At 40.6% G+C, this 144,179-nt stretch overlaps 3 protein-coding genes across 7 annotated transcripts; 2 read left to right on the plus strand and 1 right to left on the minus strand.

Moving 5' to 3' along the window:
- The first annotated feature begins 383 nt into the window (after positions 1-383).
- On the plus strand, positions 384-57,285 carry NSMAF (neutral sphingomyelinase activation associated factor). 4 transcript variants are annotated; one of them, XM_053929390.2, is made up of 31 exons: positions 384-698; positions 17,102-17,191; positions 19,456-19,534; positions 19,625-19,692; positions 19,773-19,809; positions 23,945-23,995; positions 26,460-26,531; positions 26,841-26,888; positions 26,990-27,042; positions 32,980-33,109; positions 34,694-34,765; positions 36,513-36,621; positions 37,509-37,685; positions 38,767-38,846; positions 39,404-39,494; positions 39,584-39,647; positions 42,525-42,576; positions 42,688-42,808; positions 43,191-43,322; positions 44,599-44,653; positions 44,945-45,108; positions 46,960-47,068; positions 48,136-48,194; positions 50,955-51,022; positions 51,805-51,872; positions 52,312-52,435; positions 53,325-53,408; positions 54,356-54,506; positions 55,038-55,140; positions 55,283-55,392; positions 56,603-57,285. In XM_053929390.2, exons 1-31 carry the CDS (start codon positions 640-642, stop codon positions 56,695-56,697), a joined length of 2,775 nt encoding a protein of 924 aa, XP_053785365.1. In that variant the 5' UTR covers positions 384-639; the 3' UTR covers positions 56,698-57,285. The 4 variants fall into 4 exon arrangements, with proteins under 4 accessions (XP_053785365.1, XP_053785366.1, XP_045060880.1 ...); XM_053929391.2 differs by having other exon boundaries at positions 386-698; positions 44,599-44,641; XM_045204945.2 differs by lacking the exons at positions 384-698; positions 19,456-19,534.
- A 635-nt stretch (positions 57,286-57,920) lies between these two features.
- Positions 57,921-81,877, minus strand: SDCBP (syndecan binding protein). 2 transcript variants are annotated; one of them, XM_024572021.4, is made up of 9 exons: positions 81,745-81,877; positions 72,124-72,189; positions 68,420-68,498; positions 67,306-67,415; positions 65,152-65,310; positions 63,117-63,292; positions 61,626-61,797; positions 59,974-60,065; positions 57,921-59,114 (listed from the first exon to the last, which is right to left on the minus strand). In XM_024572021.4, the coding sequence occupies exons 2-9, from the start codon at positions 72,172-72,174 to the stop codon at positions 59,060-59,062; spliced, it is 894 nt and encodes a 297-aa protein (XP_024427789.1). In that variant the 5' UTR covers positions 72,175-72,189; positions 81,745-81,877; the 3' UTR covers positions 57,921-59,059. The 2 variants fall into 2 exon arrangements, with proteins under 2 accessions (XP_024427789.1, XP_024427788.1); XM_024572020.4 differs by having other exon boundaries at positions 65,152-65,313.
- Positions 81,878-113,192: 31,315 nt separating this feature from the next.
- On the plus strand, positions 113,193-122,783 carry CYP7A1 (cytochrome P450 family 7 subfamily A member 1). Its single transcript, XM_024572482.3, has 6 exons — positions 113,193-113,349; positions 114,886-115,126; positions 116,349-116,908; positions 118,573-118,703; positions 120,392-120,567; positions 121,143-122,783. The coding sequence occupies exons 1-6, from the start codon at positions 113,270-113,272 to the stop codon at positions 121,440-121,442; spliced, it is 1,488 nt and encodes a 495-aa protein (XP_024428250.2). The 5' UTR covers positions 113,193-113,269; the 3' UTR covers positions 121,443-122,783.
- The last annotated feature ends 21,396 nt before the right edge of the window (positions 122,784-144,179 follow it).

Raw genomic sequence — 144,179 nt, forward strand, 5'->3', positions numbered from 1 at the left:
GTGTGTGTGGGGGGCGTGATAACTAATTAGTATGGATTTTTTGAAGTAATAAAAATGTTCCAAAATTAGAGTGATAGTTGTACATACCTGTGAACATACTAAAAACCATTGAATGGTACACTTCACATGAGTAATTGCTTGGTGTGTGAGCTATATCTCAATAAAATTAGAAAAAGAGGAAAAAAAGTCACGCCACCAATTATTTCAACTACCAAGAGACTGAGGGTCCCAAAAGTTATTTCCAGCGACCAACAAAGTGGTATCGCTCCTGGGCAGGCATCCGTTTCCTCGTATGAAATGTCAAACCTGGAGCAGGGCATTGGTTGGTGAAGCGCGAGCGTCCCGGGTTTAAGGGCAGATCATAGGCTGACCTCCCGGCCCTGGGCACGCACCTGGGCCGCCTCCGGCCAGCCGGCGCCCCTCCTCCGGGCCTGAGTCACGGCGCGGAGTCCCCACGCGAAGATGCGGTGAGCGCGGCCCGGACGCCGCGGGCCCCGGGGCGCAGCGTCGGGCTCTCGGCCGCCGAGCGGCGCCGCACGGAAAGCTCGGCCGGCAGCCTCGCTCGCCTCCCGGCGCGGACGCCGCAGACCAGCTCCGGCTCGGCGGGCGGCGGCGGCGGGTCGGAGCCGCCCGCCCTCCATGGCGTTTATCCGGAAGAAGCGGCAGGAGCAGCGGCTGCAGCTCTACTCCAAGGAGAGGTGAGCGCCGGGCGCGGACGGCGCGGAGGGCCGGAGCGGCGGTCAGAGGCTGGGGTCGGCGTCGGGGCGCCGGCGGGACGCCCGGGGTGGCGCCGGCCCCGAGGCCGCCCCCGGGGCCCGGAGTCAGGGTCAGAGCGCGGCGGCCTGGCCGAGCCCGAGACTGCCGGTGCCGGAGCACGGGCCGGGCGGGAGCTGGGGCTGGGGCTGGGGCTGGGGCCGGATCCCCGGGCTGGCCGGGCCGGGCGGGCTACTGCGGTCCCGGCGCCGCGTCCCGGCTCACCCGGAAGAGGCCGCGCGGGTCCGGGGCGCACTCTCCTCGCGGGCGTCCAGCCCTGGAGCGCGGGGACGCCCCCCTGCGCGCGGGCCCTGGCGTTCTCCGGCAGCGAATTGCAGAGGGTGTGAAGCGCGGTCGGCGGACACCCCTCCATCTCACCACAGCCGCCCCCCACCCCGCGCCCTCCCACCCCCGGGAACCGACTCCGATCGCAGCACTTGGCCGGGCGCCGAGGGGCTCCAGCCAGGCCGCTGGCTCGTCGGCGACCCCACAGCCTGCACCAGGGTCGGCAGGGGGATGGGGCGTGGGGGGGGGTCGGGGGTCTCTAGACGCTGACGCTTCCCATCACCGAGCCTTCTTTCTGACAACTTCAACTTCTTTAGACGTAAAGCAGATGCTCTACTGGGCCTGGAGGAGGGCCACAAACAAGGCCTGATTCTGGGGAAGCCAGGGTCCAGTCCCCCAAATGTTTTCTACTAAGCAGTGAACCTTACTCTACGTGTCACTGAAGCCTTTGCATGCGAAAGCTTGGTGGGGCACTGCAGTCACCACCACCTGTATCCTGGGAGGAACTTGGGGTCCCAGGAGAAGCTAAAATAGGCCCAGGGCAGTGCCCTCGCAGAGTTTCTGATCCCCAGTCTCCAGGGGAAGTGTTTTAGAAGAAAGCTCACTTCTGCCCCAACTATACCTCGCAATGCATTTATGGAGACCGAAGCAACTTGCTGATCGATCTTCGGGCCTGTGGTCCCAGGTGGCAGAAGGAACTGGGGCTGAATTATTGTACACATATCGTTTTAGTTGTGGGAGCTAATTATGTCGGAGTGCTGCTAACCTGTCACGTTGTGTGATCGGTGGGCACCAACAAAACAGCTCATACAAGCAAGTACAAGTGTGGACTTAAAGGTTTGTGTGATCTTGCAGCGTCCACGCTTGTTTTATAGGTGTTGACTGGACCTGCTTTGTCCGAACATTCATATCTCTTTTTAATCTCTACGGTTGGCCTGGCCATCGTGTCCATAGTTTGACATTTTGTTTCACTAGTGTAGAGAAGGAGATAAGATAGTCCAAAAAAGCGTCTTGGATATGGCTCCCAAGAACGTTTTTAGCGGTGTGGTTAGGTCTTAGCCACATAAAATCTTGCTTTCTCAATAATAACTGGGCTGTAAAGCACTCACACTTGTAGAGGCTCTTCTGCCTCCATTCGTACTGCTTGCTCCACGTAGAAAGAGCTGGAGTAGAGTTTCTCTTTCTGTACCAACAACGTTAGACCATGATGGTATTCTGTGTTAAATAGATGAATATTCAAATTTTACATTGTCAGAACTTTGAAACACGAATTGCCATCCTGTTCTATGATCTCAGAGTCACTTATAACAATTCCATTGCCTCGCTGATGTACAGGAAAACCTGTTTTCTTTAGATCTGCCAGTTATTTTGATGGCAGTAATTTGTGTTGAATTTGGTTAGCGTGTACAGCTCTGCAATGTCACAGGAGTCTGCACGTACATTCCTGTGTATAGTCTGCTTTGCTGGTGTTCACTGATCAGACGACGTGACGGGCTAGCAGCACTCTCAATATACAAGCTAGCTCTCACAACCAAAACATTTATTCCTTCAGGCAGGAGGCAGCAGGTGTGCCTGAAAAAATTAGTGCCGCGTATTTTATATTTATTTGAAACCTACTTGCTGACTGCCCAAATTCTTTAATCCTCTCTGCCCCTTGGCTTTGCACCTTCGAGATGGGCAGGCTTGAACCAGAATGGATGGTGTCCATAGAATCAGTTTGGATGACAGGAATCTGTCTCACAATCAGATGTGGGCTGGAATCAAGCAGTCTCTCTATAGATCTAAGAATTCGTTCTGAAAGATACGAATATTTCAGCCAACTTTATTCAGTCCCAAGTTTACAATTTTTGCACAGATTTTTCCTGGCTAAATCCTTTGGTGTCAATTATCACTAATTAGCAAAATGATTGATATGGCTCATTGGCTTAGGCACGTATCCAAGGGAGCTGTTATTTTCCTTGGGACTGTTTTCAGGAAAAGGCCTCACCTCTTCAGGTTGGTGAGTTCATTGGTCCCTGTCATGCTGCTTTAGAGGTTTTAGATTTCTACTGCTACCAAATAATGACCCCAGAAGAGGAGAAACTTGAAGTTAGTGTCTATTTCCTTTACTGTTAAGTTGATGCTAGTGCATTTCAAGTAAGTGATATTTCTACAAAGTAGAAGCGGAGAGTCTGGGAGATTCTTGGATTGGTGGCTTACATCAAGGTGGTGGCAGAAGAAATGGAGAAAAGTGGATGGGTTTTACATGTTTTTAGGAGGTAGCATTGACAGACCTTGGTGTGATAGATTGGGTGTAGGAGGTAACAGAGGAAGAATATCAGCCAGAGTTGTCAGAGGAGCAACAAATAATCTTTTCAGATGAGTATATCCTGTGCAATATTTCATATAAGTATGCATGTATTTATATTGAAATGTTTTTGTAATTTATCTGAAAGTCAAATTTAACTAGGTGTCTTCCCTTTTCATTTGCTAAACATGGCAATCATTCTCTCAGGTTTCTGCTGTGAACAACTGTGATGCCATTTATTGGTGATGTTTATGAAGAATTGCTTTGGTAATTTTCAGCATTAGAAAATGAAGAGATACTTGGCCATTCAAATTAAGTACACTAGTATCCTGGTTAAGATTTAGATGGTAGGAACCATATTGATTTTACTTAAAAAAAAATGTCCCATGTAGGTATTAATGAGATAAAGGGGAAAATTTTAAAAAAGATAATTTACATATCTTCCTTTGGAATTTTTGGACATGGTAGATGTTTACAGTGGGTTAGAAGATAAGGATATTCTACAAACTGCTGCTATTCAAGATATTTCTATTTTAGCCCTGGCTGGTGTGGCTCAGTGGATTGAGCGCTGGCCTGCAAACCAAGGGGTTACTGGTTCGATTCCCAGTCAAGGCAGGTGTCTGGGTTGTGGGCCAGGTCCCCAGCAGGCAGTGCTTGAGAGGCAACCACACATTTATGTTTCTCTCTGTCTCTTCCACCCTCCCCCTCTGTCTAAAAATAAATAAATAAAATCTTTAAAAGAAAGATATCTATATTTTAAGATTTAAGAATTAGGAAATTGTTCAATGATTTTTATCTTCACATCTAGAAGTGGTGTGAGGGGACTAAAGCGCTTTTCTTCTTGGGTGATGTATAAATTTGGATAGTTGAGGCATGTTCCCACCGAGGGAGAGTCACAGTTGTCTCTCTGTAAAGTCATAGAACAGATTGCCTAGCTCTGGCTTGTGAACTGCCATTCCAGGACAGAACATTAGTGATCATGAATTCGGTATTGGGCACACATGTTACATGAATAGTTTTATAGGCGTTTCTATCTAGTACTTCAGCTTTTCTTCAAACATTCCATGTGTGTGATTCTCATGGTTATTCTGATATTAAATTTCTTGGCTGATATTAAATAGCTTCTACTTCATATGTTTGTTTTATCAGTTGATTCTGTATTCATTATACTAAAAATACTTGTCAGAATGCAAAGTGATTTGTTATATTCCTGTTTCATCTTTCCTTTCTAAAACTGAATGTCCTATTTTTTTAATATCTCCATGGGATATACCAAGTATTGAAAATGGAGGTAGATCGCAGAATCAATAGTTACTTAGTCAGGACTGCTGATGGGTTGAAAGAAATTACATTACATTTATTAATTGTGTTTAGATCTTCTATTTCCTTAATGAATTTTTTTCTGATTGACTTACTAATTACTGAGAGATGCTTCATGGTGCAAACTTTGCGTTGTATTTCTATCAGAGTTTGCTGTATGTATTTTCAGTGTATGTTGTCTGCGTAAGTTTAGAATTGATATCTTCTTAGTCAATTGAATTTTTCATCAACATATAATGACCTCTTCTAGTACTGATTTTCTTCTTTTTTGTCTGTTTTGTCTGATGTTAACATATCAGTTTTCTTTTGATTACTTGCATTATATAGAATTTTTTCATTCTTTTACTTTCAACTTTTGTGTGTCCATAGGTTTTAGGCATATTTCTCTGAAAGCTTATAGTTGGATTTTTAAATAATTCATTCTGATAATTCTTGTCTTGACAGATTAATCCATTTACGTTTATTATTATTACAGGTAAATATTTGGATTAATTTTTACTTTTTTATTTTGTTCTTTAATTTTGTCTTATTTTTCCTTCGTTTGAATTAAGACCCCCCCCTTGTTCCCTTTCCTTTTTCCTGAAGCGTATAGAAGATGTGTTTACACACACACATACACACACACACACATATTCTGCTTATGTTTTTCTAATGCTTACCCTTGAAATTTTAACGTTTATATTTAACTTAAGGTCTGAAGCCAATCATTCTCTTTACCCTCCTCCCTAATAACATATTGACCTTAGAATAGTTAACTCCTGTTGCCCTATCCTAAATTATAACTTGTTATCACCCAGAATTTTCAATCTACATTTAAACCTACAAATTCGACATTACCCTAGTCCCCCCTTATCCACGGGAGACACGTTGTAAGAGCTCCGGTGAACTGCTGACACTGCGGATACTACCGAATCCCGTGTATGCTGTGTTTCTTCACAGGCACACACACACTTCACAGCTCCTCTTTGGCGTATTCAAATTGCCAGCATCACTGATCTTGCACTTCGAGACTGTTATTAAGCAAAATAAGGGTTATTTGAACACAAGCACTGCAGCACCACAACAGTTGATGTGATAACTGTGACAGCTACGAAGGGACTAGTGGGTGAGAGAAGCTGGACCAAGGGATGATTCACATCCTGAGTGGGACCCAGTGGGAAGGCGCAAGATTTTATCATGCTACTCAGAACAGTGCCACCATTTAAAACGTACGAATTGTTTATTTCTGGAATTTTCCATTTAATATTTTTGGACTCCTGTTGACCCCTGATAACTGAAACCTCAGAAAGTGAAATTGCCAGCGAGGGGGCCGTCTACTGTATAATTGTCCAGTTAAAGCTTATGTAGTTCTACATGCATATTTAGTTCCGCATTCATTCTTGTGTATCATATCTTCCCTTTGGAATTACTTTCTCTTTCCTGAAGAATATCCTTTACAGGGGTGTCCAGCTTGCAGCCCAGGATGGCTGTGAATGCAGCCCAACACAAAATCATAAATTTACGTAAAACATTATGAGATATTTTTGTGACTACATGTCGCATGTCTTTAATGTGTGGCCCAAGACAACTCTTCTTCCAGTGTGGCTTAGAGACGCCAAAAGGTTGGACAGCCCTGCTAGAAGTTGCCCTGATGATGGTCTGATGATAGTGTATTAGGTTTGTTTTTGCCTGGCTGAACAGGCCCTCATGTTATCTTTGTTTTGAAAGTCAGTTTTGCTAGATGTATAATTCTCGCAGCATTTTGAAAATTGTGTAAACGCAGGCAAATATCCAGGGAATATGCTTGCTGGAGCGGCATTTGAAGGAGGAAAGTCAACAGAAGAGGTTAGGTAACAGGTGTGCCTTGCCCCCCTGTTGCAGCGTTGAGCTGCCTTGGTGGGGTCAGGCATCAGACTCCAGGAGGAACCTGTGTCCCACGGGGTGGCCTGGGCTAGGATGCAGTAGAGCTACACTGTGATGGAACCTTGTCTCATCGTATCCAGCTCAGCTTTCATGGCTGCGGGTTGGCCTTGCCCCTTTCTTGGCCTTTTGGGGCCATCCGAGCCTTGCGCTTACTCAGGTCTGTGTGATGTGGCAGAATGGGGCAGTGTTTGTTGTATCTGTGTTCATGGCTGGAGGACCACCAGCCCTTTCTGCTATGATTAAGACCCTGGGATCCTAGCCTTGTGGTGGACCAGAACTGTTTCCTTTAACACAAGACCTAGCAGGTTTTCCATGTAGTTTTGCAGAAGGCCACCTTCTATTCTGGGAGACCAGCCTGCAATAAACCCATATCATTTAAGTCTAATTGTTCCCTGTAATGCCTTCTCTCTGGCTGCTTTTAAGATCTCTCCGTAGGGCTTTGAAATAGAGATTTCTTTCTTTTCATCCACCTGATTCTGAAATAGTTCTGGAAGAATTTGGAGCCGAGCCTTTAGCTCTTGGAATACTGCTTTTCTCTATTCTTTTATGTCATGTAACCACTCTTTAATATTTATTTCTCTGTGCTGTGTTGTAGGTTATTTAAATCCACCCTACAATTTACTAGTTTTCTCTCTAGTTGCTTCATTTTCTGTCTGTTCCATTAGGTTAAATTTTTAACTTCAGTTATTACATTTTAAAATCTCTAGTTTTATTTTGGTCACTTATAAGTGCCTGGTATTTTCTTATAAAAGTATGTTTTTTTGTTACATTCTGATGTCCTTACATTCTTTACACTTATTTATTGGAATGATCAGATACAGAAAACAATCTGTAGCTTTTACAGTTTTGATTGTTTTGTTGCTTGTACTGACCCTCATTCAGTAATTTTACTTTCTCACTTGTTTTATGATTTTTGATTGTAGCCTCTTGTTCTTTGGAGTGTATCCTTGGGAATTCTTAGTGGCCAGGGTTTAAAGTGTATTTTTCCAGAAAGTGTCTGCATTTACTTCTGCCTAGGTGAGGGGGAGAAGTCACATGGGTTTTTCTTGAGTTTTATTGAGCTAAACAGGTAGTGTGAAATCCAGCCCCACGTGTGTGTCAAAGCAGGATTGTGGTTTCATATTCCCAAGGGAGAGTTATTTTGCCCCCAGCCCAGAGCCAAGGGCCTACCCTCACCCTCTGGGGAAGGTGGGGTGACTGGTTTTTCTTTCTATCCTTAAAGGCTGTTACCTTTAGGGATCCTAGCTTTTCTAAATACTTCCCCTTAACCCCTAACCACCCTCCCCATGACCATCCCCTCAAGGCACATGGTCCCAATCAATTCAGGCCCTAGACTACTCAGAGAGTTGGGCAAAGCCCCAGGGGAAAAGACTGCTCCAATGCCTGCTAACTTCTTTGTTTCTCTCTTCTAAGATTATCCCTTACTTTTTCATCACCTCAGCCAAGCATTTGAAAAGTTTACCCAGCAGTTTTAGAGGATCTGTACTGAGATTATTTTTCTGGACATCTAATCTTCCAAATGCCTGAAAAGAAATTCCTGCTAATTCTTGAAGTGTAGGTTAATTTAACAAGTCTATAAACCCACTGGTTTAAGAAGGGACTTTTGAGGTAATCTAGTCTATCTCTCCCTCCCTTCAACTTTATAGTTGGCGGTCTAAGTAAGTGAAATGATTTGCTTAAAAGTCTCAACAGCCAAGTTACAGCTGAACTAAGGCTAAAACAAATGTTTTCTGATCCAAGTCTAGCCACTCTTCGATGGTAACAGGATGCTTCTTTTTTAAATGCTCATCCACTGCTTGTTTTTATAGTATCTCTGAAATTCAGAATATGCAAGAATGAACAGAAGCCTGGTTTCTCCAGGTGTGGTCACTGGGCCTGCAGCCTCAGCGTGGCCTCCGGACTCATCTCCGGCTCCCCTGGAGATCTACCACGTCAGAATCTGCAACATCCTCGAATACTTACACACCCTCTAAAGTTTGAGAAGCAATGTTCTAGATAACAGTCATTAAGTGCTTATCTTGACTTCTTTTGTTTGCTGTTTTGGTTCCTTCAAACTCTACTTCCCTCTTCATTTTGATGGTAGAGAGAGAGAGCTCCTGAAAAGGTTCTCCCCAGTGCTTTTTCCTTGATAAGGGCACTGAAAGAGCATGGGCGACATTTTTGCCATTTGTTCTTCTAGAGAGTGAGACTTGAATATAGAAACATGCCTTTATGGATTGTTTCAGTGGAAGTGGTTTTCATGTCTGCACCATGCAAAATAACTGCATCTCATATAGTCAGAGAAGAATGTAATTTCCTAGGTTCTGGCCCAGTGATAGGGAGAGCTTTAAACGTATTCCTAAGCAGAGGGACCAAAAGGCCAGATGAGCCCTGGCCAGCGTGGGTCATTTGGTAAGGGCGTCCTTCCGCAAAGCGAAAGGTTGCCAGTTGCATTCTTGGTCAGGGCACATGCACGGGTTGCAGGTTTGGTCCCTGGTTGGGGCGCATGTGATTGGCAACGATCTGTGTTTCTCGTGTCAGTGTTTCTCTTCCTCTCTCCCTCCCTTGCCCTCTCTCTAAAATAAAATAAAGTAAGTATTAAAAGATAAAAAGGCCAGATGAACTAGTGAAGTTGATTACACCGGAGGACAGCAGGCATGTGATGAAATGCTAGCTCAGGGCAGGATGGGCTAGTAATGTACTTGAGAAAGCAGTTGGTTCACGGACTAGAAGTAACATTTAGTCACTCAGATGGTGCTATGCCAGTGTGTAGAACACGGATAATAAAATCAGTGGAATTTTGTTACAAAAGAGGGTAATGTATGTTTTAAGTGTTACTGAAGCTTGTTAGGATGGGTCTCAAGTTTGGAATCTAGTGCTAAAAAGCTACAGGCCTATTCAAAAGGAAAGACCTGCTAGGAGGCGAAGCAGTGGGGTCTGAATGTCAAGACGATATATGTCTGCTGGGGCATGCATGGACCAGAGGCGGAGGGGAAACACAGAACTTATTGGAAAGAGGAACAGAGAGAACATAATTGTGTTCATTTGTTACAGGCCACCTAAGCGGGTGGAAAAAGATGGTAGAGCTGTACCTGATGGAGATTGAAAATAGGAAGTGGCAGTGCAAAAAAAACGACAGGAGACCGTACTTGGTCAATGCCTGCTGAGCTATAATTACTGTTCTTTGACTTCCCTTGTTGAAGTTTATTTATCTGAAGGTAGAGAATTTCAGAACTTGACAGAATTCTAAATGTGAAAGAGAAATTAATCAACCAGGTAGCAATGACAGAAACCTTCAGAAAAGGCAGTCATATCCAACTGTTTGTTGTTGAAGTCCTGGAGGATAAAGGAAGATTTTGTCATCCATAGAACCTAGATTTTTCGGAAGACAGTTATTGAAAGTTTCAAGGGAAAAAAAGGTAAGTATTATTACTACGAGACAGTTCTGAAAAGGATATTGAACCAGGAGGTTCGTGTAACTATTAAAAATATAATTTTTATTTTTAGAAATCATCAAACATCCAATTCAATGGTGGTTGGTGAAGAGTTAGAAAAAAATCAGACAAGCAAAGACATATGGAATGGCTGTGTAAGTACTGTTCCTCTGGGCAGTACAAAAAGGAAAAGGACAGCAAGCGAGTGTAGATGAAGAGATGTTACAGACCTGCACAATTAACATCAAGGCACCTCCTGAGAAAAAGTAAAGTGAAACTTGAAGCCCAAAATGAGAGGTGGTTTTAAGAAATGCTGTAGACTAAAGCAATTTTTAAAGTCTCCTAAAGGCGTGTCTAAAACTTGGCTGCTGCCCAGGGCCCACAGCCGGGTGGTGTAAAGTCGATTGATGACAGAGAAAGTGGTGTTTGTTTTGCGTCCGTTAATGATACTGACCGTTACATTGAAAATGACACATAAAATTTCATGAGATGGGTGAAGATGCAGGGGGCACCCATGCACGTGTGTCCCCTGGCATGAACTCCCGGGAGGGTTTGAGTGTAGAACACCAGAACTATTTCAGTGGTCTAGGAACTTGGAAAGGTGCAGGAAGAGCACAAGTAGGTTTAATGCTGGTTCTAGATCATGCAGATTGCCTGTAGATCTCAGGAAGAGGAAGTTGTCGCCAGTCTCCAGCATGAATTTTCACTATGGAGTCTTGTCATGCTAACCTCCTCTCTCTCTCACAGAGTTCTGGCTGGTAGGTCAGGAAATGCACTAGATTCAGTTCATCTAAACTTTGGTAGAAAATAAGATTTGTTTTTGTGATGTCTTAATAGCAGATCTGAGACAGGAGAAATTACTGTTAGTGTAGTTAGGGGGAATGATACTCGTCTGAATGATTCTATTGAGAGGTTGTATGACTGGGGGAACATTTCCAATGATGGATCCTAGGGCTGTGTTCTTACCCTATCTGTTCAACATTTTTCCTAATGTTCTCCTTGTTTCAGAGGCCATTGTAGGAAGCTTACAAAAACTGCCCAGTTTAGGTAAACTGACTCTCTAGGTGGTCGGGGCACTACAGTCCAGCTTAACCCAAGGACAGTGTTGGGGTTTTGAGAGTAGAAATGGCAACTGCATGAACTCCCGCCCTTTCCTGCGCCTGTGTGCACAGCGCCAGGCAGAAGGGCACTTTCTCCCACTGAGCCCCTATTACAGTCCTCCTCAACCCCGGAGGCCTGTTTTACATCTCCAGTCTAGAGAAATGACTGACTAGCAAAGTCTTCTGGATCCCTAACAAACACTGTTCACTAACAGAGTGTTGAATAATTGCTGAGTGGCCATGAGTGCAAAGGTTACCTGGATTGGACTTACTTTATGTTGCTGGTTAAGTGTTGAACACTGTGCTTTAGAACTCAGGTGACATGAGGATGGGACAGTGTCTTTTAGGAAAGTTAAGCTGCTGAAGGAGTAAATTTATCTATAGAGAATGTCACCATGCCTCTGTAAACATGGAATAAACTAAGCAATACCCAGGGGCAGGGCCAGGAGCCTCCTTAAAGAAATAATTTATAGTCTGATATAATGCTAATGAATGAGATCATAAAATTATGAGAGGGATTAAAAAATGTTGAGGCATAGGTAGTAGAAATGGGGCAGAGCCGCATGGAGTGGGAGGGAGGGTGGGTTAGATGGCGCCTGGCCACTGATATGCCCAGGATTTCTCCACGGGTGGAGGCACCTGGGCTGGTGGAGGCACCTGGGCAGGGTGGGGAAGGGGTTCTCCCTGCCCTTCCTCCTCGCCCTGTCCCGGGATCCCTGAGCCTGGCTCCTTCCCTCCCTCCTTCTACTGGGGGTGAGGAGGGGAGGCAGACCTGGTTCCCAGATACAGTGTTGGACCCTGAAGAGGAGAGCCAGGTTGTGCAGGGTCGGCACCTCCGGGAGCCTTCTCCTTAGCTATGTGTTTTGCTCAAGAAACTTTTGGGAAACAGCACAAACAAGCTGTAGGACTAGATTTCTTTTTGAGAAGGAAAACATTGCCAGGAAACCTGAAGGTTACTCTTCAAGTTTGGGATATGGGAGTGCAGACAGCAGGAAGCAAGCTGTGAGATAAATGTTATCTGTGGAGCCCAGGGAACCCTCTTGGTCTGTGCTGTTACAAATTGTCAAAGCCCGGAGAATTTGGAAGACTGGTATGCCGTGGTGAAGAAAGTGACTGCGGAGTCAGAAACTCAGCCACTGATCAGCTTTCCTGGAGCAAGCAAATTGCTTGAGGAGAAAATTCCTAAAGATGTGTACAGTCTTTTCCATAACAGTTTTGATGACTGATATAGGTAACTGCTTGTTGGTTTGGCCAATTCCTGCTAAGAAAGCGATCATGAATTACAGTATGCAGTCACACAGAAAGTTATATATGTAAACTGAAGAGATTATAGGTGATCACTTTCCTGAGTATTATTTACTGCATAATCTGTCACCGGCCCAATTTCGTACGATCATGCAATGAAAGATGTCATGATTTGCGTTTCTAAGTTGGTGTTACATTAGTATGGTAGTATGCATTCATTTTCTTTCTGGGGGTAAAATTACTGGGTTGGCCAAAAAGTTGGTTCGGTTTCCCCCCTAAGATGGCTTTAGTAGCACTTAGTTGTCTTTAACTTCATTCCAAACAGTTCTGTTAGATTGTGTTGTGACAGCTGTCATATCAGCATTCATTTTTTTTAAAAAACATCAAAATTGGTGAATTTTTAATAGACATTTTAATATTGAAGATGGAAGAAAATAAGCAACATTTTCAGCATGTTATGCTTTGTTATTTCAAGAAAGGTAGAAACACAACTAAAACACAAAAAAAGGTTTGCGCAGTGTGCAGAGAAGCTGCTGTGACTGGTCGGATGTGTCAAAAGTGGTCTGTGCTGCAGATTCTCACTGGACGGTGCTCCACGGTCGGGTAGACCAGTCGAAGTTGATAGTGATCAACTCAAGACGTTGAGAACAATCAACGTTTATACCAAATGGGAGATCACCAGCATACTCAAAATATCCAAATCAATAAAGTTATTGGTGAAAATGAAAAATGTCTTTTATTTTACAGTAAAAACCATAGACGTTCTGGCCAACCCAAAATATTTTTAAAATTTAAAGCATGGAATCTTTTATGCGGAGAATGTAGTTTGAAAAATCATTGTTCAAAATGCATAAATCTTTATCATCATTTTTACATACAAAAAATTTAAAACAGGTATAACTGAACAGTAAAAAGAAAAATTAACCTCAGAAAATTTGCTTAATCCTTTCATTTTGAGTAATAGGATTTTGTTTTATCCCTTCACCATGTTTTACATTCCTTACAAAATATGTGTATTGATAAATTAATGAGGATATAATTCATTTACCAAAATAATGATTCTTGTTCTATAACAGTTCCTATAACTAAATTATTACTGTGGTAAGAAACACGTACAAAGATTGACCATTTTAACCATTTGGGGTGCAGGGCACCACAGTGTTGAGCATGCTCGCATTGTCGCTCGGCAGATCTCTAGAACTGCTTCACCTTGCAAAACTGGAGCTCCGTGCCTGCTGAGCAACAGCGCCCCTTTCCCCGCTCCCAGCAACCACCACTCTGTTTTCTCTCCGAGTTTGACTACCGTAGATACTTCGTATAAGTGGAATCATGTCGTATTTGTCATTTCATGACTGTCCTATTTCACCTGGCATGATGCGCTTACGGTTCATCTGTGTTGCAGCATAGGACAGGGTTTTCTTCTTTTTAAAGGCTGAACAATAGCCCATTTTATATATATATATACATATGTATATCACACTTTCTTTATTCATTCATCTGTGCACAGACGTTTAGGTTGCTTCCACATCCTGGCTATTGTGAGGAATGTTGCAGGGAACGTGGATATGCAAATATCTGTTTGAGATCCTGTTTTTATTTCTTTGGGGTACATACCCAGAATTGGGACTGATGAATCATATGGTAGGTCTAATTTTAATTTTTCGAGGAACCTCTATACTGTTTTACGAAGCAGCTGCACCATTTCACAATCCACCAACAGCGTGCAAGAGTTCCAACTTCCCCGCATCCTTGTCAACATTTGTTATTTTCTGTTTTTTACTTTAATAGTGTGTGAGATAATATCTCATTGTGGTTTTGATTTGCATTTTCCCGATGATTAATAATCCTGAGCATCTTTCCATACACGTTTTGGCCATTGGGATATCTTTGAAGAAATGTCTGCTTAAGTCTTTTGCCCATTTTTTAACTAGGTTAATTTTTGTGTTGTTAAGTTCTGTATATAACCTGGGTATTAAATCCTCATCAGATATATGCTTGGCAGATATTTTTTCTATTTTTGTAGGTTGCCTTCACATTCTGTGGATTGTTTTTGTTTGTTTTTATTTTTGTTTGCTGCACAGAAGATTTTTAGTTTAATTAGTCAGTTTGCTTTTCTTGCCTGTACTATTGGTTAATGTTCAAGAAATCATTGCCAAATTCAGTGTCAGGGTGCTTTCCCCCTGTTTTCTTCTAGGATTTTTATGGTTTTAGGTCTCTAGTCCATTTGAGTTAATTTTTGTATACGATGTAAAGTAATGGTTCAACTTCATTCTTTTGCGTGTGGATATCCAGTTTTCCCAACACCTTTTGTTGAAGCGACTATTCTTTCCCCATTGTGTAGCCTGGGAACCCTTGTTGAAGATCATTTGACCATATATGCGAGGGTTTGTTTCTGAACTATTCGGTTCCATTGGTTTGTATGTCTGTCTTTATGCCAGTACCAAGCTTGTTTTGAAACAATAGCTTTATAACATATTTTAAAATCAGGAACTGTGATGCTTCCAGCTTGATTTCTCTTTCTCAATTGTTTTGGCTATTTGATTCCATATGAATTTTAGGTTTTTTAATTCTGTAATAAATGCAATTGAGATTTTGATAAGAGATTGCATTGAATCTATAGATTGCTTTGGGTAGTCTGGATACTTTAACATAATATTAAGGTAGGATTATATTTTAATACTATGTGGAAGAGCTGGTTGTCTGTGAAAGCTACTCGAATTTCAAAGCAATAATATTATGCCATTGTCTTGTTGAAGAATGCGTATTTTATTTTACCCTGTCTCTAAGAGAAAGAGTAGGGAGTTCAAGAGGGAGGATGTAGGGTTGCATAGCTCCAGCCCAAGCAAAGGGTTTTGAGTTAGTAATATACAAACTAAAAATAGGGGTGAGGTAGTTTGTAAATATTACCTCTCTGAATTATACCTTTCTGGAAAATATCTGATATATGACAGGATTGTTCCTAGCAATCCTAACTCTTGTGCTTATATTGAAATTCAGAGTAAGTATTAATAGTGATTCTTATACGTTGAGCTCTAGCAGGTTAGCCTATGATTAATTGTTGTTCATGTATTTTAAAATGTAGGACAGGCCAATAAAAGTTGCTTGTTAGGATGGTAAACTGGTTTCCTGCTCTCATTATTTTTAACTTATGAGTTATTTTTCTTTTGGTTCAGATTTTTTTTAAATGAGCAATATCTTGTTTCATGGATGAAATTTCTTCTTTGTAAGGATATTCATTATAGTCTTTTAATTTTTTCTGCATTGTCTGTAGTCAAGTTGTTTCTGCTTGTTTTGGTCTCTTCTTTCATGTTAGAGCCAGGTGATCTTGAGTTGGCCATTCACACTTAAGTGTGAGGTGTGAAATTCTCTGTCACTGTGAGCAGGCCTTATGTGTTGGGCATCTCTATGGGATGATGTTGTAGAGACCCAGCTCTTTAAAAAATCCATAGGTCTTTTCTCTCCGGCTATTTAGTTTTTTTCCAAAAATAATCCAATAGACTGCTGCTGGGAGTGGTACATGTCTTCCTGCTTTTTGCTTAATCACCCTCTTTTTGCTCCGTATCCCTGCTCTCCCCTGTACTTGATGTCTAGTTTGGAGCCTCTTGCTCAGTTTTTATATAGAAAAACCATGTACCAGAGTAAAATGGGGATAACCATCTGGGGAGGAATCTAGGCCACTGACCTCATTGAGGCTTTCAGTCATCCACCTCTGCCCCATCCCTGCCTTCTTAGGACCTGCTGCCTGCAACTGTGGGCTTTCTGGCAGTGCTGTGACTTGTGTTGCTTCTCTCCTCATTGGCACTTTCCCTGGAGGCAGTGCTGCTCTGGTTTCAGATCACTCCTGACTCCTCCCATGTGCTTTACATCAGTTACCGAGTTATTGGTATCTCTCATCTGCTTTTATGGCCCTGCAACTTTCTTTGGTCTGTGGGTTTTACCATTTAAAAAATATTTTTGTTCCCTTTTTAGTGGTGTTCCCAGAGGAAGCCGAAATAAACTTATGTTTAATCTGCCATATTTAATCTAAATATCTTCCTCCCTCTGTCCCACACCAGAGCTTCAAGACCCATCTCAAGCCCTACACTTTTCATGAAAGCTTTTCCCCATGACTCTAGATGCTGTTGACATTTCCTGCTTCTTACCCTAAGCAAACAACACACGTGTTTGCAGTTCTTTGTCATATATCTGTTTCTGTGGCCGTACAACTGCATTTCTACTTTCTCTGACTACCTTATTATGTTTCCAAAAGTCTAAAGCACTTAAAACTGTATAAAGAACTATATTTCAATCCCATTGAGTTCAGCTTATTTATTTACTAAACACCCATTGTGTACAAAACATTACTTTGGTTATTACAGGGGAGATTGTGGGAGTAGCGAGATTACGTCAGCTAACCGTGGGACTTGACATTGGGGGGGTTGTGTGTGGTGGGAAAAGGGGCTGGGGAACATGGTCAAAACGCCACAGGTGGGAAAGCTCCAAACTTGTTCAGGCAAGAATAAGTTTTATTTCATGAGCTTTGGGGATTTTGTAAAGAAATAATAAATCTGCTGATAAACAGTTTTGTTCATTTATTTATTTTTGGCAAAGCCAGCTGGTCTGTCTGTTGTCTCCTCCTCACTGGAGAGAGAGGAGTGCCTGGCGTATAATATACACTTAATAAGCGTATATACTTAATAAGCATTCGTTGATTTGTTGTATGGGAAAGTACTTTGGGAATGGATGCTTTATATATTCTGCTTTCTTGTACATTAAAAAAATAAACATGAGGTATTCCGTCCCACCCCTCACTTTAGATTTTCCTTGCTCCTGCTTAACTTGGAGGAGTACTACTTCGAACAGCATACAGCTCATCACATTCAGCACAAGGGCAGTCAGAGTGAAAGGTAAGGAAGACTTGCGGGTCTCTCTGGGCTTTCTGTGGTCTGGTATTTTTAAAATTGAATGTATGGCCATATGGCTTTTCCCCTCCTTTCATATCGGTAAAGTAATGAGACGAGGGGGCTTTTTAAGTTGTTGTCCTACTTCAGATATTTTCCAAAGCTAAGAATCAGTATGTACTAATTCCTTCAAGGTTGTGAGTGTCTCAGATCAGCTGGCTGGGGCTCTGATTCATTCTGTCATGTTTTTCTTGCGTCCCTTTTATGCGTACACTTTTAGTTATTTGGATTATGGTGTTACACAGTAATGACCTTAAAACAGAGTGGTATAAAAATCAGCACTGTCCATTTGAACTGGAAGCAACATTTTCTCTGTATTTTAATTATTACTTATTACTATAAAAAAACCAGATTGTTTCTTTAGTCATACCTTTGGAAAGTTATGTACAAAAGTATACAATGAAATTTTTATTTAAAATGCCAGTTTGGAATTAACCAAGACGAACGTTGTTCCAGCAAAACTGTTTCTGCTAATGACTTCCTGTCGGGATGTCACTTAACAACTATGGGCCACAACTTGCAACATGCTTTCTTATTAAATGCTTGAATTTTCACTGTTCTTCAGGATTTGTCCTGAAAGGAGCAAAGCCATGTAGTATTTGTTTAAATACAAACCAAAGTAAAAATGACTTAGCTTTTTGTTTATTATCTTAGGACATTTCTTTCCTTAGCATTCTACCAAATTAAACAATTACTATTCCTCGAAAGTAGCACCTTGCTTTCTTACATCTGAAATTTTCCTCAAATTCATTTCTCTAATTTCATACCTTTTTTTTCTCTCAACATACCTGTGCCCTATATCATATTAATGGCTTACTTAAAATTAAATACGTTTGTTTATTATTAAAACACAAGCTATAAGCTAGCAAACTGAAACTTAGTTTTATAATTTTAAAGTTATCATTAGGGCAAAATGGTACAACCCCTTCACAACCCACAAGTGAATTTGGTAATATCTAGCACAATTGCATGTACATTAACCTATTGATCTAGCAAAGCCACCTTTAGGAAATAATCTCAAGTATGCACTGGAAAGTTTATAAATGGACATGTGTCCATGTCTATTTATGATAGTATATCTTGACTGGAAACAATCCGGTAGGGAGCTGATCGAACAAACCTTGCAAAGTGCGCACAGCGGAGTACCATGCAGTGGTAACAACGGAACGGGGAAGCACTGCCCTGCCGTGGAGTGACGAGCACGTGTTAGATGCAAAAAGCAAGGGGCAGAATACTGTGTATTGTATGCTATGTTTCACGTGAGAAAGAGGGGAATAATTTTTTGTTATATTTTTAGAATTGAAAAAAATGTAAATTATATATCTTAAAAAGCATGGAAAAAATGATGTAAAATCAAGGACATAAAAAATCCTTTGAGAATGAAGAAGTGCAAACTAAATCACGAACCTTTAGCGTGATGAATCTTCTCATTCATTCAACACGTGCATATTGAGCACCGAAGGTAGAAAGCTAGAGAAATACGTGCTGCCCCAAAAGGACGGGCGGCAGCTCTGGTGATGGCCGAAGGAGGGGCGGGACTCGGACTGCAAGACTGTGTTCCTCAGTGTGACATTTTAGATCCTGTAAGTTTCCAACCAGTAGGTTATTTAAACTATATAGAGATGGCAGATATAAACCCAGGAAGCGGCATTAAAACCTTCAATCTAACATTTGAAGTGATAGTCTTAAAAATTGCTTATTATTATGGAACAAATTTCTTTCTGAATCATACCCCCAAACACCACTAAAAGAGTTGTATGTACTAAATTCAAACTCAGTTTATTTTTCCACTATGATAAGTAAGAAAACACTCTCTTACGTAGTCAATTTTAGATATTTAGTTTGCCTTCTGAATAGTTTTTTAGATACAGGGAATTAAAAGGACTTGCTAGAGACAGGGCAGTGTTTCTGCACCATCGGCTCTTATCCCTAGTTTCCCTTTCGGTGTGGCCGTGAGCACCAACTGCGGTGACACCGACACAGTGCGAGGGGCAGTGCCACCAAACGGCCCATACTGCGGTGTATGCGGATGTTGTCAACCTCTAGGGGATGAGGAAAATCGTTTCGCTACATTTTCTAACCTTTCATACTCTTTAATTTTTTTGTTGATCTTTTGTTAGTTGATGCTTTCTAGTTAAAATGTAGTGTGATTTCTTCTGTGACTTTTGTTAGTGTTCATTAATAATAATCCTTTGTACTTTGATCTCCAGGAGAATCAGGGGCTCCTTAAAAATATGTTCAAAATCAGTTATTTTTGAACCAGATGCAATATCTCAGCCCATCATTAAGGTAACTGTACTGTAAAAATAGAGCCATTCCTGTTGTTTGTGTACATTTTACCTTTGCTTACTTTTGTGTTTCTCTCTGAATTCTATGCAGATTCCTTTGAGAGATTGTATGAAAATAGGAAAACATGGAGAAAATGGAGCCAATAGACACTTTGCAAAGTATGTCATCGTCACTAACTGTTTGATTTTACTTCTCCCCAACATGTGTACATGCTGAATAACTTTTATCTGCATTTTAGGGCAAAATCTGGGGGGATTTCACTCATTTTCAGTCAGGTAAGAGCCACATAGTAACTATTTTGTCCCAGCCTGAATGAACATTTCATGTGTGTGTGTGTGTGTGTGTGTGTGTAAGCATAATTAAATTGTAGGAATCTCAAACCAAGGCCATTGGAATAGATGTTTACATGCTTTTAAACAATTTTATTACCGAGAAATATATTTTTTAAAAGGATGTCATCCCTACTGAGATCCGCAATGTTTGTTAAGTGTGCGAGGCCTGCAGGCTGTGGTTCCATCTGCGGGAGTCCTGGCCGTGTTTGAGGGTCGAGATGGCAGGACCGCAGTTGCTCCTGTGGCCTCCTGGCCATTTAGTGGATGGGAGGCCAGCAGCACGCCACTTAAATGGGTCTCAGCGTGACTCGCGATGACACCCAAGGCAGCGACTCAGGATGTGTAGCTTTGTGTAATTGTGACGCTTCGGGTCATGACGTTCTAGTCATTCCTTACTTCCTTGGCATGAATTTATGCACCCAGTACTGTGCTTAATACTGGTGGTACAGAGATAAATGAAAACATGGTTTTTCTCCTGTCACGTACTTAATTTGTCTGTAGATTTTTAAAAAATTATAAAGAAAGGAGTAGAGATTATCTACCACTTTCTTTTGGCTCCAGACTTCACTTTCTTCATCTTTAAAATGAAAGGGTTAGAGGAGATCAGCGTTGTGTCAGCTGCCATCTAGAGCCCTAGTTCCTCGAAGCATTCAAAGAAAAATCTCTCTGTGATCAAGTAAGTGTAGGAAAAGCTGTGGGAAACACAGCTACGCAGATTTCTTTATTTCAGGACGTGACTCAAAGCTTTCACATACAGGAGTGCATCGGGAGTCTCAGGGAGGCAAATGGTCAGGGGCAGACTGTGCTCCCAGTGGGGTTCAGATCACTGAAGCCTTTGACCGTGGAGCACTTTTCAATGTACACTGAAGATTATGTAACGAGAGCTGGGCGATACCAGACGAGGTGATTTTCTAGGTCTGCATCCGTGATTCCATTAATTTTAAGGAAGAACACACTTCACAGGCTGTCTTTGACTTTAACTGTTTTAACTGCCATACATAAAACAGTTACAGCCATCTGTCACTTTGGGGAGGGAACACCATTATTAATAATTCTGGTCTGCCCCCGAGCTCTCCTTATTTCTATAGTAGCATTCTACATCATCGTCTGATTCTGGGAAGTCTGTATTTTGAAAGGAAGTACTTTTTCAGTTGGAAGTGTGGTTTCCATTAGAAAAATATACATTTTGGTAAAACTTTGATAACTTTGGCTTAGAAATAAAGCCCTAAAAATCCTTCCACCCTTTTAATAGTTTGTAGAAGAGGTCTTAAATCAAACAAATTCAAAATCAGCTTAACACCAAGGGGTGACTAGACACAAGCTACTCTTTTCAAGTTTTATTTTAAGCTTCCTGGGTGTTAAGTACACAACCAAGAAATACAGCTTATACTTTTTTTTATTATTTACTAGGTCACGGTGTTTCAGAAACACAGTAGCCCCGTCTTTTCTGTGGGGGATAATTCCAAGACCCCCAGTGGATGCCCGAAACCACAAATAGTCCTGAATCCTGTATATGCATGTTTTTCCTACACGTCACACGTTTTCACTTAAAGGAAGACTTCACAGCTTCTTTTTGGCCTGTCCTAATTGCCAGCGTCACTACTCTTGTGCTTTGAGGCCATTAGTAAGTGCAGTAAGGGTGACCTGAGCACGAGCACTGGGGCACTGGGACAGTCTTCTGATGACCGAGGCAGCTCCTGAGTGCCTAAGGGGTGGGTCGAGTGTTCAGTGTGGGCAGGCTGGACAAAGGGATTCTTCACATCTGGGCGGTTTGGAGAAGGAGGACGTAAGATTTCATACTGCTTCTCAGAACAGCACACAATTTAAACTTAGGAGTTGTTTGCTTTCCGTTGAATAGTTCCAGACCAAGGTTGACTGTGGGTAACTAAAACCATGGGAAGTGAAACCGTGGACAAGGGAGGACTACTGTGTTTTAGGTTCTTTAGGATTTAGAGTTTTGCTTCCAAGTTTTCTTTTACTGGTAGGTTAGAGAGGCGGGGTGTGGGTGTAAATAATAGTTTTAATTCATGTACTCAGTAAGTATTGTATTCAAGATTTTAGAGCTATAGGGAGGAACAAGATTATCCGAAGCTCCTCTCTCTATGGATTTTACTTTTCATGGGGGGAAACAGACAAGAAGCAAATATCTTCTCTAATGTCAGGTAGTGATAAATGTCATGAATAAAATGGAAACAGGGCAAACGGATAGACTATGACAAGGGAACGTGCTACTCTAGATAGAATGGCCCGGGGTGCCTCACTGAGAAGGTTCCACTTGAAGGCACACCACTCGGAAGGCGTGAGGGAGTGAGCCACGCGGTTATCACGAGAAACAGTGTGTCGGGGCGGAGAGTGGCAGGGGTGAGGCCCGGAGACAGTAAAGTCCGAGGCAGGTGAAGGCGCAGTGAGGGGAGTGTGCCTGGGCCGTGGCAGTGAGGAGAGGGCTAGGAAGGCAGGCTAAAGCAGCGGCAGAGGCCGTGTCGTGGACGGCCTCGGGGGGCCACAGTAGGGAGTTAGAGTAAAACCCAGAAGAGAAAAGCTGCTGGAGAGCTGACACAGGAGGGGCGAGGTCTGATCTGTGTGTATCTGTAAATCTCTCCGGAGGCCCAGTAGAGAGTATGCTGTAGGGGGCAAGTGTGGAAGCAAGGGCGTTCAGAAGCCAGGTGTTTTTGACCCGGGTGACAGCAGTAGAAGGGTGAGGGGGGGTCAGTGTCAGGATAGATTCTGAATAAAAACCTAACAGATGTGCTGGCGGACTAGTTCCAAGCGTAAAGGAAAATAGGAACGCCTCCAACTCCGTGTTACCCTTTACTGTGATAAAGAAGCAGGCTGTGTGTAGAATGCGGCCTCTCAGAGGAGGAGTCTGGCAGGCCTTTGGAAGCACTCTCCCAGGCTTAAGAGAGGCTTAGGCTAGAAAGATAAACTGGAAGTCAGCAGTTTCCAGACACTTTTTTAAGCCCTGGAACTGGATGAGGTTTCCCTGAGACTGAGTGTGGCCAGAGAGGCTGGAGTAGGCCCTGCGGAGAGCAGGGCGCTCTGTAACCTAAGAGGTTGGGAAGAGAGAAGGTTGGAAGGAAGACAGACGGAGCAGCTGATGAGGTCGGGGAGAACCAGGAGCAGGTGGCTGGGGAGCCAAGTGGAAAACTGCGTCAGGCGGAGCCATCAGCTCTGTCACGTGCTCTGAGAAACAGTCGGGGAAGTCCTGAGAAGGGACTCTTGGATGTGGTGACATGGAGATCTCGTGCATCTTCTGTGGCCTTCTCAGGAGTGGCCTTGGTAATGTGGTGCGGGTGAAAACCTGTTCTGGGCCCGAGAGAGAGTGAAGTTAGCTCTTTCAAAGAGTTTTGCCACAGAAAGGAACAGAGGAATGGCCAGAGGAGGGTGGAGACCATTGGGAGTTTTTTACAGTGGTTTGTATCAGATGGGAGAGAGTGCAGTGTGTAATCACGGGGGCAGAGTTTTGGTGGGGGAGGTCCCCATTCTGTCTCTCGTGGAGGGACTGGTTTCTGAGAGACTGGGAGGGCCCTCCATCATAACAGGAGAGAAGGTGTGAGAGACGTACAAGTGTGAGGAGATGGTTGGCCTGGCAGATGGTGGCGCTTGTTTGACACAGCGCTGACATGCGGTGTGAGGACAGGCGGCCCGGTGCGTGTAAGAACACTGTGTCCAGACCATCTCTGGGGAAGAGAAGTTCCTTTGTGCTAATGAATGTATTTCATGCCTTAGCGATTTGTTTTACTTTTCTAAGTGCCCATTTTTTAGAAAACCGGCACTTAGATTAGCTTCCTTCACCTGTCTACTTGGTTACTTGGTACAAATAATGACATTGATGAAACATCTTAGCTACTTCATTTACCTAGTAATGGTTGGTGCCGTGCTGCCTTGATGCCTCTCTTTTTAATTTAATATTTGTCATTTCAACATCAGAAACCTAAAGCTCTACTAATATTAATGTAAGTGCTTTTGGAAGTTGGAGATTATGTAACAATGATTTAAATTCAGTTTATAATATCTGAACTTACAGTAACGTATTACTATGAAAATTTTTATTTTACAATTACTGATTTGTCTTTCCCAGGTATATTTCATTAAAGAACACAACATTGTTGCACCATATAAAATAGAAAGAGTAAGTAAAGCTTTCCACTTATTCCCACACATTAATATAGTGCTTTACAGTAAGACTTTGGGGCTCTATTAACATCTTTAATCTTTAATCAAATGTAATAATAATGGGTATTTCAAAGCTTCTTACCTAGCAGTTATGTCAGAATTAACCAAGGGAATCAAACATTTTAGTCCACGAGATTTCAATTACCTGTTGACTTAAAAAATATATGTTTAATAGGCAAAAAAAAGCTTGACTTACTAGAATAAAAATAGAAATCAGAACATACATCACTAATAAGATCATTTACTGGATATTGTTGAGAATATGGGTTATAAAATACCCTTATTTGAGAACTCGATAATAAGTTACAAATTCTCTTAACTGGGTAGGAGTAGATGTGAATACAGAATCTGGTTTTCCAGGACTTATAAGCATAGACATTATGTTTAATCATTCTGTGTTTTACTTCATTCTTTATGCTTCAGCTTAATGGATTAGTAAAGGGATAATTCTACCAAAAGAGAATCTTTACAGGACCTAGAGACAGGGCTAGTGCCCTTATAATGACACCTCTGTGACTTCGGAAAAACCACCCTCTCTGGGGAAACACAGTCTCGTGGGCCGAATCTCAGTCCCAGTTCAGGTGTGTGCAGTTGCTCAGCCAGCAGCCTGTGGAATACACACACTACATGCCGTGGCCTTTGGGTTTCATGTACAAGAAACTGCTGCATGCACCAGTTAGCCAGACACTATAAATACTGAAATGTAATTGCTCTCAGATGCTGCTGTTGGCATTTGGGCAGGCAAGTTCTTTATTGTGTGGGGCTGTCCTTCCTATTGCAGCCTGTTCCCACCCTCTAAATGCCCTAATACACTGTTCCCCTATTGTGTGGAGCACCTCCACAGCCCCCCCAAGTTGAGAACTACCGCCTTTAGAGGGGTGCTCTCCCTCTAAAGGCTCTCCTGATAGTCTCCTGAAGGGCAAAGCTGCACTTGGTTCATTGAAAAATTATGTAAAAGGAAATAAGTGAGGTTGCCTGAAGCAAAGAAAAAGTCTCTTCTTTCAGTGTGAATTGGAACACCAAAGGATTCTCAATTTCAAAAGGGTCAGGGGGTAGGCAGACAGGGACATCAGTGATGATGATGATGAGAGATACCAGGTGAGGAAGCCACAGACCCTTGTTTTTTCTCATGGAGACACTTCAACAACCATACATGGACCAATTTCCTTTGTAAGAAATTTGAAAACCATTTAAGAGCCTGCTACACTCCAGGTTAGCAGAAAATCAGCCTCATTGAAGCTAGTGGGGAAATTCCTAGCCTCCCCCCTACCAGCACAGTGCCATATGAATTCCCAGCTCTGAACTTCTCCCTGGGGAGGGAAAGAAAACCCTGGACCATATGTGCAATATGCTGACTTTTGGGGGCATCTGCCTGAGGGACTGGCTCTGTCTCGCCTATCTCGGAGCATTGACGGGACCCCGCCTATAGCAGATGCCTGGGGACCACCAAAAGCAAGAAGGAGCAGGGCCTCATGCTTCTGCTCCAGAGGAGCTGTGGCACACCAGACAGCAGCTGAGGCAGCTAAGCAGACTCCCTAAGGGGAAAGAGAAGAGAAGAGCATGTGGCAAACAACATGAACCATCTCGGCATATATGCACCCAGCCTCAATATATGCACCTGAACAGAGGAAGCAAACACTAACAGAATTGGAGGGAGAAATTGGCAGCAACACAGTAATAGCAGGAGACTTCATACCCCACTTTCAATAATGGGTAGAACATCCAGACAGAAGATTAATTAGGAAACAAAGGACTTAACACTATAGACCAAATGAACCTAACAGACACAGAGAACATCCTTCCCAACAGTGGCAGAATACACCTTCTTCTTAAGTACGCATGGAATAGTCTTCAGGGTTGGTCACGTGTTAGGTCACATAACAAACCTTACTGACTCTAAGAAGACTGAAATCATACCAATTCCTGTGCAACCACAGTGAAATAAAACTAGAAATCCATAGCAGAAGGCAAATCCACAGGATGTGGAAATTCACACTCTTGAACAACCAGTGAGTCAGAGGAGAAATACAAAGGGAAATTTTAAAATATCACAAGACAAACACAACACACCAAAACTTGCAGGATGCAGCAAAAGCAGTACTAAGAGGGAAGTTTATAGTGATATGCACCTACGACAAAAAAGAATGATCTCAAATTTTAAAACCCAGCTCTTCACCTCAAGGAAGTAAAGAGAGAACAGCAAACTAAGCCCAGAGTCAGCAGAAGCACGAACATGATAAATACAGCAGGAAACCCCATGGGCCCTGCTCCCTGGAACTCGTGCCTGGGCGGCCTGTGGGAGGACACCCCGGGCGGATACACACGGCACTCAGCCAGGGAGTTGCTGATGCTCTTCCAGGAATGTGTGTTGACATTCTCCCTTTGTTCTTTTGTTTCCATTTCTTTCTCTTTCTCTTTAGGGCAAAATGGAATATGTCTTTGAATTGGATGTTTCAGGGAAAGTGGAAGATGTTGTGGAGACCTTGCTTCAGGTAAGCCAGTGCCTCGCTCGGGCAAATATGGGCAGAGAATTCAAAACAAACTTCAGCAGAAACTTCTTTTTTAAATTGTATCTTTATACATCTTACTGAAGCCCGAATCTCTTTTATAAATATAAATCCAATTTACTTGATTAAGTTGAATTTGAAAACTGTATATTAGGAAGAAGCCATACATATATCAGAAGCAGTCTTAACTGTTACTAAGTAACAGAATGATTGCTGCTTTTCATTGCTTCTAAGGAAGTATCTTCATATCATCGGAGAGAAAAAATAAATTCATGTATATTTATAATGTTGTAGCTTCACAGAGCATCCTGCCTTGACAAACTAGGGGACCAAACTGCTATGGTAAGAGTTTCCAAAGATCTGTATCTTTATTATAAATTAACTTACAAATTTTACTTACAAATACTTACATCCATCCTTTTTAAATGATTCTGTTTTAATAGATAACAGCTATTTTGCAATCACGTTTGGCTAGAACATCATTTGACAAAAACAGGTAAGTTTTTAATGATTTTGTTTACTGGTTGTGAAGGCAGCAGACTTCTTCTGTTTGCCTCACTCGGCGTGTCCAGGACTGAGGTTACCATCTGCCTCCCCCAGACACCTTCTCTTAGAGAACAGCCCCGCCTCCGAGCAGGAGCAGAGTCGGGGGCTTCCTCCACTCTTCTCCACCCTGGCGTCTGTCAGTCAGGCCTGTAGGCTGATGCTCTCTAAGATCTGTCCACACTGTCAGCTCCTATCTTTGCACATTGTTACTGCCTCCGTCCAGGCCACCATCACCTCCCGCTCAGAACACTGTGGCAGCTTTCAGCATGTCTGCCTAACTCTGGTCTTCCCTTCACTAGTCCTTTCTTCCCCCCTGTACCCATCGTATTTTTAAAATGTTCTTTCTAAAGAAGTTATTTAATTGTATCACTGTCTGTTTAAACTCTGCGACACTTCCCATTGCCTCCATTGTAAAATCTTAACGTTACTTGGCACGCAATCATTTATGGTCCTCTCCAAGTAGTCACTGGTTGCTCTGGAATTCTGTGCTCCAACTCTGCGTTACATGCAGTTCCGGAGTGTGCCACGTGGACTCACCTCTGAGCCTCAGTACTCGCCCTCTGCTGAGAGTGCTCAGCCTCCTTCCTCTTTTCACCTGGCTCACTCTTCCCTATTCTTCTGATTTCAGCTTAGCTGTCAGCTTTTCTGGGAGGTCTTCCCCGACCCTTCACATTATGGTAGCTCCCTTCCTGAGGTATCCTATAGGGACCAAGAGACCTCATTTTTTACTGGTCTAATATGTTTTTTTATTTTCTCAGCTTCTCTAAGTATACAGTATATTTTCCAAAAACAATTTTACTTTATTTTTTAATATTTTATTGTTTATGCTATTACAGTCTCATTTTTCACCCTTCACTCCCCTCCACCCAGCTCGCCCCCCACTTCCATAGTCAGCCCCCACACCGTGGTCTTGGTCCATGGGTCCTTCATGTATGTTCTTTGACGAATCCCTTTACCTTCTTTCAGTCAGTCCCCACCTCTCCCCTCCCCTCTTACAGCTGTCAGTCTATTCCGTGATCCCCTGCCTCTGGTTCTATTTTAGTCATTAGTTTATTGTATTCATTAGATCCCCCTTATAAAAATGAGGTCATATTGTATTTGTCTTTCATCAGCTGATTTATTTCACTTATTATAATAGTCTCCAGTTCCATCCATGCTGTTGAAAAAGGCAGGGATTCCTTCTTTTTTTCTGCTGTGTAGTATACCAGCATGTAAATGCACCACAGTTTTTTAATCCACTCATCTACTGGGCAAAGGATTTGAATAGGCACTTCTCCAAGGAGGACGTACAGATGGACCATAGACATTTGAAAAGATGCTCAGCATCACTAGCCATCAGAGAGATGCAAATTAAAACCACAATGAGGTACCACCTCACACCTGACAAAACAACTATCATTAATAAATCAACAAACAAGAAGTGCTGGCTGAGGATGTGAGGAAAGGGAACCCTAGTGGCCTGTTGGTGGGAATGCAGACAGTGCAACCACTGTGGAAAATAGTATGAAGTTTCCCCACAAAATTAAAAGTGGAACTGCCTTTTGACCCAGTGATTCCACTGCTGGAATTATACCCTGAGAATCCCAAAACAGCAATTCAAAAGAATTTATGCACCCCTTTATTCATAGCAGCACTATTTACATTAGCCAAGATTTGAAAACAGTTATACTTTAATATTAACCTGTTCTCTTATTTGTTTCTTACCTTATGTTAAGTAAATTTCCTTACATTAAGGGGATTTGGGTTATTTGTCTACACCTTCATCTGCAGTACTACAGTGTTCAGTACTGTGGCTTTAGAATTACTACCCTTGATATGTGGTGGTGCGGGGTCCCACACCTTACTTCCTTTTTAACTGCGTCCTCACTGTGGCCGGTCTCACGCTCTTCCAGATAAATTTAGAACCAGCTTGTTCAGGTCCATAGCACAAAGCCTGCTAAGATCTTGATTGTTATTATAACGAGCGTCTCCTTTTTTATGTCTTCTGTATGTCTTCCTTATGATCTTTGTCATAAAGTTCTTTCTTGTGCTAGATTTATTCCAAGTACTCGTATTTTTGATGGTGGTATAAATTCTATCCTAAAAGTTTTTATTTTCTGTTTATTGTTTATTTAAAGAATGCAGTAGATGTTTTTGTATTCATTTTGTTTTCAGCAGCCCTGCTAAACTTTGTGATCAACTTCATTAACTTTACATGTAGGTTCTTTAATACGTACAGAATCTTATGTATGAATTATTGCAGTCTGTTCACCAGATAACATTTTATTTTAGATTTGTGCATTGGTAATCATTTCAGCTTAGGACAAAGTAGAAAGTATTGGTTGAATAGATTCATTTATAGATTATTATGTGCTAGGCTTTTGCTAGAAGCTTATGTTTATAAATGAGATTAATTTGTAATACTCTGTTTCATTGCTGTTTTTGTGAGATTTGTGACCCTTAGCCGTAAAGCCATCTGGCCAATGATGTTTTCTGCATTTATGTTTGCTTCTTTTTCTGTTTTGCCTGTATGGCACTCATTTTCATATTCATACTTGTAGGGTATATTAGGTGAGTAGATTACCCTGGAGAATAGCTTCCATTTTAGAAAGGAAAAGGAATAAGAAGAACTAGCTTCTTTGACCTATGTAAAATACATGTTTTCTTTTCTTTACTTTTTTTTTTGCTGTGCCTATCATTCTTTATTTTTTTATTGTATTTTTTCCATTACCATTTATCCCCACTGTACCCTCTTCCACCTCCACCCACTCCCTGCCATCACCTCCCTGTTGTCCGTGTCCATGAGTCCTTTCTCCTGTTTGCTCCATCCGTCCACCCCCTGGTCACCCCCTACATTTTTTCTAAGTAGCAGTTTAGACTTCACTCCCAAGCTTCAAAATAACGTTACTTTAAAAAATTGTTCACTATGAAAGTTTTAATGTATCCAGTCTTTAAAATGTCAGACTGAAGAATTTAGGGGAGAAATTTTTACCATATAAAATGAGATATTCCAGTATTGTATACTTCCTTTAAAAGAAAGAAGTTAAAAGTTTTGCTAAAAAATACAAGCTTTTATCATATTTCTGAGGAAATACTTTTTATTGAAGAAATAAAGGACAACTATATTTATTTTTTCCTGCTGTCCATTCTGAAAAGTTTAAATCCCTGCAAGTGGAAAGAATAATATCATGATCACAGATACTCTGAATCACGAGCTGTTAATTTGTCAATATTTTGCCAAACTTGTCTTAGGCTTTACATGTTTATATTCTAAGTCGCTTGCTCGGTGCATGTGTATGCATATGCATAGTGTATGTGTGTCTGTATGCATGCGTATGTGTTATGTGCATGTACATATGTATAGGTAATATGTGTGCGCGTGTGTGTTTGTGTCGCACATAAGCAACAACATGCACGAGCTCAGTTCTTCTGAACCATGTGAGACCGCATAGCCAGGCACCGCGACGCTTCACTCACAGCTGCTTCACCAGGGTCTGTTAGGAGGGTGTTTCTGACATTCCTCCGTACAGTTAGAGCACCCAAGTGGTAATGATTTTGTGTAATGTCATGTAACTTATAGTTCCATATTCAGGTGTCCCCATCTGTGCCCAAAAGGCCCTCTTTAAAATAGTTTATTTGGGATTAATTCAGACTCCAAGAAAAGACGTAAACTAGCGCAGTTCTCTTAGCCCTCCCCGAGCTCCCCCACTGTTGCGTGTTTACTGTGACAATGCTGCTGCCTTTTGTTGGGTGTGCTCCTAGCTTGTGATGTGTTCGACGTTGTTGAAAATTTATTTTTCAACTATTTGTTACGAGTGTATAGATATACAGTTGGGTTTGTTTTTGCATCGACCTTGTGTCTTATGATTTCCAAATTCACTCGTTAGTCCTAGTGGGGTTTTTGTAGATTCCATAGAGTTTTCTGTGTACATAGTCATTTAATCTGTGAATAATGATAGTTTCACAGAAATCCTTGTGGCTTTTAGTCCTACTTCCTGCCTCATTGCACTGTGTAAGTAACAGATGTGTTGAGCGTGGACGTTCTCGCCTTGTTCTTGCTGTGATAGAAAGGGGTTTAATGTTTCACCATTAAAGAATGATGCTATCAGTAGCTTTTTTATAGATGCCTTTTTTTCACAGTGAGGAAGTTCCTTTTTATTCCTGGTTTACTGAAAGTATTTTTGATAATAGGCTTAGAATTTTGTTGACTAATTTTCCTGCATTTATTGAGAGGATCATTTTTTTTCTTTAATCTGTTGCTAATGTGAATTATATTGATTGAGTTTCCAGTATTAAACCAAACTTGTATTCATGGGATACATCCAACTTTATCACAATGTGTTTAGTATCCTTTTCACGTGTGGTTGGAGTCGCTTGGCCAACATTCTGTGAAAGATGGAAAGATGTCTGCCTCTGAGCTCTTGAGAGGGGCTGTCTGCGAGTCTGTATGTACCCGTCAGCATTTGTCATCGCCAGGGGTTTGCCAATATTACTGCCCTTTTCAGAGAACCAACTTTTGGCTTCATCGATTTTTCTCTGTCTTTCCATTTTACATAAAATTGATTTCCACTCTTATGATTTCCTTCCTTCGGCTTACTCTGGATTTGATATTTTTGCATATCTGTTGTCCGGTCCCGATCTGGCTTTCTGCTTCTCTGAAGATCTCTCTCTTCACCCTTCAGCCTTAGGCCCTGCTGTGGTAGGTTGCTCCTCCTTCTGCCACTCAGCTGTCAGCCCCTTCACTTAGGTTTCTTTGCATCTTCAGCCTTCTGATGGTTTTTTTAAAAAACAATGAGGATTGTGTAGCTCATCTTGCTGGGTTTTGTTGCCAGTGTAAGAGCTGTGAGGTCTCCTTTACCTCCTAGCTGGGAAAGGAAGACTCCCCCGGTGTCCTTTTGTCTTGTTACTTATGAGGGAGATTTATTTTTAACCCAATTATTTAACTACTAAGTAACTGCCTATTTTAAAATATTGATTATTTCATTGTTTCTCCTCTAAATTCTTTTTCATTAGTAAAGCAAGAAGACCATGGACTTTTTGACTGTTAGAATAATTTACAAGCAGTCAGTAGAGAAATCATCTTGGATTGGCTTTACTGCAGTAAATCCACAAAGGGATATATATACAGGTGACACTTGAATAACGTGGGAGTTCAGGGTGACAGTCCCCTGTGCAGCCGAACATCCGCATATAACTTTGACTCCCCCAGAACTTAACTGCTAATAGCTGTGGGTGACCTTACTGATAACACAGTCAATTAACACACACTTTGTAAGTTATGTGTATCATATACTACATTCTTACAATAAAGTAAGCTAGAGAAAGAAAATGTTATTAAGAAAATCATAAGAGAAAACACACCTACAGTGTTTACTGAAGAAATCCTCATGTAAGTGGACCAGGGGCCCTCCCAGTCCACACTGTTGCCCGTGGGTCAGCTGCGCGTGGAACTGACGTTCAAGGGCTTGTGGGTGTGTACTTATAGCCCTGGGAAGCGCACTGCGAAACAGGTGCGACCTGTGCACAGTCGGCCGTGCGGCTATGACAGTCGGCCTCGATGGCACAAAAACGACAGTGTTGTTGATTTCAGAGTAGTTTCAGCATCAGTTTATTTTGGAAGAAATAAGAGTTGAGCTAAAGGATTACTTATCTATCTTTCCTTCTGCAATGCATAACCTCATCTATTTTTTAAAAAATTGAATTTTCATTATACCATTTAAAAGAATGTCAGTTTTATTTAAGCAACCAGTTTATATTACCATTTATTTTGTATTAAATCATTGTTTAGACAAATTTTATATAAAGCCACACTGTAACTCTCTTAAAGTTAAACCAGAAAGTAAATCAACTTCTGATTTATTTATTTATTTATTTATTTATTTTTTTTGCTTTTGCTGAAAATCATCAGATTCCAAAGTGTTTCCGAAAAGCTGCACATGGAATGCAAGGCAGAAATGGTGACGCCTCTGGTGACAAATCCTGGACACGTGTGCATTACTGACACCACCCTGTACTTTCAGCCCCTCAATGGGTACCCGGTAAGTGACGACTGCAGGGTCAGATGGAGCCCCTTCGGCGCGGGGCGTTCACCCACGCTCTCTGCCCCGCGACCTGACTGCGCCGCCAGTGTTCTCATTTTTAGAGAGGATCGAGAATGCCCTCCCACCCCCTCCATAATCTGTGTCTTTAACAGTCTCCCTGTGTAAGCCTGAGGAACCCGAGTTTGAGTTCTTCTGATCAGTGTTCATTTGGGGGCCACTTGTGCTCAGTGTTGTGAAAAGAAGCCCCCTGCCTCCCAATTTTATTATAAAGGGCATGAGAGTCTTATACCTTTCTATTCGGAAACACTTCTGAGACAGACAAATGAAATGTACTAAGGTTAAGGAGAAACGAATGTTTTATGTATATCTGCGTGTTCATATGCCTGTGTTGGTACTTGCTTTTTCCTTTATTACCAGCAAAATCAGGTCTGCGTCTTTCCCAAAGAAGCAGTTTGAAGGGGTCCTCGCCCAGCTAGTGCAGAGGTGCGTGCAGAGATGCTGCAGCTGGGCAGCTGCCGTGCTCCTACTGTGGTGGAGGAGCCAGTCACGGTGAAGATGGACTCAGATATCTGCACTACATCGTGTGAAGTTGTCTGTCTAGATCTGGCCCTTTTTGGAACTGGTTCATTAAAAGGACAGATATCTTAATAAAATCGATGGTGCCATTGGACCATTTGGCAGGGCAACTTAAAGAACAGGAGTGTTTTTTGCCATAGAAGGCTACATACCCTGGAAAATCTCCAGGCTGGTCACCCATTATATGCCACTAAAACTTCTAAACTTTTTTAAGTGAAAGATGATGCTATAATAATTCTGTCCACCAGGTGGTGGGGCACACTCTCCACACCCTCCAACACAAGCAATGAGCATTGCTGATGGGCACACTCTAGTGGTGTAATAAATTGGCTTGACCGCTACTGTTACTATAACCTGGGGCCAAAAACTTCTGGAAAAATTTTTCAGTATGTGCCATAGCTTCAGGATTCATAGTCTGGGCATCGATCCCTCCCATTCAGAAAGAGGAATGAACTTAACACCTCTTAGCCGATCTCATTGCCTTTCCTAACCTCATTCCTCCTTCAAACATTTTAAGGTTCTAGAGAGGCAAGAAAATTTCCCTCCTCATAAAGAAAAAGACTAGAGGCCCTGCTTTATACTACAGTTGTTTGTGAGCCTTAGCACACTATAGATTTAAGGACACAAAAGACAGGATTCTAAAAAAAGATGAGTCAATACTAAGCAAACCATTGCTCTATAAAATTAGCAAAATTCCTGAGAGCTTATCTACACCAACTAATATTCCATATCACTTAACAGCCTTGCCTTAACGTGAAAGATGAATGCATTACCATACTTTTTCTGTACCAATGGAGGTAGGGAGACTTGTCCAAGGTCATAAAGTAAAAGAGGGCAGACTAGAACGCGAAACCCAGATACACCTTGTTTAAAGTCTTTCCAGTTGTTCACTTTGTAACACATCGGGAATGCAAGATTTGGTCATTTTTCTGCTTTCTGTTACTAAAGATCACCTTTTAATTGTGTCAGAATACTGACGTTTGAGATTGTCTTTTTATTTTACAGAAACCTGTGGTCCGAATAACACTCCAAGACGTCCGCCGCATTTACAAACGGAGGCACGGCCTCATGCCTTTGGTGAGTTCACATGGAATGTCAGTTCTCGGTGAATGATTGTCCTGTTTTCAGCTTAACCAATTGTTTATTAGCTTGTAAACACCGATGGCAGGTCGGAAAGGGTGTGTTGTATTGTAAGCAAGTGGACTCTGAGTCCTGCTGCTCTTTCCTTTGAATGAGCTAGAAATTTATAAAGGAATAGCTCCTTTCTCTACATAACAAGTTGGTTGTGCAAATGTCTGGCTCCAAGAGCAAGAAGGATGGGGTACGCTGCCTTGAGTTTTTCACTCCCGTGTTCTCAGAGTTTCTAGGCTTATGCAGGGATAATGTATGCAGAGTAATCAATCCGGTGTGACTTGCCGCCATCTGTTCCATAGCAGCTAGGTCTCAGAGTAAGATCGGGAAGCTAGTACAAAATTAACTTTTCACTGGAATCATAACAGTTAGCTCACATTAATTTAACCTTCAGTTTGGTAAGTAAGAGAAATGAATAAAATAGCCAGTTAAACCCTGTGGGCAATTCTTCCCACCTTCCCCTAAATGAACATGTTAGCCTTACATGCTGACCTTGGAAACCAATCCCTATAAGGTGTGATCCAAGGTATTTTAATTTGGCATCAATATAAACTCATGTTCTCCTTTGAAGATTAACCAGTAACCTGGTAGCATTACAAAAGCACTGTGGAATTTTAAGCACCTCATTTTTGTTTCAAATATATGACATTTCCCTGTTTTTCTACCTATTTAACTTAAAGGCTACTACTCTTCATTTCTAGTGCTAATAGAGGATTATGGAAACATATTATTAAAAATCTCCTCCATTGGGTGTAGAGATGCAGTTAGAAAAAGAAATTGACATTAAGTGTCTTTTGTGTCCTGGGTAATTTATGTACCATATTTTGTTATCATGACAATCTCTATGAAGTAGATGATTCCTATTTTATAAAGAAATTGAGATTCTACCCTGGCTGGTGTGGCTCAGTGAATTGTGTACCAGCCTGCAAACTGAAAGGTTGCCGGTTCGATTCCCAGTCAGGGCACATGCCTGGGTTGCAGGCCAGGTTCCCCAGTTCAGGGATTGCAAAGGGCAACTGATGATGTGATCTCATGCATATCATTGGTGTTTGTCTCCCTGTCTTTCTCCCTCCTTCCCCTTTTCTCTAAAAATAAATAAATAAAATCTTAAAAAAAAATTTGAGATTCTAAGTTAATTTCCTCTGTTCATCACCTTAACTAGTAAATGGTGAAAGCCTGTACTTGAACCAAGGACAACTCTGCTTTTGTCATTTCTTTGCCTATTCCTGTCTGATCTCAGCCTCACCAACACAACAATCACAAAGCTCATAGTTTTCTTAAGAATAATTGTAAGTTATTAGTTATATTGTTATATGTTTGTTAGATTGATATAATAATTAATTATAAAAGAAAGATAAACATTTGTATTTGAAGAAGATATGTGAAGACATGGATCAGCCAGTTTTGAATTCCAGAATCAAAATTCATAAAGGTTTTATCAATAAAAATATTTAACACCAAAAGGGATTTTATAAAATTTAGAGATACAAGTCTTGTTCTCAGGAAATTTATAGATATTTATATGTGTATGCATCACTGAATCAAATTTATAGCTGGAGAATATGAATACAAGACCTACAAGTAAAAAATGTAGGTGTTTGATTGGAAGGTTTTTGTAATCGTGTAGCTTATATAGCACGTGCAATATTAATAAAATACTATTTGTTTTATTCATTTCTTTCTGGATCTATAGGGCTTGGAAGTGTTTTGCACAGAGGATGATCTGTGTTCTGACATCTACCTGAAGTTCTATGACCCTCAAGACAGAGATGACCTCTATTTTTACATTGCCACGTATCTAGGTTTGGTGCTCACCTTTCATTGTGTCTGTTCATAGGAAGGTAGTTCAACTTCTAAGTAGCTGGGATAAGAAATAAGAGAAGAAAAAAGAAAAATGTTATATCTAGAATCACCTCTCTGCTTCTACTTATTTCTTATTTTCTTATTAGTAACTCAGTTGGCAAGATAGCATTTTAAAAACTAAGAGAACTATAAATGAATTTCACTTCAATTGTACATTTTAAAAACTCTTGATAAGTATATTTATTTATTTTTTATTTTAACAACATACAAGACGCCACCTAATTACTTTTATGTCCAATCACGCCTTGGTTAGTTGGTGAAAACCAAGATTCAATTTCTTAATGTGAGACAAGTGAGTTAGCCAGTCACTTGTGATCGTTAGCTGTGATCTTAATCCTGAAGCGAGAAAAAAATGCAAAAGGAACATGTGAACCTCCTGGCTCAAAATAGTGCCCGTGGGACTGCATTTGCTTTTAATTAATGTTTCCTCAGCCTTTCATGTGAATTTACCTACCTTTATTAGGGAAAACACCTGTATTTTTCTTTCCAAGCATAAATATATTAAGTTGTATGGCTGAATGATTTAATTTTGGTTTACAGATTTGCCAGATGACTAGGATAGAATGATTTTTAAAATTAGATTTTGGGGTTATATTAATACCACCCTAATTTTGTTTGCTGTTCCGGTGTGCAGTGAAGCCGTCTATGAGACATACAGTGAAATGCTGCCTTAGGAATGACATTTTTTCTCCAGCAAGAATAGTTTACTTTCAGTGGGGAATATATCTTACTTCACAGTAGGTTTAGAGTTGGTGTTTTCTTCTCCTCACGTCGAGCTGTTCAGTTTAACCTAACGCGTAAGTGAGAGCAGGTCTGGTCCCCGCAGAGCACCACGCCGCGGAGCGCACGGCCGAGAGCTACATGCTGCAGTGGCAGCGCGGCCTCCTCTCCAACTCCCAGTACCTGCTGCACCTCAACAACCTGGCCGACCGCAGCTGCAGCGACCTGTCCCAGTACCCGGTGTTCCCCTGGGTCATCCACGACTACCGCAGTTCCGAACTGGGTGAGTGACACCGGCTGCGTTTCTAAAGGGCCGTTGTAGAGTCGTGATGTGGCCTTTGCACACATTAGAACCCATTTGACTTCGTTAGTAAAGATCGCCATCTTCATTTCAAGGCACTGGGGGTTACATAACTTATATGTGTTTTATATGCTTTTCTACACTGCCTCTTAATTTTTTTAATCCAGAAAAAGTGCTCACATACTTCTTAAAGACATGCGCAGATAATATGCGTATAATTTTAAGCCATATTGTCATTACTATCCAGAAGTCCCAAGTTTTGAAACACTATAGTTTTTCACTCTGAAAATTGTCTCAGATTATCCTGTTTTTAAATTCACGTTAAAAATGTGATTACCGAACTAACAACCGTTCACTACGGGACATGAGAATGAACTGAAATATTTTAAAAAGTAAATAAGGAGATAAAAATCATCAAAAATTACATTACTGAGAGGTACCCATTTTTAATTTTGTGTTATAAATACTTCTCTCAAATTATTTTAACAAAAATAGTGATTGTATTGTGATTTTATGCTGTAATTTTAAATTATATATTGTGAACCATAAATTACTTCTGACAGTTCACTTACTGAACCTTGTACTTGAAAGAGATAACGGATTTTCTAGGAATATAATCACTTATTTCTCTGATAATATTCAGGTCCCCGGTTGTCAAATTATGCTATTATTACAGAATAATACATTCACTGTAATTCCAACTTAAAATGTAAATCTTAGTAGGAGATAAATGGCTTTTAAAATGTGGGGTTTTTTGTTATTTTACTTGGAATATAGATTTTGCCAGTAGGACTTTTATAAAAATCAATATTCATGGTGTTTTCAAATTATTCTTCAATGGTTGCTGCTGAATTAAAACTCAGAAGTTCTCACATTTACAGCTATGTAAATGTCAGAAATACTATAATTCTAATAGATCTGTCTCAGCTTTTCAAAAATATTTACTTTGTGGAAATAAATGTGTTCATGTGAATGAGTTCAGGGAGGTAATGCTATTAAGTGTAAGGTTGCTAGCTTTATTTATTCTAGTTAATTAATTTTAAAAATGTTTTTATTTATATAGATTTGTCAAATCCAGAAACCTTCCGGGATCTTAGTAAGCCAGTGGGAGCCCTAAATAAGGAGCGGCTGGAGAGACTGCTGGTACGTGGATGTCAGGAGCTGTGGTCTATAAGGGAATTCCTAAGCCATGCCTGTGTTTCTATAGTAACCAAAACTCCTTTAATCAAGACTTACAGGGAAATAGGTCCAGAGTGGTCATATTGGTTTGCTTTTTCTTACTCCCCTCCCCCTCTGCCTGTCGCCTGGCCCCGTGAGCTGCTCACCATTTGCAGTTTTGCCCACAATTCAGGAAGTGGGGAGCTGATCTGAGTACGAGTTTACTAACTTGTTTTCATGAAGGCGCTCTCTGCTAAATTGCAACAGAGAAAGGCTAAAATCCCTCTATCCAGTCCAGCACCAACATTGTTACCACTGTGCCAAGAAAACCAAAATACTGATCACAGGAATGGTGTGTTCATTCACAGATTTTTTTCACCCTCTTTTTATCTTTCCTTTTCTTATTTGAGAAAGAAATTAAGGGGCATAATGTATGCATGCCATGATTTCTTTTAGGCTTTTACTACTTAAGTCAGTTGTTCTATTTAAGTCAGGTATTTTCATGCCAACACTTAGTGGTATTTGTTTCCCGCATGTTGCAGACACGCTACCAGGAGATGCCAGAACCAAAATTCATGTACGGCAGTCACTACTCCTCCCCGGGTTACGTGCTGTTTTATCTCGTTAGGATGGGTGAGGTTCTTTATCATTCCTCAAGTCGGTGTTATTTCACGTGGATTCTTCAGTGAATCTGTACCTCAGACTCTGCTTTTCTCCTCTAGCACCAGAGTATATGCTGTGCCTACAGAATGGAAGATTCGATAATGCAGACAGAATGTTCAACAGGTTTGACAAAAACGCCTCACCTACCATTTCTTAAACTTCCCAGTTATATATGCACAGTATGTTTGTTTCAAAAAACTATGTCAGCAACGAGGTAAAGATATGCAAAGAAATCACCAATTGTTATATCTATTCCTTTCAGGCTTGTTTAGTTGTGTGTGCGTGTAAATGTGAGAACGTATTTTAAATTCAGTTTTTTGTCCTGCCTTTTGTAGCCTCATGTAAGAACTTGAAATTTTTCTGTATTATTATATGTTTTTAAAAACAGTGTCATTTTTTAAATTATCTATCACATCCTAATGTCTGACAGAATATACTTCAATTATTTCTCCATTGTTGAACATGTAGACTGTTTCCAACATCTCATTGTTCTAAATAATTCTTTTTTTAATATATTTTACTGATTATGCTATTATAGTTGTCCCATTTTTCTCTCCCCTTTATCCATCTCCATCCTGCACTCCCTTCCCACCAGTATTCCCCCCACCTTGGATCATGTCCATGGGTCGTACATACAAGTTCTTTGGCTTCTCTATTTCCTATACTATTCTTAACCTCTCCCTGTCTATTTTGTGCCTACCATTTATGCTTCTTATTCCCTGTAGCTTTTCCCCCATTTCCCTCCTCTCCCTCCCCACTGATAACCCTCCATGTGATCTCCATTTCTCTGATTCTGTTCCTGTTCTAGTTTTTGTTTTCATTTTTTTAGGTTCAGTTGTTGATAGTTGTAAACTTGTTGTCATTTTACTGTTCATATTTCTGATCATCTTTTTCTTAGGTAAGTCCCTTTAACATTTCCTATAATAAGGGCTTGGTGATGATGAACTCCTTTAACTTGACCTTATCTGGGAAGCACTTTATCTGCCTTTCCATTCTAAATGATAGCTTTGCTGAGTAGAGTAATATTGGATGTAGCTCCTTGCCTTTCATGACTTTAAACACTTCTTTCCAGCCCCTTCTTGCCTGCAAGCTTTCTTTTGAGAAATCAGCTGATAGTTTTATGGGAACTCCTTTGTAGGTAACTGTCTCCTTTTCTCTTGCTGCTTTTAAGATTCTCTACTTATCTTTAATCTTGGGTAATTTAATTATGATGTGCCTTCGTGTGTTTCTTCTGATATCCAACTTCTTTGGGATTCTCTGAGCTTCCTGGACTTTCTGAAAGTCTCTCCTTTGCCAGATTGGGGAAGTTTTCCTTCATTATTTTTTCAAATAAGTTCTCAATTTCTCGCTTTTCCTTTTCTTCTTCTGGCATCCCTATAATTCAGGTGTTGGAACATTTAAAGTTGCCCCAGAGGTTCCTAAGCTCATCCTCATCTTTTTGAATTTTTGTTTCTTCATTCTGTTCTGCTTGAATGTTTATTTCTTCCTTCTGCTCCAAATCGTTGATTTGAGTCCCAGTTTCCTTCCCTTCACTGTTGATTCCCTGTATATTTTCTTTATTTCACTTTTCATAGCCTTCACTGTTTCCTCTATTTTGCAACCATACTCAACCATTTTTGTGAGCATCCTGATTACCAGTGTTTTGAATTCTGCATCTGACAGGTTGGCTATCTCTTCATGGCTTAGTTCTATTTTTGGAGCTTTGATCTGTTCTTTTTTTTTTTTTTTAATTTTTATTGTTATTCAATTACAGTTGTATGCCTTTTCTCCCCATCCCTCCACCCCACCCCTGATCTGTTCTTTCTTTTGGGCCATATTTTTTTGTCTCTGCAGGCCTCTTACATAGTAAGTGGTGGAGCCTGAACTGTTCACCAGAGAGGGGCAACCTGTGTAGTTGCGTTGCGTAGCTGTATGTGGGTCAGTGAGGGAACAATGTCACTTGCTCGGCTCTGCCAGCTTTCAGTCACTTCCCCCACTTCCCACAAGCAAATTGGGCCCTTCTGCTGCTGATCCCGGGTGGGCGGGTTTGTGTACATTGTAGGACTCTGTGGGTCTCTCCAACAAACTCTTCTTTGAGGCTGGGAGTTTCTCCCACTGCTGCAACCCCCACAGGTATTTTTAGTCAGAAGTTTTGAGGCTTTATTTCCTTGCACTGGAACCCTGGGTTGCGAGGTCTGTCTCCCTTCCAAGTTGTTCCTCCCAGTTTATCCGCATGCAAATGTGGGACTGCCCACTCTGCCAGCCACTACCTTGCCGTGTATCCTCTGTGCCTCTCCTCCCGGTCTGGGTGAATGTTTCTTCTTTAACTCCATGGTTGTTAGACTTCCATACAGTTTGATTTTCTGACAGTTCTGGTTATTGTTTGTTTTTAAATTTGTGGTTGTCCTTTTGCTTGTGTGAGGAGGCAAAGTGTATCTACCTATGCCTCCATCTTGGCCAGAAGTCCCTATTCTAAATAATTCTGCCATGAATTGAATAAAATTCCCTGTGGGCAAGTAAATATATAACTCTTTTCATTATAAAAGTAATATTTCTTTACCATAAAAATATCAGAAAATACAAAGAAGAAAATAAAGTTCACTTGGCATCTGACCATGCTGAGATAATATTCATTGTTAATCTTTGGTGTCTGTCTTTCCAATCTTTTTTTAAGCTCTGCACCTAGTTATTCATTATTCCTTTTTGAGATGAGGTATTAAAATAGCTTTGCTAATTTTTAGTGTTTAAGCACCTGCCTCCATTGGTCCTTTGATGAGGCAGTATACGCGCAGCTATTCATGGCACGACCTTGGAGGTGGTCCATCTGGGCCGTGTTCTGACCCCACGTTCAGTGCAGAGTGAGCCTAGATATGCATGTGGATGTTGAGAATTTGAGTTAACGAGAGAAATGAGTTAATGTAGTTAAAATCTAGAGCAGTACTCTCAGTGCAGAGAAAGCATGGTGGTTGATGTGTCTATACCCTAGAATTAAAATCAGTTTAACTTGTTTTATATATTTAGTATCGCAGAAACTTGGAAAAACTGTTTGGATGGTGCCACAGATTTTAAAGAGGTAAGTGGTTTAAAAGCTAATGATTCACTGGGCTGGTGGTATCTAACTGCTTTAAAAAATGTTTGTTGTTCTTTGTTTTGTTTTGGTTTTGCCCCCTCCTGGAACTTTCAGCTGATTCCCGAATTCTATGGTGATGATGTAAGCTTCTTAGTGAATAGTCTGAAACTGGATCTGGGGAAGAGACAAGGAGGGCAGATGGTGGATGACGTGGAACTTCCACCTTGGGCACGGAGTGAGTACCACCTTGAAGGTGTCGCGTTGTAGACATTCTTTTCCTGATCGTGCAATTTCAGTATTAATTATTTAGTTGTGTAGACTTTTTGAAAAAATAACAGCATAATTCTTGATCTGAATGAGGCAATATCAGTCCTATTACAAATCAAAAATATTCTAAGTGTATGCTGTAAAATTATTGACATATTTTTGGGAGACCTAAATGTTGTGAAAATGACTCTTGCTCCACAAAATTTATATTTTATATGAGGGGGCAAAACTTCACTAAAAATATGTGCCTCTTGCCTGTCCTAGAAGCTTTAGCTACATGTGGCTAGATGAGAGAAGTGAGAGGAAGCACGATGGACACTGTCGTGTGTTGATCGAGTCTCATCCAACAGGTCCCGAGGACTTTCTTCAGAAAAGCAAAGACGCGCTGGAAAGCAGTTACGTGTCAGAGCACCTTCATGAGTGGATTGACCTAATATTTGGCTACAAGCAAAAAGGAAGCGAGGCTGTTGAGGCCTATAATGGTATGTAATAGTCACTGAAAGTTCATTTAGCATTTGACGAAAACACAACTAACCAAAAATAACTAGAATGAGGGCAGTGCAGTCAAGGTTATTTCTTTACAGGAGAATTTTGTATCAGCAAACAGTGCCTACTGGCTCAGTGACCCTGGATCAGATACTAAGTAACAGAGGAGGAAGTACTTTTGCCTAAGGAACATCTATTTCACCATGATCCCAAGAGGCCTTTTTCTTTTCTTTTCTTTTCTTTTCTTTTCTTTTCTTTTGTTTTTTAAGATTTATTTTTAGAGAGGAGAAGGAGGGAGAAAGAGAGGGGAAAGGAGGGAGAAGGAGAGGGAGGAGAGGGAAACATCCATGTGCGGTTGCTTCTCATGCGCCCCCTACTGGGGACCTGACCCACAAACCAGGCATGTGCCCTGATTGGGAATCCAACTGGTGACCCTTTGGTTCACAGCCCAGTGCTCAATCCACTGAGCCACACCAGCCAGGGCCCAAGAGGCCTTTTCCAAAGTCTTCTCATTTTAGCTTGTGCTCTCTCTATCCCATTAAATAATTTCAATTAAAATTCAGTCAGAACAGCCCTGACCAGTGTGGCTCAGTTGGTTGGAATATTGTCTCGTGAACCAAAAGGTAGTGGGTTCGATTCCCAATCAGGGTGCATAACTAGGTTGCAGATTCAGTCCCAGTCCAGAGCACAGATGAGAGGCAACTGGTCAATGTTGGTCCCTTGCGTAGATGTTTCTCTCCCTCTCTCTCTCCCTTCCCCTCTCTGTAAAGTCAACGGGCATGTCCTCGGGTAAGAATAAAAAAATTACCCAATCGGAACATGAGCTAGGTCAGTGACCTCAACTGCTATGAGGGCCCCCAGAGTTTCCTCTTCATTGAGCTGAAAGAAACCAGCAGGACCGCACCTCCTCATCAGTTTCAGCTCTCACCTGCCTCCAGGTTTCTCAGATGACAGGGGGTGGAGCTGGAAGTGCAGGCTTGATTTCTCACGTGCCTGAGCAGAGGGCAGAGTGACTTCCCCTCCAGCAGAAATAATGCTGACTGAGAAATACACTGAGCTAGTTGGTCCTCTTACCTGCCAGTTAGATTTCTAAGCACAAGATAATAATTCAAATTGACATTGACTGAAACTGGATATTATTAGTCCATTTTTCAACATGAAAATCAGTTTCTTTGAATAAGAGTTTAAAGTTGTTAGTGGGTTTTAAAATTCTGAGCAGAGTGTATATTGTGAGTGTACATCTTTCACGGTGTTGTACGTCTCTCTTTTCAGTGTTTCATCCGCTGACCTATGAAGGAGGTGTGGACCTGAACAGGTACTTATGTCTGTAAGGAACTTCTACTTGAGTTACAAAATACCTCTTTCACTAAATGATTTATGCACTTGTTTCATAATATTGAAGTGTGGAAAATTCCCTGCTAAGTATATCTTGCTTTTACTATCATGTGAGTTACTGAGCCTCAGAAAGTTTTCAGAAAATCTGTGATAAGATGTGGACAGTCCTGCTGTTAGTACCTGAAGGTTAATCTCTCTCCTGGTGACCTGTATTATTTGAAATGTGTGCTCTCGAGAAACTTGGACCTGGTGGCTCACTGCATTATTTGCGTTCCTTCCGAAGCATCGAAGACCCTGATGAGAAGGTGGCCATGCTAACCCAAATCTTGGAATTCGGGCAGACGCCAAAGCAGCTCTTTGTGACACCGCATCCTCGGAGGATCACTCCCAAGCTCAAAAGTGTGTCCCCAACCTCCAGTTACAATGTTTCCACAGCAGATTCTCCAGGTAAATTCGCAAAGAGAAAAAATGTGAGCACCTCTCGTTTTACTTTGACTAAGATGTTTCTGACAATTCCAAAGAGGAGATGAAACAGAAACTGTTGTGCTGCCTAGAGTGTTTTACCATTTTATTGGGGTTCTCCTGGAAAAGAAGTTTTTGTCCTTATTTTATTCATTTTTAACTATTAACTTTAAGGGAAATCAAGTTACCGTTATTTCCTGGTAATTTGAAATCTGGCGGTATTGCTATTGTGATTATTAGGGTTCTGTTTCTGTTCTGTGCTTTCCCAAGCTGGTGTTTGATTGTTAGCCAGTCCCTTGTTATCAATGCATCATCCTGATGGTGGCTGCTCTGACAGCCACCTCCGCCCCGCTCCTCCCCCAGTTACTTCCCCCACCTCCATCCAGCTCTCCTCTCCCGTCCCCAGCCTACAGATCTTCCATTCAGTTCTGTTTTCTGTACTTGATTGTGTCCCCTAATTCAACCATTCTTCAACCATAATTGACAAACATTTGCCAATTATCTGTTCTGTGCCAGGCATATGTTAGGTGCTAAAATGAAGTTGACTCTGTTCTCACATCTAGTATTTGGAAAGGGTGGAATGCATCCACACCTTCATCCGGTTATCTGTGTTTTACATTCAGGAGACAGCCTCCAACCTACAGGCTCTTAGGAGTTGGACACTATGTGGAACTTGGGGAGCAAAGTTTTCTTATCTCCGATTCTGCTATCTGTTGCAGGCACGTTCAGACTTCTTAGGCACACATGGCTGCGCATGCTCTCAAGTGTGGAGGGATAGCTCACCAGAGTCACATGACCCGGGGCTGGCTGGAAGTACTTCTCTAAAAGATAACCCCACAGGGTTAAGTCATAAGGACCATAGGATTATCTCGTGATGCCTCTTAAACCCGTATTTTGCTTAGTCACTGGCCCTGAACCCCTTGTCTTGTGATTATTTTAAAGGGTAATTGTTCCAGCCTTTCTTAAAACAGAAGTGAAGGGATTACGTAGCTAGTTCTGTCCAAGAGTACGTGGCGTAATTGCCTTCATCTCTGCTTCCTCCCCTACGAAACCCAAGCAAAACTGCAGCGTTCTTAGGGAAACAGCAGGCGTTTGCAGAGATTGCTGACAGGGAGATGGCTCTTCAGGCTTGTGTTTCCTGAAGTTCTTAATTTAGGGGCCAAGTGAAAACTTTGCAAACGTTGATAAAAGTATAACAATGTTGTGGTATTTAAATATACTTTTTAATCGTTCTCCAGATTGTTAGGGTGGCCGGTGACATGGGCTGTGAAGAAATTCACAAAGAGAAGAAAGTGTAGAGAATGAAGTTCTTACTCTCCAAGAGGGGACAGGGGCAGGGTGTGCTGTGCCAGACGCACCGGCTCTGAGGGGCGGGGCTTTGGGCTGTTCCGGGGTTACAGAAGGGTGGGGCTGCTGCTCTGGGGCCCTGGGCCGTTGGGGCTGCAGCGTGTTCCCACGTTATCTGCTGCCCGTGGCTGTAGAGAGCGGTTAGTTCTTGCTTCCAGTAACTTCCAGGCCTGGGGACAAGCTCAGAAGAGTGAAGTGGCAGTCCCCTTGCACAGGGTCACAGGCCTGCTCAGCACAGGGTGCCACAAAGCAAATGGCTCTGGCTTTACCCTTTCACAAACGATTTTTATTTTATTTAAATTATATACCATATTATTTTTCCTTGACTAACATGGAGCTAACAAGTACATTTCAAAGCTATTATGTTTTGGTGGGATATTTTGGGGTTTTCGGTTGTTTGATTTTAACAGAAAATATTGTGACTCTGATGCTTGTTGTCTGATGCTTGTTAGTAATTTAGTTGACTCACGTAGCAATAATTTAATGTAGTCTCTCCAGGCGAAGAGTCCTTTGAAGACCTGACTGAGGAAAGCAAAACCCTGGCCTGGAATAACATCGCCAAACTGCAGTTACAGGAGCGATATAAAATCCACAAAGAGTAAGGCTGCCCCTGCGCTGTGCTCGTGGAAGCCGCGGGCTCGCTCGGGTGTGCGATCGTTTTAAGCCGAGTCAATGGGGGAAGTTCTCTTTCAACGTCACCTTGACTGTTTTTTATCTCCCCAGAACATCCATAGTGCTCAGCCAGCTGAGGTCAGTGTGACAAAGGAATTTTTGGCACAAAACAGATTTGTGCCGGCCTACCATGTTGTCATTTCCATGTCGGTCATTTTAGAATTTTAAAAATAATACCTGTACTTCCAAGACATTGAGCTTGCTGTTGGACCTAGAGGGGTTATGTGTTCCCTGTCTTCTGCTATTGAGGATATTTTTATACTCTGGTAGAAAGACTGGAAGAGCACTGGTCACCTGATTGACCCGTTATAGGTGGGGAGATGCAGCCCAGAGACAAGGCTCGGTGTCCTGCTCCACAGCCACGGACATCCTGTCTGACATTTTGATGATGTGTCCACCGTGGGCGTGTGTGAAACGGAACGTGCCCGTCTACCTTAGATCAGTGGTTTACAATCAGAGCGTGGCCTCGGAAAAGAATACATAGTTTCTCCTCATTCACTGTAACAGTGTCCTTTCTTCTCTCAAATTCTCTGGCACAGAGAAAGGGGCCTTGTAAGGCAGGGCAGTGAGGAGGACATGCTAGCGCCAGGCAGCGGGTCATCGTTGCTAGGGGCGAGGCAAATTCGGTTCACTCACCAAGCCGGCGAAGTGATTGTAAAGGAGAGTTGCAGTCACTGGGGTGACAGTCAAATAAAGGGGAACTGAAGGAGAAGCATTAGTCGTTTTCCAGGGGTCAGCAATGTATTAAACTTCAAATGAGGCAGCTGGGGAGGCGAGAGTGGGCATGTTTGCTGGCCACAGGTACTGCCAGCACAAGGTAGAAGTGGCCAGGCTGTGATTTGGTGATAGCAGGTGTCATGTGGGACAGATCCAGCAGACAAGCTGTGAAGAAAACAGTTATAAAAAGATGGTAAAATTAAATCAAGACCTCGAAAGAGACGAGTGTCCTATCGCACGTTTGATGGTAACTCATAAAACTTTGTTTTTAAACAGGGCGGTCACTGGAATAGCGGTCTCTTGCAATGGATCGTCAGTCTTTACCACCTCGCAAGGTACGTTTCCCCCTGGGACATGGCTTTCCTGCAGTCGTGGCGCCCACGTTTCTTCACTCGCAGTCAAGGGCTGTGCTTGCACGTGCTGCCCCCACATAGAGTAAATTTGAAGCAATTATTTTGTGGTATGTTACATACAATGTTATTATAGTTTGCCAAAAACAGTTATGAAAAACACCTTTTTGTTGCTAAGGAGGTTTCCCAGAATTTAAGGTGAAGGACCAAAAGAGTTTGTCTCCCACCTTCTTGCTTGGGAGGAGCCCTCCCCACCAGCGCTGGAGGCGCATCTGGTTTCTGGTGGGTCGGCCAGGGCAGAGAGGGGAAGCAGGGCTGGAGCCGCTGTGTTAGACAGACCTGGGGCATCACGGAGTCTGGGGTGTGTGCGTTTTCACGTGGAAATGCCAGTTTGCTGTTAAGGTTTTCATTTTTGTCGCTCAGTATATATTCAGGGTGTCTGCTGTAGCATTTAGCTTGAAATCTAATTCCTACATCATTAATGTGCTTTGGCATTATCAAAATTATGAAAAACCCTGCAATGGCTTGTTGCTTTGACTTGGAATAATTATATTTGAATGACACATTAGAATTTATTTTGACCTTTAAAAAGGACTAAGCACGAAGCATCTCTGGCTGTATACAACGCTGCTCTCCTTGGCGTCTGTACGGTATATGCTCAGTTAAATCACGTGCTGTCCTGCTGGGCTCAAAGCAGGGTGACAGGCACTCCGGAAGGTGTGCAGATGGAAAGAGTAACGCGTTAGCGATCCTCTTTAGGTTTTAGCTGATCCTGGCAAAGTTAGTAGCTGGCGGTTTTGAGTCTATTTATTCAGTCTTCATCGTATGAAATTATATTTCTCATCCATTAAGTTAAGAAATAATGCTGTCCAACTCAGTGCCTCCAGGAGAAAATCAGTTACTGCTGTCAGACTCTGTAATCATGGTTTATTATCTGGAGCATATCATTCCTCTCTCCTTCAAATACAGCCTCAGATTTCATAGCACAGAATTTTCCACAAAGCCTAGAAAACGATTCTACTGTAGACCAAAGGAAGTGACTGTGCGGGACGTGCACTGGGCCGCCTGGGGCCACCGACACGATGCTCTGGGACAAGAAAGCAACCCGTGTTTTGCCAGGATTTCTGCCGGCCGAGTTTGCCGACAGTCACACAGACAAAACGCTTTACTTTAGGCGAAGCCTGTGTTCTTAGCCGGATTGGCCTGACGTGGTTCGTTAAATCCTTCAGCTTGTTGTACTTGTGTGACCTTGTAAATCGTGAGCATCAAGGGTTTAAACCTCTGAGGCTTATTAATGATTATATTGCTTCTTTGTGAATTTGCCAAATAAAGGAGAGATTTTGTTTTCCTTAACTGACAAGCTTTTATATTTTTGCTTGTTTCTTCTCACTCTCAGAAGTTCATATTACTGATTCGTATGTATCCTACTAATTACCCTAAAGTTACATTTCTTCCTCAGATATGCCGTGTATGTTTAAGTGTGTGGGCATGACGGGAACCCATCACAAATGAGACTAGCTCTTCAGCACCTGTGACATGGTCACCTCTGGTGTGGGGAGGGAACCTTTGATTTCGAGGAAAGCATCCTTACATACCAGGCTGGCTATGGTTTTCTGTAGGTTGCCGCACATTAATAAGCTTAAGCGGGCTCTGTGGTGAATACTCAGAATTGCCTGATAAAAAGGTCATTCTTTGGAATCAAAAGCAAGGTTGGGAAGGATATCAGAGTGACTCCTACCCCCAGGGAGATGTTGTATTCATTCTACTCTTTCTGTTTTCAAGCTAATTCGGGAAAATGTTTTATTTAAACTCATGTTTATAAAGACTCAAGACTTCTATGTGTTGGTGTTGCAATAATTAAATTGAAATATTAAATTTTACTATACAAAAGAATTATTTAAAACTCATCCTGACCTTTATTTATCATGTTGTATGTTTGGAAATGTTACATGTTTCAAATATTGGATGTTTGGAGCACATTGTAATTTGCAAGTCTTGGTTTTACTAAGGGGTTTGGGTACACTTCTAAAACTTCTGTTAAGCAGGGAAATTAAAAGCTTGGGCATTATAATCCCAACTTTATTTTTTAGAAAGTTAGTGATTCTTCTCCATAAATGTTGATTCTGTGTAGGTGTCACACCAAAACCGGTCTACTGGTTAAAAAAAAAAAAAAAACTTTTATATTGCCATGATTTTTTAAAAATATTAACCTTGCTATTTTGATCCTTTTTTTTTAAGGTTTACTTCTTTATTTACTTATTTATTTAATTTTATTTATTTACCTTTAGAGGAGGGGGAGGGAGAGAGAAAGAGAGGGAGAGAAACATCGGTGTGTGAAAGATACATGGATGGATTGCATCTCACACACCTCCTGCTGGGAACCCGACCCGCAACCCAGGCATGCGCCCTGACTGGGAAGCAAACCGGCAACCTTTTGGTTCGCAGGCCGGCACTCAGTCCACTGGCCACACCGGCCAGGGCTTCTGTGCTCCCCTTTACCTTTAGCTTACATCCGTTATTAAGCTGAACCCTGTGTTCACTCCTGCTGAAATGCCAACTGTGCCTATACTGGGTTTTAAACTGATTTTCTTGTCAGGGAGTTAACAGATCCTAGAATCTTGCTGTTGGATGAGGAGTTAGGTCACTTAGCCCCGTTTCCCACCCAGTGCGTTCAGGGGCTGCGCCTGCAGCCTTCTCTGTCATCTCTGTCGTTCTCACGTGGTTGCCTTCTCATTGTCAAATTAGATTCCACCTTGAAGATGTTTTCTAAAGAATCCAGAATGCTACAAAGAAGTATATCATTTTCAAATATGGTGAGTTCATTTAATTTTAAGTCAGTGTTATGATAATAGACACACACATATGACGTCTTGTTTCTCTCAAAACAGTTGAGTTTATTCCTGCACGGTATTGACAGAATGCCTTAGTTAGATTATTTCTAGATTCAAGTTAAAATATTTTCAAGTTGGCTCATTCTCATAATAATGAGATTTCATTTTTATGCAGTAGTAGCCTAAAAGTCTTGAACTCCTGCTGCCCTGTAGAATTCTCCTTAATAAATCTTTCTTCTTTGGAATTTTCAGACTAAATGTATATATATGCTACTTAAATAACTTACGCATTTCTGAGTTGGTAGGATACCCAATACTAGAAACCAATGATTCTGGAAAAGCACTTTGTATTTTTAATGTAAGTCACCCAGAAGAGTCTGAAACTCCCTAAAGAATTTTGGAAGTTTTCCTTACCCACATTAATCTGTACCCTCGAGACTCAGCTTGCATTCTCGAGGGTAATCCCCAGCCCGCCCTCCCGCATGATTTCCTCCAGCGTCCCTGGCAGTTCCCCCAGCCCAGGGACGGGAGGGAGGCCTGAACAAGGTCAGTCTAGACCCTCACGCTCCGGACACACTGTGACTTCCCTACACTTGGGAGGAACCAAGGCGTCTGGAATTAGCCAGTAGGAAAAGAACTTTGTAGATATCAGAAGGCTAACCTAAACAGAATTTAAGCATTAATTGGGGCGTCTCATAAGATAGTTTTACCATGGTAGGGACTAACTGCTGTAAATTATTAATGTTGAATCATTTGTATTTCAGGCTTTATCATCTTGTTTACTTTTACCAGGAGATGCCACTGTCATAAGCTCTTCATGGGATAATAACATGTATGTACCTGTGCACGCTTCTTTGTAATCACACACACGTCGCTACCTCTGTGGACACAGAGCAGTAAAGACAGAATCTCCTATTGCCAGGGCACTGTGCCATGTTTTGGGAGGGGGGGGAAGAACAAATATTAGATGAGAATATTTCCATTGGGTTTGAATATAATTATTTGAATCTAATAATTTCTCCAGTTGAACTCATATGTTTCTCTAAATTTTAAATTGAGGTGAAAACAAAGATGAGCCAGACCTGGAAATTTCTAGTTTCAAATTAAAATTTTCAGTTTTTTGGTTTGATAACATGAGAACGAGTAATTTGTAATTCTAATGGGCCTTAGTGAGTATAACATTTAACAACATAATGTTTCTTGAATATGTGTTTGAGTCTTAAAATTAAGCTGAATGCTGTTTTAATGGTTCTCATTATCTTTTATGTTAGCTATTTTTATTCCATAGCATTTGGAAGATGCCAAGACACATTAATGGGACACGATGATGCTGTTAGTAAGATCTGCTGGCATGACGACAGGCTGTATTCGGCATCGTGGGATTCGACAGTGAAGGTTTAGATAGTATTTCTATCTCACTGTGTTTGTATAATAAAAATGTTATAAACCATTTAACTACCTGTTAACATGTTCAATCACTGGTGTTCACAAAGCGTGTGATACATAAGAATATTCAATATTATTGCTTTTTAAATGTGTACACTTCTCTGTATAATAGGAAGTTTTCATGATTTTCCTACTGTGCGTTCAACTAGGGGCGGGATGATCTAGTCTTCCTTAGACAGCGGAGTTACGGAGAAACGGCCCCTCTTATCTAACACGGTTGGAACTAGCAGTTGATCAGTTAATCAGAAAATGTCAAGTTAAAGTGGGGAATCATTGAAAGATAATACATTTTGTTGAAAGTTTAAACATTCAAATGCACGTTCATTCACCATTCTGTTGATGTAGGGCCACATGCAAACCACACCAGTATTCATCAGCTTCGTTTCCCATCTGCATTTGTGTGAAAAGAAGCCAAAAACCTAGAACCCTTAGAATTCCTTCAGAAGTTTTTCAAGATTTGTCCCCCATTCTTGTAGATAAGTTTCCTGCCTGCACCTCATTTTAGCAATTTTTCGGTAGTCTTTCAAAACATTAATAGACGTGCAACACTCATATTCCTTAGTTCACACAGTACTTAAATCCCATAATTACAACAGCCACTGCACGGGATGGAAAGAGACACAGGTCCAAACAGGCGGCTCTCGGTAAGCGCAGGACGGCAGGAATAAAGGCGCGGGCACCGTGGAACTGCGGAACGGGAACGGGAGGGTCAGGCAGCGCGTTTGTGGGCACGTGTGTTCAGTGGAGGTTGTTGGTCAAGAGGGTTCTTCCTCACTGTATTAGAAAAGCTTTTATATTACATGTGTGTAAATGTCTTCTACATTATGTTCCGTTCTAGGTGTGGTCTGGTATTCCTGCAGAAATGACAGGCACCAAAAGACACCAGTTTGACCTGCTGGCCGAGCTGGAACATGATGTCAGTGTGAGTGCCGGCAACCAAAGTGCACAAAACCTGAGCTTCAGACTCCAGGGGTTTGAGGGGGATTCTTAGTTTTACCTAAGTGTTTAGGTAAAACTGCTTATTGATCTGCTTATTGGAGATCGTAGGCTGACTCTCAGCTCTTTTCTTTGAGTTGACTCGTTGGGTTTCCAAGTCTACTTTGTCTTTTTTTTCTTCAGTTTGCTATTTCCCTGAGCACGGCATTGAATATTTGGGTTTCCGCAGACTATCTGGGGCAACAAGATGTGACCCGTTGTCTTTCATGTTTTCTGACACAGAAGGTAGAGGGGCCATCTGTCTAGGATGATGCACAGCCACAGCTGAGGACACTGGCCTGATACTTGGATGGCCCGAGTGTGTGCAGCCTGGGGCAGACCCAGGGCCGGCCCCTGATACCTTTCACACGCTGTTTCCACTGGGCCCCACTGCTGCATCTTAGGCTGTGGCTCACAGTACTGCCTGTTCTCTGAGGTTGGGAATTGGTGCCTAGTTTGCATGGTCGACAGATGAACTGAAGTTGAGAAATATTTATTCAGTGTATAATTCAAGAAGGATATGCAGGTATAACCTGGAGGCCTCCCCCTCCTCCCAAGTCCCTCAAATAGTCAATCACCAGTCTGCTGTGTTTCAGGCAGGTTGGCACCTTGCTACAACTTCTTATTCATGGAGTTAGACGGACAAGTTTAAGCTATTTTAAAACAGAATTACATTTCCAATAGCAATACTTCATCTTATTCACTAGCATACGACGAATTTTGTCTTTAAGTGTCATTCAGTAGGTGATGTTGAAATACATCTGCACTAACTACACCAGTGCTCTGTGCCATAGAGTTTAATCTGCATCATTGCATCCACTTACTTGAACTAGCCTAGGGAAACAGAGCTTATGACCATAATTCTAAGGGAGGTACTTCTGCTTTCTTCCTTAGGTAGACACGATCAGTTTAAATGCTGCAAGCACACTGTTGGTTTCAGGCACCAGAGAAGGCACGGTGACTATTTGGGACCTCGCGACGGCCACGGTACTGCACCAGATTCCATGCCATTCAGGGACTGTATGTGATACTGCTTTTAGCCCAGGTAGTATTATCCTTTTGAATACAGATGATACTGGGGGCATTAGAATTACCACTTTGAAACACATGAGAATTTAAACAGAAAAACACTTGGCTGATAAAAGGTTTTGCCTGTGTAGCTAAACCTCTTCACGGCAGAATGCAGTACACTTGTGGCACTTGTACCTAGTAGAAAAACTGCATTGGGTAGTATTCTTTATTCTTCAGCTCACTCAAGAAATTATTTGTAAGAGGTAAATGAACTCACACCAAAGGGTCCTCAGCCCAGTGTCTTAGAAACAAAAGCATGTCTTTCCCCGCTCCCCTTCCCTCCTCTTAAGGGTTGATTTGAGCCAAGCTGATGATGACATGCGGGGGAGGAAGATCTCACATGCTCCAAATCAGAAGCATCTCAAGGAGAGGGTAGTCACCGGTTAACTAAAACAAGCAGCTCAAGGAAAATGAGTATTAGGTCACTGGGCCAGAAATAAAGCTCGGAACAACCTAAACCACAGTCTGCAGCTGTGACCCGCCTGTGTTTCACCTCCCGTTACAGACAGTCGCCATGTCCTCAGCGCAGGAGAAGACGGTGGTCTGAGTGTCATAGATGTGCAGACGGGAACGCTCATCTCCTCGATGACGTCAGACGAGCCTCAGAGGTGCAGTTTGGGGGGTTGCTGGTGGTGACGACATTTACATACAAGTTCATGATCGTGCCTTTGGGCTTGCTTTTGGCCAGTGTAATATAGGCCTGCCTTCAGGATGGGTGATGAAATGGTTATCTCTAAATCACTCTGGCAGGTGCTTTATCTGGGATGGAAATACCGTTTTATCCGGAAGTCAGTCTGGTGAACTGCTTGTTTGGGACCTTCTCGGAGGAAAAATCAGTGAGAAAATACAGGGCCATAAAGGTAAACTTATTTGGTTGACCTTTCTTCCTAAAATACTGAACTCAAACCTGCTTTCCCAGAAGTCCTTGCCACAGCAATCAGACAAGAAGGAGAAATAAAGACATCCTTATTGGAAAGGAAGAAGTAAAACTATTATTATTTGCAGATGACATACTACATGTAGAGAATCCTAGATTCCACCAAAACACTATTAAAACTGAGGAATGAATTCAGGGAACATACTCTTCTCGGGCAGAAAACGCCCCACGTGCCCTGCATGCTGCGCACATGCCCATCCAGCACCCTGGTCGGCCAGGTGTCTGCCTTTCTTGGGCCCTTCAGGATTTAGATTTATGTTGACAGACATCTGACTCCAAAAAGGAAGTTTTTACATTTGAGTTCCATGTAGAGAATTAAAAACCATAGTGAAAGCTGTAATAGTTCAATAGAGTTTAAAAAGTCTATGAAAGTAATGAATTGCAGTGAAAAAAACTAAGTCATCTTCCCAGCACTGTCTCCTGCCTCCCACACTTCTCTTGGTCTTGGTTTTCCAGTTCGAGGCCTGGATGTGGGTCCTTATTGTAGAGGGTGTGTTTGTACGTAATTGTTCTGTGGTTTTTTTCTCCCCACTTAATAGTATCTCTCGGAGATTCACTATAGTTGTTTACATTTGCATGGTTTCCTCACGATCATGTGGAGTAGGGGTGTCCAACCTTTTGGCGTCTCTGGGCCACACATTAAATACACAGACACTAATGAAAACTGATGAGCAAAAGAAAGCTTTTAAGCGAATTTATGATTTTGTGTTGGGCCACATTCATAGCCATCCTGGGCCACATGCAGCCCACAGGTTGGACATCCCTAATGGACTGTTTATGGCTTTTAATTCTTCTAGTATCTAGTTACACGTCTCCACTATCTCCCCACTGTGAACAGTCACCTGTCACCTTCATCCCTTCTGTCACTCAGCTTTGTGTGGTTAGTTCTTACTCCCTACCTTCTTCCTCATCTGCTTCCTGACTTTTTTTAGTGGTACATATTTGCATTCTGTTCTGTATCCATAATTCCGTCATTTTAGCTTTACATTGAAATGGTTTCTTATTCTCCCCAAGTGCTTTGTACCAAGCAGTTATTTTTAATTTCTGAAGATTTTACTATAGGGCAAGACAACACGATGTAGTACTTACTAGTGTTCTACTCACTCCCTGACCACAATGCCTCCTTCTCTTAGGTGCTGTGACGTGTATATGGATGAACGAACAGTGTAGCAGTGTCATCACGGGAGGGAAAGACAGACAAATTATGTTCTGGAAATTGCAGTATTAAGTGCCTTTTCTTCTCCTGAATATTAAACTGAACTCTGTTTAATGTATTTTTAAACCAAACTTTTCAATGAACTGGTGAATGTGCAATGATAATAACCGGAAGTGTTACCACATAAGGAGTTTGTGGCTTTCAACTTTCTAAATCATGGTTAGCTTCATTGAAACTATTAGTTGCCATCTTCTGAGGCAGTTACAGGGGCAGGGCAGACGGCCATCCCAGGAGGGCGGGCGATGGTCAGAAGACAGGTCTGAGAGGCAGAGAGGAGCTAAGACATACCAAACTGACCTGGGGACTTTCAGAAAGCACTGAACAATACAGAATTTTCCAAGAAAATGTGCAGCATCAGTGCTGTTTCTGAGTCACGCAACTTTGTCTTCACGATCTACGCGATTGCTGCCCATTGGGTTTTTGGGTATTTGTGTTTTCATGGAGTGGTTACTTTCTATGACCTACTGTCCCCAGATTCTAAGAACCTGGGGAAGGATTAGGAGTTCTTATAAGAGTTACTGTATATAGGAATAGTTTGGTTCATTGCAGCTATTAAATGTTCATCTTTTCTAAACATTAAAAATATTTTTCTGTAATTAAGCCAGTTTTCATTTTCTTATTTAAATATTATAGAAACTAGTACCTTTTAAGAACTTCAAATACCAATCCTCCTAGAAAACCACAGTGATACGAATGTTGTTCTTATACTCGGAACCATCCTGGACCCAAGTCCAGACAGCAAAGCAGGTAATCAAACCAGGAAACGGTGTTTGGTTTGCGTTTGTAAATTTCAAATAAGGTGAGCTGTAGAGCGGTACCACCCACTCTCCCTCCTGGACCACAGTAATGTTGTGATTTAAGTTTTTTCTATACTCTTTAAAAACGTTGTTGTATCTTGTAAGCAGTATGGCGTAAGGGAAAAACTTGAATCAGACCAGGGTGATGGAATTTTCAGTTTTTCTCACGTATGGCTGGGGAGAACTTACAGGCCCTGAGTTCCTGGTCCTCTGCCTGAGGGGTCAGACCTGTCAGTCAGGCTCACACTGGAGGCACGTTTCCCGACGGGACACACTACTCTCCTAGCACTGAGGGCTTCTCCCAGGACCCCTTGTCAGCTGCTGTGGAGATGACGCTCCCGCAGGCCCCAGGTGAACCTCACATGCCTGTTTCCTAGGTCGTACACTGGTGTGGAGAAAGCCACGGACAGTTCCCAAATGATGCAATGGTAGACAGTCTGATTAAATTTTCACTTTATTTATACACATTTAATCAGAATAGGCATAAACCAAAAAAGAAGAAGAAAATCAGGATAAAGTGTCAATGCGATTTTGTTTGCAGGGAGGAGTCAGGAGATAGAACTAATTACCAGGACAACATTGTAAGACCATCCCAAAGTAGCTAGGTTACATCATGTTTACAGTGAAATGTCAAAATTAGGCAGCATCCGACTTAATCTACAATAAAAAAGGAAGTCAAAAGTTTATTCTACTTAGTATAATAACTTTTACATTAAATATACAGTGACTCATTTCCCAGAAGATGATACCAGTGACTTTGGGAAGTTGTTTCCATTACACAATGACTAGAAAATCTCAAATGCAATAAGCAGCTGTGCTATCCATAGCTCAGAACATACCACTAATTTGTTTGGGGCTGGCGTACATTTCAGTTCAATGCAGAACTGCATTTTGGGTCTTAGAAAGGCAGCAATAGTTATATTTTGGCTTTTACACTAGATGCTTAACATAGTTAAGGCGTTCAAGCATATTAAGTGAAGGTAGTTAAAAATTTAATGATAATACAATCTTGCAACCTACATACACTGTATAATGCTTACATGGAATGAAACCAGTGTTACTTAGTTGGTGTTTTACAGACACACACTACACTCACACACATAGAACCAAGAGGAAAAAAAAAAAACCCACCATCGAAAGCAATCATTCTAAATGTACTACGATAACAGAGTAAAAATGCAAATACACCATAGAACTAAAGTAGTATGAACAGCACTACTTGATTTCTAGAATAAAGTTGACTGGTTCTAACACAAAGCTAAAGCCTGCATTAGTCATTCTAATCATCATATCATGGCTTATAAAAGCATCAGGTTTCCAGCAGAGATACTAATCTATGAAAGTCAGTACATCTTTTCAAAGTTTCACATCCGTAAAACCAGAATAAGGCTACAACTATTTTGAAGTCTGAACAATATCAGATGAGTTAAGAGTCCCAGCCCTAATGTCAGATAGAAAGGACCTCATGCAGCATGTGCTGTCTGGCTCCTAGAAAGCTTCACGTGCATAATACAAAGTTAAGTTGCCAAAGAAGTAAACTGGAGAAGTTCAGCAAAGTTTCCACTGTGTCATGGCCTCTAAACCTCAGGAATGGTGTGGTCCATCAGGCTTTTCATAATGCTTGGTGCCATCCTGCAAGAGAGCCACTTTTATTAAAGACTGAAGTTTGGGGCTTTTTTCAAAAATGCCAAGTTCTTTTTAATGAGTTCTGATCTAAAGGTATCGTGTAATCTACTTGTTTTGTAAATTCCCAGTGTGAGAGGCTATCTGAATCTTGGCTAGAAAAGTTAGATGAGATACCATTAAGCCTTTGTCTATTAAGGCTGATGATGTTGGAAAGAAAGATGATGAGGATGCTGTTACGAACTGCGGGGGGTGGGGGGGCAGTTTGTGGCTCCTATCACCCATTAGGGAGAGACCTTTAGAATGAGTAGTCCTGACAGTAACTCCTTTCTTAATAGAGCCAGGATTTTAAAAGCTCCAGAGATGAGAACCCTTGCTACCCCTTCTCTGGCCTCCCTTAGCTTTCCAGGCCTCATCCCCCACACACCACACCCCTGCCCATGTCTACCTTCCTCCTGGGATGCTCAAGAGAATAAAAATCATGACTCCTAACATCCAGAAAACAAGAATTTGCTATCATGAGCCACCGTGTGAGTAGATTTCTCCTGAGCAGAGGAGCTACAGGCAGCATGCAACCGCCACCCATTTCACCGAACACTGGGAGCTGAAGTGAAAGCCTGCCCACCTCTGCTCATATACCCGTTTCCTACTAGGAAATGTCAAAGTTTTGAAAGTGTGGTGAATTTTATTCCATACTTGGGAAGTCGTGAGGGGTCATCCTTACCAACCACTTCCTCTGATTTAAATAAATTAATCCAAATTTCTAGATAATATCATCATCTCTTAAGTAAAGAACCAAGAGTTTGGGAATTAAAATAAAGCCCAGTGCTTATATTAAATCATATTACCATAAGCATTGTCTACTTACCGTTTAATAATATGTTCAAAGATAAAAGCAGGCATAATTGTAATGGTAACTACAGTCCCAGACGTTGATAATATGTCGGCAATTTGAGAGTCCTGTTAAAAACACATGGGTGAGAATTCCACAGATTTTTTTTATTCAATAAACATAAAAATGTTATTATTGGTAAATAAATATATACGTCCTCTTATGTTTTGCTAACATCTCTAAAATCCTGACCCTTGGCATTTATAACTTTTTTCTAGCTTTCTTCCCCCCCTCCCTTTTTTTTTTAGAGATTTTACTTATTTTTATAGAGAGAGGGAGAAAGACAGAGAGAAACCTCAATCAGCTGCCTCTCACATGTGCCCCACCAGGGACTGAACCAGCAACCCAAGCACGTGCTTTGGGATTCAAACTGGCATCCTTTTCCTTCATAGGAAGATGGCCAACCAACTGAGCCACACCAGCCAGGGCTCTTGTTCTGTAGTTTTCTTTACTAAGTTTAATTCTGTACAATCACAATTTTATAGGTGGAAGCAAAACTGCTAAGTAAACTGATCTGAATATATTAGCCAAATAAAAAAAAAACCCACACCTTTTTATTACTTAAGATTAAATACTTCTCCCCATGTACAGTATTACCACATCCCCTCAGTTGACCAAAGCTTATGAAATAAGCAGATCATAATGAAAATGTTAGAAGAGCCCTGTTTAGGAAACTACAAGGAAAAAAAAAACTATAAAAATGAAGTACTAATATGAACAGCAACTATTACTCATTTCCCGCAATCTGGGTTGAAAAAGTTGGGCAATCATTCACTGAAAATGCCATTAAATCTTCACTGCCTGTGTCTCCATAGAATTCTAGTTCAAGAGACAACAGAGATCAGCTAGTCCGACCGCCTTGTTACAGGAACAATAATTTCACATAACAGCCCAGATACTGGGTTGGCCAAGAAATTCATTTAGTGTTTTCCATAAAAGCCATTTTCATTTTCACCCATAACTGTACTGATTTGGATATTCTGAGTGTATCGGCTATCTCCTGCGTGGTGGAGAGCTGGCAGTTCTCAATGTCTCGAGCTGATCCCGATTGACTTGAACTGGTCTACGTGACAGTGAAGTGTTGTCCAGGGAGAAATCTCCAGCACGAAACTTCGCAAAGCACTTTGACACATCCAATCAGTCACAGCACCTTCTCTATACACTGCACAAATCTTTTTGTGTGTTTCAGTTGCATTTCTACCTTTCTTGAAATAATAAAGCATAATATGCTGAAAACGTTGCTTATTTTCTTCCATCTTTAGCATTAAAATGACTATACAAAAATTCACCAATTTCGTTAAGTTTGTTTTTTAAAAATGCACACTGGTATGACAGCTGTCACAATACAGTCCAACAAAATTGTTTCGAATGAAGTTAAAAACAACTAAGCACTACTGGAGCCACCTTACGGGAAAAGCCAAACGAGCTTTTTAGCCAACTCAGTAACCCTTTGTCCTCAGAGTACAGCTCACAGAGAGCGCAGCACAGCCCCGGGTCCCACGTGATTCATCTCCCCACTGTATTTCTACATTTTGGAACTTGATATGAAAACAACACGACCTAAATAAATGAAATAGACATTTGCTAAAATAAAACCAGCAGAACAAGATGCAAGTTCCATTCCTTACCTTCAATCCAATGACATTCTGTCCATTAATTTCACAGATGTTATGTTCCGTGAGAAGACCATTTCTGGCTGCAGAACTGTCTTTTACTATGGATGTTATTTTTCCATTTTTAAAGATAAAACCCACATGGCCAGTACTATCCTTATGCATAGTAATGGTGCGTTCAAAGGGCCTGTAAACATAATGGGTTCAATTAAAAATTCTGTAGTAACCATTTTCATGGACTTCTGCCATATTGGATGCTGTTAATTCTAGCGAGAGCAACTAAGAATGGCCGTAATATTGCACACTGACGGAATACCTTAGTGTGAAAGATTACGGTTGGCCCTGCAACGATGAGAGGGATGCGGAGCACTGACCCCTGTGCAGTCAGAAGTCTGCACGGAACTTCTGACTCTGCGTAACTTTAACAATAACTGGCCCTCCACATCTGCAGATTCCCAACAGCGGCTCGAAACAGCTGACCGTGATACCACGGGTCTGAACCGCGTGGGTCTGCATATTAAATAAAGCCACGTATAAGTGGGCCTCTGCAGTTCAAACTCATGTTCAAGGGCCAACTGTATCTTTTTTTAATTTATCCATCATGGTTTGCCTAAATTATTAATCAAGACTTCCTTCTTTTAAGTATCAAAGACTTAACTGGCTTCTACAAAGTTCCCTTCAGAAAGGAAGACGTGTGGCCGTGATGGCAAGACAGCCCACCATCCACTGGAAAGCTACCGTGCCAGTTACACGGCTCCCCCTCTGCAATTCCGCTGTCATTATGGGTTTGTGATAAACCTGGTTTTGTAAAATGCAGAACAGTCTTAGCTTCCTATTGGTCCACATTCCTCTTCCTTATATATGAAGCAAAAATGGCATTCGTCTATAAAATGTTTAGTGAGAAACTAGAAACACGAAAGTAAAAAGTTTGAGAAGAATAAAAACCCCAAAGCTAACTGGAACAATATGATACAGGTCCACCCTTAACATGTGTCGTGGCCGGGGCAAGAAAATAAACGGAGGCCCATATTCCAGGGGCTCAATGTTTAAGTCACGAAGGAACTAACTGCTAAATAAAATGGCCCTTCCGCCCACCTGGACGGGAGTTTCCTGACTACCCCAACCTGACTGTGTTTGGAACCCGCGCACCCTGGCAGATCTACAGGAACCCTGGCAGTTACGCCCCAGACTGTTCGTCTGAGAAGTAAATTGGCAAGTGAGCCCAGAGGCACCATGTGGCCCAGTTACTTTTCCAACGTTCATTTTGAATTTTCTAGAGAAACAGAATAAAAAAGGAAAGTAACTTAAGAGGATGAATTTCTATGCAAAACCAGAATGCTATTTTTTAAAAATCAAACTATGTAAGAAAAATTTACACCACACATTTTAAAGACTCTAAGGCTCATCTGTCTTCTGTCACAAAATACGATATTCACAGAATCTGAAAAGCCCCAGGAAATGGGAAACTGGTCTTGAGTTTCCATTTGAACTGCTCAGTCAGCTTACCTGTCACGAATAGTCATAGTGATCTTCTCTCCAAAGGCCTGTTTGAGCACCTTGTGCGCTTTATCGGAGCTCCAGCCGGCGCAGTTTTCCCCGTTGATCTGGAGAACTTGGTCCCCGAATCTCAGACCAACCAATGAGGCTGGAGAATTTGCCTGAACTAGCTGAACAAATATACCCTAGAGAATGAGAAAGTAACTTTGGTCATTTAACTTTGTTATGATACAGTTTTGAAACACCAGAAAATTAGGAACCCACTGTTTAGGTAAGTAATCTACTCTAGTACCTTTTAAAAATTATATGAGTATGTTATGTCATTGCCCCTAAAAAAGAAATCGAAAATTTTACCAACACAAGAATCCCAAGAAATAGGCAAAAAGAAAAAAAAAAAGATAAGGTCTCAGTAGTAACTTGTATCTCAAATCATGAGCCATCTGCCCAACCTCAATCACTCCCTTCATCTTGGAACAAAAGGACTGAGGAAAATAAGGTAGGATTACTATAATAACTAAGCTTCCAGGAGTCTGACAATACTGAACAGGTATTAGCCACATGACCACAGGGAAAGCAAGTCAAGTGTTAGAAATTTTGTGATTTCTCTTACAGTCTAAAAAATGATACTTGAAGGTCATAACTCTACCTTTTGAGCTGAAGGATTCGTTTGCCCATTTGCTAAATTATTCATAACCAAGTAAGAGTAGGGTTTATTTTTACAACATAAAAAAGGTGACCACATTCAATACCACTCCAGTTCTCATAAAGAATCCACTGTGAAATACAGAAAACTCAAGTACATTTAACTAAGATATTTCTACTCATATAAACTCAATCTCAGACGCTGAACAAAAGAAACAAGTATAAAAGAATGCGCCTGATAAAATGAGAAAGCATCTACAAGGCTACACCCTTTCTGCCGTCCTAACGGGTCAGACAGGACTTCTCTCATGCGTCTGCTACTTCAGTTTAGGGCGGCACAGGAAAGCCAGGCAGGAAAGCCAGGCAGCAAAGCCAGTGTACGACCACTGGGCTTTGGCCAGATGGACAAACCCACCGGAAGGATAACTGCAGTGGGGAACAGGGGCCTATGAAGAGCAGCTTGTCTCTTTAGGACAGAGGAAGGAGGGGAGAAGAAACCCTGGCACAAGAGGCAGCAAGTACTCTATTCACTACAGAGGAAGGGAAACAGCAAAGTCAAAGCTTCCCAGAGGAGCATGCTGATGTGTCTTGAATAAGCTGCAAGTGTGCAAAGCCACTGATGCCCTCAGTTCCCCGGACAGGCAGGCAGTGTTCAGGCTTCCTGCCAAGGTCAGCCTCAGCCACTTACCACAATGTGCCAGGCTCATCATTTACTATGTGAAAAGGCCGGACACGCTGAGCTGAGACCTCAGGACTAAAAAGGAATCCAATAAGGCAATGCCTAAAACCATAAATCGTGATAAAGACTTTTCAAGTCCTTAACAATTCTGAATGCTTCCTCTGAGAGAAGCTGTTTGATTTCTTCAGTATGGTTACGGGGAGGCAGGAAGTAATTATAAAGGTAAAGTAATGGCTAATTTATCCTAATTAAAGAGTCACTTTTGCTCAGAAAATGACCTACTGAATTCAAATTGAAGGATGAAAATAACAAAACTGCAAAACTACAAGTTAAATGGTCATCCTTTGGTTTAAAAACACTCATCATAAGACCACTGATTTTCACTCGTCAGTTTTTTCTTAACTTCCACATCTGTTGCCCTATTTCAATCCAGAATTCTATCTGTATAAACTATGTTATAGTATATGCAGACCAGTGAACTTTATTCCAGAAAGAGGACTCGAAAAAGAAGAAAAATTCATTCAAGATAATGCTGCAAGTCCCCACTCTGCCTCTTCAGATTAGGACATCTCCAAGTGGAAAAAACTTAAGTTAGCTGATTTCAAGTATTCCCAACTACAGATACCCCATTATAGTTTATTAATGTATTTCATTCTAACACTGCTCACTTAATATCCTAATAAGCTATTTAGACAAACTCAGACAGACATGAAAAATACTTACGTTATCTACCGATTTAAGCCTGAGCCCAATTTTTCCATCTTGATCCTTACACAAAATGACTTCACGAATCCCTTGCTTAATTTCTGCTCTACGAATTCCGGCATCATTACCAGTTACAGGAGCCACCATATAGTTCATACTAGAAGGTCTTGCTACCAGCTGCTGCCGAAAAGATACATAATACGTATTTATAAACATTCTCAGTGATAAAAAAATTTTACATGATTAACAACAAATATACTCAGTCAACTTATGCAAAAATGATCCTGCTTTTATTTACTAATTGCTCAGGTAACTTATCCCCACGTTTATCATCTTCAGTAGCTTCAGTGAGTCTCTGCTGGCTGCCTTCTCAATTCAACGCCATCTGTCTCATGCGTGCTTTGGCTTTTCAACTCAAATGTTGATCCTTGAACTTAACAGCCGTATCATACTTTTGAAGTTTATGCAACATTTTCCAGAGGGTTCTTTCATATGGTCTGATCTTTAGCAATCTACTTACCCTTTCAGAGTTTCTATAAAAGGGCAAACTTCTTGCCTCACAGTGCCATTGTGAGGAGTAAAATGCATGTTACGTGAGTGCCAGCACACCAGACAGTCAAATGTTATTTCTCAACCCCTTTGAGAAACAGCTGTGGATCAGCAGCAATAGGCACAAACCAGACTGCCCTAGAATAGCAGGGACTCGTGTAATGTCGTACCGTATTTCAAATTTTCTGGACCTAAGTGGTTTCTTATCTTAAATGGGCCCTTTCTTCAACCAAAAAGTCAGTGAGGGAAGAGCTTAAACAGGGTTTAATTGGAATCTGTCATAAAAAGGTCTCATCTACCTAAGAACTGGGACGCTCAGAGGGGCAATCATAGGGAAAGAGGAACCTCAGTTACACATACACCACGTGTAGCAAATTTTTCGTTCAGAATTCATGCTAATTACTGACCGCTCCAAACTCACCTTTCTAGATTCTACTCGGTGATGCTGGGGTCAAACTGTGCAAATTACATGCTCCTCTGCCAACAGGTTTCTGGTTAGCGTGCACCGTATGAGGCGCTAGGGGGGGGGACGGGAAGGCTGGAGGAGGAACGAGTGCCTTGCTCCTTCTTGTCTGCTCCGGGTTCCTGTCGGCAGTGCCGGCCACAGCCCTTACCCCCGCTGGCAGCAGTTAATTCCATTCTCTAGCTCTTACTGACCCTCCCAGAACCAGCCTCACTGCAGCCCCTCAGAGGTTCCAGCGCTGCCAGTGGGCTGCCCTCCTCCAAGGTCTGAGGCCCAGCTCCCTGCAGTTCTCCCCCCGACGCTTCTACATTCTGGTAACTCCAACCTCTTCCCTATGCTACAACTGTATTCCATTTTTGTTTTCAGTTCTTCAACCTCTTTGTCTAATTTCTTAAATTATCTGTTAAAATATCTACTGTGATTTCTGTTTTCCCAAATGAACCCTAACTGATACAAGCCAAGTTTTCAATATTTGGTAAATAAATGCAAAATATCAGTTAGTTTATTAAGCGCTGGGGTTATCAAGCTAGACAAAGACCCTGTCTTCATGAAGTATTTTAACTATAATTGTAGTAAGTGCCATAAAGTGTTATGGTCTTATAGCAATGACCTTAATATAAGGATATGTGATACAACACAAGATGAGAATTTGGGGTCTCATTAAAAGAACAGTAGATCTCAAAACATTAAAAAATTATGAGCAAAAAAAGGTAATCATATTTCATAATGATTACTCAAGCAGCAGCTTAGTGCTGTTTGTTGTATAAGTCACCAGAGGAAATGTAAGCGACTACTGCAGTAATCTAGGTTAGAAGTACAGGGGCTCTGAATAGGGGTATGGTCTGACTGGGATAGATAAAGCGAATACAAGAAACATGGTGGAGACAGAATCAATAGGTCTTACTAACTGACCACATGCAGAAGACAAAGGAGAATGGAGGAGTCAAAGGCATCTGAATTTTTAACTCCTAATAAATTGGAGAAGTGGTAAGAGCACAAAGGAAGTGGACTACTTGGAAGTAATATTCAGAAAGGAGTCCAAATTTTCTGAGAAGGTGGGTCAATGCTAAAATTATAAATTGAGTTAGCCACAAAGACAGCTTGTATTTACGTGTAAAGTATGGTTTTCTATAATTCAAAATTAATTACACTCTACATACCCCCTGAGTTGGTGCTCCAGGGACCATGCCCATGTTTGCATGTATTTCTTCTTCATTTAAACTCAGGCCCATGTACTGAAAAAGCTCCGGATACAACTTAGGATAGAGATCTAATACAAAGAAATGAATGAATAAAGAAGAAAAACACTGAATATTCAAAATGAAAACTGTTGTCATAATGGGCTTCTATATGTATTAATAACCTCAGACCTCTAAGAACTCAAATACAGTATCCCAAATAAAGTATCTTACCTTAACTTTTTCTTAAACTGACTTGATTAGCAATTTTGTGAACCACTGATTTTTCAATATAGAACCGACCAAAATGTCTCCCGTCAAGGCAGCTACTCTATAACTCATTTAGTAAACCTGGCTATGAAATGACTCTTCTGAACTAACTACAATTAAAAAAAAAGACTATAAATTTATTTAGTGTCATATTTTAAGAACGTTAACCACATTTCAATGAAATCTTGGAAACAGCAAATTTAAACATTAACGTATTTAACTTAGTAGTAGAGTTAGGCACTATTTCCAGAAACTCTTTACATGATTTATTTGTGACTTAAAATGGATTTTCCAGAAGAACAATGTTATAAGTAGTTATGAGAGGCCACAAAAACTTATTTAACTCTCCTGTTGTATCATGTCATATTTAGGGGCTCTCTCCTGAATGAACTTAGAAGGGGACCAAAGGAAAGGATAGGGAGACTGGGTACCAGGATTTGGGAAGGTCGCGAGAAGGAGACAGCTGGAAATTTCAACTACTCCTTACGCTCCACAGAGAGGCCAGTTCAGAAGTTCAATAGTAGTGGTATGGGCACAGTTCACGTAAATGAATGAATCTTAAGTTAGGAACTTATGAGGGCTAAAATTTAATGTAATTAATTTTCATTAAGTCATAAAACACATCTTCATATTCATAGTTCACTTTCTTGATTAAAGGCTTAGGTTTTGAAATAAACATTCTTTCAAACATTTCTTCTTACTACTAGAGATTTAAACCACCAATCTTATGCTGCATAAATACTTTAGATTCTTGGATTCCTTATTTCTTCAAAAGAATGCTTAAAGATTTCTGTTCAAGGAGAATGAACCCAAAGTGGAAACCTACTTCCATCTTGAGAGATGGGAGCAGATGCTTCAGACAAAACTGCTGGGTTGGCAGGGTTTGCAGAAAAGGCACTTTGAGCCTGAAAAAGAAAAGAAAATTCTAACAATGTTATATATGTACTTAAAATTCTTATATGTTAAATTCAGTACATCCACAAAGAAACTAAAACAGTGAAGTTGTACTCAGGAAAGCTTTATTTCAAATATTTCAGCAATACAGCTTTCAAATAAATCTACAAATCAAAACTATTTTTCATATTCTAAATATTTAGCACTATCACATCAAACTTGACTGAGCACCCTTCTACATCTTATAACCAATATTTCATAGTGCTGCTGCAAATTAATATTTGCAAAATGCATTATAAAATACATAGCCACCCATTTTACATTTTCATTATTCTTTCAGTAATCAGTCTAAAAATATTTTATTTGCATAAGAAAAGCTCAACCACATTCATATAAAAGCCACATATCAGAAAAATACCTACAAATTTAAGTACTTAAGTTGCTAGTATTTATTTTGCTCTTTTAGCATATGCTACAGAAACTTTTATCTTCATTTTAGCAAGTATGAGAAGCAGACACGCTATACTACAGAAACATTACACAGTAGGCAAAATGCATACTTTATCACTGACATAAAAAAATTAAAAGACAGTATAATTTATAATTGTTAAACAAACTTGCCAAAATAATTCTAACAACATTATATGATATCAACGTTACGCATGCTCACATACGCCAGCATCTCCTCTCCGGGCTGCCTTCACAGCCCACACTGTGTCAAGTATTCCGCTGATGGAAAGTCTTTCTCCTTTACAGACAGATCTGACTTCCTGAAACAGCCATCTCATTTGGACAAGATTAATAATGAAATGTGTGACCCAACTCTAGTCCCACTTTTTACATAATCACAAATAGGTGCATTGTGTACAGAGGGGGAGGTAAACTGGGAACTCTTTGTACTTTCCATTTAATTTTGCTGTGAGCCTAAAACTACTCTAAAAGATAGAATTTATTAATTTTAAAAGTTATTCCTTTTTAGACTGGTTATTATTTTTTATCCTTTCATTCATTGCTACGATTCTTATCCAAGGAACACTGAAATAAGAATACATATAGAAAGTTCTCTGCAACTAGATATATCTTTATTATGTAATCAAATAAGAGTAACTAAAGAAAGATGCTAAAATAAGGGCTTAAGAACTACGAGCCATGAAATGCAGCAAATTGTTTCACACTTATTTGAAATCTCAAACTATGAAAAAAGGAGAGGGGGAAGGTCCCCAAGGAGCACACTGGTACTGCTGGGGCATACTGTTTCTGCCATCACAGAAAACATGTGGAGAGAAGAGACCAAGCTCCTGGAGCCATCACTTCCAACCCCTGCTCACTGCATGAGAAACCTGATGAGCACAGGGTCTCTATAGCACTGTTTTTTAAGCTTATTTTGTACAGGTACAGCCACCAAAGGCTCCTGTTAAGGATTTGTAATGGATATTGTAAAAAATAGTTTACAATATATGAACTGCCAGTTCACACGGCCGCATTTAATTTAGCTGTTGTGTAAAAAGCCAGAGGATTAGAAAATAAATATTATCTTTGCAGGGACATCTCAGGAACAAAATTAAACCTAAGTTATCAACTATATCAACTACTGCGTAAAATTAACTACACATACAGGCGCACATACAGCCCAAGACTTTAGGAGCTAGGAATACTTTTAAATCCAGTGAGAATTAAAAAAAAAAAAAAAATCTGTACTCCCCCTTTTACTCACTGTTACATCTCTGCACAGCTAGCTTTTTGCTCAAAACGTAAAATTTTCTTCTAATGGAAATGTCCATATATTTTCTGTACATTAGGCTTCTCCTTAAAGAGGTAAGCCTAACGTAGACTGTAGCCCTATTTTCCAATCCAACATTTGTCAATATCAACTTTCCTTTCCTATTTTCAAAATCAAAAACCTCTGCTCAAAGTCAACTATGATTAATTCAAGAGTTCAATTCCCTAAAAATGAACAAAAATGATAAAAAACAGAAAGTACCATATTTTGCTGTGTATAATGCGCATCTTGCCCAAATTTTTGAGGGAAAAATAAGGATGCGCATTTTATGTGGGCATGATGGTTATATACCATGGATATACTAATGGGTATAATAATCCCATGGATACACTACTATGCATAACATACACAAAACATGGGAGCGCATTATACACGGCAAAAATGGCAGCCATTCTTTCAGATCCACGTGCAAATCCTTATCCTTAGTGCTCTGATGTCATTAACGGCTTAATTGTTATTCCTGAAGGCTAAGTATTTGAAATAAAGACTTTTTAAAAAGCAAATGTGTTTGTTCAAATGAACTTTGTGGAAATAAAAACCACATAAGAAAACACTGAAGAAAAAAGCGACAGAACATTTAAGATGACTGAACAGGCCACTTAAAACTGTGAGGCATCAAAGCCTTGGCAGTTAATACATTTCAGATATTTCACAAACCTTATTTTAATGTCCACATGGATCTATGGTGAAAAGTATGTGTTCACTGGTCACCCCCCATATTTAACCAATCATTACTACAAGGTTAATAACTCCAATCTATCTGTTACTATTATTTCCAGAGGGGTTTCACCCTAAAAAGGCCAATATTTTATCTAAAAACATTCGTATTCCTGAAGTTACTTACTTCTCACAAATTTGAAATAAACCTTTTATGCTTATTAAATAATTACCAAGTAAATCTCAGAGTAAACTCAGGTCAAGGCCTCAAGTGAAATGATCTTTAGAGTAAGAAGCTCTGAAGTACCAAACAACTCAAGAAAGAATTTCATCTTATTAAAAAGATTTTAGAAATAAAGAAGTACAAGACAGAGTTTGATTTATGTTGCAAAATTAAAATAAACAACAGCTGAAAAAATTCTAAGTTTACGGGACATCAAAATTTAAAATAAACTGGAATCAAGATGGATTCATTAAAAACTACAAGTTATGTCTGGTTAACAAGCATAGTAAAAATTTTACAAAATGGCAAGACCTGATCCCAACCCCCAACTTTCTTAAGCAGAAACATGTCTCCAGAGCTAATACTTACATGAAGGACTCCAAAAAGCTTTTGACTTAGCGAGATGAGAAACACTGTATCTCTCATAGTCATTTAGAGCGTGAACACGCGAAATGTCCGCTGCTTACATCTGAAAGGAAATAAACCCCTACACTTTCCTCGTGCTTGCACAGGACTACTCTTCTATAAGCAGCATGTACATCTCACTATTTCTATAATTTTTAACTTCAAAGAGAATGCAAAAATTTTAAAGACTGGTCAAAGCTGAAGATCCAAAAAACAACATAATTTTAAACAAAACTAGGGCATCAAAAAGTTAAAAGAGTGCATTTTACCAACGTATATATGTTGTAGTTAAATTGTAGTCATAAAATCTAGCTGTCATTGCATAGTTTAAGTCCAATTTTAAAGAAATAATATTCCATACCCATTAATTCATTGTAAAATGAAAAGGAAACACTAGCTTTTCTGTAACTCTTTGGTCTGCAATTAATAAGTTCAAAAAAGTATATGATTTATAAAAGTGAGCAAATCTATCGAGTTAAGGTTCTTGCTTCACTTTACCTGTAACTGAAATGTATGGCACAGTATTTTGGGTGGGTGGGGGGTGAGGGGCTAGTATTTAACTTAAACGTACCTGAATTACTTTGTCTACCTTCAGATCCTCAAGAGATGGGTATAGAGACATTTTTGCAGGACTTTCCTAAGGAAAAAAAAAAAAAATTTCCGTGATTCAAGAGGTTCTGGCCAAGATGGAGGCATAGGTAGATATGCTTCGCTTCCTCGCACAACCCAAAGAAGAATAACAACTAATTTAAAAACAAAAACAACCAGAACTGCCAGAAAATTGAACTATATGCAAGTCCGACAACCAAGGAGTTAAACATTCATTCAGACTGGTAGGAGGGGCAAACAGGATGCACAGCAAGGGAGAGGATGGCGGATCCGAAGGGCAAGGTAGCAGTGGTGGACCAGGCAGTCCCACATGTGGCACAGATAAATACGGAGAAACAACTGGGGAGTGAGATGGTCCACACAACCCAGGGTTCCAGTGCAGGGGAACTAAAGCCTCAAAACCTTTGGCTATAAAAACCTGTGGGGGTTGCAGCCAAGGGGGAAACTGCCCATCATAAGAGAGTCCGTTGAAGGGGCCATGGGGTCCTAGAATATACGCCAGCCCAAGCACCCAGGAATCAGCACCATGGCAGCACCTGAAAGGGAACAATTCGTTTGAGGGTAGAGGGGGAAGTGACTGACACCCTGGGGAGAGCTGGACAAGCAGCATTGTTCCCTCTCTGGTCCCTCCCCCACATACAGCACCACAACGCAGGGATGTGGGTAGCCCCACCCTAAAGAAGACCTAAGGCTCTGCCCCTTACAATGTAACAGGTTTGCCAAGACAAAAAAAAATGGCCCAAATGAAAGAATAGAACCAAGTGACAAGTATATAACCAATCTATCAGATGTAGAGTTCAAAACACTGGTAATCAGGATGCTCACAGAAATGGTTGAGTACAGCCGAAAAATAGAGTAAGAAACAAAAGCTGTACAAAGTGAAACAAAGAAAGATACAGGGAACCTACAGTGAAGGGAAGGAAACCAGGACTCAAATCAATGGTTTGGACCAGAAGGAAGACATAACTTTCAACCAGAACAGAATGAAGAAACAAGAATTCAAAAAAAAAAAAAATGTGGAGAGGCTTAGGAACCTCTGGGACAACTTTAAATGTCTCAACCTCTGAATCATAGGGGTGCCAGAAGGAGAAGAGAAAGAGCAAGAAATTGAAAACTTATTTGAAAAAATAATGAAAGAAAACCCCAATGTGGCAAAAGAAATAGATATACAAGTCCAGGAAGCTCAGAGAGTCCCAAGAACTTGAACCCAAGGAAGTACACACGAAGGCACATCATAATTATATTACCCAAGATTAAAGATAAATAGAGAATCTTAAAAGCAGCAAGGGAAAAGGAAACAGTTACCTACAAAGGAGTTCCCACTAGACTATCAGCTGATTTCTCCAAAGAAACCTTATAGGCAAGAAGGGGCTGGAAAACAGTATTCAAAGTCATGGAAAGCAAGAACCTACATCCAAGATTACTTTATCCAGCACAGCTATCATTTAGAATGGAAGGGCAGATAAAGTGCTTCCCAGATAAGGTCAAGTTAAAGGAGTTCATCATCACCAAGCCCTTATTATAGGAAATATTAAAGGGACTTATCTAAGAAAAATAAGATCAAAAATATGAATAGTAAAATGACAACAAACTCACAATCATCAACGGACTGAACCTAAAACAAAAACAAAACTAAACAATTAATTATAACAGGAACATAGTCTCAGAAATGGAGATCACATGGAGGGTTATCAGTGGGGAGGGACAGGGGGAATGGGGGAAAAGGTACAGGGAATAAGAAGCATAAATGGTAGGCACAAAATAGACAGGGGGAGGTTAAAAATAGTATAGGAAATGGAGAAGCCAAAGAACTCACATGCATGACCCATGGACATGAACTAAGAGTGGGGGAATACTGGGGTGAATGAGGGTACCAGGCAGAGGGGCATAAAGGGGAGGAAAACAATGGGACAACTTTAACAGCATAATCAATAAAATATACTTAAAAAAAGAATTTCTGATTCCTATTTCACTGAAATTTAAATAACCAGCAACATACACATAACCACATGTAAACATTTAATATAATACATTTAAAATGCAAAACACATGGGAAAATATGAACATCTAGGCTATATAAAAATTGTTGATTAATGGCTACCAAACTCTCTCTCCCTCCCTTGCCACTACTATCAAACTACATCCACTAGAGACTTTAAAATTCCCTCAAATCAAAGTCCCTTCATTTCAAAAGTTTAGAAAATAAAAAAAAAATGGGTATGTTACTTTTCCTAGCTTACCTATCTATAAAACCTTTCACTAGGGAGAAATACATATATAGGAGTGGGCAAAAGTGGGCTCACTGTTGTGAGTATACAAAACAGTCTATTCTTATATTATTATTTATTATATTAATAAAACACAACTGTAAACCTACTTTTGCCCACCCCAATATTCATATGTAGGTGTAGTTGATCTTTCAAGGGTCAACTGGTATTTCCATCTGCAGTTGGGAAACTGAGTGTGCGGCAGGCCAACTGAAGTTAAACCCAGATTCCGACTACAGGAGTGGTCGGTGCCCCTAACCCTCTCATTGTGCAAGGGTCAACTGTATACAGAAAAAACAATATACTGTACTCCAACCATTAATGACAGTTTTATCTTCAGGAGACATGAATGAAACAGATAGTAAGGGCCCGAGGGATAAGATAGAAATTTTTATATTTTAAATATTTCAATATTGTTCAATATTCTTTTAGTCACCATGAATTGTTTTTTGTAGTAGTTTAAAACAATTTTCTAAAAGTAATACAAGGATATATACTTTAAAATTTTGTTTAGCTATTTCAAGATGAATACCTGGTACTTTCTTTAAACCTAGGATAACACTATATCCTAAACTGCACAGGGTTTAACAATGATTCTTGAGCTAGTTATTAGTTTATTACTTCTCATCTCCAAATCTACCCATTACTGGCCGCTCTGTGAAAATTTACATGATTACTCTTTTGCCAGCTGGCAGATGTTAAGTGTTGTCAGTAAAGGGCACTGGAGATACACTGGAGAGAGATTTTCCTCCAGCCAGGCTCCTGCAGTACCTGCGTCTCTAGCATCTTCCAGCAGCAGGGAGCAGCTTAAGCACCCAGCTCCTGCAATGCACAGCAACCCATACTGACCTCATCACTCATTGGTGAGTAGGTTCCCAGCATGGTGCCACCAGCAAAGCACTTCCCCCACTGAGCAGCTTTCCCTAGCATACCCTCAAGTACCTTATAGCACCTACCTATAAACAGCCTCCCCCATTACCTTAAAGGGAGAATTTCCAGTAAGTTGCATAACTCAGCAACTTTACCATCCACTGAGTGACAGCTGTACTCTCTCCGAGGCCTGGATCTCAGACATAGGCAAAGGGTAGCCTCTTCCTGGGCTGGGACAATCTATCTCAGCCCTGGGTTTACTAGATACTCACTAAATCTGCTCTTCCTGTATTCACTAAAGTTCTCTTTATTCTTACTAGCCAAACTGTTTCTTCAATCATGTTATAGTTAACAATTCTGTACATTAAACTTTCACTGTCCCAATTACTATATGGTTTCTGTCTCTTGGTTAGATGCTCAATAATAACATTTCTAAATGGATATACTTCATATACCATAAAATTCATTCTTTTAAAGTATACAATTGAATAGGTCTCAGTACTGTATTTTGACAACCAAATGCATAAAGAACCAAAAGTAATAATAAGCTAGAACATATTAGAGATGTATCTGAAATCTGGAACAATATTTATATAATGTATATGTTCCAAATTTATGCATGACAGTTGAGCAATTAGTTGTACTCAAAGATGTTGCCCCTTTCAGCTCTTTATACCTTCAAAATCGGAAAATTTGTAATAAACATTTGGGCTTCTTATGTTCAAATTTTACTAATTATTTTAACTACCCCTCTATCTTCACTTCCACAAAATTACTCATAAAATGGCCTAAAATATAAAAAATAACAACAAACAATGTTCACTGGACCCCAATGGTAAAGAGTGATGACTGTTTTGAGGACTGAGGATTAATAAGCATTCCAGATGGTGAGTGCGTGGTGGCAAGGAACGTGCGCACTCTGATAAAGCCCTAGGCAGTCTGCCAAGAGCAATGCTTCTCAAAGTGGCTGATCATCAGAGCAGAATTACCTGGGCGCTAGTTAAAAATAGTTCCCAGGCTGACACACAGTTCTTGAAGAACACAGGAACTCTTCTTTTTAATCAACATCCACGGAGATCCTGATAAGCCACTGAGAAATATGGCCATATATACGGCCAGTCTACGTTAAGTAGAAAAATTTCTTCTATCTAAAAGAGACTATTTCACACTTATTGGACCGGCAAAGATCGAAAGTTTGACAACACTGTCAGATCGTAACACTTTGAGAAATGCTCATACATTACTAGTGAAAGTGTAAACCATCACAATTTCCATAGAGTGATGTTGCAGTATCTACCTAGATTATAAATGCAGGTACCCCACAACCCAGCCATACCGCTTCAGGTCTTTAGCCTACAAATATCTGTGCACATAGAAAGTGACACATCTAAAAATGTATTCACTGAAGCACTGACTGTAACAGCAGAACACACGAAATACAGGAGGAAGTTCTATAAATACTAATACTGAAAGAGGTTCAAAATATTATCATTAAGTGGAAAAACAAGCATGATTTAGAGCAGTGTATGGTAAAAATGCTAACATTTGTGTTAAAAGGGGGGAACCTAAGTAACTAGAAAAAGACTACAAACTAAGTCCAAAGCTGCCAGAAATAAGGAAATAAAGATTAGAATAAAGAAATGAAATAGAGAATTCAAAAGAAAATAGAAAAGTGATGAAACCAAAGCTGGTCAACACAAGTGACAAACCTGTAGCTAGATGGACCAAAACACAAAAAGAGAAAACTCAAAATACTAAAATCAGAAATGAAAGTGGTAAATTTACACTGACTCTACAGAAATAAAAGGATGAGAGAGTACTATGAGCAACTATATGCCAAAAAAACTGCATAAACTAGATGAAACGGACAAATTCCTAGAAACACCAAACCTACCGAGACTGAATCACAAAGAAAGAGAAAATGTGAATAGATCTGTAACTAGTAAGCAGATGGAGTCAGTATCAAAACCTCCCCAAAAGAAAAGCCCTGGATCTGATCACTGGTGAGCTCTACTAAACATTTAAAAAAGAATAAATATCAATCCCTCTCAAAATTTTGCTCACTCATTCTATGAGGACAGCCATTACCCTGATACCAAGGCTAGACTAAGATACTATGAGAAAAAATACTACAGACCAACATCCCTCACAAACACTGATGCAAAACTGCAAACAGAATTGGACAGAATGTTAAAAGGATTATACAGCTATATACCTTTAGGAAATAGGATTTACTCCTGGAATGCCCGGATGGTTCAAGATAGGAAAATTGGTCAAAGTAATGTGTCACCATCAACAAAAGGAAGGGAAAAAACCACATGATCCTCTCAATGGAGGCAGAAATAGCATTTGGTAAAACTCAGCAATCTTTTATGATAAAAACACTGAACAAAATACAAATAGAGGGAAACTACTTCCATGTAATAAAAGTCATATATGAAAAAAATATGGCAAACATCATACGATGCTGAAAGACTGAACACTTTTCTTGGTCTAAGATCAGGAACAAGGCAAGGAGGCCCACTTTCACCACTTCCATGCAACAGAGTTCTACCCCAGCAATTGGGGGGGGGGGGGAGACATGAAGGCATCCACATAGGAAAAGAAGTAAAATTATCTGTTTAAACATCATCTTATTATGTTTAGGGTTTGGAAACCCTAGATGCCACCAAAACAAAACAACAAACAAAAGAGCTGTCAGAACTAATAAACAAATTCAGCAGGATACAGTCAACACAAAAAATCAGTTGCATTTTTATACATAAACAATGAACAATCTAAAAAGGAAATTACAAAAAAATTCCATTTACAATAGCATCAAAAAATAAAATATTAGGAATTTAATCAAAGAGGTGGAAGAACTATATGATGAAATCTATAAAACGATGCTGAAAAAACTTAAAAAGATATAAATAAAAGGAAGCACATGCCATGTTCATCAATTAAGGTTTAATACTGCTAAAATGTCAATACCATCCAAAGCAATTTACAGATTCAATGCAATCCCTATCAAAATCTCAATAACTTTTTTTTCAGAAATAGAAAAACCCATCCTAAAATTCATATGGAATCTCAAGGCACCCCAAATATCCAAAACAATTTCGAAAAGGAACAAAACTGGAGGACTCACACCTCCTGATTTCAAAACATACTCAAAATAATATGATATTAGCATAAAGACATACAGACCAATGGAACAGAACAGAGAGCCTGGAGATATAGAAAAGCCCTCCAATATAGGGTATATTGATTTTTGACAAAGGTGTGAAGACCATTTAATGAGGAAAAGACAGTCTTTTCAACAAATGATGCTGGAAAAATTGGACATACACATGCAAAACAATGAAGGTGGACCTTCACCTAACACCATATAAAAAAAATTAACTCAAAATTCATTAAGAACCTAAATGTAAGAGCTAAAACAATACAACTCTTAGAAGAAAACATAGTACAAAAGGTTCGCAATGCTGGATTTGGCAATAATTAATTTATTGGATATGACACCAAAAGCATAAGTAATGAAAGAGAAAGCAGACATACTGGACTTCATGAAAATTTTTCAATTTTGTGCAGCAAAAGGTATCAACAGTGTCAAACGGCAACCCGCACAATGGGAGAAAGTATGTGTGATCACATATACAAGGGATTAATATCCTGAACATTTAGAAAACAAGTAAAACTCAACAACAGCAAAAAACTGGCCAAGAACTTCAATAGATATTTCTCCCAAGAAGACACAGACATGGCCAACAAGCACTTGAAATGAAGATCCTCCACATCACCAATCATTAAGGAAACGCAATCAGAAGTAGGAGATACCACTTCACACCCACAAGCACGCTATCAAAAAAAAAAAAAAAAAATAGTAGCCCTGGCAGGGTAGCTCAGAGTGTAGTTCGAATATACCAAGGATACAGGTTAGCTCCCTGGTCTGGGCATATAACAGAGTCAACAAATGAAGTCATTAAAAAAAAAAAATCGAACAAACCAATGTTTCTCGCTTTCTCTCTCTTTCCTCCCCACCTCCCCTCAAATCAATAAATGTTTTTTAAAAAGTGTTGGTGAGAACGTGGAAGAAATGGAACCTTTGTGCTGTTGGTGGGACTGTAAATTGCTACAGCAGCTATAGAAAACAGAACAACAGTTTCTCAAAAAATCAGAATTACCATACGTGATCCAGCAATTACCCTTCTGGGTACATACCCAAAAGAACTGAAATCTGGGTCTGAAGAGATTATTCATGCATGTTCATAGCAGCATTATTCCCAAGTGTTCACACGCAGAAGCAACCCACAGTGTCCATGGAAGGATGAATGGACAAGCAAACTGTGGCATGTACATGCAATAAAATATTACTCAGCCTTAAAATGTTAGGAAATTCTGCAATATGCTACACGGATGAACCTTGAGGACATTACACTAAGAAGCCAATCACAAAAAGACAAATACTATGATTCCATTTATATGAGGTACTTGGTCAAAATCATGAAGACACAAAGCTACTGTTTCATGGGTACAGAGTTTCAATTTTACAGGTTGAAAAGTTCTGGGAATGGATGGTGGCAGTGGTGGTGATGGTTGTACAGTATCAACATTATTTAATACCACTGAACTGTACACTTCAAAATGGTTACGATGGTAAGCTTTATGTCACATGTATTTTACCACAATAAAAAAAAAAGTGGTGGAAATATATTTATAAGTTTGTTTGTATAGGTATGCAACATTCCTGGATGGATACCTAAGAAACATAAAACTTGGCTCCTACACAAAGGGAATATGGTTTGTTGGCTGGAGAACCTCAAGGGGAAACTGTACTATATACCCTTTATATTACTTAAATTTTGAGGCATGTTACTGTTCACCTCCTCAAAAACTAAATACATGTACAAAAAATGTCGGCAGCAATTAAAAATTTAGAAGTGCTAAGATAAATATAACCAAATGTAGGAAATATTTTTAAAAGTTGTTTGGGGGAATCTTTCATTTTAGGAACCTGTGGCATTTACTTTACTACCTGAAAAAGAGTACTTAAATCTGGTAAAAACAGGAAAAAATAACTGAGTCATGCTCAGTCTAAGGAAGTGGTTTTTGTTTGTATTTAATTGAACAGTATACTCGAATGCTGCTATTAGGAAATTCTCCCTCTTTCGGTCACGATCTTTATATTCTTTCTTAGAATGCACAAACATGACTACAAATTAATGTTGCCAAAGTTATATTTAGATTAAGGCAATGACTATTTCCTGAACCTTTTAAAAGACATTCCACCTCCTTATTTTTATTCTGTGGCACAAATCATTTGATCTATGTTTTGATCTTTAAGATCAAACAAAGCTTCCATTTTAAGTACCATTTTAAGCACAAAAGTTTATACAAATAAGTTGGTAACAGAGAAAATAAAATTTAAAAAAAATTTACTATTTACTCACAACGCAAACAGAAAAACTAAAGACTGGGAACAAATTTGAGTTTAAATCAATCACATGTATCTCAGATAAAGCTAACAGATTGAAGCTGTTTTTCAATGTCATTTTTCCTTTTTAATCAATTGTTTTTTCTTTGAGGCAAGTGCATGTTAAGTGGTCAACGGAATGCACTTTCTAAGTAATGGACTTACATAATGGAAAAAATAACAGTAAATGTGTATGTAAGATTATACAGACTAGAGAAACCTAGAAATTCCTTTCAAAACTTGGCACCTAGGAAAGCTTCATGATTAAGTAACTCCACTTAGCGAAGAGGAAAACTTTTTACGTCCATATGCCTTCACTTTCCCATTATTAACAGGAAATCCTGAAACGAAAGCTCTGAGTCACGAGATCTCCAGGGATATTTTCTTCTGAACACACCCTCCTGGAAACGTGCCCCCCTTTCCTCCAACTTCTCGGGAAACGGGCGCACAGCTCCCCAACCCCCTTCCAGAAAGTCAGGGCTCCCCCCCACTCAGCCAACACCGCCTCCTCCTCCCAAACCCCGGCCGTTCGGACTTGCTAGGGAAGGTGATTAATACAGCCCCAAGGAATGCGGAGCTCCGGGAGGACAAACCACAGCCGGAGGCTCACTCTCAAGGAAGAGGAACCAACCGGAATGAGCAAGAGTCCCAGAGCTGCTGTTTGGGGGTGAGCTAAAGAAGGCGCCCCGGTCGATTTCGGAGCTCCGTCCCCAGCCCGGTCCCCCAGCCCGGTCCCCCAGCCGGGCCAGTGGGGACCAGGAACCCGCGGAGTCGCCAGCAGGCTGAGAACGCCTCTCACGCAAACTTCCACCCGGGCGCACAGAGGGGTGGGGAGCCCACTGAGAGGGCGTTGCCGCCTCCACCTCCCGAAAACCGTTTGTGACCGGGACACTCTCCGCTAAGCGACGTGGGGTCCCCACGCCTCCACCCCTCGTCCCCGCACCCGGGAAGCAGCAAAAACACCCCACTTTTCCCCCCAAGAGCGGCTTACCTAGGCCACAAGGAACCGCTGGCCACTGCCGCCCGGGCCTGGGGTCACTGGTACTGAGATCGGACTCGAAGGGAAGAAAGCAGGCACTGGAGGACCGCCCTTGAAACACGCTAGGGCTCCGCCCCCGCCTTCCGCCTGCGCAGGCGCAAGGAGCCCGGTCAGGTGACCCGTCCCCATGGTAACAGGGAGGCTGGGTGATGGAGGTGAGAGGGACCGTGTGTGGGTGGCCGTTGCTACTGCTACTCCTGGGATTGGAGAAGATAAAGCCGCCCACGCTGCCATCCGTAACCCTCACCACCTTCCCCACCCCCACCCCACCAACAGTGTGTGCCTAAGGGGCCGGTGCCACCTGCTCACTACTTTGAGCTCAGGGTCCCAACACATCAATTACAAAGAGTCCTGACAATCTATCTTTTGAAGATTTCCTCCGCCCGCCTGGGGACTTTCACCACTGCCTTGCAACCTTCTCTGCCCACAGGCTCAGAAACATTCTTCCCTGTAACGCTTCTGAACTCCAGCCCTCTTTGCGCTACAACTTTTTTACTTTGGCATTTATCCCTTTTTCTCCATCTGAACTGAAGTGCATTGGCTGTTGAAGGTTTGCACAAAAGAGCTGCATCCTAATACAAAAACTAAGAAACTATCTTTTGAGGGCTATGTTCTAGGCACTCTCCTAAAACCTTGATGTTTATGGTCTAATTTGGTCATTAAGATCAATCTATAAGATGGATACATCTGCCTTAGAGTACAAAGAAATTGAGGCACAATTTACCCAAGTTACCTGTTTGTCATAGTTACCATGCGGTAACATAGAATATAAAATAGCTTTAACTTAGAAGCATTTTATTTCTAGGTGTTATTTAGTACTATAATAATTTAATCTGTGAAGCTAATAAAAATCTGAGCAGAAAAGAGATGACTATAAGATGAAAACTTCACCTTTGTAGAGATTATGGTCTAGCAGCTCTAGCTAATAAAACATACATTTAAAAAATAAATACACAACAGATTGGAAAGGAGAAAATAAACTCTTTTTGTTCACAGGTGACATGATTATGTAGACAGTCACAAAGAATTGACCAAAAAAAGAAAACCCACCTAAAACTAATAAGCAATTATAGCAAGGTTGCAGGATACAAATTTAATATACAAAAACCTGCCCATATACCAGCAATGAACCACTGAAATTTGAAATTAAAGGCACAATATCACTTATATTAGCACAGAAGAAAGAAGTACCTAGGTATAAATGTAACAAAGTATATACAAGATCTATATGAGAAAAACTTTAACATTTTGATGAAAGAAGATCCAAATAAATGGACAGATATTCCATGTTCACAGATAGGAAGACTCAATATTATCGAGATGTCAGTTCTTCCCAACTTGATAGATTTGACACAATCTCAATAAAAATCCTAGCAAGCAACTTTTTATATCAACAAACTTATCTAAAGTTTATATGAAAAGACAAAAGTCCCAGAAAAGCCAACGTGATGTCAAAGAAGAGGAACCAAGTCTCAAGTCTGACAGGGCCCAACATCAAAAGTTAATATAAAACTACAGTAATCAAGACAATATGGATTTGGGAAAAAAAGAGTAGACAAATAGATGAATGAAATGGAGTACAGAGAGACCAGAAATAGACTCACACAAATACAGTCAGTGGTTCTTTGACAAAAGAGCAAAGTCATTGAATGGACAAAGGATAACCTTTCCAACAAATGGTGCAGGAACAACTGGACTTCTAAATGCAAGAAACAAAAAGGAATCTAGACACAGACCTTACACCTTTAACTAAATTAACTTGAAATGGATCATAGACCTAAATTCACAATGCAAAACTTCTTGCAAATAACATGAGAAAATTTAGGTGACCTTTGGTTTGGTCATACATTTTGGATATAACACCAAAAACGGAGTGACAGAAAAAATTGAGGAATTAGACTTCATTAAAATTTAAAATTTCTGCTCTGGATAAGACACTCTTGAGACAATGATAAGACAGCCCTAGCTGGTGTGGTTCAGTTGACTGGAGCGTCTTCCCATCTTGGGTTTGATTCCTAGTCAGGGCACTGAATGCTTAGGTTGTGGATTCTGTCCCCAATTAGGGTGGTGTATACACTAATGTTTTTCTCCTCCCCCCTCTCTTTCTCTCTCCCTCCCTTATCCTTGCTCTGAAATTAATAAAGCATGTCCTCCATAGAAGATGAAAAAAAAAAAGTGAAAAGACAAGCCACAACCCAGGAGAAAGTATTTGCAAAATACTTATCTGATAAAGGACTTGTATCCAAAATATTTAAATACCAACTAAAGCTCAACAATAAGAAAATGGGTAGAAGATCTGAAGACACCTCACCAGAGAAGATATACAGATGGCAGATAAGTGTATTAAAAAAGTCTCAAAAGCAAGTTAAAACAATAATGAGATACCACTACTCACATGTTGGCGTACAACACCAAGAGTGAACACTGATGTAAACTGTGGCCTTCAGTTAATACTAATGAAGGGGAGGTGGGGACTGGATGAAAGATGAAGTGATTAACCAAAGAACATTTATGCATGACCCATGGGCACGTACAATAATATGGGTTGACTGACATAAAGAGGGGGTGGCACTGGGTGGAGGTGGGAAAAGGGAGAAAAAGCAGGGACAACTGTTATAGCATTAACAATAAATAAATACTAATACAGGGTCTGTTTGAAGGTGTCCACCCATGATATATGAAAAATAGAGCTATTATTGCAGAAGATACAAGATAGAAGAAACATTGTTCATAGGACAATGATGCCTCAGTCCCCTTCAAAGTAGGCACCTTGGGACCTCACACAGTTCCAGTTGCCATCTGCTGCCCTGTTGTATTTTCCTGAATCTCACTGATGGTCTGAAATCTGTTCCCTTTCAAAGGTGATTTTGGTTTTGGGAAAGGCCAGTAGTCACAGGGTGCCAAATCTGGGCTCTAGTGGGTCTGAATCACCTGGGTGGTTTGATGTTTCACCAAAAAACTCTGCATGAGATGTGATGTATGAGTGGGTGTGTTGTTGTGATGAAGCTGCCAATCACCAGCTGCCCATAGCTGCGGCCTCCTGAATTATCTAAATAGCTTCTGCAGAGGAATGTTCAAGCTTAATGTAAAATTTGATGCAGATTGTTTGTTCTACGTAGTCATATTGAATCCAATGGCCACATAGTACACATCTCACTCAACAGTGTCTACTGCCCCCAGCGACTAGTACAGTGAAGTCATCATTGTTCATGCATGTGCATTCCAGTACACTCTCCTTGGCTGCCACTTTACATTGATGTCATGAAAACTGTTCTCATTATATTAACAACGGCAGGACTTTTTTCCAGACAGACCTTGTACTGCTACTACTAATAATGTATTAATATTGGTTCATCAGTACAACAAATACACAACACTGATACGAGATGTTAAGAATAGGTTAGCCCTGGTCTATGTGTCCCATTTGGTTGGAGCATCAGCCCTTAACTGACGTTGTTCCTTCCATTCTTGGTCAGGGCACATACCAAGGTGGCGGGTTCATCCCCAGTCCAGGCACATAGGATCCCCAGTTTGGGCACATGTGATCCCTGGTCCTGGTGTGTATGGAAGGCAACCAATCACTTCTCTCTCACATTGATGTTTCTCTCTCTTCCTCCCTCTCTCCTGCCCTCCTTCTCTAAAAGCAATGAAGAAACATTCTCTGGTGAGGATAAAAAAAAGAATATAGCTTCTGCAGAGAAGCTATATTGTGTTTGGGGAGATGGGAATGCATGAGAATGCTGTACTGTTTGCTCAATTGATGCTTTTCAATTGATGCAGCTTGATGCATTTCAGGAGCTGAAAGGCCATTTCGGCCAGAACACAATCATCAGAGAAGGAATAGCTAAAGACAAAGCTAGAGAAGTAGGCAGGGCTCCACAGAATCTACTGAAAAGAGTAACATGGTTAGATTTACATTTAAGATGATTACTGCAGTTGCTGCTTGGGGATGAGTCTCGAATGCACAGAGACATACGAGGAGACTACTACAGTGAAAATGCAGAAAATCAGAAAAATAAAAAAAAATTAGGATAAGAATCAGGAAGGCTTAGTGGTTGATGGGATATGAATTAAATATGAGTGGTATCTAAGATAAATACCAAGTTTCTGGCATGGGCAAACAGATAGATGTTGGCACACATAGTGGTTTGGGGTACTGTAGCATGAGATGTAAAGGGTAGGAAGATTAGAAGATTGTTTTTGGATTGTTTGAATTGGCATGTGAGTTACCAGTTGTGGTGGGCTGAACATTGGCCCCCAAGACACCCATGACCTAATCTTCAAAATCTATAAATATGTCAACTTCCATAGCCAAAAGAACGTTACAGATGTGATTAGGTTAAGGATTTTGAGATGGGGAGATTGTTCTGTATTATTCAGTTGGGCATGATATAATTACAAGGGGCCTTGAATGAGAATGAGAGAGCAAGAGAGAGAATCAAAGTGGTAGTAGAAGATGTCTGGAAGTAAGCAGAGATTGAAATGATGTAACCATGAGCCTAAGGGTGCTGGCAGACTCTAGAAGTTGGAAAAGATAAGAAACAGATTCCTTCCTGCAGACTCCCAAAGGAACCAGACCTGTCAGCATCTCGATCTGCAGAAACACCTTGATGTGTCCAACACCTGTGTCTGTAGAAAACTGTAGACTTACTCCCTAGCAAACGAAGGGAGTGTGAGTGAAAAGTTATACACTGAATAGTGAAACTCCTGGCCCCTTTTTTCCATCTGTTCATTGGTTTCAAGGAAGCTCACAGTCAGGGTTTCAACCATCCATCCACTGCCCCTGCTCAGGCAGCAGATTCACTTCCTTCAAGTGAAACTCCAGTGCAAAAACCTTGAAGATTCTGATAGTTGACCTAATCATCCTACAACAAAGTCTTCCACCTAACATGCCCCATCTTTGTTTTTAGACTTCACTTAAAAATGAGCAGATACTGAAGATTCCCAAAAATTTGAAAATGCTACTAGTATAAAGAAACAGGAAAAAAAAAAAAGAAATGGGAGAAGACCATGACAAAAATATTAAAAATCCATCATTAATGTTTTGTAGAGAGATAAATTATTGCATTCATAAAAGAGGAACAGGGTATTTTTAAAAAAATATTTGAAACATTATGAAAATAAGATCTTTGAAATTAAAAGGTATTATAATAAAAACATAAAAGATTTCTAGGTTCAGAAGATAAAGTCAATGATATCTTCCAGAAAGGAGAAGTAAAATTACAAAAAGACAATAAATAGAAGAGAAATAATAAGAGTTTTAGTATTAGCATTTGTCCTGTTTAGTATTTAGACTTTAGTATTAGTCCTATTTGGTCCTATTTAGACATAAGTATTAGCCCTATTAACCTGGAGCTTCCTGGAACTTCCTGAAAAAATTAAAAAAAAATTTCCAGGAAGTCCAGCATCCAAATACTAAATGAAGGAGAAAATGAAAGAAGGAAATTATGAAACAACTAACGAAAGAAGAGTACCAAAACTGGAGAATGGAAGTTTCCAGGTTAATAGGACCCACGAACTGCCCGGAACAATTCATTTTAAGAAAGATTCACATGATAGCACATCCTTGTGAAATTTTAGAACATTTGAGAATATCCTAAAGGTTTCCATGCAGAAAAAATAGGTCATACACCCATGGCTAGAAATCGGAATGTATTGGACTTCTCAACAGACATGCTTGAAGCTAATAAATACATACATACATACATACAAAAAATGAATAAAAATAAAAGAAATGCTTAAAGCTGGAGGACAGTGGAACAGTACCTTCAAAATTGTAAGGGAAAGTGATTTCTAACCTAGAAGTCTATACTGAACCAAACTATATTATTCAACTGTGATAGAATGAAGACATTTTTACATATGTAAGGAATCAAAAAGTTTCTCTCATACACCTATTTTCACTTGGAAGTAAATGACCAAGTGAATTTGTATTTTCTTCACAAAAATAAGAATACAACAAAGCAAAAGGAAATGGAGGTGAGAATGTTCCCACAACACAGAGGCAAAAGAGAGGCAAAAAGAGTGGAAGAACAATGTTGAAGGGACATCCTGGGGTGACAACTACCCAAGAGGCCTAGAAAGCAGCAGTCCATTTGAAATTCGATGGCAGAGAGCTCTAGGGGGATGTCTCCAGGAAAAGTAATACATCTGAACATAGAGGGGAATCCTTGCTTCAGGGGGCAGGGACATAAATTAGTGATAAGAAATTAAGTTAAAAAAAAAGAGGCAAATTGACCAAAAAAGAAATGTAATCATATCACTCCACTTGACTCTTCTTTGAATAATACTTCTGCAGGCATAATAAGATCAACATATTAATAGTTTAGACCCAAACTATGATCATAGTTCAGCTGCAGATGCTAATGTAGTTATTTTTCCACAACATGTTACTTCTTCAGGAGTTTCAGTGGCCTGATACACTTTAACAATTACCATAGTAGGTTACAACTAATCGAAGATTATATTACATCTCTTTTATTGAGAATTAAATGTTAAAATATCTAGATATTCCATGCTATTCCTAAAGTACAAAGCTCCTATTTAAAAGGATATCTCCTTGGATCTATTCCTGGTTTACAATGTTGGTTATGGGAAGGAGTAAAGATGAGAATAATTATATTTCATTCCATTTTCAGAACTGAGAATTTTGTCTTTTAAAGGTTCCTAAAATATTCATACTGAATAGTATTGTCATAATTAGCATTGTTGTTATTTCTAAAGATTTAATTTTACCAAAAGGATGAAAAACAGTCGACCATTTGCAGGTCACTTGCTCCACTGAATTATGTAACTTCCTCTTCCCCCTTTTAAAAATCTCAGCCACATGGCAAACCACACCGCCCTGAACTCCTTTTATTGTTTTTGCCTTTATTCCAGAACACAGTTCTCTCCTGGGGGTTTGTATCAACAAGATTATGAACAATGTTGTGTTAAACAATGGAAACACCACTTAAAAGTCTCCACAGCTCACTTTTCCTGGAACCAATTTGTTCACACACACTTTAGAGAATCTCACTTGAAAGAAAACATGTTCTCGAAAAAATATATGTGCTGCAAATTATATTTTGTCAATTCAATCACTATTTAAATGCACAAGCGTGCTCCCTATTTAAAAAGAACATTGAAATAAATCATTTTGCAAAGCCTAGACCCTTGTGAAAGTAAATAATTACCCTTAGTAAATATCACTTTTTCAGTTTGAATATGTGTAGCTGGTTATTTTGTAATAGAACATTTCTGTGTAGCTAGTTATTTTATAATAGAACACTTCTGTGTAAATAATAATAATCTATTTCTAAATGACCATTTCCCCAGGTATTTACAGTGTTTACAAAGCTATTTTTAAAGTTCTTCCATCATAGATGACTAATCCATAGTCAAGTAATCATCTGTACTAAAAATTCCATCACGATCATGAGCCACACCTTTGAGGCTGTAAAAATATGGTTGGTTGACATACCAGTAAGTTAAACATAGCTTGCAAACATAAGGTAAATTACTTTATAGTATGGCATTTGGATCCCCTTTCAAAGGTGTGTGTTGAATTCTTCTGTCCTAAAAACTTAAAATAAATTTAACCATAGTTAGAAAATCCTTCCCTCCACAAAATAGAAATATTTTGTGGGCTTATCCAAAAAAAAATTGAAAGCAATGGTAATGTGACTTGTGACAAAAAAAAAAAAGGAGTTTTGGGTCATTTATTGTATTTGAACGCTCTATTTTCTCCCTTTTTGCGCTGGCCATGATGGATACTACTTATATGGACCCTGAGAAAGAAGATAGCTTCTAAGGAGGGCTCCCGATGGCTGGAAAAAAACAGCAACAACAGACCCTAGCAGCTGTTACTACACAGGGCATCTCATGCAAACTGCACTGCAGGGAGAAGCCTGCATTAAACTATCTGCCTTCATTCTGAACTGCCTGCCTATACTGTGTTTCTGCTAGCTGAACCAGCCCTTATAACCGAATTCCTGGAATTTTATTTCAACCAATAGGACTGAGGCTTTCCCCATCCAATTGGAGCCGCCACAGCTATATTTCCCCCATCAGCTTCTTAACCAACCAATCAGAGTGGCTCCATTCTGACCAATCAGGACAGTGCCATTTGGCAGTAACCAATCAAACTGCAATGATTTTGGAGTGCTTATTTACATGAAGATGGGCCAATCAGGAGGGACCAGGGGCAGGGACTTTTGTCTGTATAAGTCAGCTCCCCTCTGGCTTTGAGTTCATGTTCCCTTTCCAGGGAAGACTAACAACAGCATTTCCCCTCTGGAGCTGAAACACCAAAGGTGTCTCGCAGGAGCAGAGCAGATGACACCAATGTAGAGCAGAGCAGAGTGGACCAGACCAGGGCAGACCAGTGCAGGGCAGAGCAGACCAGCAGGGAGCAGAGCAGAACTGTCTAGCCAGAAAGGGGCCTGGGCCAAGGGCCTCCTCAAAGCTGTGCTGTTTTCACAGCTGTGCTGTAGCAGAATTGACTGTTTGCACTAAATAAAGTTTCCTGTACCCCAAACTGGGGATCCCTGTTGGTGTTAAATTGATGCCAACACCCTCAGCTGACACAAGGAGAGATACTTAGATATATGTTAGCCCACTTGATGCAGGATTCCTCTAACACAAAATATAAAGAGGTGATTGATAATATACAAGAATTTACTATAGTAGGGTTGGAATAACCACCTTGGTCAAAGGATACAGCTCTTTCTGAATCAGGGTTCAAAATGATTGTTAGAGGAACACTAACTACAACTTGTGGTCACTTATATTTAGTTTAATTTGTAATATTTCCTAGCTGTTTAGGAGCATCTGGGTTTGATTGAGAAGGTGAAATCACTGCAACCTCTGACCACATGACCATTCCACAGCCCACGCGCAACACTGACATTTGGGCCACCCTGCACTCCAGGGTTTATTGGCCGATGTTTCTCTACCACACAGGACAGCTCTCTCTCAGTGTGTTACAGATTATATTTGCTTCTAACTCTGGAATTCTACTTGGGATTCCTCCCTAAGTTGTGAATACACACACCCTTAAAAAGAATGCTCTGTTCCAAATTACACACGGTCAGAAGTGTTCCAGATGTTCAGACTCAACCATATTAGTTCTTTTCACATCGCCAGGAAAATGCATACCTTCCAAACTGTACTCATGTGAGAAATCACTACAGTTTCTTTCGTTCACTTAGTTTCTTGTGCGTGAATAATGGGATTATATTAATTTAACCTTTGGATCCCACCCTCAGCCTTCAGCGCTTGTTTCCGTCCTTACCAAAGAATGTAACATGTGAGCAGAAATGGTCTTTTCTTGGTGTTTCGTCCCTGTTGTTTCTTCTGTACTAATCATTACCTCACCTTGTAGAAACTTCAGGAAGGCTGGGGCTATGCTTTGAAGGGTGGTCTTTAAAGCCTGGCACAATGCCTGAGGTTTCTAGAATTCTAGAATTGTCACATTGTTCCGTTTCTAGGATCCCCATTGTTTTGCACATTCCAACTACTCAGAACATGAGGTTTCTGTCATAATCCGTGTCAATGGATTATTTCAGCTGCCAGACCAGAGTAAACTGAGACAGTTTTCTTTACCTGCACACCTACCCTCTTTAGCCATGTGCAGAAGGTACCCCTTAAACAGACTGTCACCTAGTTGCATTATTTGCACTCATAGCACTTCCAACTGTTACATTTTTAACTTAAGTTAGGATTCCTGTTGTCACTGCAAAGGCCTTCAAAAAGATTACCGAATGAGTAACTCAAAACCACTAGATACACAAGCAGATTGATTGCTTGTACAATTAAAGACAACGAAAGAAGGCCCGAGAGAAACGGGATTTCCCTATACTCTGCACACGTTTTAGGAGGTCTACTGTCCTCTCTGAGGATTAGCCTCTTCTCCAGTGATTAGCTCTATGGAGGCCCACCCTCTGCAAGGGAGGCCTACATCACAATAAACCTAACATCTGTTAAATGCCTGTATGAAAGGTTCAGAGGAAGCTCGTGAGATCCGAGCCAGACATAGGAAGTCAGGAAGAATAGGTGTACTTGGTTACTTGAAGCAAAGTTCTAGTAGACATGGACACTGAGGAAGAACAGCATGCACGACCAGAATTTTACACCCGTGTGAGAGGTGCAGAGGTAGGGCTTCCTGACCAGGATTTTGGGAGGTAAAACAGCCCTCTGAGCTATGCCGCTGGCCCAAAAGCAGGAAGAAATCCACGTGCTTAGTATAAGTGAATTTCTTATTAAAAGTACAGGGTTATTACTGGAACTCTTCAAAAGTAACAGGATGACATCCATTTTTTAATTCTTAAACCCTAAGAGCCAAAGTAGGATGTGTAATCCACTCTCCATAGGGGGAGGTGCAAGCACTGTCGTATCTGTTGGTTCTCAAATCAAGATAGGACTGGCTTTCTATAGTCATGAAGCTAATTCTTCCTGGTGCCCCCAAAAGATGCACAAAAGACCTTTCGATGTTACTTTTCTGTACACTCAAGCATATCCCTTCAGCTCCATTTCTCTGGGAAACCTCCCTCTCAGAGCTTCATTTGAGCCATTTCTCTTCCAGCAACCACAGAGCTATTTTCCAGGACTCTCATCTTCCTCACCCTCAACGTTACCCCACCGTTCTAGGAGTCCCTGACTTCTGCATCGCCTCATTTACTCTCATTTTGGAAAAGCACACCCTCTAGTAGCTTCCTGAACAAAGGATCATCAAGGGTAAAATGTTTAAGGCTTTGCATTTTTCAAGATTGTATTTCAGATGATAAAAGAAAATAAAATTATGAAAGAAAGGAAATTAGGACGGCAACCTTGATTGAAGAATTGGTGTTAAGAGGTGAAAGATAAATATTTTATTAGCTACAGTTTGCTCTGGAGGTATTGTTTTCTTAGTACAGTCAGTTCTATATAAAATCATGCAGGCATGTATTTAAAGCTGTGCACTCTACAGAAGCATACACTAAAAATAACAAGGCGTACGGGATAAATAGGGTTGGGGCACACCACACTGCTCAACTTTATAATAAGAGCAGCAACAACAAAAAATAAATAAACATCTTTTTTCTTTAAATGGCTCAGTTAATTTCCACTAGAGATCTAGGGGCATTTACATCCAAAAGACCAGATTTATCACAATTAAAAATCTCATTCAGGAAGTTTCATCATTTTTTTTTTTAACACGGAAATATTTTCGCAACTTTCTTATCTGTCTTCACAGCTTCACTGACTAGCTTAAGGTCGGTAAATGCATAGCACTTCTTGAAACCACCAACCCAGCCCTTGCTTTCTGTAAAGGAAGTAAGCTCTGTACGATCTCTTTCTTAAGGTGTTTGTATATTGCTAAGGCTTGTTTCTTAAATGTGGAGAAAGTTGTCTCCTGATTTCTTGGAAATCACATGCTGGGGAAAATTGTGCATGAACCAATACAAACTCAGCATTTTTACCCTGATATGATTCCCCATTTACTTGTGTCTGAACTAAATCACGCTGCTGAAACACCCGTGAGAGCAGAAGACACCTTAGGTTTTGTTCTTTGGAAGACATCAGGGAATACACTACCCCTAGAATCCTACCACTGTTTTGGTATGCTTTTTTTTTTTTTTAATTTCCTCAATCTTCTCTTCCTGTTTCTTTTTTTTTCCTGTACAATCAAGGAAAATATGCTTGATTTAGTTAAGGTTATGTTGTTGCACCCAGAAACCTAAAATAAAGTGGCTTAAACATGGTAAACATTCATTTTTCTCACAAAAAGAGATCCAGAAGTAAGACCACCTCATGACTACCTAGGTACTAAGCCACAAATCGGAGAATCAATGGTTGAGTAACACTGAATAAGCAGATGTAAGGATATGTGGTAAATATAATATAACTTGAGATCCAATACCTTTTAAATTGATACATTAATATCATTGCTGCAGCTGCGCACAGCTCACCATGCAATGTGTTAGAGTATCAGTATTTAGCTATTTTTAAGGGTGAAATGATTCAAAATAACCTTTGTGCCTAATCAATGGATGTGGACCAGATATAGACAACCAGTGGAATGATGACACATGTTCGAATAAACTGGAAATTAATGTTCCCTAATGAGTCATAGTGTGCTAAGTATATATGTCACATGGGAGGCAGCATTGACAAAAGCAAGGTAATTAATAAAGAAGTCAAAAATACGCATGAGTTCCAGAGTAGGCTATCAGGATCCCATAGTGTATAAAAATGTGACATTTTCCCAGGAAGTTTCAACATCCACAAAAGTATCAGCTCTCTATTCTTCTTCTAACCAGATGTCTTCAATTTTTAACTTATCCTGGGGATCCATGTCCTCCCTTTCTACACTGCTAATTCTGTAGGAGATTCTACTGGCTCAGTTTGGGAACCCTGGCATCGTGTCCCTGTAGCTTCCAAACATATCCGCCCTTGCTCTAAGCGTAAGGGACAGTGGGGGCCATATCATACCACTGCTGCTGGGGAAAATACCGAACAGGCCTTACATTGATTTGAAGAACAATGAATGTTGACTTAATGAAAGCAAGTAATGCCATGGTCAATATTGCTTTGAAACAGTTTGAGAGACTAGGGAAAGTAACTCCTCGTCAACTGAAGGGAAATAGAACACATCAAACAAAGAATCTGATGTTCGGGTTAAAACTCATGAAAGCCAGAAATAACACCCATGGGTCCACTAGCTCAAAATGTAGATCATTTTTATCAGTTTAAAGCAAAAATAAAACATTATATAATGCTATATAAAAAAATCAATACAATATAGACAGGCCATAAACTATTTTTTAAACAAAGATAACAACAGGGCAGACATATTGCAAAATTAGTAAACTGTTTAGAACTCGAAAGAGATGATCTGTAAGCAGCTGGGTAAAGCTAACCCTATGTGATAACCCTACCTGTGTATGTCATTATTTCACTAATTTTATGCTGCGACTGAGCTAGACAACAGTTATCTTCTGTCACTTTGTCTTGGGCAATAGTCAAACATAAGGACTTATCATGCCTTAAATGTACACCCATCACTCTCCTATCAATAAAGAGTGCTGTAAGGTATAACATGCCAGGAATCTTTGGAAACTGTGTCTTGCAAGCTAAGGCTTCTTGTCAGTTTGCGGTATGACAATATTTCATTTGGGAAAAAAAGGTAGATGGCCTAAATTTTCACTTAGGAGAGCATAGTTCCACCAAAGCTGAGGTCATCTTCTCCTCCAAGAGGAAATTTATATAAATTATGGCTCAGGAGAAAAAGAAATACATGTATGTGATGCTTTGCTAAATTATGATAGCTTGTTCTAAGTCATGGAAATTCACTCAAGCTTGCTCTTATGGACCATATCTTTCAGAAAATCAGTGACGTCTGTTTTTCAGTGCTCCTAGTGAGAAATGAAGTTATGCAGTTAGCCATTATCACTGCCAGTCATCAAGCTACTTCTTTGTTTGTGTCCCCCCACAAATAGAAAAAGGAAGCTTCTTCACTATGCAGAGATCTCTGAAACGTTTTGGTGTAGTAGTCTAAATATAAGATTGCTGAGAAGTCAGAGCAGAGAATATCCATGTGCTTAAGTGGATCTTAAGTAAAAAACTACTGGAACTATCTTGAAAACCTGTTTCACTTGAGGTCTCTCTTGGCATTCGGAATCTCATTGCTTTATGAAAATAATTAATTCAGGTATAGTAAAACAGTGTTTTCTCAACCTTTTGTCAAAATAATTTTAAGGCTTAAATAGTACTCAAGTGAAAATATAGCCTTAAAAGAAAATATTAGAACACTAGAAAGACTGAGAAAAACTAGGCATACAATTCAGGAAGATAGGCATAGTATATAAAATAACCCCAAAGAAAACAGAAGAATCAATAAATATAAAAGAACTTAATGAAATAGACTTGACAAAAAAACATAGATTTCACTAAATTGAAAGGTTTGTTCATTAAAACACACTAAAATAGATAAATAGGATCAAGAAGAAAACGAAGATAATACAGACACGAGTAAGGGATATAACTACCGGTACAGAGATTTTTAATGTTATAAGAAAATACTTTGTACATCTCTATCAACACACTGGGAAATTTAGATAAAATAATTAACCAGAAAAATGTATTGAACCAGTATATTGAATAAGCTCTGCTTTTTAGGGATGACAGACTAAAATAGCTCATTTTTTCCTGGATGCCAAGGTTTGCTGGCATATCCCATAGTTCTTCTTGTCTTAGTTGTAGTCCTATCTATTTTCAAAGTTTGACTTTTTGTGCAATTTAAGTCCCTCACCTCTACCAGATAACATCTGACATAAGCTTGGAAACCTGCAGTAAAAAAGAGGTAGGGAGGCTTCCAGTCAAGATGGCGGTGTAGGCAGGCATGGCTTTCCTCTTCTCACAACCACTTCAAAATTACAACTAAAATATACAACAACCATTACTTAGGAACATCAGAAATCGAGCTGAATGGAAGTCTGACAGCTACAGAACTGATGAAACCACATCTGTCTAGACTGGTAGCAGGGGTGCAGATGTGGAACGGACTGGCCCCACACCCACATGGATAAAAATTCGAGAGGAATATATCAGGAACAAGGAGTCCCAGACCCACATCAGGCTCCCCAGCCCAGGTTTCCAGTGCCAGGAAGATAAGTCCCCACAATACCTGGCTGTGAAAACCAGCAGGGATTGAATCGGTGGAGAAGGCTGCTGCAGCCCTAAGCAGCTCCTCTTGGGGAACCCACACACAGACTCACCTACTCCAACTCTCTCCCTCTGAGTTCCAACACCAGGGTGGCAGCTTAAAGGGCACCAGTGGCATACAGGGAGAAACTGAAGTGTCTGGCATCGAGGTGAACAGAGGCCATTGTCCCATTGCTGAGCCCTCCCTCCCACAGAGCCAGTAGGCTGGTGCCATATCTGAGACTCCATCAACCTGGCTAACACTGGGTGACCCACCTCAGAGATCCACAGAGGCTCTACCCCACCCAAATTATGGGCCCACCCAAGCTGCTTTTCCATTTGAATGTCTGGTCTTGGCTCCTGTCAAATAAGAAATAGCTGGCTTCAGTGAGCCCTAGCAGCAGCCAAATTAGAGTCACAGCTTGGCTTCATCTGGGAATCTCCAAACCCAGCACAAGAAGCAGCCATCTCAGATTGCTTTACAGCTCAGACAGGGTGGCCCCAGGCAAAACACAAGTAGAGGCTGGCCTTGGCCTGTACCACCCAGGAAACCCCAGGGCCTGCACAGCCAGTGCACAGCTACATACCACATCTGAACACCACCACCCTGCCCTGCAGAGCTGATCCTCCACGGAGGGTGGAAGTTGGTGGTCAGCAGTCACAGCCAGTCTTTGCAGTTGACTGGCCTGGGCAAATCCCTCTCATTGATGTGCCAACAGCAACCAAGGCTCAGCTACAAGAGGAAGGTATACTCAGCCCACACAAAGGGCACACCTCAAGTACCCAGCTGGGGTGATAGGGGAGGCTGTGCCACTGGACTCTACATTAGGCCACACTACCAAGATGTGGAGTCAAAGGAACTCTACCTAATACACAGAAACAAGCACAGGGAGGCTGCCAAAATGAGGAGGAAAAGAAACATGGTCCAAATGAAAGAACAGAGCAAAACTCCAGAAAAAGAGCTAAATGAAATGGAGATAAGTAGCCTATAAGACACATTGTTCAAAACACTGGTTATGAGAATGCTCAAGGAAATTAGTGAGGACCTCAGCAGCAGAAAAAAGACCCCGTCAGAAACAAAGGATACACTAATCAAAATAAAGAACAATTTACAAGGAAACAACAGTAGAATGGATGAAGCTGAGAATCAGATCAATGATTTGGAACATAAGGAAGCAAAAAACAACCATGCAGAACAACAAGAAGAAAAAAGAATTAAAAAAATAAGGATCGTATAAATAGCCTCTAGGACAACTTCCAGCGTTCCAACATTCACATCATAGGGGTGCCAGAAGGAGAAGAGAAAGAGCAAGAAATTGGAAATCTATCTGAAAAAATAGTGAAAGAAAACTTCCCTATTTTGGTGAAGGAAATAGACATACAAGTCCAGGAAGTGCAGAAAATCCCAATTATGATGGATGCAAAGAGGTCCACTCCAAGACACGTCATTATTAAAAGGCCAAAGGTTAAAGATAAAGAGGGACTCTTAAAAGCAAGAGCTAAGAAGTTAGTTACCAGTAGGTTTCAGATAGGAGGGGAGAGGGGAGAAAGAGTGAAGAGGCAAGGGGATTAGAAGTACAAACAAGTTACAGAATAGCCATGGGGATGTAAAGTACAGTATAGGAAATGGAGATTCCAAAGAACTTATAGGCATGACCCATGGACATGAACAATGGTAGGGGGATTGCCTGAGGGAGTAGGGTTTGATGGGCGGAGGGGGGCAAAGGAGGAAAAATCAGGACAACTGATTTTTAGCATGATCAATAAAATATAATTTTTTTAAACTAAGAAAAAAAAAGAGAGGTAGGGTGGAATTTATCTCCTCATTCCAACTCCTCTCTCACTGGATGGTTGTTATTTGTACTTCCCCTTTACCCATCCTCCTCCCCAAGTCAGGTAGCAGAGCTGTGGGTAAAGTCTTATAAGCAGAAGCAGCTGTCATCTGGCTTTAGGTCTTGTTTCCATTGTAGTGCTTTCTCTGATGGTCTGTTTGGTACAGTCTTACACCCCTGACCCTAGGGCATCTCTGATCAGCAAGCCCCTATTTGTAACCCACCATCTGCTCCTGCATTCTGGAGCTTTATTTTACATAGACCCTTCCTATTGGAGCCACTGCCCTCCTCCCGGCCATCCTTTTGTGGGCATGGCCTTACCAAGGTAACTCAACACCAGACACTGGACCCTGCCCAATTCTAGAAGTGTAGGCTGCTTCTAATGACACCCTCTCTCTTCTCTGTCACCCCAGGGGTTCCAGCAGATCTTAGCTGTGTCATCCGAATGCTGTGGGCTCAGGATAAGCTTCTGGAGTTGTTCTTTGAAATCTCCTCATTTGGTTTGAGGTAAGGGGAGGAAACCCCTCAGCTTTCTTCCACCTGGGGGACACATAGCACTTTGACAATTGTCACCCTAGAAACCTCTGCCCTGACCTCTCCCGAAAAATGTCCTGACTTCCACTCAAACCCCTAAAATACTCGGTAAAGTATGATAGTTTTCCTTTCAAATATCCAGCTAAGCAACTTGTCCTTGTCAGCCCTTTCTTTCAGGATGCACGCAGCCTTCTGAGGGGCCTGGCTTTGCAGGCCCTGGCTGCAGTGGTCCACCTCGTGCAAATCAGCAAACCCCAGCTCCCACACCATTCTGGTTCTCCATCTTCCCTTTGCTGTGCCCCGAGCATTTCCTCTCCTTTCACTCCCATAGTCCAGCTTACTGCCTAGAACACAGCGTTGGTGGAGCTGGGAAATGCTTGAGGTGTGTGTGGAACTGGGGGCATGACGTTGGAGACAGGATCAGGAAAACACCTAATTTCCAGGGTGAATGTGAATAAGGGAAACACTATTTTACTATTGTTACTGTTTGTCTACTGAATTCCTGGGCAAGTGTAACCTGGATCAACACAGACCATATGTAGAAATGTAGAAAAAATAAAGAAACACTGCATACCCATTATAGCGTTACCCGGAGTTAACTATTCTCAGTGTGAAATTTAAACGTCATCATTAATTTGCTCTTTTTTTTTTTTTTTTACAAAGCCAAAGTCCAGGGTGAGTCATTGTTTATAAATAATCATAAACAGGTAAGAACTGGACTTACTGTAATACATTTATAATGTTGCCGAGCAGTAAAGGAAGGGTGGGAAGTGGAGACCCAGCAGGCAAATGAAAGGTAATCATGGCTTCACTTGGCAGTCAGCTGCTTTGGGTTTATAAAGGAGAGCATTGTAGTAGTGCACAGAAAATGTCTTTTTAAGTAAATGCCAATGTTTCATGATGCGTTACCACTTTTGCTTATTTGAGGTATAATTATGCCAATACCACTTTTATGTCTTCAATTAATTACTCAAGTACCCACCTATCTAAAATAGAACATCCAGTGCCCCCATTGTAAGTTCTTGTCATCAACAAAGATATAAGGACCCAAATGAAACACGCAATCCAAAGAAGTCAGTATTGTTCCCAAGCACCATGCAGAAAGACAAGTATAAAATCCCATTTGTTCACCAGTGGATTCTAGATTTTTTTTTTAATTGTGATTTTAGAGAGAGAGGAAGAGAGGGAGAGAGAAATGTGGATGTGCTGTTCCACCCCACCCCCACGCACCCAGTAGTTGTCTCCTGCATGTGCTCGGACCGGAGACCTGGCCACAACCCTGCTCCGTGGGGAGGACACTCCAACCAACGGAGCCACCCAGCCAGGGCTGGATTCTAGTTTTAAAACATCGTTGCTGTGGGCGCTCTCCTTCCCAGGTGCACATCATCACCTTTCCCCTTCCCCTCCCCCTCTTCTTCCCTCCCCAGGAGTGTTACCTTCACCTTGCTCTCTCCTAAGCTCCCAAAGCCCCTTCTTTTGCCTCTGTAACTGGTTTCCTGAGCCCATTTCTCCCACCGCTCACTTCTTCTACCCTTGTGACTTTCTAACCAAACTTTCTCTTATAAAAAAACCAACCTATTGCTATACATTATGGCACTGTTAGAAACTGGTTCCACTGACAACACCAAAGGCTGACAGAATTGTGGAAAAATAGGAACTCTAATTCATTGTTGATTAGAATGCAGAATGGTACGGCCACCCTGGAAGACCATTTGTCGATTTATTACAAAGTTAATTACAGTCCACCATATTATCCAATAATCATGCTCCTTTGTATTTTTCCAAATGAGTTTAAAACGTGTTTGCACAAAAACCTGTACACAAATGTTTATAGCAGCTTATTCAAAATTGCCTAAAATTGGAAACAACCAAGATGCCATTCAACGAGTGAATGAATAAACACATTGTGGCACATCCGTATTAGACAGGGTTCTTCAGAGATGCACATCCAAGAGGCCATACATGTAGATATATCCTATTGAGAACCAGGGGAGGTGGTGGTGTAAGTTCCAGTCTGAAACCAGAAAAAACTGATGCCCCAGCCTAGAGACCCTCAGGCAGAAAAAGTGAATTCTCTTTTGCTCAGTCTTTGGTTTTATCCTGGCGTTTATGGGTCCAATGAGGCTTGCCTGCTGTAGGGAAGGTTACCTGCTTTACTCAGTTTACTGATGCAAATTTTAATCTCATCCATAAGCAACCTCACAGACGCACCCAGAATCATGTCTAACTAAGTATCTGACCCCGCCCTGGTCCAGTCAAGCTGCCACATAAAATGAACCTTCACAACATCCACACAGTGGAATATCTTTCAGCAATAAAAAGAAGTGAGCTATTAAGCCATGCAAAGACAGAAAACTTACGGTAAATGCATATTGAATGTGAAGGAAGCCAATCTGAAAAGGCTACATACTATGTGATTTCAGCTCTCTGAGATTCCGGAAAAGGAAAACCTAGAGGCAGAAAAAAGATCAGTGGTTGCCAGGGATTTGTGGGGGAGGCAGGATGAATGGGTGGAGCTGGAGTGGGAGGGACTTTTAGGGCAATGAAACTATTCCCTCTGATCCTATAATGATGGATATATGGCATTATGCATCCATCAAAACTCAGAACTCTATAACACAAAGGGTGAATCCTGATGTAAACTATGAACTTTAGTTAATAATGCTAACCTAAAAATAAAAGGCCAAACGAAGAGGCTACAAGCATTTACTGGAGATTCAAAAGAATTCGGGAAGCTCTCTTCAGGCAGAAACCTAAATAGTTTTTAGTTAGCTGGTGAAGGTAGAGAGTTATTTATGAGAAAGGGAAGGGGAATAATTATGTGAACAGAAGAAAGGAATTTCTATGGGTTCAGATAAGCTGACATAGCGATGCCAGTGCTAAAGAATGTTTTAAATTTCCAGTCCCTTAGTCATATCTGCTTTTCTGTTTGCTTTGCAAATAGTTGTTTGGAATACAACGCTTCTTTAAGCCCAGTTCAAAGGTTATTTTGGCCATTTTTAACATTCCAAAGATTTGAGGAGTAAGACATGCAAGGTAGTTCCTCTGGGATGGCAGCTCTGACTCCATTTTAAAGTGGCTTGCTTAATGTTACTTTTTACAATAACAGTGTATCGATATGGCCTCATCAATTATAACAAACATACCACATCAATTCAAGATGTTCATAATAGGAGAAATTGCGGGCAGAGAGGATATACAGGAACTCTCTGGACTTTCTGCTCGATTGTTTTGGTAAACCTAAACCTGTCCCCAAAATGAAACCTATTAGTTAACAAACAAACAAACAAACAAACAAAAAACTGGCTTTATACAGCCAGATGTATCCTTGTTGTGATATTGCTACTTGTCTGAATCTTTTTGTAGCCTGCAGGGTGTCTTAGATTTGATATTCTATTTTGGACTGTTAAAATGTTTATATTCACATACGTAGTTATTTTTCCAAGGTCCAGCTGTCTTACCTAGGGGCCTTGGATTCAGAGGCTTTTTCTGTCTCAGGTATAAAGTGGCCAGACGCAGCTCTTGACCACAAACATCCAAGTTTTTCTATCAAACCATAGTCCCCAGTATGGATTTTCTCCTCCCTTTTGGTGAGTTTTTATTTCCTGCCAGACAACTTAGATGAATTTAAATCTCACTGTAGATTTACAGGATTTTGCAAAAAGTAAGAAAATCAATCTACCTTCAAGAAACAAAACATTGAACAGATCCAGACTCAAGATGTTGGTACTGACAGAGAATTTTAATAACCATGAGTAAAATGTTGAAAGATCTAGTGGGGTAAATGGACAATGAGCGTTAACTGAAGGGAAGTTTCATTAGAAAGACAGATGCCATGAAACAGTCATGTGGAAATGCTGGCAATAATAAACCGGGGACCAGAGATGAAAAATGTCCTCACAGAGCTTATAGAGGCCTGGAAACAACAGAAGGAAGAATCGGTGGACTTGAAAATCAGCCAATAAGAATCACACACACTAACATAAATCTAACTGGAGTCCCAGAAGAAGAGAGTGAAAGGATAGAAGAAAAATGTAGTGATGATAGCCAAACATTTTCTAAAACTAATGACAAAATACAAAGTAGAGATTCAAGAAAAAAAAAAAAAAACCCTAATAACAGCATTGTCAAATTGCTGAGAACCAAAATTAAAGGAAAAATCTCGAAGGCGATCAGATGGCGAACAACCTCACAAGCAGAACGAACGGCACCACAGCCTGGCATGAGGCCAGCAGCAGCTGTGACCGGCAGCCTGGCCAGTGCTGGGTTTCTCATCTTTGTCCACATGCTACGACAACAGAAAAACTCATGTGGACTTATTCTGGTATCTTTACGTTTGGAGCTTCTCCAGGATTAGCCCCTTAATGGTCTTCCTGTGTCGTTTGTAAATGCCAGGGCCTTGGCTTACAACAACAACACCAAGGTTTCCCCAAGCCCGGGTTTGCTGGCTCCAAAACGTGGGATGAGAGACTGAGCTGTTTCTTTAAGTTTATGCAGTGCTTTCCAGGATTCTAGTTTAAGGGTGTGTGAACCCTAAGGAGAAATTGATCTACTGAGAGGATTCCCCGTGTGATCAACAAAGGCTCAGATTTTCTGGATAACAACAGTCCAGCAGTCATTCGCTGACAGGGGCTCCTCTCAGACTCCGTGTTCAGGGGGAGAGCTTCAGGTTGAGTTTCCCCACACTGTACCTTGCTTGTTTAAGCTGGCTGGGTGAAACAAGCCCTGCAGGGAAACCCGGGAGGGTTTTGTCCCTCCACCAATGGACTGAGACCTGCCCTGTCCGAACAGAACTACACAGATTGTATCCTTGTTTGCATCTGTACCGAGCAATGAGACCCATGCAGTTTGGAAACCTCATCTGCATAAAATTGGGAACTTGGGTGGGAACTTTCGCTAAAAGATGGCCTCCCTTTTGTCTCCATGGAATACAGTTTAGGTTGCTGCCTAAGTCTGTGTCTCCAAGGTTGCACTCCTTTTGCTCAAATCAGTGCTTTTTAATCTTTAAGTCTAAAATTAATTTTGGTTTAGTTTCCTTGGTGAGGGTTGGTAGCGTCCCCAATTTAACTAGAGGACATGTCAATGGACACGGTTGTCCACCAGAGGGTGAAACAAGTCCTAACTTGAACTGAGACCAGACCAGATTCTTGCACAAATGTATTAGCACATTAGGGAAAAAAGGAATGAATAAACTCTAAAACAACCCAAATTTAACCAGTTTTCATATTACCTTTTGGTTTGTGCTAGGGTTGGAACATACTTAATATTTTTATAAAATTGTAGTTTAGTAGGAAAAAATTAAGCAAATGGAAGACAAAAATTATTGTTAGGTATTTTAGAATGATAAAAGGATAAACCCATCAAGAAATTATAACAATTATAAATATAAAGGCACATTAAAAAAGTCCAAAAATACATGAAGCAAAACTAATGGAATTTAAGGGAGAAACAAGCAATTCAAAAATAATAATTAGGAGATTCAATATCTAACTTTCAATAATATGCAGAACAACTAGATAAGAGGCCAACAAGGAATTAGACGACTTGAATGTTATGAGCAACCTAAACTTAATAGACATATATAAAATACTTCATACAATGGCAGAACACAAAGTCTCAAGTACACGAGGAATATTCTCTAAGACAGATATATGCTAGACCATATAGAATGAATTTAATAACAAATAAATTTTGGAAATTCACAAGTATGTGAAAATTAAATAACACACTTAGAAATAACCAATGATTCAAAGAAGAAAACACAAAGGAAAGTAGAAAGTACCTTAAGATGAATGAAATAGAAAGCATAACATACCAAAAATTAATGCAGTGAAAACATTGATTAAAAGGAAACTTACTACTCTCCTATATTAAAAAAAGAAAGATCTCAAGTTAATAACCTAAACTTTCATGATACTAGAAAAATGTAATACCAAGATAAACCCAAAGCAAGCAGCAGGAAAGAAGTAATAACAGCCAGAAGAGAAATAAATGTAATAGAGAATAGAAAAAATAGACACAATCAATAAAATCAAAAGTTTGTTCCTTGAAAAGATCAACAAAATTGACAAGCCTTTAGCTAGACTGGCTAAAGAAGGAAGAGAAATAGAGAAAGAAAACTCGATTACTAAAATAAAGAATAAAAGAGGGAACATTACTACCACATTAGAAAGATAAAAAGGGAAAGGAAATAAGGGAATGCTTATAGCAATTGTATATAAACAAATCAGATAACCTAAATGAAATGGACACATTTCAAAAAGACACAAACTATCAAAACTGACTGAAGAAGAAATAAAATATTTGAGTAGACCTATAGCAAGAAAAAATATTGAAGTTGAAATTCTAAAAAATTTCTACAAAGAAAAACTCAGAACCAGATAGATTCACTGGTGAATTCTACTGCCAAATATTTAAATAAGAAATAACACCAATCCTTCTTAATTTCTCCAAATATTAGAAAAAGAGGGATCACTTCACAACTCATTCTTTGGACCCAGTATTATCTGATAGCAAAATCAGATAAAGGTATTATAAGTAAAATAAACTACAGATGAAGATGTAAAAATTCTCAACAAATACTAGCAAACTGAATATAGCAACACATAAAAAGCCTGTATACCATTATGGAGAGTGACTTATCACAAGAATGCAGGGGCGATTTAGTAGACAAAAAATATCAACCAATGAAATATGCCACATTAATACGACAAGGACAAAAACAACATATTTATATCAGTAGGTACAGAAAAACTATGTAGCAAAAGCCCAGTACCCTTTCATGATAAACGCACACACACCTACACTTAAAAAAACTAGAAATAGAATGTCACTATCACAACATGATTAAGGGCATCTATAAAAAACCCACAGCTAACATCATACTTATTGATGAAAGATTAAAGCTTTCCCCCCAAGATCAGGAAAAAGACAAGGACATCTGTTCTTGTCACCTCTATTCAACATTGTACTGGAGGTAATATCCTAGGCAGTTGGGCAAGAAAAAGAAATTAAAGATATACACATTTGAAAGGAAAACTATCTCTATATTAGAATATATATTCAATTTTGTATGTTGAAACTTTTCAAGAATCCGCAAAAAATCCTTAGAGATACTCAAAATGTTCAGCAAAGTGATAGAATGCAAAATTAGCATCTAAAAATCAGTTTATTTCTTCTATAAACTAGCAATGAGAAATCCATAAATGAAATTGAGGAAACAATTCTCTGTGAATAGCATCAGTAAAAATAAAATATGTTGGAAATAAATTTAACAAAAAAATGCAAGGCCTGTGTACTGAAAACCACAAAACATCACTGAAAGAAATTAAATCAGACCTAAATAAATGGAAAGACATCCCATGTTCATGATCAGGAAACTTAACATTATTAAAATGATAATATTCTCCAAATGAATCTACAGAGTGAATAGAATCCTATCAAAATCCCAGCTTCCTTTTTTCTGAAGAAATTTACAATCTGATTCTAAAATTCACGTGGAAATGTAAGAGATCCAGAATATCCAAAACAATCTTTAGAAAGAACGAAGTGGGAGGACCCATACTTCCTGATTTCAAAACTTACTACAAGCTTATAGTACTCAAGACTCTGTGGTGCTGTCATGAGACTGGATATGTCGATCAATGGAAAATAGAATTGAGAGTCCAAAAATAACCCCTTACAGGTGCAGTTAATTGATTTCTAACAAGGGTGCCAAAAATGCAGTAAACATTCTTTTCCACAAATGGTGCTGGGACAACTGGATAGCCACATGCAAAAGAGTAAAGCTGAACACCCTGCTTCATGCCATATACAAAAAGTAACCAAAAGGGATGAAAGACCTAAATATAAGAGCCAACATAGGAGAAAACATTTTAGGAGAAAACATAAATGTTAAGTCTTCATGACCTTGGATTAGGCAATGGTTCTTAGATATGTAACACTAGAATTATACATAACCAACAAAAAATTAGATAAATTGGACTTCTATCAAAATGAAAAACTTTTGTGTAGCCAAAGACATTATCAAGAAAGTAAAAAGGCAACCCACAGAACAGGAGGAAATAATTGAAAATTATATTTGATAAGGGCATAGTATCTTTAATATGGAAAGAACTCTTCAACTGAACAATAAAAAGACAAATAACCCTGCTAAAAAAATGAGCAAAGGATTTGAATAGATATTCTCCAAAGATTTACAAAAGTCCAATAATCACATAAAAAGATGGTTAGCATCATTAGTCATTAGGAAAATGTAAATTAAAGCCATAATGTACCCACTAAAATGGCTATAGTAAAATAACAGACAATTATAAGTGTGGACATGGAGGAATTGGAACCCTTATACGTTACTGGTGGGAGTGTAAAATGGTGCAGTCACTTTGGAAACCAGTCAGGCAGTTCTTCAAAAAGTTAAACATAGTTACAGTTTGACATAGCAAATCCACTCTTAGCTACATAATCAGGAAATTTAAAACATATGTTCATATAAAAACTTGAACATGAATATTCATAGCAACACTATTTATAATAAGTAAAAAGTGGGAAGAGGCTCAGCTCTCTTGCTCTCCTCTGGCTGCTCTCTCCTTTTTCTAACTTCCTGAGCTCTCTTAACGTCTCGGTGAGCTTGATTTGGCCCAGTGAGTCCAATGAACAACTGCTTTTTTGTTTTTTTGCTGTTGAGCTTTCTGGCCTAAGTTCCAGCAGGTTCAGATTAAGGTGAGATCATAAAGAGCAAGGCAGCCACTTAGTCTTCTTTGATTCTAGGTCCTCAGGCCTGCCTTTAACTTGGGGGAAAGGAATTCTCCCAGAACAAAGCGTAGCACAGCAGGGATGAAACTAGGGCTGGTAGCCAGAGCTTCTTAGTATTCAGTCATCTAACGATGGAGGCAACAGCGTCCCTCTCGTAGGGCTACCACGTGGTTTACAGGAGACAAGCCTGTGAAGATCTCGGCACAAAACACGGATGCATAGCCTGACCTCTTCTGTTCACAAAAATGACATTTTATCAGAAATCAGCAGATTTGTTCTCCTATTGACTGGTTGTATCAGCTTGACCAGAGAATTTTGCCTGTCTTATCTACCTTTGTGTCTCCAGAACCTTAAAGGTACCTTGAACAAAGTGGGCACTGAGTTAATATGAATGAATGAAAGAAATGCATGAAGAAATGTTTGCTTAAATGATCTACTTACCTCTCCCTCATTACCTAACAGCACCTCCCACATACTAGGTGTTCAGAACATGTTTGACGACAGTTTTATATCTGAATGTGTAGTTAGTATGTTTACCCTTTCCTAAATCTGTGGCCAGCTGCTCTGTGGTTCTGCTGAACTTCCTGTGCAGTTCTGAGTTGTAAAGGAGGAACGCTGCCTTCAACTCAGAAAAATCTGGAGTTGTGTCCTGGGTTTGCCACTTAATACTTACAACAAACTATTTTTTAGAACGAAGCAAGTTTTACTCAGGTAGAGGAAAAGAAAGATGCCAGGGCGCAGGCACCGCTGTGAAAGAAGCAAAAAGTACGCGTCTGAGCGGATGCGGGCCAACTCCTGAGGGAGTTGCCCACAACAGGCACTTTTGAGCACAGACTCTGCCAAGTGCTAGGCTAACTGTTTTACACACATTGTCTTACTTTATCGCAGCCTCTCTATTGAGGATCATATTATTATCCCCATTATACAGGTAAGAAAGTAAAGACTTAGGATAGCATCTTGTTCAAAGGAACATACTTAGTCAGTGGCAGAGCCAACATATGAACCCAGATTTAATTTCAGCTTCGATTCTTTTGAACAATTTCAGGTTATGTGACATTAGCAACTTAATCTTCATGTTCCTATTTCCTTACCTTGAAGATAACTAAAATACTTGCCCTGCCCGAGTTGATTATTTCAAATTGGGAAATATGTATATGTTAAAAACTTTTTTTAAAAAGATTTTATTTATTTATTTATTTTTAGAGAGAGGGGAAGGGAGGGAGAAAGAGAGGGAGAGAAACATTAATGTGTCTCAATCAGTTACCAACACCCCCCTACCCAGAATGAGAATTTAACTGGCTACCTTTCTGTTGGCAAGACAATGCCCAACCCACAGAGCCACACCAGTCAGGGCCCAAAAGCATTTTATTAAAAGCTTCAAATTAATGTAAACATTACTATGATTCTCTGAAATAGAACTTCTCAACACCTTCCTATCCTCCAGTCCTGGATATTGCATTTATTCACTGTACACATTTAGATATACTAGGCATTTACAACCTCAACACCATGTTTGAGATTTAAAACTCCACACCACATTTGAGAATTAGATATTCTATATTTGTCATGACATAACTTTTTTTTCCCACAAAAGTTGAAGATGTGGCTCAAATGTAAGACACACCCTGTCCTGCACAAATAGCACCCCTTTTTAATTACAAAATCATAAGCATGTAGTTCTGTAACATAACAATATCGCACTCAAGCACACCATATGACATTTCAGGTGAAACGTTCAAATTAAAACTATAAATTAGTGCACCCATATCATTACCCAACCAACCACACTCAAGCAGGCGTTACTTCTGCCGGACCCTGAATTTCCTGAGTAAAACCCTTGCTTATTATGAAACCCCAAATTAATCATAACCAGACTTCACCAGTGCATTTCACTCTGCCATCCCACTAACTGGCCCTGAATTAGGGACCTGATGTGTGGTCTTGATCCATGGGAACTCTGGGCTGCTCTTGGAAAAGGCCAAGCCTCGCAGGAATGGAGGCAATCTGCCTTCCACTGTGGAGAGTAGGTTTGACTTGTAAATTCAGGCAAACAACTGGTTTGACTCAATTGTTTAACTATATTCACAGTTTATTTTATTTAAAACAATCATATTGATGTGTGAGTTCTATGTAAATTGCGTTTACTGCATTTCTTAGTAGAAACCACCAAAACGGGCCATCAGTATATAGAAACTAATAGCTTTAGTTGTTCAGTTTCCTTTCTGTTCCTCTAGTTTGGGTTTTCATGTTGTGTATATCTGTCTTCATGAGAGTCTGCGGTTGGACTTGGGCCAACACCAAGATATTCTCTGAGGCCCCCAGTAAGTTCTCTCTCAACACGTCAGTGAGCGTGTACACGACTCGCTAAAGATAAAGAGGAAATTGACAAGCTGTGGAGGGATTAAAGAGTTCAGATAAAGTCAGTTCGTTATGGCAGGCCTTCTGGCAGCTAAGACTTGTTCCTCTCCTCACTGGGGCACTTAACGCCTTCCCTGCTGCAGCGCCACCCCCCAGCTCAGGGCTCAGGGCTTCCTTGTTAAATGTAGTGTTGACACAGTGTCTGACACTTGTAATAAGTGCTCTGTGTGTGTGAGTGTGTGTATGTGTGTGTGGAGACAGGGAGAGAGGAAGGGGGAGGGAGAAAATAAAGCTTTACAATTTGAAAGGCTAGAATAATAAAATATCAAGCAAAGGATTTCAACTTAGCCAGCATTTATTTAATACCTGATACTCTGAGCATTATGATAAATACATCGAGATTTCATAAAGTCCCTGTATGAAACTTTATGCATTTGACTTATCAGGAAACTTTTGGGGTATTTTCTCGCAGCCTATTAAGTTTTGACAACGTAGCAAACATCTGAATTCCTACTCACCAGATTAGAAGCAGAATATTAAGGATGTGTTAGTGCCATTTATGGACGTGTGACAGTAACAAGAAGTGACATCCTCAGAAGGAAGACATAAGCCATATGTAACAAAAAATGATTGTCAATAGTCAAGTCGCTGCTTTTCCTCCGCCCACAAAGAAAACTGTGTGTGCATGTGTTTCCTGGGCTTTTGCTGTGTGGAAGATAGACGGTGAGAGACGGTGAGTGAAAGAGTGTGAGCAGATCTGGGTAAGGGAAATGAGAGAAATACCAAGCAGGCTGTATTTGAAAGGAGTTTATGGTGTTCTGAGAGGGGGTGAAGAAGACAAGACTTAAGGAAGTTTTCCTGAGGGTGTGAATGTATTTCCCCTTTACCATTTGGAAAACCTTTTACTTTCAGTGGAGTTAGAGATTCACGGGAAGTTCCAGAGATAGTACTTAGGGGCCCCTTATACCAACTCCTTTTCGTGTTCGTTTGATTTCGGGTTTTTGTTTGTTTATTTGTGTGAGAGATGGCTCTAAAGGGTTGTTTGGATGTTAGATTGGTGACTTCTCCAACTGTGACAGGCCATGCCAGGGTTTAGCTTTTAATATAGAAGGCAGATACAACGATTTAAAAAAGCACATCAGACTAAATGGGATTAATATGCACAGTCTTAAAAAAGCCTAAATAGACCAAGAGATCTATGTACTGCCATACAATGATTGATATTAATAACTATGATCATGAATCACACACATGAAAAATTAGTGTTCTTTGTTTAAGGAGGCAGCGAAAAAGCATGAAATGAACTGGTGGGTTTAATAGCCAAAAATTGGAAACAAATCAAAAGTATAAACCTAAAGAAGTACTATAGTAAACTATAGTATATTTAGTCAATGGAAGAATATACACACATTAAAAATGAAAGTATGTAAACATATATGTATATAATACAGAGATATATGTTGTTACAGGAAATGTCCACAATATGTATTCATTGTTTTATGTGCTATAAAAAGGTCTTTAATATAACCCTGTCTTTGTGTGTGACTTACCACCTGTCTCTATGTTGTTGTCAAATCTAGTGGTCATTTCTTTGTCATCTTATTTGACCTCAAAGAAGCATATGATGCATTTAATCACTCATCTTTCTTCAAATGCATTCTTCTCTTTTTCTAAGATACCATATTTTCTCAGTTTTCCTTCTGGTTCTTTCTTATCCATTCCCCCCTCTCCTGCTCTCAATAAACGGAAAGCTATGTGGCCTGGTGTTGGGCTCTTGTTTTTTCTCAGGATTTACTGTCTCCCTGGGTGATCTCATAAGGTCTTTTGGATTTAAATACCATCCAAATGCTTATAACTTGAGATTTTTATTTCTAATCCTGGCTTTTAGCCCTAGGTTCAGACTCTTAATCTCAACTCTCAATCTGATATTGGTCCTGGGATATCAAATAGGTCTCTCGAATTTAAAATATCCAAAATAGTATTTTTAACCTTCCTCCCTACTCTAATGCATCCCTATGCATTAACTATCTCTCTACTGCCTTTTGTTTTCGTATCTTAACCATTTTCCCCTCACTCACTCTGCTTCAGTCTAATTTAGCCTTTTTCTCATTCTTAGATATTCCAAGTTCATTCTTGATCAGGGCCTCTGCATTCTGTGCTCCCTCTTCCTGCACTTCTCTCCCTTCTGATTTGCATTTGGCTAATCCCTTCTGGTCACTCAGATCTCAGCCAGCATCTCCGTGGAGAGCTCTCTCTTGATCTCCTGTTTAGAGTTGCTCTCATTCCCCTGTAGCTCTCTACACCTGGTTTTATTTTATCCATAACATTTATATTTCATTATCTGTCTCTACTAAAGTAGAGTCTTTGTTAGAGAGTCTGTCCATCTTATGAACACTTATAACCAGAGCACCTTTGAAGAGTTCTTGGCAGGCATCGAATTGGTGCTCACTTAAAGTGTATGTTTGCATATAAAGTTGGAAAGGATATACAGCAAACAGTTGACAATGGTTGCCTTTGAGTGGGGAGTAGTGGGGAAGGTAAATTATGAATTGACTTTCACTCTCTACCAAGATATGTTTCAGTGAGTTTTAAGTTATTTGAAATGAAATTGTGTTACTTCAACAATTAGAAAAATTAATATACATATTTTCAATTGGAAAAAATGGTTGATAAAGTTTTGATGCTTACATAAAACAGTTTAATTGAAAGTATCTGCATTTATATGAGATACCTTCTTCAAGATGTTAAGTTAGTAACTTGTTATTGTGTGTAGTAAAATAGCTATGATTTTGTAAAAGCACCGAAACATGGAGCCCCAGAAACATTTCACCCAGTTTTCTTTCCTTTGAACTTGACCACTGTATCTCTCGTAAATAATTCAAATTGATTTCTTCTTCAAAAAGTAACAGATCAGACCATTAGCTTCATAATAACTGATGCTTATTTTTCTTTCAATTATTACATTTTACAGTTCTGTTTAATATGTTCATCCTGAGCAGGTTTATTTGTTTTTGTTATAAACATACTAACTTTGTAACGTTAGTTGTCATTGCCAGGTCTGAATGTTAAGTCAGCATGTGTTTGAAAGACCTTCAACTTATCGAGTATTGCAAGTCTCTGATTGTTTTGGAACGTCTTCTGATACCTGTGGACTTAGTTCAAGGCCAGCTTTTTTTTTTTTTTCTAATAGGATGAACAAATGGTTAATTGTTTGCTCTGGTCACTCAAGTGCAAGACCTCACCATGTATAAAAAGTCTAGCTGCGGTTTCTGGTCAGCGACATCCTTACCTCTCTATTCAGGTTCTCCTCCTCCGAGGTTTGGCATTAGATTTGCTAAATGATGACCATATCTTTGATCTGGGGGATTGTGATAGCAATGTGCTGCTGTTTGTGGCTTATTCTTGGAATAAGGAGAAGGTAAAAAACAAAATCTTTAAATTGAATCTAAGTTCGTTCAGTAAATATTTTTTTACATTCATTATTGTATAATAAATTTGGCTTTCTGTACTTACACGAACATTTTCTTTAATTTTCTTCTCAAATTAACAAATTTAAAATGTTTAAGTAAGTAATATCTTTTATATTTAACTAAAGATATAATCGCAGTTTTCTTTCTGGCGTTGGCATATCAATGGCGATGCAAAAATGTACAAACTTGTTAAACATAACTGGCAGAAGTTTGTGAGGTCTCTGTGTCTGTCTGTGTGGGCATAGAAAGAGGGAGTCTGGATTAGTAAAAGATACTAGTGATAAGTGGGATCTGCAATGAAAAGAATTTCTTTCTATCATGTGGATCAAATAGATGTTCTGACTAAATACATTTTCCCCTTCAGCTAGTTCTTGTGCATTGTAGAGACTCAGCCGAAGTGTAGGCGAGAGCAGCAAGCGTGCACTGGGCATTCTATCGTTTTTTTCTTAGTAAACATACGTGACCACGATGAATTGGGAAACTGCTACATGTGTGTGACATCACCTTTATTTCCATGGGTCATTTGTTCATAACTGGTTCAAGAAAGCAAGAAATACAAATAGAGTCAGATATATAGGCCTGGTTTAACTTCTGATTGGCTCAGAGTATTTATGGGACGGGGTGGGTAATATGTAAATATTTTCTGTGAGGTCAATGTCCAAAGGATAGAATTACCCACAACATATCTTCAACTGTGTAGATTGTTATGTGTTATATGCCTTTTACAAGTATGTTCTGTCCCTTAAAAGGTTTTAAATCAGGCCTGATAGTTTCTAATTTTAATTAAAATACTTATCTTCAAAATAAGAAAAATAAAAATAATTGTTTTATGTTATGTTATTCTTCCAAGAAGGTTAGTAGTTTATGTTGGGAAATAAATGTTTATATTCTTTAATAAAAACATTTAAAATTGCATGAAAGAGTATTGAATTACAATCGATGATTCTGTCAATACTTAATTTTATTTTATAAGCTGATTTCTCAAATGAGATTCTCCTTAACTATCATCACAGAATCATGTTTTTAAGCTATGAAGACTGTGAAAACCGCAATTCTGCAACCCTCTGTTATTCGGTGTTCTATATCTTTAAAGAAAACAATACATTACTTAGGCAAATTATGCTTAGAAAAATATTAATGCTGGGTGTATTTTGAACTATGTATTGAAAGCAAAAATCCTGTGGGTCTTGTTCACCCCTTTATCCTCACCATTGGGAGAAGGGACTGACACATGGTGGACATTCAGTAGGCGTGGTAGAACACGACCATGGAAGGATGGGTGGGTATCGCAACCATTTTCACCAACACCTTACTGCATGAATATAGCCCACTATTTCAGTAAAAGATCAGGGCCCCAGTAACACTAAAAAGTATCTATAAACTGTAGCGTTTTGAAGTTTGAAGTCAATAGTAAAAATTTAAAAAGTTTGTATAAATATAAAACTGTGTAATTTTCCGTATCTATCATATGTTTTTGTCTTAAGAAAAATGGGCGAACCGCCTCTGGAGAATGGGCTGATTCCGTACCTAGGATGCGCTCTGCAGTTTGGTGCCAATCCTCTTGAGTTCCTCAGAGCAAACCAGAGGAAATACGGCCATGTGTTTACCTGCAAACTAATGGGAAACTATGTCCACTTCATCACAAACCCCTTGTCGTACCATAAAGTCTTGTGCCATGGAAAATACTTTGATTGGAAAAAATTTCATTTCACTACTTCTGCAAAGGTAACCACTTTTGCATTTATACAGCATTCTCTTTATATTCTACTTTTTAAATACGTCATTCTACTTAGTGATTTCGGGGTACTTTGACTTAGAGATGTGAGTTACCCTAACATGGACATTCTTGGAAATATAACCAAATTAGACATAACCTTTGGGTACCAATCATTTAAAAAGTCAAAATAAGTATAGGCTTGTCATTTCTTAACCAGCTAATGAAATAAACATGAAGATATTTACTGAGTCAGATGACGCTGTGTGAGTAAGAGAGGTACAAACTCACTCATGTCAGCCACGTCTACACAACACCCGGAGTACATATGGTGAGAACTTAACATTGAATAATTGTTTTCCCACACCCGTGCCACAACTTTGTTTAATGTTACTAAGGAATCGACCAGATATTTTGGCATCACTTAGATGTAATCTAAGAGGCTCTTTTATAGAGAAAAAAGTTACTGTATTTTGCTGTATATAATGCATACATTTTTGTCTAAATTTTTGAGGGAAAAATAAGGACACACATCATACACAGGTAGTACTAATTCTGTATCTATGTAAATGTTTTTAATTCTTTTATTTATTCTTATGTGTGAACTCTAGAAAGCAATAATGATATCCATATGTTCAAAAATAAATGCTAAAATTATTTTATAGTTCAAAAAAACCAAGTCGCTAAATATAAATTAAAAAATTGAATTAAAATATTAAAATGAAAATTTTTTTCCTGAAAGTTTGAGCCAAAAACCTGGGTGTGCATTATACATGGCAAAATATGGTAACCAACATTAACTGCATCTCTGCAAGGAAATATTAGACATGGTGTCTGCCTCTAAGTAAATTAAAGTCTGGTTAAAATACATCTACAAAGAATAGAAGAGAGAACTAATGTTTAAAAAACAGTTTTGATCAGTACAGAATTAACATGCAAATAACTGCCTTCCATAATGAAAATAAACAGACAAATAGAGTGGTTGAGGGAAGTTTCATTGAGGAACTGGAGTTTAAATGTGGCCATATAGAAAGGGTATAAGTTGGCCATTTATTAGTAAAATGCTACAAAACTGTATGTGGAAAGGGCAATTTCCACTCCCTTATTTAAACAAGTAAACTTTTTTAAAAAATGAAACTTTTCCACTTATCAAAGTATCTAATTTGTTTTCCAGCCATTTACTAGCACTGGGTCATTCTTTAATTTCTTTTTTCACGTTTTGTTTACTGTCAGGCATTTGGGCACAGAAGCATTGACCCAAGTGATGGAAATACCACCGAGAACATAAGCAAAGCTTTTGTCAAAAATCTTCAGGGCGATGCCTTGAATTGCCTCACAGAAGCCATGATGAAAAACCTCCAGCTGGTCCTGAGACCTCCGGAATCAAAGAAGCCAGCCTGGATGACAGAAGGGATGTATGCCTTCTGCTACCGAGTGATGTTTGAAGCTGGGTATTTAACTCTCTTTGGCAGAGATCTTACAGAACAAGATGCACTCATTCTAAATAAACTTGACAACTTCAAGCAATTTGACAAAATCTTTCCGGCCCTGGTAGCAGGCCTCCCCATTCATGTGTTCAAGACCGCACACCAAGCCCGGGAAAAGCTGGCAGAGGGCTTGAGGGATGAGAACCTGGGAAAGAGAGACCACATGTCAGAACTGGTCAGATTCCTGAATGACATGCTCTTCACCTTGGATGACATGGAGAAAGCCAAGACACAACTTGCTGTTTTGTGGGCATCGCAAGCAAACACCATTCCGGCCACCTTCTGGAGCTTATTTCAAATGCTAAGGTAACCAGCAACTTACTCAGTTCTTTGTTCCTTTCAGAAGAAGGCAGAAATTCAACTCTTAAAAAGAATCATAAGCAGCCATGACTGGTACATGTGTCTTATAGAAGCAGAACTTCCCAGGGAAAGGAATGCACTTTCCCAGGGAAAGGAATGCTGCAGGGTCCATTCTGGCTACCTGGGCCCAGAGCCCTTGATCTTAACCCCAGGCTGTTTGTCATGACACCAACTTAAGTCCATGAATTGATCTTTGTAATCACAAAAATATATTTAAGTGACTAATGACTTATGGACAATGAAGGGGCAGGGCCTATGCCTTATTCATTTGTGCATCAACAGTATGTGTTTTCACTCAATTATTTGTCTTGCTGTTATTTTTCTATGTTTATTTATTGATATTTAGAGAGAGGAAGGAAAGAGATAGAAAAACACCAATTTGTTCTTTCACTTATTTATGCATTCATTGGTTGTTTCTTATATGTGCCCCGATCAGGGATTGAACCTACAACCTTGGTGTACCAAGACATAGCTCTAACCAACTGAGCCACCTGGCCAGGGCTTTTGTCTTACTGTCTATTTGACCAAATACCATAGCTATGGATCCATTATTCTTGATGGGATTTAGCTACATTTTGCCATTCAAAACTGTATGTAGCTAAAAACACACACAAAAAACTATGTAACATGTTATTTTACATAAACATGATTTATGTCCAAAGTGTTAGTGTTTTGGAAATTTGACATTCAAATAGTTTATTGAATTATTCCAGTTAAGTTGGATATTTAGTATCACACAGACATAAAATTACTATTCCCTGGGATTGAAAATACCAAATTTCCATTGATAGCTGATAATTTTGTGCCTGTCATCATTTAAATATTTATAAAAAATATTGTCAAAATAATTTCAGATTAAAAAAAAAAACATTATCAACCTGTTTCAAATGCTAAATTTCTTGCAGAGTTTTTACTTGAGAGAGGTCTGTCCAGACAAAATCACATAGTTACAGTAAGGTCGCACCATCGATTTAATGTCGCGTAGGTAGTAGCAGCCAGTTTATGGTAATCACACAAACACTTTTCAGATAGCAAACGTTTCTGACAACCAGTGACCTGTAATCACGCCATGTAGATTTCTTATCACAGCCCCGAAGCAGCAAACTTCAATGCATTAGAGTTTACTTTGACTTGTGCAATGATGTAGCATTCATTTTACAAGTCCGAGTGCTAGAACAATTACAGATGGAAAAGCTGTCATGCTACCTGAAACCGTGGTATGGATTTTAGGAGTAAATTTAAATTTCCATGTGTAACTTAGCCAGTACCTTACAATTGTTATTTTAGGTGCAAATTTTCTTGTCCGTTACTATGTAAATGACTAACTTGACCTTTTTAATCTTTACTAGAATCATTTATAAAAATCTGGCCGGTTTTACTTCTGCATAGTAAGACCCTTTTAAGGTAGCTATTCTTGCTGATACGCAAGGACTTACACACAATTACAAAATAAAGTTAAAAAAGGAAAGGAAATATCCCCTTTCCACCTTTTCTCTGGTATTTTGATCACCTATTTACAAGATAGGGGGAAAGCCTGTGTATTTGCAGATTTTTTGGTATAGAAAAATTTATTTGCTGTACATCTTTTCTTTTCTCTTAACTTTTAATAGGAGCCCTGAAGCAATGAAAGCAGCTACTGAAGAAGTGAATAAAACACTAGAGAACGCTGGTCAAAAAATCAGCTTTGACGGCAAACCTATTTGTTTGAATCAAACGCAACTGAATGACATGCCAGTACTAGGTATGGGTAACTTCCTACATTACATTTCATTTACTGCTTCCTACTCACAGTAATTGTCAGTATATATTATGCACTTGTTTGTTTTAGGCATAATGCTAAGTATTTCCTCTGAGTTATCCTTTTGATATTCACAGAAACCGATTAGGGACAATTTCCATTTCTGTATAACAAGTAAGGAAACTGACACTTAGAAGCTAAGTTGCTGTCCAGAACGGAATGGTGACCCAATTAAACATTAATGCGGGACCCGAGACCCAGCACTCCCAACCACTTCTCTGCACTTCATACTCTCTCTTTTGTTATTACTCTTACACTGATTTTATAATTAATTGGGAGTATATTATTCATTTTCATCAAATAAAGGGGGGAAAAGTACCATCAAGAAACCACAAGTAGCACTGGCTGGTGTGTGACTCAGTGGATTGAGTGCTGGCCTGCAAACCAAAAGGTCACTGATTCAATTCCTGGTCAGGGCACATGCCTGGGTTGTAGGCCTGGTCCCCAGTTGTGAGTGTGCAAGAGGCAACTGGTTGATGTTTCTCTTACACAGAGATGCTTCTCTCCCTCTCTTTCTCCTTCCCTTCCCCTCTCCCTAAAAATAAATAAATAAAATTTAAAAACAATTACTTGCATTTTAAAAAAGAAACCACAATTAGATGCATGGGTTGGGTAATGGGATTGAAGGTTTTTCTTATTTTTGTTTTTTTTATATTTTATAGAAACACACACAATGTATGCTTTTATAGTAAAAAAGAGTTTTCTTTTTGTTTTTGTTATTTTTGAAAAGATTTTCTTTACTTTTTAGAGAGGGGAAGGGAGAAAGAGAAGGAAACATCAATGTGTGGTTGCCTCTGGAGCGCCCCCTACTGAGGACCTGGCCTGCAACCAGGAGACCTTGGACATACCACCACTTCTGGGGGCCTTGCTTTTCTCCTTTGTAAAATGAAGTGCTAACAGGTTATGATTTTACACACAGTCACATGAGGAGCACCCCAAACATGACAATTAAGAGGATAGAGGCTGGAAGGTCAGGCAGTCTAGGCCTTCTCACTAAATTGGCATGTTTTAGCTAGTCACAGGGCAATTCTCTTTGTCCCTTTACATCTTCACCAGGCAGCAGGGCCTTGCCGCGAGGCACTAAACTGTATAATGATAAAAAATGGGTCTTGTCGGCACTGAATTGAAGCTGCATTAACCATCCAGCCAAATAGTTCTATACTCAAATATTATCAGTTCATTAAATCTCAAAAGTGATAAACTTTGAATAATTCACATAGAAGGGATTTACTGATTTTGCCAATTGTATCAGATGTCTAGTCACATGTATAAATAAGATTATGTTCCCACAAACTTATGAAAATCCAGCTCCTATTGACAACTGAGAAGATTATAACTTTATCAAAAGATTATTAACTCAGATTATCAGATTAAAAAATACATTCAGGCACAACTGAGTCATTGATCACAGCATAGTAGTAACAGAAAAAAGTTTGAGAAATTGGTGTCTAGCCAGCTTCCCACAGTCTGTTTAGCTCTGTGTTTGGGGCTGCTAGGAGTATTTCAGGTTCTATATTAAGTGGCCTTTAAATACTTAATTTGTTCTTGCTTTTGTCCTCCCTTCTGTCTTCCCTCCTTTCCTCTCTTCCCCTGCCCTTCCTCACCTCCTTTCTTCCTTTACAAATATTTAGATAGCATCATCAAGGAGTCTCTGAGGCTCTCCAGCGCCTCCCTGAACATCCGGACCGCTAAAGAGGATTTCACTTTGCACCTCGAGGACGGTTCCTATAATATCCGCAAAGATGACATCATAGCTCTGTATCCCCAGTTAATGCATTTAGATCCAGAAATCTACCCAGACCCTTTGGTAAGTGCCTGTTCATCAAAGTCAATATCCAGGTGATATCTTTACAGATTGAAATAAAGAGGAAATTTACCATTACAGGATTGATTTGGTTATTGAAGTCATAGGGGTTGTCTCCTTTATTATGTCAAATATTCGTATATTTTGGATAATCTGGACGATGGTCTGAACTTTTCATTTTTTTCTCTGATATTTGTCATCAGATAATTTCTTTTAAATTGTGTTTGCAGTCGTGATAATAAAGCTTCTGCCTTTCCGTTTCCTTGAAAAGTGCCTGCTCCCAAATCCAGGAAATTAGAGGCTTCTAGTGTGTTATCTGAACCCTTCTTTCTAGTTCTGCCTAACTGAGGAACTTGTCACCCAGCCAGAGTAGGAGGCATCTCAAAACTTTCTCGTTCCTACTAGTTCTTGTTAAGCTCCTGTTCCTCATTACTTTCTGATTCATGGTGGGGTATTTGTTCAATTACCCATAAATTAGATTTAAAAAGAAAATTATTCTTTGGGCCTTCCAGGTCAAAGAACAGATACATTTATTTAAACTAATTTACAGGTTTGTTTTCTCTGTATTCTCATTGCAGACGTTTAAATACGATCGCTATCTTGATGAAAATGGGAAGACAAAGACCACATTCTACAGCAATGGACTCAAGCTGAAATATTACTACATGCCTTTTGGGTCAGGAGCGACAATATGTCCTGGAAGATTATTTGCTGTCCAGGAAATCAAGGAATTTTTGATTCTGATGCTTTCCCACTTTGAACTAGAGCTGGTGGAGAGTCACGTTAAATGTCCCCCTTTGGATCAGTCCCGCGCAGGCTTGGGCATTTTACCGCCATTAAATGATATCGAGTTTAAATATAAATTCAAACCTTTGTGAATACATGGTTGGGAAAAAGAGGAAATTGGATGATGTGACAAATTGGGGAACGTCACCACTCCTTCGTCGCTTGGGCCAGATTACATGTGCTGGTAGCGGAGCTGACCTGCTGAGGTCTGTTCGCGGATACTTGCTTGTGAATCTTAACATTTTGGTGGTGGTTTTCAGAAGCTCTCTCAGACCGTGTTAACGAAGAAAACCAGTTCCTAGAAGCATTATAATGTGTTTTCATTTGAGTAAGTCAGTGAATGTTCATGTAGCTTGGGACTAAACTTCATTATTTTCAGAGTAAAAAGTCTTTTATTTCCAGAATGAAGATATTCCAATTGGCAGAATATTTTTCCTAAGGAAAGTGCTTTATTTTTATAAAAACCACTCAACAGTTGTGAAAGAGTTATGAATTCACGTTTTAGTGAAACTGCATGAATTTTTGTCTCAATGTGGACCTCTTCAGGTGTAGATATATGTTATAAAGGACATTTTAAAAGATTAAATTATGCTTTTTAATGAAAAGAAAATGTTGTTCAGCTTTCCTCAGATCCAGTCTTCAGGGACTTAAAAATGATCTGTTGTTCTGAAAACATTAAAATTGTTCTAATAGTTTCCCTTTATGCTTTAATTTACTCTTTCTAAAAACTCTAATGTCCTTGTCAGGTTTCAAGGATCTTATTTATACTTTCATTTGACTCTCTGTTAATGAGAAGATTTTATTTTCTCAGAGAAGGCAGGTTTTCTGTTATTACTCAACATGCAACAGTGAAAAGAATGGAGCACTCGTGTGATACGTTTTAATATTAAAACTGGATGAAAAATAAACCATTAACAGTTTTGGATATGAAACATGAAGAGTTCATTGAATGTAACTTGATGTTGTATTCTATTTAAATAAAATATTTTTATCGTTATATGACTTGTGGAAAGAAACATAATTTAAGCCTATATGATAGTGTTTACTGTATACAACAAAGCTTTGGTAAAATATTTTAAGTGTTGGAATTATCAGCTATACTAGTTGCTTTCAAATGATAAGAGGAAGTTTCGTTAGAAAGTCACAGAGGGAGAAGAAGTGAGCTGTGGAAGAAATGGGCTCAGGAAACCAGCCACAGCGGGAAAGGAAGGCCCTTTGGAGCTTGGGGGAGAGAAGGAAGGGAAGAAAACATTCCTGGGGGAAGGGGACAGGGAAAGGTGCGGGCGTGCTCCAAGAGAGCTGCCTCACCTATAAAATTTTTATTAATATGCCTGTATGTATTTATAAATTATATTTACCTTTTATCTTATAATACAAATATGAAGAAAGCATTGTACCATTTGATAATTTTGAAATGACCCACTTTTCAGAAATAAAAGGGTGAATGTGCATGTTAAAACAATTTTTTTGAAGTAGCCAAAAGATTTGTTATAGTCAGAATTATAGCAGGGAGAACGACAGCCTGGTTGCGGGGAGGGAGGTTATTCAAAGTATTTGTAAGAACTCAGAGAGCATGCAATAGGGCCTTTGGTGTCTTCTCAACATGGACAAGTGATTCTCCCTGCCTCCAAGTGGCCTTTGGGCATTGGCAAAATGCACAATATTAATCACATTGATTCTGCTACCTGCAAGAAAGGTCAAATCTTGGAGTGTCCACTCTGAGTGACAAAAAGCAGATGACGCATTTGAGAAAGTTTCCTTCCTCTTAGGGCAGAAATAAATAATGCAGAATGACTTTTAGAAAATGCTCATGTTACCTAGCCTACTTCTCTTGGAGCTAAGATTTGTCCCCGGGGCCGTGCAGGGAAAGCCCGGTTTATTTTGGGCGTGGCACTTCGCACAGGTGAAGATGGCTCTGGAGTTTGCAGCCCTTGGAGCCCACACATCATGGTTCATCTTGATCTTGTCCCTTCATCCCCTTTAATGTCCCACGACCCCCCCCCACGTGCCTACCTCAAGTCCCTGGAATCTAGTTTACCTTCTACAAGTCAGGATGCTCATCTCTGAGTTTATGACAATTACTATCGTCCTCTTTTAGAACACTTAAAAAACTCAAGTCCCCATGTTAAAATGAATGTCTAAAGCCAGGCCTCAGTTCTCATTCACTTTTGAGGTTGGAACAATTGATCATGTAGTTAACCAGGGAGGGTTTCCTGTGAGGGATGTGTGGGAGCATCACGGGGTCTTGCCGGTCCTGTAGAACGTCCAAGGTCACTGAGACTGCAGTCACAGCGTTCCCAGTGACTATCTCTGTCACAGTGAGCAGCTAATGTTGAAACTCCCTGGACATGCAAAACATCAGCCTTGTGAATGATCCGGGAAACCTAAGAAGGGCTGAGCTGAAGAATGGGGTGGGGAGGCAGACTGCAGATTTCAGGCCATGTGACAGGGGCTGCACCAGCCGTCAGAGCAGTGGGGAATCTTCCTTTCACAAAAGTGTTCTGAGAAGGATGGTGAGTTGTCCAAGGTCACACAATGAGTATGGGAATAACCAGGACCACAGCTTACAGGGCCCTGTCTCTCTGAGTCTCTCTCTCTCTCTCTCTCTCTCTCACACACACACACACATACACACACACACACACATACACACACACACTCCCCTTCCTAGGGAAGGGATGAAAGAGGGGTAGGGAAAGACAAGGGCAGAGCCAGGGGTGCAACTGAGCAGACGGGCCAACATGGACTGGATGAAGGCCCTCCCCACTCGGACCCAGCCCTACCCCGCCCACCACAGGAAGCTGAAGAAGCTTCAAGCATGTGAGGAGAACCTAAACACGGTAACTTAGGCTGTGGAGTCACTGAAGGCTACCCTGGAGAAGGGAGCAAGGCTGCCAGGGACATTCCTTACCCTCCTCAGTGTTGCAGGGTTCAAAATCGGGAATCTCCAAGACACTTTCTCTGCCCCATCCCCACCCCCACACATGCTTGCCCCCACTCCTTCCCTCTCACAGCCCTTGAATGCCCCTTACCTGCCGTTGGGTCACCCTACTGGACCTCCTGTTCTCATCCACACCTGCCTCTCCTCCAGTTCCCTAATAATGGCTCTTCCTAATAGCACTCTTCTCCTCCTAAGGAACTTCCCATCCAGTTTCTCACCTGTGTCCTGGGAGGTAAGCTAAATGGCTACTGTAACCCCCACTTCAGAGGGTTTAGGAAATTTCCTCAGAAAAGGCCGGTGCTCACCAGCTCCTTGCCGGTGAATCTGTGAGCAGAGGCCAGGTTTCTAGATCCCCCCGGACCCCCAGCTGTTGCTGTCCCCTCGGCCGCATCTGCCAGCGCTCTCCCAGCCTCTGCCCAGCTTCACTTCTCTCCCATGTCCCTCCCCACCACCATCTGTCTTTCCTCAGGGCTCTCAGTTCTGACACCACCACCAACCTGCCTCCAGAAGTCATCACTGCGGACAATGGCTGGGGTCACAGAGTGCATGTAATACGAGGGGGACAAGGGTGGCAGACAGCCCAGGTCCATCCCCAGACCCGCCTTTGGAGCCAAGCAGAAATCTAGGAGGAAGGGTCCTTCCATTCCTGTTAGGCTCTGCCCCCAGCTCCTTCCTTGGCCCCTGCTGACCCCTTCTTGTGGCTTCTCCCATCGCTTCGCCCCTCTCTGTGTATATGTGGTGTGGGGAGCCAGTCAGGGAAAGCAAGAAGAGTTAGGGAGTCAGTGACAGACTGAGCGCCACTTCTGACACCCTATCATTCAAGGGCAAGAAGCTGAGAATGCTTCCCTCTGAAGGTGAGAGAAGCTGAAGGACTCTTCTCCCCCACACCATAGTGTGGTGGCAGCTGGGAAAGGATGGACAAAGTCAGGAGGCAAGAGGTGTTGGGAACCGCCCTGCCAGGTTTCAGAAGCTATAACCCCTCCATGGCTAAGGCTGAGTAAGAGACTGTGGGACCATAAGCCACTAAGGAGACAAAGTTCATCTCCCTGGCAGGGGTGCCGCCTCTGCCCACTTTACTTCACCTTGCTTGGCCCCGAGCCTAAGCAGTTAACCAATGATGGGTAAGATTCCTCAAGGGAGGGATGACCTAAGACAGGCATGGTCACAAAGAGGCCCTCAGGGAAGGACTTGAGGGGCTATAGAAAACAGGGGTGATGGACCCTCACCCCTCAGCTTTGACATAGCCTGAGTCCTCATTCTGTCTGCAAGAAGTCTCCTAATCTCTTGGCTGCCTTACTTCCCCTGCCTGACTTAAACCTGAAATAATGACAGAGGGTGGTGCAGCCCTGTGCTGGAAAGGGCGGATTCCCTGGGGCGATTAGGCCTAAGAAAGAACACATTAAACCCCGTGAAAACCCCGTGCTTTGCTAAGAATGCCCTCAGTTTTCTGATAAGGGTCCAAGCTTGAAATGAGTTTGTTTCCCAAAGTTTTATAGCCCTTTAGCTAACTGACCCTGACTCAGAATAAGCCCTCAGAGTTCCTTGTATGTTATCTATTGTTTGATCCTTACTGCCTGACGATGATTGAAGAGCTTTACCTGTATTCCTGTGCAAACTGAACCCAATAAAAGCCCACTGAGGAAAAGGCTCTTGGCCCTTCTCCTTTGAGAGATCGGCCACCTTTCCTCCCCAAGCAGATCATGTCTTGGTAGACTTATTCTCATCCTTGACGACCAGGGGGGCCCTGCAGGTGGAGACCCCCTACAAAGAAGGACACAAAGACCCCCTTCTTCAGCAAAGGCAAGAGATGGGTCAAGTGAAGAACTCAAGCCCAGAGAACCCTCTCCAAACCTAGGGGCGATGGTGGGTGGGATGCAAAGGGGCCCCTCAGACTTTGACAGAACTCTGGTGATAACTGGGATCCCGGATTTCTCGGGACCTTTAAGTGCACCCTCTCCCTGCAGCCTCTACCAAGCTGTTCTAGACAGGTCAGGGTGCAGGTACAGGAGGACGCGTCTTCCCCCAGAGCTCTCAGTCCTGTGCTTCTATCTCTCCATCCCTGCCCATGGCAGTCACCATGGCAACAGGGAATGTCCCTCTCCCCTCTGCAGGATTCTCAGTGCCCACGGGAAAACACTAAGGAGCTGAGCTCCTGGGACTCCCCACACCACATCCAATCCCGACTCTCCCTGGGGAGGACAACTGAGGGAGGGCACAGGGCACTAAGCCCCAGAAGGGGTCCTCTGTGCCTTGTGATGGGGCACAGGCTGGGTGAAATCATGGGAAGGTGGGCAGAGCTGGGCTGGTCCCATACCCTAAGCTCATGAGGGAAGGGCCACTACAGGCTGCAGGGGTGACGGGCCTCACCTGCAACACCTGACTGTTGCTGAAGACAGGACTGGCCCTGGTCTTAAAGGTTCAAATATTCAGAATGTTAAAAATATTTTCCTACAATAAACTATGATAATTTCATTCATTATCCAGTTCTTAGAAAAGCAAAATATATTCACTCAGAAATTCCCATCATACCTCATAAAATTCATTGAAGGTGTTTAAACTTGCCATTTCACAGTGCCATGGAATTATCACTTACATAGGTTTTCACATCAAGAAAATGAAACTCATCTAGGTGTGGTTTAAGATTCACGAAGTTCTATTTTATAGCAAATGGTTTGAAACTAAATTTCTGGTGTAGTTTCCTAATCCGTTTCATAACGTGCTGGGGGCACCCACACATCTTTGCGTATCTCTATTCCTGCAGAGCACAGCTGGCCGTTGATGGAACTGTAGGCCAAAGGCGCCCCTCCACCTGTTTTTGTATAGATGGAAAGCTAAGAATGGTTTTTACATTTTCATGTTTATTTTTAAAACATTTTTATTGATTGATTTTAGAGAGGAAGGAGTGGGGAGAGAGAGAAACATCGATTTGTTGTCCCACTAATTTATACATTTATTGGTTGGTTCTTGTACTGCCCTGACCGAGGACTGAACCCTTAACCTTGGTCTATTTTGACAACGCTCTAACCAAATGAGCTACCTGGCCAGGGCCTGGTTTTTACATTTTTAGATGATCGGGAAAAAAATCAAAAGAAGATGTCTTGACATACGAAAATTTTATGAATCTAGATTTCCACAACCGTCAGTAAAGTTCTGTGAGGACACAGCACCCTTTTATTTGTATCCTCTGCTAGGGCTGCTTTTACGAGGCGTTTGCCGTGAAGACCCCAGTGCTGCAAAAGCCACAACTGCTCACGACATGGTCCTTTACAGGAAATGTTGCCCATCCCCGCTGTCCAGCACTCTCACAGCCTGTTTTGTGCTATACTTTTACCAGCTTAAAAAAAAGCACTGGTACATGTGATCTTTTTTCACCTTTAGAAAAGCATGTGAGAGGACTACCTTTGAAAAATACAAGACATGATTTTCTGATAAACAATTTTAACTTAGAACTTTATTAAAGGCTAAATCATTTCATTTGGGTGAGATCTTTATTTGACACAAGGGCCTCCAGTTAAGAAAAAATTATAACAACCTGCTGTAAGATCACATAGGTCACACACACACACACACACACACACACACACACGGCTCAATGTATTCAGGGTTACTGTGAACCAGATCCACACCTAAACGTTTCACCTTTTCACATGCGTCATCTCATTTGACCCTCATAAGGGTCCTCACAGGTGCCTGTCACTGTCATCCCTATATCACAGAGCGGGGAGTGGGAACCAGCGAGGTTAAGTCAGTCACTGACCTCAGGTTACCCCGTTGGCAAGTGGCAGAGCTGGGAGTGTTGGAACCAGGTTGTTCTGACTCCAGAGCCAGCATTCTTTGCTCTGTAGCAAGTCCAAGTGACAGACTGTCTTGACTCGGGTCATTGAAGATTGCCTATGGTAAACAAAATCCATGATGTCATTCCTGTCCCATAGTTTCCACTGTTCGGGAGCATCATCTGGCCAGAGGACGAGGATACCACAGCTGCCATGCTCAGCTGGTCCAAGGCTGCCAGGAAGCTGAGGACTCCCGCCTGGCAATGGCTCTGTGAGCCTGTGAGGAGCAGCTGTACAATCACTTGCAATCTGCAGTGTTAAATTATGATGCCCCGCCCCCTACACAGGAAGGCATTCCTTTAACTCACCAATAGCTTAGGTTGGTTAATCCTGGAATCAACAAGTGTTGTTCCTTTAAAATCAGTGTTCAACTTCTTTGAGCTGGTTGGGATTATGGCTCATTGGGTTGATCTCCTTAACAGATAATGGAATACCATACCACACTCACCAGCCCGTTCTCCACACCACATTGGCTGATACCAACTTCGACACTTGGACCTCCAGTGACATCAAGTCATCCCGCAGCACCGATGCTTCATGGAGCATCGCGGATCATTCACTCATCTAGTCTAAGCCCTCGTTTGAGTTAGAAACCGGCATCTGGTGAAAGAAATGACTTTGTTAAAAAGTTAGCACAGCAAATTACAGGACAGGTGTGACCCTAGAAGCTTCCTGTTTGCACAGCAAATGCAGTAACCACTGAATTAACTTTTAACATTAGGAACTTCACCCTCCAAACCAGAGGCATTAGGTTTCACAGATTCCACAAAGCCCATTTCTTCAGCTGTCAAATTATACATGAAAAGAAGCTTAGAAAAATAAAAACAACTCATAAACTTTAACATTACTATATATTTGCAAATCTCCACCTTTACTGAAAAAAGCGTGCATTCACAACGTCTGTTCTCCTCAGCTTCATTTGCCAAAGAATCATTTCCCAGTGAAAGTTACCCAGCAGCCTGCTGCAGAGGTCATTAGAATAGAGATGCAACACTTGGCAGTCTTAGAGCAACGGAGCATGAGTTAAAGGGGGGCAGTTGTAAGAATTATAAGAGTTCTTGAGAGAGAGTTTATGAGCGAAGGGCGGGCTTACAGGGGAAAGGGCACCCCACGTCCCCACTTGCTATTTTGCAAAATTTCCAACCCTGGGAGAAGGTGAAAGAGCACAACGAAGACTTCACGTTCATCTCAATCCACCAGTTGTTCCCACGTTCACTTGTATGACGAAAGGCGGTTTGAAAAGTGATTTTAGTTAGAGTTTTTCATTATTATGTATTTTTCTTTTAAGTTTCCCAATTTGGGGCTTTATCTGGTTGCTCCAAACCTTTGCAGCAGAGAAAGGGCTGAGGCAACCAGGGAGATGCCGATGGGGTATAATCTTCCTCACTGTCCCTGATGCTACATCTAAACATATTTTTTTTCACTTTTCTGGCAGGAAAAGAAGTGAAATTCACTTCAACTCCCCTGGGAACGGAAACGCTTCTCTTACAACATCAAAATGTACACACGTAGGGGCATGTGCACAGGAAACTCTTTGCCTTCAGAGGGTGGTTTTGTTGTTGTTGTTGAGTGCACTGGTGAGAATGTGTTTAGGGAGAAGTTCTAAGAAACACGGTGAAAAACACAAACTGGGGTACTCCGTGCTCCAAGTAACACAGTGTGTCCGTCAAGGCCTGGCTGTCCCTGAGGAGGGAGCTACCTGAGTCAATTGAAGTATGCAGCCAGGCGCCCCTGACTGTGCTTTGGCCACAAAAACCTAGCAATCAAACAGAGTCAGCAGTTTCTCAGAAATGTAGTTTAAAGTGCCTTTACTTCATCAGTTTTTTGGAGTGATTTCAGGGAACAGCAACCCCCCACGGAGAGTGAGGGTGGCTGAGTTAACGCTATCGCCCACCAGAGCTCCTAATTGGTGTCTTTCACACAGTAGGAGCTCAAACATCTGAAGACAGGAATGAAGTAAATAAGTGACTGGTGTGGAGGCGTTTTGCACTCTGTGGCCTCTGTTTTTTTCGGTCCAGACTCCAACAGGTTGCCAGTGCTTTATTGGCTGTTCGCTGGCAGACTTTTTTGCTTCTATTGATCTCCCACGCTATTTAAAATATTGGGAAACAGTTATACACAGAATTGAGAACACAGCTGGCCTGAGCTCAGGCCCCCATTGCGTGATAGGGCCCATTTACTATTTGCTAAAATAAAGTGGAGGAGGGGAGGGTGTCAGCTTTGTGCACAGCTGAGCAGGCTGCTGATGGATCTCAGAGAGACCAAGAGAGGTGGGCAGTGTCAGAAAGCAGAGCCAAGGCTAAGCAGGCATAAGACAGAACTCTTTCTCCTTCTGTCCAGTCATTAATGTACTACAGACTCTATATTTATACTCTATTTTGTTATGAAGTTTTAGAAATGTTCAGCCTGCTGAGGGTCTGGACATACATTTGGTTATAACCAGGCCTTTGCCTGTGGCATGATGAAATAGTCCATTCATTGTGCAGTTTTCTAGGGCTGGAGGATGAAACTGAGATGTCAGCCATCTCGTAGATTTCTGGTCTCATTATAATAAGGTCAAGCTACTTGCCTCACAATAACTAAAGTTGATTGGCAAAGAAGTAGCATCAAGATTTATGACTTCATTCCATTCTACCATGTTTAGACAGTCCTAATTTATAAGTAATGTGTTCCAAAGATTCACTTGTAAATGAAATATTTAGGATTCAGAACATATTTTAGTGAAGAAACTACATTTTAAGTGGGATTTAAATACCCAGAGAAACAAATAAAAGCTAATTTAATCCATAACATCACATGGGTCATTCTGTTTGGAATAATTTTGCAATGCAAAAGGAGAGGGAAAATGCTATTGAAATATGAATATTTTAAATCAACTAAGAAATAATTTTAATTTACCTTGAAAACAGATGTCTTAAAAGAGATGGGAGCCCTGGCCGGGTGGCTCATTGTGTTGGAGTGTTGTCCTATACAACAAAAGGTTGCAGGTTCAATCCCCAGTGAGGGTGTGTACAGGATGCACCCACTGATCACTTTCTCTCACATCGATGCCTCTCTCTCTCTCCCTCTCAACATTTCTCTACTTCTAAAATCACTAAACATATCCTCAGGTGAATATTAAAAAAAATAGATGGGAGATGGAACATTAAGATTGTGAAGAAGTGACTTTTGGTCAAGATGGAGGAATAGGTAAACATGGTTTGCCTCCTTGCACAACCACAGAAAAAATTACAGCTAGACTATAAAACAAATATTGCCCAGTATCATCAGAAAATTGAGCTGTATGGAAGTCTGACAACAAGGGGTTAAAGAAGTCACATTCATTTAGACATGTAGGAAGGGCGGAGATGTGGAGACACTGGAGAGGTGGGAAGGTGCACATACATGGAGTGGGTGGCCCCACTCCCACGTGTGATAGGTAACTTGAGATACCAGATCACCTAGCACAGAGTTCAAGTACCAGGAAGACAGGTCCTCATAACTTCTGCCTGTAAAAACCAGTGGGGGTTGGGGTGACGGAAGAAACCATGGGATTCTCGAGTCTCTTCCTAAAGGGCCCACAGTGGACTTAGGACTTTGGCAGACTCACTCCCTCTGGGCTCCAGCACCAGGGCAGCAGCTTGAAGCACATCAGTGACATGCAGGAATAAATTGAGTCTGGCATCAAGGTGAGTGCTGGGGGACAGCTTCCTCCTGGACAAATCTCCAGAGGCTAGGCAGTGTCATTATCCCCTTTCTGAGCCCTCCCCCAACAGAGCCACAGGGTGGTGATACCATATTGGAGACTCCATCAACCTGGTTCACACGGGTTGCCCTGCCCTGGAGATTACCTAAGGATCCACCCCATCCAATTTACTGGTGCACTTTTCTACAGTAGGCCATGCTATTAAGATAGGGAATCAAAGCAGCTCTCTCTAATACATAGAAACAAACACAGGGAGGCTGCCAAAATGATGAGACAAAGAAATATGGACCAAATGAAAGAACAGAAGAAAACTCCAGAAAAAGAACTAAACAAAACGAAGAAAAGCAATCTATAAGATGCAGAGTTCCAAACACTGGTTATTAGGATGCTCAAGGAAATCATTGGATACTTCAATAGCGTGAAGAAGACCCAGGCAGAAATGAAGTTTACACTAAGTGAAATAAAGGGAAATTTACAGGGAAACAACAGTGGAGTGGAAGAAGCTGAGAATCAAATCAATGATTTGGAATACAAGGAAGAAAAAAAAAACATTCAATCAGAACAGCAAGAAGAAAAAAAAGAATCCAAACCAGCCCCCAAAATCAACATGGATAGGCTAAATAACCTCGAGGACAACTTCAAACATACCAACACTCAAACATTTGAATCAGAGGAGTGCTGGAAAGAGAAAAGAAAGAGCAAGAAATTGAAAACTTATTTGACAAAATAATGAAAGAAAACTTCCCTAATTTGATGAAGGAAATAGACAAGCACAGAGAGTCCCAAACAAGATATACACAAAGAGGGCCACACCAAGACATGTTATAATTAAAGTGCCAAAGATTAAAATAAAGAGAGAATCTTAAAAGCAGCAAGAGGAAAGAAAAGAGTTAAAAAGGAGTTCCTGTAAGACTATCAGGTGACCCTAAAGTTTCTTCTTCTCAAAAGAAACTTTGCAAGCTAAAAGGGACTGGCAAGAAGTGTTCAAAGTGATGAAAAGCAAGGACCTACAACTTAGATTACTCTATCCAGCAAAACTATCATTTAGAATGGAAGGGCAGATAAAGTACTTCCTAGATAAGGCAAAGCTGAAGTTCATCATCACCAAGCCAATGCTACATGAAATGTTAAAGGGACTTATTTAACAAAAAGAAGAAGATCAAAACTATGACACATTAAAATGGCAATAAATTCACAACGATCAACAACTGACTCTAAAAAAAACAAACTAAACAAATAAGCAGAAACAGAATCAGAGATATGGAGATCATTTGAAGGGTTATCCATTGGGAGGAGGAAGGGGGAGAATGGGGAAAAGGTGCAGGGATGAAGAAGTACAAATTGGTAGGTACAGAATAGTCAGGGGATGTTAAGAATAGTACAGGAAATGGAGAAGCTAAAGAACTTATATGCATGACCCATGGACATGAACTAAGGGAGGGATTGCCAGAGGGAATGGGGTGGGGGCGGTTACTGGATGGAGGGGGCAAAGCAGTAAAAATTGGGACAACTGTAATAGCATAATCAATAAAATATATTTAAAAAAAGATTATGAAGGAGTTATCTAGATTCTTTCAAAAGAGGTGATTTAGAATTGTAGAGTCTCCAAGTTATGGATGCTTACTTATTTTGTAGCAGAGAAAAATAAGAGGCAGAAGGTTATTTCTAATTTTACCTCAAAGCTCATTCATTTTATTTATTTTTCTTACTAAAGGTGAGATGGTGGAGGGGAGAGGCCAATGGCATGTGAAGAAGAATTTGAGACAGTGGGACAGATCCATGTATTAGTTGGCTACAGCTGCCATAAGAAATTACCATAGTCTGGGTGACTTCAACCTCAGAAATAATTGTCCAAGATGAAGGTGTTGGCAGGCCTGGTTCTCCCTCAGGACTCTCTCCTTGGCTTGCAGATGGCCATCTGTGCACTGGGCCCTCACGCGGGCCTTCCTCTGTGCATGCTCATCACTGGAGTCTCTGCCCCTTCCTATAGTGAATCAGTCAAATGGGGGCATGGCTCCTTTATACGACCTCATAAAGGAGGTCCTTAATTGCCTCTTTAAAGTCCTTATCTCCAAATATAATCACATTCTGGGGTACTGTGAGTTAGGGTTTTGACACACGAGTTCACAATGGGGCACAATTTGGTCCATAAACGTGAAAGAAAACAAGCACATTAAAGAGGCTGTAGCGCTGCCAATGAGCCACGCGAACAGGGCAAGGCACAGAGCCGTGGCTGGGAAGAAGAAAGCTGGGAGCTGTTGCATGGGGTAACTAAAGAGGCCGAAGAGTAAAGAGGCTCAACTCTCATCCCCATGAATTTTACTTTTTCCTGTGGGACCCTAAAACCCAATGCCATCACACAGGCCCCATGAAAGGCACTTTTATCTTGAGCAGGAAGCTGGCCGAAATGGCTGTGCAGCCCCCAATGAGGGCATACTGCCCAGTGCGCATTTCAGACATGGCGAGCAGAGAGCAACGGCCAGGGAATCCTCTCCGAGACAGCGCGATCCAGGACCAGTCAAGGAGTGTCCACCCTACAGAAATTCCCCGTGCCTCGTGGGGGAATTTCAGAATGGCTGCAGAGCAGTGACCACTGTGTGTCTCCTGCTCTTCTGTGTTCTAAATGGAAGTATTTTCTGGCCTTATTCTACCCCTACTCCACCCTGGTTCATCAGTTGAATTGTGTATTTTTAAAATTATTTTAAAATTTATTGATTTTTTTTTGAGAGAGAGAGACAGACAGACATCAATTTTTTTGTTCCACTTATTTATGCATTCATTGGTTAATTCTTTTTTTTTTTTGGTTAATTCTTGTATGTGTCCTGACCAGGAATCCAACCAACCCACAACCCCGGCACACAGTAACAATGTTCCAACCAAATGAGCCACATGGCCAGGGCAAGTGCGCTTGTTTTCAGTTCACAGATCTCCAGATCAGAGCAGGCTGACTTGATGGAGTCTATGCCAGGGAGTCCCCAGACTTTCAACTGGATATAGGACTCACGGCTCCTTAGGGGTCTCCCCTGGGGAAGGGTGAGTGTGTTCTGTCAATGTGAGTGGACTTTTTACAAGGTGATCAGAGTGTGGATTGTTGTAGAGATAATGCTATGTGTTCACCGGATTCCATTTGTTCATCCTCATCCTAGAAACGTGGGCATATTACATGTCCTGGCAACTTTTGCAGTTAGGTTGGGGTCAAATGACTGGGTTCTACCTAACAGGTTCTAGCTACTGGAAGCGACTCCTGGCTGGCCTTTAAAAACCTTCTTCAAGACACGCCATTTGTCTTTGTCTTTGCCACGGTGATTCCATCATGTGTTGGAGATCAGTGTGCAATGGAGAAGGGCTGCCTGACTCACACCGGATGTTGCAATCAGTGAGAAATAAATGTGTATTATGTTGTCACTGAAATGTTGGCATAACCCAGCCCTTTCTAATACTGAAATTGCTTCATGTTTTAAAGGATTCTTCCCCTGTTTATTTTCTTTCTGATCATCCTTGATATTAACTTTCATAAAGATGTTTTTTCTTTTACTTTCCAGCCAGTCCCATGCGCTAACTCACTCCTAGTAGTCTACTACATAGCTTGTTCTCTGAAACTCTGGAACAACTTCACAAGCAGCTGATCTGAGATTTTACTTCCCAGAGCTCAGCCTGCTTCTCCACATTATACTCCACTACATCTGAATCAAAATCAAAGTCAAGCCAGTAGCCAGTCCACGAGGGTCACCAAAAACACTGAAATGCAAGAACATGAAGAAAAGTGAATTTACCAAAATTCATCTCAGGAATTCTTTGATCAGTTGTTTGTGGTGGAGGTAGGAGTGAGATCCTCCAGGGCACACTCCAGAAATGGCTGTTGTCTGCTCAGTTGCTTTCTAGGGAAATAAATGGGCAAAACTAAGACCTGGCTGATCTGCTCAGAACGAGGAAAGAGAGGCTAAGAACCTCCAGCAACAGCTCTTTCTCCCACTCGGTGCTTACTTAACTCTCCTATGAGAACAGAGGCAACAACTTGATTTGGTCTGATCCTGACCATTGTTGTTTTGTGGCCAACTTATTCATTTGCTCACTCTAACCTAAGAATAAGAAAGATAGCATAATTATCTATACATATCTAGGCCCCTCCCCACTCCTGTGTAAGCAGGTGATTGATTACAAGACTACAGGACCCCAGAACAAATCTCAGCCTCACTTGGTTCTTTGTATTTACACCTAGGTAGTAGGTCCCTTAGGAGCTACCAGGTAAATGTGGTAACTACCCAGATCCTATAGCACTCATGCATCCAGAATGGCTCCCATTGAACTGCTGGACTAACCTAACATTATTATTTTAGTCTGACACCCCAGAACAAGGCAAGGCAAAATTATGAAGTGAAGTTTGTCTTTGGTGGCTGCTTCCTCAACTCACAGTGTCTGCCTCTTGTTTATGAAAGATTTACGGGCTGCTGAGTGCTCAGGCTGCCCCAGGCATGGTACACGGTGACTTATGGAGTTGAAGAGACCCAGTCCCTGCCCACAAGGAGTTCATATTCTATTTCAACAATTTTAGAAACCCAGGAAGATCTAATTCCACCACCATGTATACCCATGTATGGATTTAAAATAACATGATACCTTTGGGGGGTATTTAAAACATAAACTCTAATTGCAGAATAAACAGACTCCATCCTATCCTACAGGAATTTAAATGGCAGATGGTGGTACTTTTATAAAGGGTAAGAATATCTTTCTAAGGTGCCACAGTCAGGTCCAGAGACAAATGTACTTTAGAGACTAGCCCTGATTCAGGGGCACAGGTTGCCTTTTCTACCTGATGGCTCACTTACAAAACAACAGAGTTGTTTGTTTGAGAATTTTTTTGAAGCTGTTTGCCTTATTTTCAAAACTCTTGTCCTTACCATCCTCCTGTGCCATATGATTCCTGAAAAACAACCCTGGTGCTCAGCGCTCCAAACTATAAACTCTCGTTGGGTGTCTTCCAGTGCTGATTCATGGTGTTTGAAACTGTGGCAGGAGATCTAGAGTCAATAGTTGTTTGCAAAGTATTCACCTTGGCACCCTGATTACCTCTGGTGAAATGCACTCATCTGTGTAAGTCACTTAAGGGCAGTGGTGAAGCTAATCGGTAAGAATGTACAAAACTGAAATCTTGTCCCAATAGGGCATGTTTAACGTCCTCCCCCGCCCCCAGAATCTAAGTAATGCTTTGTATTTATATAAAATAAGAGCACGGAAAATGTTTTTTTTTTTAATTTCTTTTTTTTTTTAATTGTTATTCAATTACAGTTGTATGCCTTTTCTCCCCATCCCTCCACCCCACCCCAGGTGAACCCACCTCCCTCCCCCACCTCTAACCTCCCCCTTGGTTTTGTCCATGTGTCCTCTATAGTAGTTCCTGTAAGGAAAATGTTTTTTTATAATGAAAAATCCTCAGACTCAATGGCAAACTGAAACTGGTGCCAGCCAAAGGACTCTGAGAAGGAGAAACAAGAGGGTAATAACCACAAAAGATTAAGTAGCCCCTGAGCACTTAGAGATTTTTTTAAACCACACAACGTTATCAACGCAACTGTAACATATAATTCCTCCATAAAATATGCCTGCCACAATGAAGTAAGTTAGGATGTTGACGGTGGGCCGATGGCCAGGTGGTGACTCACTAGGTACATGCCATGCTCCTGTGCACAAGTATCAGGTACACAAGAGTACTAAGTGTTATGGGTGGTGGGAGACCTTTCTGAACATCCAACATTGTGCTGGCAAATCCTTACAGAGGGTTCTCTGCGTCCCTCTCATAATGACAGAGCAATGACTTAAGGAGGAAAAGGTGATGATGACTCACAGAATAAATACATACTTGACCTCTATTTTTATTGAGGGAGATTTAAAGAGGTTCTTTAAATTTTTTTTTAAAAAGATTTTATTTATTTATTTAGAGAGAGGGAAGGGAGCAAGAAAGAAAGGGAGAGAAACATCAATGTGTGGTTGCCTCTCACATGCCCCCTACTGGGCTTCTGGCCCACAACACAGGCATGTGCCCTGACTGGGAATCAAACCAGTGACCTTTTAGTTCACAGGCTGGCACTCAATCCGCTGAGCCACACCAGCCAGGGTGTGAAAGAATTTCTTATGTTCAAATTTATTCGTAAAATGTACAAGCTGGGTGGACAAGATAATATGATAGCTCTTCAGTATTTCTAAGTGAAACTGATAATTATTTTAAAAAATGACTTAACCCTGATAAAAATAATTTGATATTTCTGTAGGAATCTCAGGAAATATTTCTGGTCAGAATATGTTTGTTTGTGTCAGATGAGAGACTACAAAGGGATTTCCTATACACAGACACACACAGATGTACTCACATACTTACACACTTACACACACCTGAAGAAGAAAGCAATTAAAGTAAAAAGAGAGTGAAAGAAAGACACTGAAATGACCAGCGAGGGAAGGTGGGCTGGGGCAGTTATGGGTGACACTTCCATGCTGCCCAAGCTCACAAAGCTTGTGCTATAGGGCCCGCTCTCATTAAACAAAAATTGTCCACATAATTCCAGTAAGGTATCACGACAAGTGAATTTCTTTCAGAGAGGAAATGGATAGCAAAAGCAGGGAATATATTTAGAATTTCACAAAGCCTTTGATAAGTTTCAAAAAATTAATCATCATGAAATTGTTATAGAAATAATGCTGCTTGAACATGAAGAAGGAACTTCCTGAAATAATCAATCAACACAGGTACCACAAATAGTGAAGTGCTCTCACACACTGTAGGCTTTTTTGAGAAATGCAACTTCTCGTTGTAATGTATTGTATTGTTTAAAACAAATAAACAAAGTACTTAGCCATATAGTTCAGCAGTTGTATTGTTGCTACATAACAAATTACCCCAAAACTTAGGGGCTTAAAAGAACAAACATTAACTCAGAGCGTCTGTGGGCCAGGAGTCCAGACTACTTTGCTGGGTGCCTGTGGCCCAAGGTCTTGCCTGAGGCTGCAGTCATTTCAAGGCTGGATGGGGGCTGAGGAAGCTGCCTCCAGGCTCACTCAGGTAGCTGTCGGCAGACCTTAGAAATCTGCACCCAAGTTCACTTGTGTGGGCGTCTCCCCTGGGCTGCTTCACACCGTGGCCATTGGCCACCCGTGGGGTGAGTGAGTCATCTAAGAGACAGAAAGAGGGAGTTGCCAGAAAGGATCCTGCAATCTTTTCATAACCTAACCTCAGAAGTAATATCCCGTTACTTCTGCTGTATTCTATTTGTCAGAGGCAAGTCAAAAATTTCAGCTCCTGCTTAAAGATGTGAGTACCAGGAGGCAGGGATCATTGGGGGTCGTCTTAGAAGCTGCCTAACACAGTGGCTAGGAGCCTGGATTCTGGAACCGTAATTCCTCATTCACTTCTCTGCTCTTCCACTTACTGGCCTCATGATCTTGATCCCTCTGTGCTTTGACTTCCTTACCTCATAGAGCTCTTAGGAGTAAATGAGGGCTTAAAACACTGTGTAGTACTAAGTAAGTTTTACAGAAGTTTTAGTTGTAAGTGTTTACTTCATGCTTTAGGTCTCCGAATGTTATGGGGATAAAAATGAGACCTTTCTTTGTTCTGTACTAGTTTACACAGCGGAACTATGTTTGTTCAAGGCATTATCCACAGAGAGGTGGGGCTGAAGGAGCAGGACATGGTCCAACATCAAGAACAGCAGACTCTACATTGCTCCCCAGCAGAGAACAGCCAGGGTTCCCCTCATGGCCGAGGCCTGTGGGGAAAGGGAATGCCGGGCTGGACGAACCGAAAATATCACTGTGCAAAGTCCTGCAAGTCTAAACTCTCAGAATTTGAAAAGCAGAAGCTTTGCCCCACTTCTGGTGGTTCTCTCACTCTATTCCTAAGGGGAAAATGAGGGGTGGGGAACCTCTTGACTTTGCCCCTTCAGAAAGAATGTATTTGAGAACTGTTCATTCTAGCCCAAGGTTACAGAATTGTGATAGAACAAAAGCCAAAGTAAACATATCTTTGCAAGTCATTATTGACTTTAGGGTACAGCTATGCCTCCCCACCACCTCCCCACCAGGCCTGAAAACCATGCAATTGCCGGCAAGGAAAACATGGAGAACAATCTGTCAGGCTTGAAAGTGTAGGAACAGGGCAAGTCAGAGACCCACTCCAACTTCTCAAAGAGGATCAGCCCAGAAGGTGCAGAGTTACATCTTCCAAAATATGTCTTCTTCACATCATAGCAGCATGAGAACTTTAAAGATTGTATGACCCTTCACTCCACCCATCAATCTGCATGTTCAGGAGAATGTATATACAAATCACCTAGAAGTTACTGTTATTAATGAGGTTTAGGGATGGAAATCTCAACATAGGAATTCTGTTGAGATTTTCACATGTTAGAGCTTATGGTTTATTAAATCAGATGGAAGCCTCAAATGTATAATTTCATCTGGTATTTTGAACTGAGACTAATAACAAGAGTAAGGTTGTTGTATGATTCTTATGTGTTAGTCCTTGGACTGAGGGCTGTCTTGGATCGCCCCATTTGACCCTCACAACCACCTTCTAATGGATGTATTATGTCTTTTTACAGATGAGGAAACTGAGACTTGGAGAAGTCAAATAACCCAACTCATGGCTAAGTAAGGATCTGAACCCGGTAGGCCCCAATGCTGAGCCCCTGTCCCCTTCTGTTGTCAGTATGAAGGGAGAAGCAGAAGCTCTTTAGTGATACTTGGCTGGCGGATGTGAACACTTTTCTCTCAGAGCCAGGGCCTGCGCTGAGGATGTACTATTGTTTTTGGAATGTCTGGAGACCCAGCAGGACCAGACCCCTAAAGACCAGCACTAATATGCAGAGATACTGGAAAACCAAAAGCTACATCTCAAGTCACTAGCCACTGATCAGATGGCGAAGGAATTCTTTCTGAGAAAAAACCTGAGGTATACAACAGGGTTTGACAAAAATACTTATGGGAAGAAAGGGGGAGTGCTGTCTTTTGTTCTTGTCCCAGGCCCTCCATGAGCAGGACTGGGGAAGAATACAGGGAATGGAGACTGGGACAAAGGAGTCAAAACCAGTTACGGACTAAAAGTGGTTCACTTTATGATTCTGACTTTACAATGGTGTGAAAATGATCCACAATCAGTGTAAACCCTTCTTTAAATTTAAAATTTTGATCCATCATTTACTGGTGGACGCTTAGGCTGTTTCCAGCACTTGGTTATTGTAAATAATGCTGTTATGAACATAGGGGTGCATAGGTTCTTTTGAATTGGTGTTTCAGGATTCTTGGGGTATAATCCCAGCAGTGGAATTGCTGGGTCAAAAGGCAGTTCCATTTTTAGTTTTTTGAGGAAATTCCATACTGTTTTCCACAATGGCTGTACTAGTCTACATTCCTACCAGCAATGCACTAGGGTTCCCTTTTCTCTGCATCCTCACCAGCACTTGTTGTTTATTGATTTGTTTATGTTGGCCATTCTGGCAGGTGTGAGATGGTATCTCATTGTGGTTTTAATTTGCATCTCTCTGATGGCTACTGATGTTGAGTATCCCTTCATATGTCTATGGGCCCTCTGTATGACCCTGGAGAAGTGTCTGTTCAGCTCCTTTGCCCATTTTTTTTTTATTGGATGTTTGTCTTCCTGGTGTGGAGTCATGTGAGTTCTTTATATATTTTAGAAATCAAAACCTTGTTTGAAGTATCATTGGCAAATATGTTTTCCCATACGGTTAGTTCCCTTTTCATTTTGATGATGGTTTCTTCAGCCATGCAGAAGTTTTTAATTTGATGTAGTCCCATTTGTTTATTCTTTCCTTTACTTCCCTTGCCCTACGAGATGCACTGGCAAAAATATGACTGCATAGGATGTGTGAAGTTTCACTGCCTGTATTCTCCTCTAGGACTTTTACTGTGTCACAACTTACATTTAAGTCTTTTATCCACCTTGAATTTATTTTTGTGTATGGTATAAGTTGGTGGTCTCATTGCATTTTTTTGCATGTATCTGTCCAGATCTCCCAACACCATTTATTGAAGAGGGTATTTTTACTCCATTGTATGCTCCTTCCCCTTTTGTCAAATGAGTGGATCAAAAACCTGTGGTACATTTACACAGTGGAATACTATACAGGAGAAAGAAGGAGCTCTTACGATTTGTGACAGCATGGGTGGGACTGGAGAATATTACGCTAAGTGAAATAAGCCAGGCAGTGAAAGACACACACCACATGATCTCACCTATAAGAGGAAGCTCAAAATGAACAAATAAGCAAAATAGAACCAGAGGCATAGAAACAAGGAACAAACTGACAGCAACCAGGGGGAAGAGGGAAGGGAGATAAGGGTGGAAAGAAGGGGAAGGGACTAGTCAAGGAACATGTATGAATGACCCATGGACATGGCCAATGGGGTGGGGATTGACAGGGGGAGGACTGGGGAGTAGGCTGGATAGAAGACAGGAAAGGGGGGAAAAATTGGGACAACTCTAATAGAACAATAAAATATTTAATAAAAAGATAAAATATAACTAATTAATGCTTTAAAAAGTTCACAAAAGATCAGAAAAAAATACAATAAAATTTTGACCTTACCTGAGCTAGCGATGTTTGATATTTGGTAAGATACATACACTCTACTCTAGTGATGTTGGACTCCGGCTGCGCCGGCAGCTCCTGGTCAGCCACCTGATTGATCGTGCAGGTAAACAGCCCACACTCTACAGTGGATTCACTATGTTGGATGATTTTGCCCAACTGTAGGCTAATAAGTGTTTTGAGCATGTTTAAAGTTGGCTAGGTTAAGCTACAGTGTTTGGTAGGTTAATTAAATGTGTTTTCAATGTATGATATTTTCAACTCACAAGGTATTTATTGGGCTGCAACCCCATTGTAAGTTGAGGAGCATCTGTCTACAGAGCTGTATGATTAAACACTGTAAAAAGATGAGACCGCGAAGCAATTCTACTTGTGTTATATTCCCACCAAGGACATGGTGAAACAAGGCTTGGTGATTACAGTAAAAACCCCCATTCAGAAAAAGCGTCCACACAGCAGTCACTGCTCCACAGCACAGATGGAATCTCACGGGGCAGGTATCAGTATGCTTTCTGCCCTGGCGGGGTGTGTGAGTGTGTAGTAGACCTTGAGCTGGCTCTCTGTGGCGAACCCCTTCTCCGTGTTTTCTGAGGCCCTTGGATCTACCCTCTGACCAGGCGTTCACTGTCATCACGGTCACATCTCAAGTGGGCTCCAGGTAGTCTGTGCTCCTGGAAGGCTGTTAAGGCCAGTCAGGTCCTAAAGGTCCTTCAGGTTCAGTTAGGTCCTGAAGTTGTTCTATTTTCTTCCATGTCGAGAAGGCCAATATGCATAGGGAGAGACAGCTGAGGCTGACAAAGAAGAGACATGTGGATATAAAAGAAAATGCCCTGCCCTGGCTGATGTGGCTCAGCAGATTGAGCACTGGCCTGAGAACCAAAAGGTCGCTGGTTCTATTCCCAGTCAGGGCACATGCCTGGGTTGCAGGCCAGGTGTCCCCAGTTGGGAGCGCACAAGAGGCAAACACATATGGATGTTTCTCTCTCTATCTTTCTCCCTCCCTTCCCTTCTCTCTAAAAATAAATAAATAAAATCTTTTTTAAAAAGCTGACAAAACAAGTTTGTGTAACCGTAGCTCCAAGAAGATGGAGCAGTTTTGCTCAGGTTGTTGTTTGTAACTTGCCTGTTTCATCTGCAAAGCCAAAACATCACAGGCTATATGAACTTAATAGCAGCTGACTCACTGCTGTTAGCTGGTCCTCAGATGTTAGTTAAGAGACTAGGTTGAAAATGAGAATAACCATTAATTGTTTATTAATGTAGATAAAGCACAACTACTAGACCCTGAGAGATTATTTGTGGCATTCAGTATTACTTTGGATACAAACATAACAATTAATTGCTCTTGGTAGGGTTAAGTTTTCTTCCGATCCAACCACCCACGATTTCTAATGACATAACTTATTCTAACCTGGAGCGGATATTTTCTGAAGCCATATAATTAGGAAAATGGATCCTCCATACGGGGCATTAGCATCGTGCTAGATCATTACACATTACATTATGTCTGGGTATAATTCATTCTAAAACAAAAGAAATCTTTCGTGGGTCTTAGATCAAACACCGTTCTATGTCATTATTAGACTCCATGTTGGCTTTTTGAAATGTCATTTTCGATAAAAATGTCTGAGAGTGATGTTTCTGGAAGCAGAAATCATGGCAGACTAAAAGTGATAGATACGCTTCTGTTCAGGGGGGCAGTGATTTCCCCTCCCCTTGAGTCTGGGGGCGCTCTGTGACTCGTTTCCCTGTGAGTGATGCTGCAT

This window comes from Desmodus rotundus, chromosome 8 (genome assembly GCF_022682495.2).
Source record: "Desmodus rotundus isolate HL8 chromosome 8, HLdesRot8A.1, whole genome shotgun sequence".
Classification (NCBI taxonomy): Eukaryota; Metazoa; Chordata; class Mammalia; order Chiroptera; family Phyllostomidae; genus Desmodus; species Desmodus rotundus.

Excerpts from the sequence above, each read along its gene's own strand:
- SDCBP (XM_024572020.4), bottom strand. The coding sequence starts at position 72,174 with ATGTCTCTATACCCATCTCTTGAGGATCTGAAGGTAGACAAAGTAATT. Across the intron at positions 67,416-68,419 it reads TCCCATCTCTCAAGATGGAA|ATCTCTATCCTAAGTTGTAT; the intron begins GTAGGTTTCCAC and ends TCTTTGTATTAG. Across the intron at positions 59,115-59,973 it reads TTTGAACATATTATTAAACG|GATGGCACCAAGCATTATGA; the intron begins GTAAGTAGACAA and ends GCTCTCTTGCAG.
- NSMAF (XM_053929390.2), top strand. The coding sequence starts at position 640 with ATGGCGTTTATCCGGAAGAAGCGGCAGGAGCAGCGGCTGCAGCTCTAC. Across the intron at positions 44,654-44,944 it reads CTGAACAGGTACTTATGTCT|CATCGAAGACCCTGATGAGA; the intron begins GTAAGGAACTTC and ends TTCCTTCCGAAG. Across the intron at positions 48,195-50,954 it reads AGTCTTTACCACCTCGCAAG|ATTCCACCTTGAAGATGTTT; the intron begins GTACGTTTCCCC and ends TTGTCAAATTAG.
- CYP7A1 (XM_024572482.3), top strand. The coding sequence starts at position 113,270 with ATGATGACCATATCTTTGATCTGGGGGATTGTGATAGCAATGTGCTGC. Across the intron at positions 115,127-116,348 it reads ATTTCACTACTTCTGCAAAG|GCATTTGGGCACAGAAGCAT; the intron begins GTAACCACTTTT and ends GTTTACTGTCAG. Across the intron at positions 120,568-121,142 it reads AAATCTACCCAGACCCTTTG|ACGTTTAAATACGATCGCTA; the intron begins GTAAGTGCCTGT and ends TTCTCATTGCAG.